This window comes from Ambystoma mexicanum, assembly GCF_040938575.1.
Source record: "Ambystoma mexicanum isolate Mex_15411 chromosome 12 unlocalized genomic scaffold, UKY_AmexF1_1 Mex_chr12_unloc.1, whole genome shotgun sequence".
Taxonomy (NCBI): Eukaryota; Metazoa; Chordata; class Amphibia; order Caudata; family Ambystomatidae; genus Ambystoma; species Ambystoma mexicanum.
Window position 1 is genome coordinate 3920534 of NW_027182322.1, and position 115176 is coordinate 4035709.

Sequence of the window (115176 nt, forward strand, 5' to 3'; positions counted from 1 at the left end):
CACAACCAACCTTTAATTCAAACATGAGTCATGACATCACAGATGGAGTACAGCTTATGATAGAGGTGGAACGTCACATTGTAGCAGCCCAAGTAGCTCGCTGTGATCGTATAGTGGTTAGTACTCTGCGTTGTCACGGCAGTTGGGCAGATATTTTAGAATTTCCATTAATGCATTGGCAATCTCTGTGGAGGACTGAAACAATTCGATATGTCCTGTTACTGTTATGAACCTTTTGTTTCTTTAATGCTCTTTGCACACTTTTTCATCGGGTGACTGTAATGTATTTCAACCAAATCTAATTAAGAGCGCATTATGTGGTGACATTTGCAGTGCATGAAACATTATAACACTGCCATTTACGTCAATAACCACTAGCTTGATTAAGACATATGTATTGCAGCGACAGTATTTCCCAGTTACAAATGGGAATAAAAACAACATCCGCGAGGGATTGAACCAACGACATTTAACTGATGTTGCCAATGGAGCGCGTTACAGAGAGCGCGAGGTCCCGCCTTTACAGTCACACGCTGATGATAATACAGATGTTTAAATAAACAGGCATTTCTGTGGACTTGTGGTCTTTCTACATTGGGACTCATAGTCTAGTCCTAGGCTATTGTAGGCACTGGCGTATCTTTTAGTGGAATGAGAGGCATTCTGTAGTCGCGTGAAAGGACCTTTCAAGTCAATCTGATCTGTATTGTCCTGTGAAAAAAAGCGTTCTTAGACACAGTGAGGAGTTTTTGGGGATAATGGGAAAATCATTTCCAACTAAATGACAGGAATTTCTTAGTCCAATCATGAGGTGTGCTAGGCTTTTTTATACTGTGGCGGAAAGAGAGAGAGTATAACAGTCATTATAAATAAAGGGCCAAGGAAGTGACAGTTTATGGAAGGAACAATTTGCACATAATTTTAGAATGTGGTCAGGAGGAGGACAATGTGCTTACACATATGAAACATTAGAAGGTAGACATTATGGAAGCACATATATTTCTTTATTTTTATTGTATTTGTGGAGAGGGGGTTAATATAGCACGTCCAATGTGGAAAAGTGCTTTCCATAGCACCTTGCAGGTGGGCGACATCTAGAGCTGTGCAGTAGCCACCCATGCCCCAGACGTCAAAGAGAACAAGAAGTTACACATGTTGGAAGTGAGGGTGAGACATTGAGGAGATATGATCCCCGTATGAAGCCGAGAGAAGGAGGAGGCGTGAACGTGCATCCATGTATGCAGGCGAGAAGGGAAGGAGCATTGGTCATGCATCCCTGCATGAGGGTGAGACAGGGAGGAGATATGATCCCCGTATGAAGCCGAGAGAAGGAGGAGGCGTGAACGTGCATCCATGTATGCGGGCGAGACAGGAAGGAGCGTTGGTCATGCATCCCTGCATGAGGGTGAGACAGGGAGGAGATATGATCCCCGTATGAAGCCGAGAGAAGGAGGAGGCGTGAACGTGCATCCATGTATGCAGGCGAGAAGGGAAGGAGCATTGGTCATGCATCCCTGCATGAGGGTGAGACAGGGAGGAGATATGATCCCCGTATGAAGCCGAGAGAAGGAGGAGGCGTGAACGTGCATCCATGTATGCGGGCGAGACAGGAAGGAGCATTGGTCATGCATCCCTGCATGAGGGTGAGACAGGGAGGAGATATGATCCCCGTATGAAGCCGAGAGAAGGAGGAGGCGTGAATGTGCATCCATGTATGCGGGCGAGACGGGAAGGAGCATTGGTCATGCATCCCTTCCTGAGGGTGAGACAGGGAGGAGATAAAATCCCTGTATGAAGCCGAGAGAACGAGGAGACATGAACGTGCATCCATGTATGCGGGCGAGAAGGGAAGGAGCATTGGTCATGCATCCCTGCATGAGGGTGAGACAGGGAGGAGATAAAATCCCTGTATGAAGCCAAGAGAACGAGGCGGCATGAACATGCATCCTTGTATGCAGGTGTGACATGGAGTCATCATGAACATGCATCCCTTTATAAGGACATAACATGGAGGACGCATGAACATGAATGCCTGAATTTTATGGTGGTGGCCTTCGGGTGATTTGGCACGTGCAATTGGTGAAGAGCACTTCTCCAGCGCAAAAAAAAATGTACTATTAGCACCCCGGAGGGAGCCTCTGCACTTCTTATAGGGAGAAAACTCTGCAATGGAAGGGGACAGGGTCAATAACAGCTGTAAACTCTCACAAGACCATCACTGCTCTCACACTTTCCTGCTCTCAGGCTGACGGGCCATTATCGGCCCTGGCTGCCGCACCATTGCCAGGTTTGTGTAACTATATTATTTCTAATTGGCTCCACTTTGATGACTTTCATTTGGATTCTGACTTGATTATTGAGATCTTAAATAAGTGACTGGGGATCAGGTGTCCACTTATTCTCATGGATAACATCACAACCAACCTTTAATTCAAACATGAGTCATGACATCACAGATGGAGTACAGCTTATGATAGAGGTGGAACGTCACATTGTAGCAGCCCAAGTAGCTCGCTGTGATCGTATAGTGGTTAGTACTCTGCGTTGTGGCCGCAGCAACCTCGGTTGGAATCCGAGTCACGGCATTGCGGTGAGGCAATGTCACGGCAGTTGGGCAGATATTTTAGAATTTCCATTAATACATTGGCAATCTCTGTGGAGGACAGAAACAATTCGATATGTCTTGTTACTGTTATGAACCTTTTGTTTCTTTAATGCTCTTTGCACACTTTTTCATCGGGTGACTGTAATGTATTTCAACCAAATCTAACTAAGAGCGCATTATGTGGTGACATTTGCAGTACATGAAACATTATAACACTGCCATTTACGTCAATAACCACTAGCTTGATTAAGACATATGTATTGCAGCGACAGTATTTCCCAGTTACAAATGGGAATAAAAACAACATCCGCGAGGGATTGAACCAACGACATTTAACTGATGTTGCCAATGGAGCGCGTTACAGAGAGCGCGAGGTCCCGCCTTTACAGTCACACGCTGATGATAATACAGATGTTTAAATAAACAGGCATATCTGTGGACTTGTGGTCTTTCTACATTGGGACTCATAGTCTAGTCCTAGGCTATTGTAGGCACTGGCGTATCTTTTAGTGGAATGAGAGGCATTCTGTAGTCGCGTGAAAGGACCTTTCAAGTCAATCTGATCTGTATTGTCCTGTGAAAAAAAGCGTTCTTAGACACAGTGAGGAGTTTTTGGGGATAATGGGAAAATCATTTCCAACTAAATGACAGGAATTTCTTAGTCCAATCATGAGGTGTGCTAGGCTTTTTTATACTGTGGCGGAAAGAGAGAGAGAGTATAACAGTCATTATAAATAAAGGGCCAAGGAAGTGACAGTTTATGGAAGGAACAATTTGCACATAGTTTTAGAATGTGGTCAGGAGGAGGACAATGTGCTTGCACATATGAAACGTTAGAAGGTAGACATTATGGAAGCACATATATTTCTTTATTTTTATTGTATTTGTGGAGAGGGGGTTAATATAGCACGTCCAATGTGGAAAGTGCTTTCCATAGCACCTTGCAGGTGGGCGACATCTAGAGCTGTGCAGTAGCCACCCATACCCCAGACGTCAAAGAGAACAAGAAGTTACACATGTTGGAAGTGAGGATGAGACATTGAGGAGATATGATCCCCGTATGAAGCCGAGAGAAGGAGGAGGCGTGAACGTGCATCCATGTATGCAGGCGAGAAGGGAAGGAGCATTGGTCATGCATCCCTGCATGAGGGTGAGACAGGGAGGAGATATGATCCCCGTATGAAGCCGAGAGAAGGAGGAGGCGTGAACGTGCATCCATGTATGCGGGCGAGACAGGAAGGAGCATTGGTCATGCATCCCTGCATGAGGGTGAGACAGGGAGGAGATATGATCCCCGTATGAAGCCGAAAGAAGGAGGAGGCGTGAACGTGCATCCATGTATGCAGGCGAGAAGGGAAGGAGCATTGGTCATGCATCCCTGCATGAGGGTGAGACAGGGAGGAGATATGATCCCCGTATGAAGCCGAGAGAAGGAGGAGGCGTGAACGTGCATCCATGTATGCGGGCGAGACAGGAAGGAGCATTGGTCATGCATCCCTGCATGAGGGTGAGACAGGGAGGAGATATGATCCCCGTATGAAGCCGAGAGAAGGAGGAGGCGTGAACGTGCATCCATGTATGCGGGCGAGACGGGAAGGAGCATTGGTCATGCATCCCTTCCTGAGGGTGAGACAGGGAGGAGATAAAATCCCCGTATGAAGCCGAGAGAACGAGGAGACATGAACGTGCATCCATGTATGCGGGCGAGAAGGGAAGGAGCATTGGTCATGCATCCCTGCATGAGGGTGAGACAGGGAGGAGATAAAATCCCTGTATGAAGCCAAGAGAACGAGGCGGCATGAACATGCATCCTTGTATGCAGGTGTGACATGGAGTCATCATGAACATGCATCCCTTTATAAGGACATAACATGGAGGACGCATGAACATGAATGCCTGAATTTTATGGTGGTGGCCTTCGGGTGATTTGGCACGTGCAATTGGTGAAGAGCACTTCTCCTGCGCAAAAAAATAAATGTACTATTAGCACCCCGGAGGGAGCCTCTGCACTTCTTATAGGGAGAAAACTCTGCAATGGAAGGGGACAGGGTCAATAACAGCTGTAAACTCTCACAAGACCATCACTGCTCTCACACTTTCCTGCTCTCAGGCTGGCGGGCCATTATCGGCCCTGGCTGCCGCACCATTGCCAGGTTTGTGTAACTATATTATTTCTAATTGGCTCCACTTTGATGACTTTCATTTGGATTCTGACTTGATTATTGAGATCTTAAATAAGTGACTGGGGATCAGGTGTCCACTTATTCTCATGGATAACATCACAACCAACCTTTAATTTAAACATGAGTCATGACATCACAGATGGAGTACAGCTTATGATAGAGGTGGAACGTCACATTGTAGCAGCCCAAGTAGCTCGCCGTGATCGTATAGTGGTTAGTACTCTGCGTTGTGGCCGCAGCAACCTCGGTTCGCACGGCATTGCGGTGAGGCAATGTCACGGCAGTTGGGCAGATATTTTAGAATTTCCATTAATACATTGGCAATCTCTGTGGAGGACTGAAACAATTCGATTTGTCCTGTTACTGTTATGAACCTTTTGTTTCTTTAATGCTCTTTGCACACTTTTTCATCGGGTGACTGTAATGTATTTCAACCAAATCTAATTAAGAGCGCATTATGTGGTGACATTTGCAGTACATGAAACATTATAACACTGCCATTTACGTCAATAACCACTAGCTTGATTAAGACATATGTATTGCAGCGACAGTATTTCCCAGTTACAAATGGGAATAAAAACAACATCCGCGAGGGATTGAACCAACGACATTTAACTGATGTTGCCAATGGAGCGCGTTACAGAGAGCGCGAGGTCCCGCCTTTACAGTCACACGCTGATGATAATACAGATGTTTAAATAAACAGGCATATCTGTGGACTTGTGGTCTTTCTACATTGGGACTCATAGTCTAGTCCTAGGCTATTGTAGGCAAAGGCGTATCTTTTAGTGGAATGAGAGGCATTCTGTAGTCGCGTGAAAGGACCTTTCAAGTCAATCTGATCTGTATTGTCCTGTGAAAAAAAGCGTTCTTAGACACAGTGAGGAGTTTTTGGGGATAATGGGAAAATCATTTCCAACTAAATGACAGGAATTTCTTAGTCCAATCATGAGGTGTGCTAGGCTTTTTTATACTGTGGCGGAAAGAGAGAGAGTATAACAGTCATTATAAATAAAGGGCCAAGGTAGTGACAGTTTATGGAAGGAACAATTTGCACATAGTTTTAGAATGTGGTCAGGAGGAGGACAATGTGCTTACACATATGAAACATTAGAAGGTAGACATTATGGAAGCACATATATTTCTTTATTTTTATTGTATTTGGGAAGAGGGGGTTAATATAGCACGTCCAATGTGGAAAAGTGCTTTCCATAGCACCTTGCAGGTGGGCGACATCTAGAGCTGTGCAGTAGCCACCCATGCCCCAGACGTCAAAGAGAACAAGAAGTTACACATGTTGGAAGTGAGGGTGAGACATTGAGGAGATATGATCCCCGTATGAAGCCGAGAGAAGGAGGAGGCGTGAACGTGCATCCATGTATGCAGGCGAGAAGGGAAGGAGCATTGGTCATGCATCCCTGCATGAGGGTGAGACAGGGAGGAGATATAATCCCCGTATGAAGCCGAGAGAAGGAGGAGGTGTGAACGTGCATCCATGTATGCGGGCGAGACAGGAAGGAGCGTTGGTCATGCATCCCTGCATGAGGGTGAGACAGGGAGGAGATATGATCCCCGTATGAAGCCGAGAGAAGGAGGAGGCGTGAACGTGCATCCATGTATGCAGGCGAGAAGGGAAGGAGCATTGGTCATGCATCCCTGCATGAGGGTGAGACAGGGAGGAGATATGATCCCCGTATGAAGCCGAGAGAAGGAGGAGGCGTGAACGTGCATCCATGTATGCGGGCGAGACAGGAAGGAGCATTGGTCATGCATCCCTGCATGAGGGTGAGACAGGGAGGAGATATGATCCCCGTATGAAGCCGAGAGAAGGAGGAGGCGTGAACGTGCATCCATGCATGCAGGCGAGAAGGGAAGCAGCATTGGTCATGCATCCCTGCATGAGGGTGAGACAGGGAGGAGATATGATCCCCGTATGAAGCCGAGAGAAGGAGGAGGCGTGAACGTGCATCCATGTATGCGGGCGAGACAGGAAGGAGCATTGGTTATGCATCCCTGCATGAGGGTGAGACAGGGAGGAGATATGATCCCCGTATGAAGCCGAGAGAAGGAGGAGGCGTGAACATGCATCCATGTATGCGGGCGAGACGGGAAGGAGCATTGGTCATGCATCCCTTCCTGAGGGTGAGACAGGGAGGAGATAAAATCCCTGTATGAAGCCGAGAGAACGAGGAGACATGAGCGTGCATCCATGTATGCGGGCGAGAAGGGAAGGAGCATTGGTCATGCATCCCTGCATGAGGGTGAGACAGGGAGGAGATAAAATCCCTGTATGAAGCCCAGAGAACGAGGTGGCATGAACATGCATCCTTGTATGCAGGTGTGACATGGAGTCATCATGAACATGCATCCCTTTATAAGGACATAACATGGAGGACGCATGAACATGAATGCCTGAATTTTATGGTGGTGGCCTTCGGGTGATTTGGCACGTGCAATTGGTGAAGAGCACTTCTCCTGCGCAAAAAAATAAATGTACTATTAGCACCCCGGAGGGAGCCTCTGCACTTCTTATAGGGAGAAAACTCTGCAATGGAAGGGGACAGGGTCAATAACAGCTGTAAACTCTCACAAGACCATCACTGCTCTCACACTTTCCTGCTCTCAGGCTGGTGGTCCATTATCAGCCCTGGCTGCCGCACCATTGCCAGGTTTGTGTAACTATATTATTTCTAATTGGCTCCACTTTGATGACTTTCATTTGGATTCTGACTTGATTATTGAGATCTTAAATAAGTGACTGGGGATCAGGTGTCCACTTATTCTCATGGATAACATCACAACCAACCTTTAATTCAAACATGAGTCATGACATCACAGATGGAGTACAGCTTATGATAGAGGTGGAACGTCACATTGTAGCAGCCCAAGTAGCTCGCCGTGATCGTATAGTGGTTAGTACTCTGCGTTGTGGCTGCAGCAACCTCGGTTCGAATCCGAGTCACGACATTGCGGTGAGGCAATGTCACGGCAGTTGGGCAGAAATTTTAGAATTTCCATTAATACATTGGCAATCTCTGTGGAGGACTGAAACAATTCGATATGTCCTGTTACTGTTATGAACCTTTTGTTTCTTTAATGCTCTTTGCACACTTTTTCATCGGGTGACTGTAATGTATTTCAACCAAATCTAATTAAGAGCGCATTATGTGGTGACATTTGCAGTACATGAAACATTATAACACTGCCATTTACGTCAATAACCACTAGCTTGATTAAGACATATGTATTGCAGCGACAGTATTTCCCAGTTACAAATGGGAATAAAAACAACATCCGCGAGGGATTGAACCAACGACATTTAACTGATGTTGCCAATGGAGCGCGTTACAGAGAGCGCGAGGTCCCGCTTTTACAGTCACACGCTGATGATAATACAGATGTTTAAATAAACAGGCATATCTGTGGACTTGTGGTCTTTCTACATTGGGACTCATAGTCTAGTCCTAGGCTATTGTAGGCACTGGCGTATCTTTTAGTGGAATGAGAGGCATTCTGTAGTCGCGTGAAAGGACCTTTCAAGTCAATCTGATCTGTATTGTCCTGTGAAAAAAAGCGTTCTTAGACACAGTGAGGAGTTTTTGGGGATAATGGGAAAATCATTTCCAACTAAATGACAGGAATTTCTTAGTCCAATCATGAGGTGTGCTAGGCTTTTTTATACTGTGGCGGAAAGAGAGAGAGTATAACAGTCATTATAAATAAAGGGGCAAGGAAGTGACAGTTTATGGAAGGAACAATTTGCACATAGTTTTAGAATGTGGTCAGGAGGAGGACAATGTGCTTACACATATGAAACATTAGAAGGTAGACATTATGGAAGCACATATATTTCTTTATTTTTATTGTATTTGGGGAGAGGGGGTTAATATAGCACGTCCAATGTGGAAAAGTGCTTTCCATAGCACCTTGCAGGTGGGCGACATCTAGAGCTGTGCAGTAGCCACCCATGCCCCAGACGTCAAAGAGAACAAGAAGTTACACATGTTGGAAGTGAGGGTGAGACATTGAGGAGATATGATCCCCGTATGAAGCCAAGAGAAGGAGGAGGCGTGAACGTGCATCCATGTATGCAGGCGAGAAGGGAAGGAGCGTTGGTCATGCATCCCTGCATGAGGGTGAGACAGGGAGGAGATATGATTCCCGTATGAAGCCGAGAGAAGGAGGAGGCGTGAACGTGCATCCATGTATGCGGGCGAGACAGGAAGGAGCGTTGGTCATGCATCCCTGCATGAGGGTGAGACAGGGAGGAGATATGATCCCCGTATGAAGCCGAGAGAAGGAGGAGGCGTGAACGTGCATCCATGTATGCAGGCGAGAAGGGAAGGAGCATTGGTCATGCATCCCTGCATGAGGGTGAGACAGGGAGGAGATATGATCCCCGTATGAAGCCGAGAGAAGGAGGAGGCGTGAACGTGCATCCATGTATGCGGGCGAGACGGGAAGGAGCATTGGTCATGCATCCCTTCCTGAGGGTGAGACAGGGAGGAGATAAAATCCCTGTATGAAGCCAAGAGAACGAGCTGGCATGAACATGCATCCTTGTATGCAGGTGTGACATGGAGTCATCATGAACATGCATCCCTTTATAAGGACATAACATGGAGGACGCATGAACATGAATGCCTGAATTTTATGGTGGTGGCCTTCGGGTGATTTGGCACGTGCAATTGGTGAAGAGCACTTCTCCTGCACAAAAAAATAAATGTACTATTAGCACCCCGGAGGGAGCCTCTGCACTTCTTATAGGGAGAAAACTCTGCAATGGAAGGGGACAGGGTCAATAACAGCTGTAAACTCTCACAAGACCATCACTGCTCTCACACTTTCCTGCTCTCAGGCTGGCGGGCCATTATCGGCCCTGGCTGCCGCACCATTGCCAGGTTTGTGTAACTATATTATTTCTAATTGGCTCCACTTTGATGACTTTCATTTGGATTCTGACTTGATTATTGAGGTCTTAAATAAGTGACTGGGGATCAGGTGTCCACTTATTCTCATGGATAACCTCACAACCAACCTTTAATTCAAACATGAGTCATGACATCACAGATGGAGTACAGCTTATGATAGAGGTGGAACGTCACATTGTAGCAGCCCAAGTAGCTCGCTGTGATCGTATAGTGGTTAGTACTCTGCTTTGTGGCCACAGAAACCTCGGTTCGAATCCGAGTCACGGCATTGCGGTGAGGCAATGTCACGGCAGTTGGGCAGATATTTTAGAATTTCCATTAATACATTGGCAATCTCTGTGGAGGACTGAAACAATTCGATATGTCCTGTTACTGTTATGAACCTTTTGTTTCTTTAATGCTCTTTGCACACTTTTTCATCGGGTGACTGTAATGTATTTCAACCAAATCTAATTAAGAGCGCATTATGTGGTGACATTTGCAGTACATGAAACATTATAACACTGCCATTTACGTCAATAACCACTAGCTTGATTAAGACATATGTATTGCAGCGACAGTATTTCCCAGTTACAAATGGGAATAAAAACAACATCCGCGAGGGATTGAACCAACGACATTTAACTGATGTTGCCAATGGAGCGCGTTACAGAGAGCGCGAGGTCCCGCCTTTACAGTCACACACTGATGATAATACAGATGTTTAAATAAACAGGCATATCTGTGGACTTGTGGTCTTTCTACATTGGGACTCATAGTCTAGTCCTAGGCTATTGTAGGCACTGGCGTATCTTTTAGTGGAATGAGAGGCATTCTGTAGTCGCGTGAAAGGACCTTTCAAGTCAATCTGATCTGTATTGTCCTGTGAAAAAAAGCGTTCTTAGACACAGTGAGGAGTTTTTGGGGATAATGGGAAAATCATTTCCAACTAAATGACAGGAATTTCTTAGTCCAATCATGAGGTGTGCTAGGCTTTTTTATACTGTGGCGGAAAGAGCGAGAGTATAACAGTCATTATAAATAAAGGGCCAAGGAAGTGACAGTTTATGGAAGGAACAATTTGCACATAGTTTTAGAATGTGGTCAGGAGGAGGACAATGTGCTTACACATATGAAACATTAGAAGGTAGACATTATGGAAGCACATATATTTCTTTATTTTTATTGTATTTGGGGAGAGGGGGTTAATATAGCACGTCCAATGTGGAAAAGTGCTTTCCATAGCACCTTGCAGGTGGGCGACATCTAGAGCTGTGCAGTAACCACCCATGCCCCAGACGTCAAAGAGAACAAGAAGTTACACATGTTGGAAGTGAGGGTGAGACATTGAGGAGATATGATCCCCGTATGAAGCCGAGAGAAGGAGGAGGCGTGAACGTGCATCCATGTATGCGGGCGAGACAGGAAGGAGCGTTGGTCATGCATCCCTGCATGAGGGTGAGACAGGGAGGAGATATGATCCCCGTATGAAGCCGAGAGAAGGAGGAGGCGTGAACGTGCATCCATGTATGCGGGCGAGACAGGAAGGAGCGTTGGTCATGCATCCCTGCATGAGGGTGAGACAGGGAGGAGATATGATCCCCGTATGAAGCCGAGAGAAGGAGGAGGCGTGAACGTGCATCCATGTATGCGGGCGAGACAGGAAGGAGCATTGGTCATGCATCCCTGCATGAGGGTGAGACAGGGAGGAGATATGATCCCCGTATGAAGCCGAGAGAAGGAGGAGGCGTGAACGTGTATCCATGTATGCGGGCGAGACGGGAAGGAGCATTGGTCATGCATCCCTTCCTGAGGGTGAGACAGGGAGGAGATAAAATCCCAGTATGAAGCCGAGAGAACGAGGAGACATGAACGTGCATCCATGTATGCGGGCGAGAAGGGAAGGAGCATTGGTCATGCATCCCTGCATGAGGGTGAGACAGGGAGGAGATAAAATCCCTGTATGAAGCCAAGAGAACGAGGTGGCATGAACATGCATCCTTGTATGCAGGTGTGACATGGAGTCATCATGAACATGCATCCCTTTATAAGGACATAACATGGAGGACGCATGAACATGAATGCCTGAATTTTATGGTGGTGGCCTTCGGGTGATTTGGCACGTGCAATTGGTGAAGAGCACTTCTCCTGCGCAAAAAAATAAATGTACTATTAGCACCCCGGAGGGAGCCTCTGCACTTCTTATAGGGAGAAAACTCTGCAATGGAAGGGGACAGGGTCAATAACAGCTGTAAACTCTCACAAGACCATCACTGCTCTCACACTTTCCTGCTCTCAGGCTGGCGGGCCATTATCAGCCCTGGCTGCCGCACCATTGCCAGGTTTGTGTAACTATATTATTTCTAATTGGCTCCACTTTGATGACTTTCATTTGGATTCTGACTTGATTATTGAGATCTTAAATAAGTGACTGGGGATCAGGTGTCCACTTATTCTCATGGATAACATCACAACCAACCTTTAATTCAAACATGAGTCATGACATCACAGATGGAGTACAGCTTATGATAGAGGTGGAACGTCACATTGTAGCAGCCCAAGTAGCTCGCTGTGATCATATAGTGGTTAGTACTCTGCGTTGTGGCCGCAGCAACCTCAGTTCAAATCCGAGTCACGGCATTGCGGTGAGGCAATGTCACGGCAGTTGGGCAGATATTTTAGAATTTCCATTAATACATTGGCAATCTCTGTGGAGGACTGAAACAATTTGATATGTCCTGTTACTGTTATGAACCTTTTGTTTCTTTAATGCTCTTTGCACACTTTTTCATCGGGTGACTGTAATGTATTTCAACCAAATCTAATTAAGAGCGCATTATGTGGTGACATTTGCAGTACATGAAACATTATAACACTGCCATTTACGTCAATAACCACTAGCTTGATTAAGACATATGTATTGCAGTGTAACGCTCACCTGATTCTCGCAGAGGCGCCGGTCTTGACTGGGCGACTACCGTATCTTCAAAGGTGATGTGTAGCACCCGGTTGGCTCTTTGGGCTGGACCTCTGTGCACTGTATGCCTGACGTGTAGAGTAAGATGTCTGCAGATAGAAAATATGGGGTTAATGAACTGGGGTTATTGGGGTGTCCCTATCTCTTTCCTCTTCTCCTCTCCTGTAGACCCCCAAAGGTTAACGCTCTCACCTTAGGTAAGTGAATGCCGAGCTCTCCATCTGCCTCGGGGCAGGGTGCTGTAACCAGTTTCTTCACTGGATAGGTAGCGCAGGCCTCTTGACTTCAGAGGACTGCTGTCCGTCGTTTACTGCACGAACGGTAAGTTTCGAGTCATTCAAATGTCTTTAAAGTCTTTAGTAATGATGTCTCTTGTTTTGCAGGGTTCCGGCGATGGCGGATGACGGGCTGAAGTGAGTTGAAGATGGAGCCTGTGTGATGAATAGAAGCGCCTGGAAGCACGTAAGTAAGCGCTTGTTGCCTGCTTCACTATGCGCTCTAACTGTCTTTTTATTTTGCAGGTACGAGTTCGGAGCGGCTGCAGGGTGCCGGAATACCCACTGGATTAGATGTGGAAAGGAGTAATGGCACGTGAGTATTAAAGTTCCCCAATGTCTTTAAACGCACCTTGTTTTGTCTTTCAGATGCGGGATGCAGCGCCGAAGGCCTCCGGAGCGTGCAAAGAGTTGGTAAACCTTTGTCTTTCAGATGCCGGAATGCTAACCTGTTCTTTCTTGTCTTTATAGGTGTTGCTGAAGACTGGATTCAGGATGGTAAGCCTTTGCCTTTCAGATGCCGGAATGCTAATCTGTTCTTTCTTGTCTTTATAGGTGTTGCTGAAGACTGGATTCAGGATGGTAAGCCTTTTTCCTTAGGCCCAGGACCGGATGCAGAAGAATCGATGAGCGTTCTGCTGCAGAGGTCGCAGAATAACGCAAAGCAAGATTCATCCACCGGGTGTGGTTTAAATAGCCTCCTGTAGTGCTTAGGTGTCTCCTTCCACAGCCACGCCTAAGTAAGAAAAGAGTTCCTGGTAAGAAAAGAGTTCCTGCCTTCCAGAAGAGTTCCAGTGTTCTGAATCTAGGGAGTGGCTCCAGCCCCACCCAACAGGAAAAGTAGTTCCAAACAGAAGAGGATCAGAGGCTCAACTGGCAGGCAAGTAAGCAGCATGGTCTGCTGAAGGTAAGTCCACCCAAGCATTATGAGCCCGGCGCTTCCAGCGCTGGGACTGGGCATATTTATGAGCCTGGTGCCACTGGCGCCAGGACTGGGTCCAAAAGGTCCCAATTGGGACTGGTTGGCACTCGGAACCTGGGTTATGGATCTGCTTCCAAGGGAGTTGGGAAAACCCTGACCTTTTGGAAGCAGAGATCATGACAGTACCCCCCCTCAAGGCCCCTCCCAAACCGGGCTTCTCCGGGGGTTTTGGCTTGTCAGGAAATGTTCGGTGAAATCTTTTGATTAGGCGAGGAGCGTGGACATATTCAGCAGGTTCCCAGGATCTCTCTTGGGGGCCGTAGCCTTTCCAGTCAATTAGGTAGAATAGTTTAGATTTGGAGATATTGGAGTCCAGAATGCTTTTGACTTCAAACTCGAGTTCTCCATCCACTAGGATAGGTTTTGGAGATTTGGTTAGTCGGGTTTGAGGTTGCACGGGTTTTAATAGAGAGACGTGGACGACCGGATGTATCTTCATGTGCGGGGGCAAGTCCAACTTGACCGCTACTGGGTTTACTATGGTAGTGATGGAATAGGGACCAAGGTATCTTGGGTTGAATGTGCATGGCCCTTTTAGAGATAGATATTTGGTGGATAACCAGACTTGATCCCCTACTTGATAGTGAGGGGCTTCCTTCCGATGTTGATCTGCTCCTTTCTTGTATTGTTCTTTAGCCCTTTGAAGGTGAGAAACAGCTTCCTTAAAGGCTTGGGTGATTGTAGAATGCAGGTAGTCTACTGCTGGTGTTTCAAGATCTTGGAGGGGATCCAACTCCGAGGTTCGAGGGTGACTGCCGTACAAAAGAAAAAACGGGGTTTTCCCAGTTCCCGAATGGACAGAGTTATTGTAGGCATACTCGGCTATCCAAAGGATATCATTCCAAGTTTTTTCAGTTTGTTGCAGCATGCAGCGTAAATACTGTTCCAGAGTTTGATTGGTCCTCTCGGTTTGTCCGTCGGTCTGAGGGTGGTGACTGGTCGATAGTCTCACATCAATTTGAGCCGACCGACAGCAACTTCGCCAAAAATGAGAAATAAATTGACTACCTCGATCCGAAATTAGAACCGAAGGAAAACCGTGCAGTCGGACGATGTTTTCGAGAAATTCTCGGGCCAGAGTTGCTGCTGTTGGCAAGCCTTTGAGCGGAATGAAATGCGCCATCTTGGAGAATAAGTCCACGATTACTAGAATCGTATTGTATCCGGAGCATGGAGGTAGATCGGTGATGAAGTCCATAGAAAGCGTATGCCAAGGGCGAGGTGGGATGTCAATAGGGCGTAAGAGGCCTGCTGGTCTTTCCTTTTGACTCTTGTTTTGGGCGCATACTCCACAGGACATTATAAAGTCTCTGATATCTTTTTTCCAAGATGGCCACCAGAAGTAGCGCTTGATCTTTTCTGAGGTCTTGGCTATACCGGGATGACCTTCCATTAAAGAGTCGTGATAACAAGAGATTACTTTTTTCTGTAAATCTGTGCTGGGTAGGTATAATCGTTCTTGGAAATACAATAAGTTGTCCTTTACTGCAAAGTCCTTTCCCTGCAGATGCCAATTCTGTATGTCTGCTGGAGTTACAAGTTGCCTGGCTTTATCCTTAACTTCCTCTATGGATCCTGTGGCGATTACACCCAGAATTCTTTGTTCGGGAATGATTGGTACAAGTTTAGGGTTGACCAGGTGTTCTTCCACTCCCATCCGAGAAAGGGCATCGGCTTTACCGTTCTTTGTACCAGGTCGATAGGTAATTATGAAGTCAAACTCGGCAAAGAATAATGCCCAACGGAGTTGTCTAGAGGATTGGGCTTTTGCGGTCTTCAAATATTGCAGGTTTCGGTGATCCGTAATCACAGTAACGGTGTGTCGGGCCCCCAGCAGATAATGCCGCCAAGCCTTAAAGGCAGACTTGATAGCCAGAAGTTCCTTGTCAGTAATCGTGTAATTGATTTCAGGAGGCGAGAATTTGCGGGACCAAAATGCCACGGGATGCAACTGATTGGTTACCGGGTCCTTTTGTGATAGAACTGCCCCCATGGCAAGGCTTGAAGCATCAGTTTCCACGATGTAGGGGAGTTCGGGGCGAGGGTGTTTTAAGATTGGTGCAGAGATAAATTTAGTCTTCAAATCCTGAAAAGCTTGTTCCGCCTCGGTAGACCATTCAAAACGTTTGTTTTTCTTTAACAAGGCAGTGATGGGCTGGACTATTCGAGAGAATTCGGGGATAAACCTGCGGTAAAAGTTAGCGAAGCCTAACATGCTTTGCATACCTTTTACGGAGGATGGTGATGGCCATTTGAGAACTGCATCGACCTTCTTTGAATCCATACGCACTCCGCCAGGTGATAATATGAATCCCAAGAATTCAACTTCAGTCACGTTGAAAACACATTTTTCCAACTTAGCGAAAAGTTTGTGTTGACGCAATCTTTCGAGGACCATTTTCACATGTTTCCGATGTTCAGATTCCGATGAAGAATAAACGAGGATGTCGTCAATGTAAACAACAACACATACATCTATGAGCTCTCTGAGGACATCGTTCATAAAATATTGAAAGGCGGCCGGGGCATTGCAAAGTCCGAAGGGCATGACCTGATATTCAAATAGCCCATACTTGGTGCGGAAGGCCGTCTTCCATTCATCGCCCTCTTTTACTCGTACCAAGTGGTAAGCTCCTCTAAGATCCAGCTTTGTATATATGCATGCTTTTCTGACTTGGTCCAGGAGTTCAGGGATCAAAGGTAACGGATATCTATTCTTAACGGTGATCTGGTTCAGGGAGCGATAATCGATACAAGTTCTAAGGTCTCCTTCCTTTTTTGGAACGAAGAACAAAGCTGAAGAAGCAGGGGACTTGGAAGGACGAATAAACCCATTTGCCAGGTATTGATCCAGGTATTGTCGAAGGTGAAGGTTCTCAGGCTCGGTGAGGGCATAAATTCTACTACAAGGAGGAGTAGATCCAGGTATCAGGTCTATCTGGCAGTCATAAGACCTATGAGGAGGTAGAGAGTTAGCCTGATCCTTCCGGAAAACATCTTGGTATTCTAGGTATTCGGGAGGTAACTGGGGAGTCTCTGAAGAAATTGCGGCCAGTGCAACACCAGGTGGAGGGTGACAAGTAGAGACACATTCTGGAAACTGGACCGTTCTTGCTCGCCAATCGATCAGAGGATTGTGTTTCTCTAACCAAGGTATTCCTAGAATAATCTGAAACTGAGGGGCCTTGATCACATCGAACACGATCTTCTCATGGTGTCCATCTTGACTTACTAGCGTCACCTCTTGAGTGGTAAGCGTTACTGGCCCGGAGGCTATCTCCGTACCATCCACCGTAGTAATGACGTCCTTTACAGCCTTGGGACAAAGAGTTAGATTCATCCTTAAAACCATTTCATGATCCACATAATTGCCGATGGCACCGCTGTCGACGTAAGCTTCAATTGCATGTAATCGATCCGGATTATCAGGGCTAATGAGGACCATAGGTATCACGAAATGCGAGGTCACGGAACTGGTTTTCACGCTCGGCAAGAGGATCTCTATTCTTGTCGGGCGAGGTCGTTTCCCTGCTCAGAGTTTGTAACTTTGGTAACTGCAGCTCCTACTGCCTTCCTGGCAGGTTTCACCGGACAGTCTCGAAGAAAGTGCCCTGAGTTTCCGCAATATAGGCATAATTGCAACTGTTTCCTCCTTTCCCGCTCCCTTTGTGTTAGAGGACCTTTCAGACCCCCTATTTGCATGGGTTCCCCGGAGTCTACTCCTTTGGAAGGAGTTGGCGGTTTGGAAAATACTCGAGCATCAAACTTGGAACGATCGGCCTTCCTGTTCTGCAGCCTGTGATCTATTTGAACGACCAAGTCTATATAATCCGAACAGTCTTGTGGGGGATTCACTACTTGGGCTAAAATGTCTTTGAGCTCTCCACGTAGACCTCTATAAAACAGCGTAATCCTTTTGTCCTCAGGCCATTGAGTTTCCACTATTAGTCTATTGAAAGATGCAATATAAGCCAAAAGGTCTTGATTACCCTGTCGCAACGAAAGAAGCTCATTGTCCAAGGCCTGCCCCTGTGAATGTCTTGCGAACAGTTTTTCCATACTAAGCTGAAAGGCTTGAAAATCATGGAGAACCGGATCATCTTGATTAACTAGAGGGATCGACCAGTCTGCCGCATTGCCACTAAGGTATGAAAGTACAAAAGCTACTTTTGCTTGATCAGTTGGAAAGGCTGCTGGCCGGCATAAGAAGTGCAACCGGCACTGATTGATAAATACTGCAAACCTCTTTGGGTCACCAGAAAATCGTTCGGGCGGAGCCAGAGGTACATTCCCAGGTAGGTTGATCTGCACTGGATTCATAGAGGATGTTGAAGGAAGATTTGCCCCTGATGCGGGTAACGGGGTCTGTCCGGCTTGTGACTGTAGCACTTGTCTAGCAAGATTGTCTGTTCTCTCCTTGGAAATAATTAGTTCCCTTCTTAGAGCATTCGTTTCCTGACGAGCTGCATGCACTTCTGCCCTTAGTTCCCCAAGTAACCGGGCTAGGGTGTCAGTATCCGAGGTTTCCATAGCGCCGGGGCGAGAGTTTTGCGGTAGGCTTTGCGTTCTGTAACGCTCACCTGATTCTCGCAGAGGCGCCGGTCTTGACTGGGCGACTACCGTATCTTCAAAGGTGATGTGTAGCACCCGGTTGGCTCTTTGGGCTGGACCTCTGTGCACTGTATGCCTGACGTGTAGAGTAAGATGTCTGCAGATAGAAAATATGGGGTTAATGAACTGGGGTTATTGGGGTGTCCCTATCTCTTTCCTCTTCTCCTCTCCTGTAGACCCCCAAAGGTTAACGCTCTCACCTTAGGTAAGTGAATGCCGAGCTCTCCATCTGCCTCGGGGCAGGGTGCTGTAACCAGTTTCTTCACTGGATAGGTAGCGCAGGCCTCTTGACTTCAGAGGACTGCTGTCCGTCGTTTACTGCACGAACGGTAAGTTTCAAGTCATTCAAATGTCTTTAAAGTCTTTAGTAATGATGTCTCTTGTTTTGCAGGGTTCCGGCGATGGCGGATGACGGGCTGAAGTGAGTTGAAGATGGAGCCTGTGTGATGAATAGAAGCGCCTGGAAGCACGTAAGTAAGCGCTTGTTGCCTGCTTCACTATGCGCTCTAACTGTCTTTTTATTTTGCAGGTACGAGTTCGGAGCGGCTGCAGGGTGCCGGAATACCCACTGGATTAGATGTGGAAAGGAGTAATGGCACGTGAGTATTAAAGTTCCCCAATGTCTTTAAACGCACCTTGTTTTGTCTTTCAGATGCGGGATGCAGCGCCGAAGGCCTCCGGAGCGTGCAAAGAGTTGGTAAACTTTTGTCTTTCAGATGCCGGAATGCTAACCTGTTCTTTCTTGTCTTTATAGGTGTTGCTGAAGACTGGATTCAGGATGGTAAGCCTTTGCCTTTCAGATGCCGGAATGCTAACCTGTTCTTTCTTGTCTTTATAGGTGTTGCTGAAGACTGGATTCAGGATGGTAAGCCTTTTTCCTTAGGCCCAGGACCGGATGCAGAAGAAACGATGAGCGTTCTGCTGCAGAGGTTGCAGAATAACGCAAAGCAAGATTCATCCACCGGGTGTGGTTTAAATAGCCTCCTGTAGTGCTTAGGTGTCTCCTTCCACAGCCACGCCTAAGTAAGAAAAGAGTTCCTGGTAAGAAAAGAGTTCCTGCCTTCCAGAAGAGTTCCAGTGTTCTGAATCTAGGGAGTGGCTCCAGCCCCACCCAACAGGAAAAGTAGTTCCAAACAGAAGAGGATCAGAGGCTCAACTGGCAGGCAAGTAAGCAGCATGGTCTGCTGAAGGTAAGTCCACCCAAGCATTATGAGCCCGGCGCTTCCAGCGCTGGGACTGGGCATATTTATGAGCCTGGTGCCACTGGCGCCAGGACTGGGTCCAAAAGGTCCCAATTGGGACTGGTTGGCACTCGGAACCTGGGTTATGGATCTGCTTCCAAGGGAGTTGGGAAAACCCTGACCTTTTGGAAGCAGAGATCATGACATGCAGCGACAGTATTTCCCAGTTACAAATGGGAATAAAAACAACATCCGCGAGGGATTGAACCAACGACATTTAACTGATGTTGCCAATGGAGCGCGTTACAGAGAGCGCGAGGTCCCGCCTTTACAGTCACACGCTGATGATAATACAGATGTTTAAATAAACAGGCATATCTGTGGACTTGTGGTCTTTCTACATTGGGACTCATAGTCTAGTCCTAGGCTATTGTAGGCACTGGCGTATCTTTTAGTGGAATGAGAGGCATTCTGTAGTCACGTGAAAGGACCTTTCAAGTCAATCTGATCTGTATTGTCCTGTGAAAAAAAGCGTTCTTAGACACAGTGAGGAGTTTTTGGGGATAATGGGAAAATCATTTCCAACTAAATGACAGGAATTTCTTAGTCCAATCATGAGGTGTACTAGGCTTTTTTATACTGTGGCGGAAAGAGAGAGAGTATAACAGTCATTATAAATCAAGGGCCAAGGAAGGGACAGTTTATGGAAGGAACAATTTGCACATAGTTTTAGAATGTGGTCAGGAGGAGGACAATGTGCTTACACATATGAAACATTAGAAGGTAGACATTATGGAAGCACATATATTTCTTTTTTTTTATTGTATTTGGGGAGAGGGGGTTAATATAGCACGTCCAATGTGGAAAAGTGCTTTCCATAGCACCTTGCAGTTGGGCGACATCTAGAGCTGTGCAGTAGCCACCCATGCCCCAGACGTCAAAGAGAACAAGAAGTTACACATGTTGGAAGTGAGGGTGAGACATTGAGGAGATATGATCCCCGTATGAAGCCGTGAGAAGGAGGAGGCGTGAACGTGCATCCATGTATGCAGGCGAGAAGGGAAGGAGCATTGGTCATGCATCCCTGCATGAGGGTGAGACAGGGAGGAGATATGATCTCCGTATGAAGCCGAGAGAAGGAGGAGGCGTGAACGTGCATCCATGTATGCGGGCGAGACAGGAAGGAGCGTTGGTCATGCATCCCTGCATGAGGGTGAGACAGGGAGGAGATATGATCCCCGTATGAAGCCGAGAGAAGGAGGAGGCGTGAACGTGCATCCATGTATGCAGGCGAGAAGGGAAGGAGCATTGGTCATGCATCCCTGCATGAGGGTGAGACAGGGAGGAGATATGATCCCCGTATGAAGCCAAGAGAAGGAGGAGGCGTGAACGTGCATCCATGAATGCGGGCGAGACAGGAAGGAGCATTGGTCATGCATCCCTGCATGAGGGTGAGACAGGGAGGAGATATGATCCCCGTATGAAGCCGGGAGAAGGAGGAGGCGTGAACGTGCATCCATGTATGCGGGCGAGACGGGAAGGAGCATTGGTCATGCATCCCTTCCTGAGGGTGAGACAGGGAGGAGATAAAATCCCTGTATGAAGCCGAGAGAACGAGGAGACATGAACGTGCATCCATGTATGCGGGCGAGAAGGGAAGGAGCATTGGTCATGCATCCCTGCATGAGGGTGACACAGGGAGGAGATAAAATCCCTGTATGAAGCCAAGAGAACGAGGCGGCATGAACATGCATCCTTGTATGCAGGTGTGACATGGAGTCATCATGAACATGCATCCCTTTATAAGGACATAACATGGAGGACGCATGAACATGAATGCCTGAATTTTATGGTGGTGGCCTTCGGGTGATTTGGCACGTGCAATTGGTGAAGAGCACTTCTCCTGCGCAAAAAAATAAATGTACTATTAGCACCCCGGAGGGAGCCTCTGCACTTCTTATAGGGAGAAAACTCTGCAATGGAAGGGGACAGGGTCAATAACAGCTGTAAACTCTCACAAGACCATCACTGCTCTCACACTTTCCTGCTCTCAGGCTGGTGGGCCATTATCGGCCCTGGCTGCCGAACCATTGCCAGGTTTGTGTAACTATATTATTTCTAATTGGCTCCACTTTGATGACTTTCATTTGGATTCTGACTTGATTATTGAGATCTTAAATAAGTGACTGGGGATCAGGTGTCCACTTATTCTCATGGATAACATCACAACCAACCTTTAATTCAAACATGAGTCATGACATCACAGATGGAGTACAGCTTATGATAGAGGTGGAACGTCACATTGTAGCAGCCCAAATAGCTCGCCGTGATCGTATAGTGGTTAGTACTCTGCGTTGTGGCCGCAGCAACCTCAGTTCGAATCCGAGTCACGGCATTGCGGCAGTTGGGCAGATATTTTAGAATTTCCATTAATACATTGGCAATCTCTGTGGAGGACTGAAACAATTCGATATGTCCTGTTACTGTTATGAACCTTTTGTTTCTTTAATGCTCTTTGCACACTTTTTCATCGGGTGACTGTAATGTATTTCAACCAAATCTAATTAAGAGCGCATTATGTGGTGACATTTGCAGTACATGAAACATTATAACACTGCCATTTACGTCAATAACCACTAGCTTGATTAAGACATATGTATTGCAGCGACAGTATTTCCCAGTTACAAATGGGAATAAAAACAACATCCGCGAGGGATTGAACCGACGACATTTAACTGATGTTGCCAATGGAGCGCGTTACAGAGAGCGCGAGGTCCCGCCTTTACAGTCACACGCTGATGATAATACAGATGTTTAAATAAACAGGCATATCTGTGGACTTGTGGTCTTTCTACATTGGGACTCATAGTCTAGTCCTAGGCTATTGTAGGCACTGGCGTATCTTTTAGTGGAATGAGAGGCATTCTGTAGTCGCTTGAAAGGACCTTTCAAGTCAATCTGATCTGTATTGTCCTGTGAAAAAAAGCGTTCTTAGACACAGTGAGGAGTTTTTGGGGATAATGGGAAAATCATTTCCAACTAAATGACAGGAATTTCTTAGTCCAATCATGAGGTGTGCTAGGCTTTTTTATACTGTGGCGGAAAGAGAGAGAGTATAACAGTCATTATAAATAAAGGGCCAAGGAAGTGACAGTTTATGGAAGGAACAATTTGCACATAGTTTTAGAATGTGGTCAGGAGGAGGACAATGTGCTTACACATATGAAACATTAGAAGGTAGACATTATGGAAGCACATATATTTCTTTATTTTTATTGTATTTGGGGAGAGGGGGTTAATATAGCACGTACAATGTGGAAAAGTGCTTTCCATAGCACCTTGCAGGTGGGCGACATCTAGAGCTGTGCAGTAGCCACCCATGCCCCAGACGTCTAAGAGAACAAGAAGTTACACATGTTGGAAGTGAGGGTGAGACATTGAGAAGATATGATCCCCGTATGAAGCCGAGAGAAGGAGGAGGCGTGAACGTGCATCCATGTATGCAGGCGAGAAGGGAAGGAGCATTGGTCATGCATCCCTGCATGAGGGTGAGACAGGGAGGAGATATGATCCCCGTATGAAGCCGAGAGAAGGAGGAGGCGTGAACGTGCATCCATGTATGTGGGCGAGAAAGGAAGGAGCGTTGGTCATGCATCCCTGCATGAGGGTGAGACAGGGAGGAGATATGATCCCCGTATGAAGCCGAGAGAAGGAGGAGGCGTGAACGTGCATCCATGTATGCAGGCGAGAAGGGAAGGAGCATTGGTCATCTATCCCTGCATGAGGGTGAGACAGGGAGGAGAAATGATCCCCGTATGAAGCCGAGAGAAGGAGGAGGCGTGAACGTGCATCCATGTATGCGGGCGACACAGGAAGGAGCATTGGTCATGCATCCCTGCATGAGGGTGAGACAGGGAGGAGATATGATCCCCGTATGAAGCCGAGAGAAGGAGGAGGCGTGAATGTGCATCCATGTATGCGGGCGAGACGGGAAGGAGCATTGGTCATGCATCCCTTCCTGAGGGTGAGACAGGGAGGAGATAAAATCCCCGTATGAAGCCGAGAGAACGAGGAGACATGAACGGGCATCCATGTATGCGGGCGAGAAGGGAAGGAGCATTGGTCATGCATCCCTGCATGAGGGTGAGACAGGGAGGAGATAAAATGCCTGTATGAAGCCAAAAGAACGAGGCGGCATGAACATGCATCCTTGTATGCAGGTGTGACATGGAGTCATCATGAACATGCATCCCTTTATAAGGACATAACATGGAGGACGCATGAACATGAATGCCTGAATTTTATGGTGGTGGCCTTCGGGTGATTTGGCACGTGCAATTGGTGAAGAGCACTTCTCCTGCGCAAAAAAATTAATTTACTATTAGCACCCCGGAGGGAGCCTCTGCACTTCTTATAGGGAGAAAACTCTGCAATGGAAGGGGACAGGGTCAATAACAGCTGTAAACTCTCACAAGACCATCACTGCTCTCACACTTTCCTGCTCTCAGGCTGGCGGGCCATTATCGGCCCTGGCTGCCGCACCATTGCCAGGTTTGTGTAACTATATTATTTCTAATTGGCTCCACTTTGATGTCTTTCATTTGGATTATGACTTGATTAGTGAGATCTTAAATAAGTGACTGGGGATCAGGTGTCCACTTATTCTCATGGATAACATCACAACCAACCTTTAATTCAAACATGAGTCATGACATCACAGATGGAGTACAGCTTATGATAGAGGTGGAACGTCACATTGTAGCAGCTCAAGTAGCTCGCCTTGATCATATAGTGGTTAGTACTCTGCGTTGTGGCCGCAGCAACCTCGGTTTGAATCCGAGTCACGGCATTGCGGTGAGGCAATGTCACGGCAGTTTGGCAGATATTTTAGAATTTCCATTAATACATTGGCAATCTCTGTGGAGGACTGAAACAATTCGATATGTCCTGTTACTGTTATGAACCTTTTGTTTCTTTAATGCTCTTTGCACACTTTTTCATCGGGTGACTGTAATGTATTTCAACCAAATCTAATTAAGAGCGCATTATGTGGTGACATTTGCAGTACATGAAACATTATAACACTGCCATTTACGTCAATAACCACTAGCTTGATTAAGACATATGTATTGCAGCGACAGTATTTCCCAGTTACAAATGGGAATAAAAACAACATCCGCGAGGGATTGAACCAACGACATTTAACTGATGTTGCCAATGGAGCGCGTTACAGAGAGCGCGAGGTCCCGCCTTTACAGTCACACGCTGATGATAATACAGATGTTTAAATAAACAGGCATATCTGTGGACTTGTGGTCTTTCTACATTGGGACTCATAGTCTAGTCCTAGGCTATTGTAGGCACTGGCGTATCTTTTAGTGGAATGAGAGGCATTCTGTAGTCGCGTGAAAGGACCTTTCAAGTCAATCTGATCTGTATTGTCCTGTGAAAAAAAGCGTTCTTAGACACAGTGAGGAGTTTTTGGGGATAATGGGAAAATCATTTCCAACTAAATGACAGGAATTTCTTAGTCCAATCATGAGGTGTGCTAGGCTTTTTTATACTGTGGCGGAAAGAGAGAGAGTATAACAGTCATTATAAATAAAGGGCCAAGGAAGTGACAGTTTATGGAAGGAACAATTTGCACATAGTTTTAGAATGTGGTCAGGAGGAGGACAATGTGCTTACACATATGAAACATTAGAAGGTAGACATTATGGAAGCACATATATTTCTTTATTTTTATTGTATTTGGGGAGAGGGGGTTAATATAGCACGTCCAATGTGGAAAAGTGCTTTCCATAGCACCTTGCAGGTGGGCGACATCTAGAGCTGTGCAGTAGCCACCCATGCCCCAGACGTCAAAGAGAACAAGAAGTTACACATGTTGGAAGTGAGGGTGAGACATTGAGGAGATATGATCCCCGTATGAAGCCGAGAGAAGGAGGAGGCGTGAACGTGCATCCATGTATGCAGGCGAGAAGGAAAGGAGCATTGCATCCCTGCATGAGGGTGAGACAGGGAGGAGATATGATCCCTGTATGAAGCCGAGAGAAGGAGGAGGCGTGAACGTGCATCCATGTATGCGGGCGAGACAGGAAGGAGCGTTGGTCATGCATCCCTGCATGAGGGTGAGACAGGGAGGAGATATGATCCCCGTATGAAGCCGAGAGAAGGAGGAGGCGTGAACGTGAATCCATGTATGCGGGCGAGACAGGAAGGAGCGTTGGTCATGCATCCCTGCATGAGGGTGAGACAGGGAGGAGATATGATCCCCGTATGAAGCCGAGAGAAGGAGGAGGCGTGAACGTGCATCCATGTATGCAGGCGAGAAGGGAAGGAGCATTGGTCATGCATCCCTGCATGAGGGTGAGACAGGGAGGAGATATGATCCCCGTATGAAGCCGAGAGAAGGAGGAGGCGTGAACGTGCATCCATGTATGCTGGCGAGACAGGAAGGAGCATTGGTCATGCATCCCTGCATGAGGGTGAGACAGGGAGTAGATATGATCCCCGTATGAAGCCGAGAGAAGGAGGAGGCGTGAACGTGCATCCATGTATGCGGGCGAGACGGGAAGGAGCATTGGTCATGCATCCCTTCCTGAGGGTGAGACAGGGAGGAGATAAAATCCCAGTATGAAGCCGAGAGAACGAGGAGACATGAACGTGCATCCATGTATGCGGGCGAGAAGGGAAGGAGCATTGGTCATGCATCCCTGCATGAGGGTGAGACAGGGAGGAGATAAAATCCCTGTATGAAGCCAAGAGAACGAGGTGGCATGAACATGCATCCTTGTATGCAGGTGTGACATGGAGTCATCATGAACATGCATCCCTTTATAAGGACATAACATGGAGGACGCATGAACATGAATGCCTGAATTTTATGGTGGTGGCCTTCGGGTGATTTGGCACGTGCAATTGGTGAAGAGCACTTCTCCTGCGCAAAAAAATAAATGTACTATTAGCACCCCGGAGGGAGCCTCTGCACTTCTTATAGGGATAAAACTCTGCAATGGAAGGGGATAGGGTCAATAACAGCTGTAAACTCTCACAAGACCATCACTGCTCTCACACTTTCCTGCTCTCAGGCTGGCGGGCCATTATCGGCCCTGGCTGCCGCACCATTGCCAGGTTTGTGTAACTATATTATTTCTAATTGGCTCCACTTTGATGACTTTCATTTGGATTCTGACTTGATTATTGAGATCTTAAATAAGTGACTGGGGATCAGGTGTCCACTTATTCTCATGGATAACATCACAACCAACCTTTAATTCAAACATGAGTCATGACATCACAGATGGAGTACAGCTTATGATAGAGTTGGAACGTCACATTGTAGCAGCCCAAGTAGCTCGCCGTGATCGTATAGTGGTTAGTACTCTGCGTTGTGGCCGCAGCAACCTCGGTTCGAATCCGAGTCACTGCATTGCGGCAGTTGGGCAGATATTTTAGAATTTCCATTAATACATTGGCAATCTCTGTGGAGGACTGAAACAATTCGATATGTCCTGTTACTGTTATGAACCTTTTGTTTCTTTAATGCTCTTTGCACACTTTTTCATCGGGTGACTGTAATGTATTTCAACCAAATCTAATTAAGAGCGCATTATGTGGTGACATTTGCAGTACATGAAACATTATAACACTGCCATTTACGTCAATAACCACTAGCTTGATTAAGACATATGTATTGCAGTGACAGTATTTCCCAGTTACAAATGGGAATAAAAACAACATCCGCGAGGGATTGAACCAACGACATTTAACTGATGTTGCCAATGGAGCGCGTTACAGAGAGCGCGAGGTCCCGCCTTTACAGTCACACTCTGATGATAATACAGATGTTTAAATAAACAGGCATATCTGTGGACTTGTGGTCTTTCTACATTGGGACTCATAGTCTAGTTCTAGGCTATTGTAGGCACTGGCGTATCTTTTAGTGGAATGAGAGGCATTCTGTAGTCGCGTGAAAGGACCTTTCAAGTCAATCTGATCTGTATTGTCCTGTGAAAAAAAGCGTTCTTAGACACAGTGAGGAGTTTTTGGGGATAATGGGAAAATCATTTCCAACTAAATGACAGGAATTTCTTAGTCCAATCATGAGGTGTGCTAGGCTTTTTTATACTGTGGCGGAAAGAGAGAGAGTATAACAGTCATTATAAATAAAGGGCCAAGGAAGTGACAGTTTATGGAAGGAACAATTTGCACATAGTTTTAGAATGTGGTCAGGAGGAGGACAATGTGCTTACACATATGAAACATTAGAAGGTAGACATTATGGAAGCACATATATTTCTTTATTTTTATTGTATTTGGGGAGAGGGGGTTAATATAGCACGTCCAATGTGGAAAAGTGCTTTCCATAGCACCTTGCAGGTGGGCGACATCTAGAGCTGTGCAGTAGCCACCCATGCCCCAGACGTCAAAGAGAACAAGAAGTTACACATGTTGGAAGTGAGGGTGAGACATTGAGAAGATATGATCCCCGTATGAAGCCGAGAGAAGGAGGAGGCGTGAATGTGCATCCATGTATGCAGGCGAGAAGGGAAGGAGCATTGGTCATGCATCCCTGCATGAGGGTGAGACAGGGAGGAGATATGATCCCCGTATGAAGCCGAGAGAAGGAGGAGGCGTGAACATGCATCCATGTATGCGGGCGAGAAAGGAAGGAGCGTTGGTCATGCATCCCTGCATGAGGGTGAGACAGGGAGGAGATATGATCCCCGTATGAAGCCGAGAGAAGGAGGAGGCGTGAACGTGCATCCATGTATGCAGGCGAGAAGGGAAGGAGCATTGGTCATGCATCCCTGCATGAGGGTGAGACAGGGAGGAGATATGATCCCCGTATGAAGCCGAGAGAAGGAGGAGGCGTGAATGTGCATCCATTTATGCGGGCGAGACGGGAAGGAGCATTGGTCATGCATCCCTTCCTGAGGGTGAGACAGGGAGGAGATAAAATCCCCGTATGAAGCCGAGAGAACGAGGAGACATGAACGGGCATCCATGTATGCGGGCGAGAAGGGAAGGAGCATTGGTCATGCATCCCTGCATGAGGGTGAGACAGGGAGGAGATAAAATCCCTGTATGAAGCCAAAAGAACGAGGCGGCATGAACATGCATCCTTGTATGCAGGTGTGACATGGAGTCATCATGAACATGCATCCCTTTATAAGGACATAACATGGAGGACGCATGAACATGAATGCCTGAATTTTATGGTGGTGGCCTTCGGGTGATTTGGCACGTGCAATTGGTGAAGAGCACTTCTCCTGCGCAAAAAAATAAATGTACTATTAGCACCCCGGAGGGAGCCTCTGCACTTCTTATAGGGAGAAAACTCTGCAATGGAAGGGGACAGGGTCAATAACAGCTGTAAACTCTCACAAGACCATCACTGCTCTCACACTTTCCTGCTCTCAGGCTGGCGGGCCATTATCGGCCCTGGCTGCCGCACCATTGCCAGGTTTGTGTAACTGTAATATTTCTAATTGGCTCCACTTTGATGACTTTCATTTGGATTCCGACTTGATTATTGAGATCTTAAATAAGTGACTGGGGATCAGGTGTCCACTTATTCTCATGGATAACATCACAACCAACCTTTAATTCAAACATGAGTCATGACATCACAGATGGAGTACAGCTTATGATAGAGGTGGAACGTCACATTGTAGCAGCCCAAGTAGCTCGCCGTGATCGTATAGTGGTTAGTACTCTGCGTGGTGGCCGCAGCAACCTCGGTTGGTATCCGAGTCACAGCATTGCGGTGAGGCAATGTCACGGCAGTTGGGCAGATATTTTAGAATTTCCATTAATACATTGGCAATCTCTGTGGAGGACTGAAACAATTCGATATGTCCTGTTACTGTTATGAACCTTTTGTTTCTTTAATGCTCTTTGCACACTTTTTCATCGGGTGACTGTAATGTATTTCAACCAAATCTAATTAAGAGCGCATTATGTGGTGACATTTGCAGTACATGAAACATTATAACACTGCCATTTACGTCAATAACCACTAGCTTGATTAAGACATATGTATTGCAGCGACAGTATTTCCCAGTTACAAATGGGAATAAAAACAACATCCGCGAGGGATTGAACCAACGACATTTAACTGATGTTGCCAATGGAGCGCGTTACAGAGAGCGCAAGGTCCCGCCTTTACAGTCACACGCTGATGATAATACTGATGTTTAAATAAACAGGCATATCTGTGGACTTGTGGTCTTTCTACATTGGGACTCATAGTCTAGTCCTAGGCTATTGTAGGCACTGGCGTATCTTTTAGTGGAATGAGAGGGATTCTGTAGTCGCGTGAAAGGACCTTTCAAGTCAATCTGATCTGTATTGTCCTGTGAAAAAAAGCGTTCTTAGACACAGTGAGGAGTTTTTGGGGATAATGGGAAAATCATTTCCAACTAAATGACAGGAATTTCTTAGTCCAATCATGAGGTGTGCTAGGCTTTTTTATACTTTGGCGGAAAGAGAGAGAGTATAACAGTCATTATAAATAAAGGGCCAAGGAAGTGACAGTTTATGGAAGGAACAATTTGCACATAGTTTTAGAATGTGGTCAGGAGGAGGACAATGTGCTTACACATATGAAACATTAGAAGGTAGACATTATGGAAGCACATATATTTCTTTATTTTTATTGTATTTGGGGAGAGGGGGTTAATATAGCACGTCCAATGTGGAAAAGTGCTTTCCATAGCACCTTGCAGGTGGGCGACATCTAGAGCTGTGCAGTAGCCACCCATGCCCCAGACGTCAAAGAGAACAAGAAGTTACACATGTTGGAAGTGAGGGTGAGACATTGAGGAGATATGATCCCCGTATGAAGCCGAGAGAAGGAGGAGGCGTGAACGTGCATCCATGTATGCAGGCGAGAAGGGAAGGAGCATTGGTCATGCATCCCTGCATGAGGGTGAGACAGGGAGGAGATATGATCCCCGTATGAAGCCGAGAGAAGGAGGAGGCGTGAACGTGCATCCATGTATGCGGGCGAGACAGGAAGGAGCATTGGTCATGCATCCCTGCATGAGGGTGAGACAGGGAGGAGATATGATCCCCGTATGAAGCCGAGAGAAGGAGGAGGCGTGAACGTGCATCCATGTATGCAGGCGAGAAGGGAAGGAGCATTGGTCATGCATCCCTGCATGAGGGTGAGACAGGGAGGAGATATGATCCCCGTATGAAGCCGAGAGAAGGAGGAGGCGTGAACGTGCATCCATGTATGCGGGCGAGACAGGAAGGAGCCTTGGTCATGCATCCCTGCATGAGGGTGAGACAGGGAGGAGATATGATCCCCGTATGAAGCCGAGAGAAGGAGGAGGCGTGAACGTGCATCCATGTATGCGGGCGAGACGGGAAGGAGCATTGGTCATGCATCCCTTCCTGAGGGTGAGACAGGGAGGAGATAAAATCCCCGTATGAAGCCGAGAGAACGAGGAGACATGAACGTGCATCCATGTATGCGGGCGAGAAGGGAAGGAGCATTGGTCATGCATCCCTGCATGAGGGTGAGACAGGGGAGGAGATAAAATCCCTGTATGAAGCCAAGAGAACGAGGCGGCATGAACATGCATCCTTGTATGCAGGTGCGACATGGAGTCATCATGAACATGCATCCCTTTATAAGGACATAACATGGAGAACGCATGAACATGAATGCCTGAATTTTATGGTGGTGGCCTTCGGGTGATTTGGCACGTGCAATTGGTGAAGAGCACTTCTCCTGCGCAAAAAAATAAATGTACTATTAGCACCCCGGAGGGAGCCTCTGCACTTCTTATAGGGAGAAAACTCTGCAATGGAAGGGGACAGGGTCAATAACAGCTGTAAACTCTCACAAGACCATCACTGCTCTCACACTTTCCTGCTCTCAGGCTGGCGGGCCATTATCGGCCCTGGCTGCCGCACGATTGCCAGGTTTGTGTAACTATATTATTTCTAATTGGCTCCACTTTGATGACTTTCATTTGGATTCTGACTTGATTATTGAGATCTTAAATAAGTGACTGGGGATCAGGTGTCCACTTATTCTCATGGATAACATCACAACCAACCTTTAATTCAAACATGAGTCATGACATCACAGATGGAGTACAGCTTATGATAGAGGTGGAACGTCACATTGTAGCAGCCCAAGTAGTTTGCCGTGATCGTATAGTGGTTAGTACTCTGCGTTGTGGCCGCAGCAACCTCGGTTCGAATCCGAGTCACGGCATTGCGGTGAGGCAATGTCACCGCAGTTGGGCAGATATTTTACAATTTCCATTAATACATTGGCAATCTCTGTGGAGGACTGAAACAATTCGATATGTCCTGTTACTGTTATGAACCTTTTGTTTCTTTAATGCTCTTTGCACACTTTTTCATCGGGTGACTGTAATGTATTTCAACCAAATCTAATTAAGAGCGCATTATTTGGTGACATTTGCAGTACATGAAACATTATAACACTGCCATTTACGTCAATAACCACTAGCTTGATTAAGACATATGTATTGCTGCGACAGTATTTCCCAGTTACAAATGGGAATAAAAACAACATCCGCGAGGGATTGAACCAACGACATTTAACTGATGTTGCCAATGGAGCGCGTTACAGAGAGCGCAAGGTCCCGCCTTTACAGTCACATGCTGATGATAATACAGATGTTTAAATAAACAGGCATATCTGTGGACTTGTGGTCTTTCTACATTGGGACTCATAGTCTAGTCCTAGGCTATTGTAGGCACTGGCGTATCTTTTAGTGGAATGAGAGGCATTCTGTAGTCGCGTGAAAGGACCTTTCAAGTCAATCTGATCTGTATTGTCCTGTGAAAAAAAGCGTTCTTAGACACAGTGAGGAGTTTTTGGGGATAATGGGAAAATAATTTCCAACTAAATGACAGGAATTTCTTAGTCCAATCATGAGGTGTGCTAGGCTTTTTTGTACTGTGGCGGAAAGAGAGAGAGTATAACAGTCATTATAAATAAAGGGCCAAGGAAGTGACAGTTTATGGAAGGAACAATTTGCACATAGTTTTAGAATGTGGTCAGGAGGAGGACAATGTGCTTACACATATGAAACATTAGAAGGTAGACATTATGGAAGCACATATATTTCTTTATTTTTATTGTATTTGGGGAGAGGGGGTTAATATAGCACGTCCAATGTGGAAAAGTGCTTTTCATAGCACCTTGCAGGTGGGCGACATCTAGAGCTGTGCAGTAGCCACCCATGCTCCAGACGTCAAAGAGAACAAGAAGTTACACATGTTGGAAGTGAGGGTGAGACATTGAGGAGATATGATCCCCGTATGAAGCCGAGAGAAGGAGGAGGCGTGAACGTGCATCCATGTATGCAGGCGAGAAGGGAAGGAGCATTGGTCATGCATCCCTGCATGACGGTGAGACAGGGAGGAGATATGATCCCCGTATGAAGCCGAGAGAAGGAGGAGGCATGAACGTGCATCCATGTATGCAGGCGAGAAGGGAAGGAGCATTGGTCATGCATCCCTGCATGAGGGTGAGACAGGGAGGAGATATGATCCCCGTATGAAGCCGAGAGAAGGAGGAGGCGTGAACGTGCATCCATGTATGCGGGCGAGACAGGAAGGAGCCTTGGTCATGCATCCCTGCATGAGGGTGAGACAGGGAGGAGATATGATCCCCGTATGAAGCCGAGAGAAGGAGGAGGCGTGAACGTGCATCCATGTATGCGGGCGAGACGGGAAGGAGCATTGGTCATGCATCCCTTCCTGAGGGTGAGACAGGGAGGAGATAAAATCCCCGTATGAAGCCGAGAGAACGAGGAGACATGAACGTGCATCCATGTATGCGGGCGAGAAGGGAAGGAGCATTGGTCATGCATCCCTGCATGAGGGTGAGACAGGGGAGGAGATAAAATCCCTGTATGAAGCCAAGAGAACGAGGCGGCATGAACATGCATCCTTGTATGCAGGTGCGACATGGAGTCATCATGAACATGCATCCCTTTATAAGGACATAACATGGAGGACGCATGAACATGAATGCCTGAATTTTATGGTGGTGGCCTTCGGGTGATTTGGCACGTGCAATTGGTGAAGAGCACTTCTCCTGCGCAAAAAAATAAATGTACTATTAGCACCCCGGAGGGAGCCTCTGCACTTCTTATAGGGAGAAAACTCTGCAATGGAAGGGGACAGGGTCAATAACAGCTGTAAACTCTCACAAGACCATCACTGCTCTCACACTTTCCTGCTCTCAGGCTGGCGGGCCATTATCGGCCCTGGCTGCCGCACGATTGCCAGGTTTGTGTAACTATATTATTTCTAATTGGCTCCACTTTGATGACTTTCATTTGGATTCTGACTTGATTATTGAGATCTTAAATAAGTGACTGGGGATCAGGTGTCCACTTATTCTCATGGATAACATCACAACCAACCTTTAATTCAAACATGAGTCATGACATCACAGATGGAGTACAGCTTATGATAGAGGTGGAACGTCACATTGTAGCAGCCCAAGTAGTTCGCCGTGATCGTATAGTGGTTAGTACTCTGCGTTGTGGCCGCAGCAACCTCGGTTCGAATCCGAGTCACGGCATTGCGGTGAGGCAATGTCACCGCAGTTGGGCAGATATTTTACAATTTCCATTAATACATTGGCAATCTCTGTGGAGGACTGAAACAATTCGATATGTCCTGTTACTGTTATGAACCTTTTGTTTCTTTAATGCTCTTTGCACACTTTTTCATCGGGTGACTGTAATGTATTTCAACCAAATCTAATTAAGAGCGCATTATGTGGTGACATTTGCAGTACATGAAACATTATAACACTGCCATTTACGTCAATAACCACTAGCTTGATTAAGACATATGTATTGCTGCGACAGTATTTCCCAGTTACAAATGGGAATAAAAACAACATCCGCGAGGGATTGAACCAACGACATTTAACTGATGTTGCCAATGGAGCGCGTTACAGAGAGCGCAAGGTCCCGCCTTTACAGTCACATGCTGATGATAATACAGATGTTTAAATAAACAGGCATATCTGTGGACTTGTGGTCTTTCTACATTGGGACTCATAGTCTAGTCCTAGGCTATTGTAGGCACTGGCGTATCTTTTAGTGGAATGAGAGGCATTCTGTAGTCGCGTGAAAGGACCTTTCAAGTCAATCTGATCTGTATTGTCTTGTGAAAAAAAGCGTTCTTAGACACAGTGAGGAGTTTTTGGGGATAATGGGAAAATAATTTCCAACTAAATGACAGGAATTTCTTAGTCCAATCATGAGGTGTGCTAGGCTTTTTTGTACTGTGGCGGAAAGAGAGAGAGTATAACAGTCATTATAAATAAAGGGCCAAGGAAGTGACAGTTTATGGAAGGAACAATTTGCACATAGTTTTAGAATGTGGTCAGGAGGAGGACAATGTGCTTACACATATGAAACATTAGAAGGTAGACATTATGGAAGCACATATATTTCTTTATTTTTATTGTATTTGGGGAGAGGGGGTTAATATAGCACGTCCAATGTGGAAAAGTGCTTTTCATAGCACCTTGCAGGTGGGCGACATCTAGAGCTGTGCAGTAGCCACCCATGCTCCAGACGTCAAAGAGAACAAGAAGTTACACATGTTGGAAGTGAGGGTGAGACATTGAGGAGATATGATCCCCGTATGAAGCCGAGAGAAGGAGGAGGCGTGAACGTGCATCCATGTATGCAGGCGAGAAGGGAAGGAGCATTGGTCATGCATCCCTGCATGACGGTGAGACAGGGAGGAGATATGATCCCCGTATGAAGCCGAGAGAAGGAGGAGGCGTGAACGTGCATCCATGTATGCAGGCGAGAAGGGAAGGAGCATTGGTCATGCATCCCTGCATGAGGGTGAGACAGGGAGGAGATATGATCCCCGTATGAAGCCGAGAGAAGGAGGAGGCGTGAACGTGCATCCATGTATGCGGGCGAGACAGGAAGGAGCCTTGGTCATGCATCCCTGCATGAGGGTGAGACAGGGAGGAGATATGATCCCCGTATGAAGCCGAGAGAAGGAGGAGGCGTGAACGTGCATCCATGTATGCGGGCGAGACGGGAAGGAGCATTGGTCATGCATCCCTTCCTGAGGGTGAGACAGGGAGGAGATAAAATCCCCGTATGAAGCCGAGAGAACGAGGAGACATGAACGTGCATCCATGTATGCGGGCGAGAAGGGAAGGAGCATTGGTCATGCATCCCTGCATGAGGGTGAGACAGGGGAGGAGATAAAATCCCTGTATAAAGCCAAGAGAACGAGGCGGCATGAACATGCATCCTTGTATGCAGGTGCGACATGGAGTCATCATGAACATGCATCCCTTTATAAGGACATAACATGGAGGACGCATGAACATGAATGCCTGAATTTTATGGTGGTGGCCTTCGGGTGATTTGGCACGTGCAATTGGTGAAGAGCACTTCTCCTGCGCAAAAAAATAAATGTACTATTAGCACCCCGGAGGGAGCCTCTGCACTTCTTATAGGGAGAAAACTCTGCAATGGAAGGGGACAGGGTCAATAACAGCTGTAAACTCTCACAAGACCATCACTGCTCTCACACTTTCCTGCTCTCAGGCTGGCGGGCCATTATCGGCCCTGGCTGCCGCACGATTGCCAGGTTTGTGTAACTATATTATTTCTAATTGGCTCCACTTTGATGACTTTCATTTGGATTCTGACTTGATTATTGAGATCTTAAATAAGTGACTGGGGATCAGGTGTCCACTTATTCTCATGGATAACATCACAACCAACCTTTAATTCAAACATGAGTCATGACATCACAGATGGAGTACAGCTTATGATAGAGGTGGAACGTCACATTGTAGCAGCCCAAGTAGTTTGCCGTGATCGTATAGTGGTTAGTACTCTGCGTTGTGGCCGCAGCAACCTCGGTTCGAATCCGAGTCACGGCATTGCGGTGAGGCAATGTCACCGCAGTTGGGCAGATATTTTACAATTTCCATTAATACATTGGCAATCTCTGTGGAGGACTGAAACAATTCGATATGTCCTGTTACTGTTATGAACCTTTTGTTTCTTTAATGCTCTTTGCACACTTTTTCATCGGGTGACTGTAATGTATTTCAACCAAATCTAATTAAGAGCGCATTATTTGGTGACATTTGCAGTACATGAAACATTATAACACTGCCATTTACGTCAATAACCACTAGCTTGATTAAGACATATGTATTGCTGCGACAGTATTTCCCAGTTACAAATGGGAATAAAAACAACATCCGCGAGGGATTGAACCAACGACATTTAACTGATGTTGCCAATGGAGCGCGTTACAGAGAGCGCAAGGTCCCGCCTTTACAGTCACATGCTGATGATAATACAGATGTTTAAATAAACAGGCATATCTGTGGACTTGTGGTCTTTCTACATTGGGACTCATAGTCTAGTCCTAGGCTATTGTAGGCACTGGCGTATCTTTTAGTGGAATGAGAGGCATTCTGTAGTCGCGTGAAAGGACCTTTCAAGTCAATCTGATCTGTATTGTCCTGTGAAAAAAAGCGTTCTTAGACACAGTGAGGAGTTTTTGGGGATAATGGGAAAATAATTTCCAACTAAATGACAGGAATTTCTTAGTCCAATCATGAGGTGTGCTAGGCTTTTTTGTACTGTGGCGGAAAGAGAGAGAGTATAACAGTCATTATAAATAAAGGGCCAAGGAAGTGACAGTTTATGGAAGGAACAATTTGCACATAGTTTTAGAATGTGGTCAGGAGGAGGACAATGTGCTTACACATATGAAACATTAGAAGGTAGACATTATGGAAGCACATATATTTCTTTATTTTTATTGTATTTGGGGAGAGGGGGTTAATATAGCACGTCCAATGTGGAAAAGTGCTTTTCATAGCACCTTGCAGGTGGGCGACATCTAGAGCTGTGCAGTAGCCACCCATGCTCCAGACGTCAAAGAGAACAAGAAGTTACACATGTTGGAAGTGAGGGTGAGACATTGAGGAGATATGATCCCCGTATGAAGCCGAGAGAAGGAGGAGGCGTGAACGTGCATCCATGTATGCAGGCGAGAAGGGAAGGAGCATTGGTCATGCATCCCTGCATGACGGTGAGACAGGGAGGAGATATGATCCCCGTATGAAGCCGAGAGAAGGAGGAGGCGTGAACGTGCATCCATGTATGCGGGCGAGACAGGAAGGAGCATTGGTCATGCATCCCTGCATGAGGGTGAGACAGGGAGGAGATATGATCCCCGTATGAAGCCGAGAGAAGGAGGAGGCGTGAACGTGCATCCATGTATGCAGGCGAGAAGGGAAGGAGCATTGGTCATGCATCCCTGCATGAGGGTGAGACAGGGAGGAGATATGATCCCCGTATGAAGCCGAGAGAAGGAGGAGGGGAGGAGGCGTGAACGTGCATCCATGTATGCGGGCGAGACGGGAAGGAGCATTGATCATGCATCCCTTCCTGAGGGTGAGACAGGGAGGAGATAAAATCCCTGTATGAAGCCGAGAGAACGAGGAGACATGAACGTGCATCCATGTATGCGGGCGAGAAGGGAAGGAGCATTGGTCATACATCCCTGCATGAGGGTGAGACAGGGAGGAGATAAAATCCCTGTATGAAGCCAAGAGAACGAGGCGGCATGAACATGCATCCTTGTATGCAGGTGTGACATGGAGTCATCATGAACATGCATCCCTTTATAAGGACATAACATGGAGGACGCATGAACATAAATGCCTGAATTTTATGGTGGTGGCCTTCGGGTGATTTGGCACGTGCAATTGGTGAAGAGCACTTCTCCTGCGCAAAAAAATAAATGTACTATTAGCACCCCAGAGGGAGCCTCTGCACTTCTTATAGGGAGAAAACTCTGCAATGGAAGGGGACAGGGTCAATAACAGCTGTAAACTCTCACAAGACCATCACTGCTCTCACACTTTCCTGCTCTCAGGCTGGCGGGCCATTATCGGCCCTGGCTGCCGCACCATTGCCAGGTTTGTGTAACTATATTATTTCTAATTGGCTCCACTTTGATGACTTTCATTTGGATTCTGACTTGATTATTGAGATCTTAAATAAGTGACTGGGGATCAGGTGTCCACTTATTCTCATGGATAACATCACAACCAACCTTTAATTCAAACATGAGTCATGACATCACAGATGGAGTACAGCTTATGATAGAGGTGGAACGACACATTGTAGCAGCCCAAGTAGCTCGCCGTGATCGTATAGTGGTTAGTACTCTGCGTTGTGGCCGCAGCAACCTCGGTTCGAATCCGAGTCACGGCATTGCGGTGAGGCAATGTCACGGCAGTTGGGCAGACATTTTAGAATTTCCATTAATACATTGGCAATCTCTGTGGAGGACTGAAACAATTCGATATGTCCTGTTACTGTTATGAACCTTTTGTTTCTTTAATGCTCTTTGCACACTTTTTCATCGGGTGACTGTAATGTATTTCAACCAAATCTAATTAAGAGCGCATTATGTGGTGACATTTGCAGTACATGAAACATTATAACACTGCCATTTACGTCAATAACCACTAGCTTGATTAAGACATATGTATTGCAGCGACAGTATTTCCCAGTTACAAATGGGAATAAAAACAACATCCGCGAGGGATTGAACCAACGACATTTAACTGATGTTGCCAATGGAGCGCGTTACAGAGAGCGCGAGGTCCCGCCTTTACAGTCACACGCTGATGATAATACAGATGTTTAAATAAACAGGCATATCTGTGGACTTGTGGTCTTTCTACATTGGGACTCGTAGTCTAGTCCTAGGCTATTGTAGGCACTGGCGTATCTTTTAGTGGAATGAGAGGCATTCTGTAGTCGCGTGAAAGGACCTTTCAAGTCAATCTGATCTGTATTGTCCTGTGAAAAAAAGCGTTCTTAGACACAGTGAGGAGTTTTTGGGGATAATGGGAAAATCATTTCCAACTAAATGACAGGAATTTCTTAGTCCAATCATGAGGTGTGCTAGGCTTTTTTATACTGTGGCGGAAAGAGAGAGAGTATAACAGTCATTATAAATAAAGGGCCAAGGAAGTGACAGTTTATGGAAGGAACAATTTGCACATAGTTTTAGAATGTGGTCAGGAGGAGGACAATGTGCTTACACATATGAAACATTAGAAGGTAGACATTATGGAAGCACATATATTTCTTTATTTTTATTGTATTTGGGGAGAGGGGGTTAATATAGCACGTCCAATGTGGAAAAGTGCTTTCCATAGCACCTTGCAGGTGGGCGACATCTAGAGCTGTGCAGTAGCCACCCATGCCCCAGACGTCAAAGAGAACAAGAAGTTACACATGTTGGAAGTGAGGGTGAGACATTGAGGAGATATGATGCCCGTATGAAGCCGAGAAAAGGAGGAGGCGTGAACGTGCATCCATGTATGCAGGCGAGAAGGGAAGGAGCATTGGTCATGCATCCCTGCATGAGGGTGAGACAGGGAGGAGATATGATCCCCGCATGAAGCCGAGAGAAGGAGGAGGCGTGAACGTGCATCCATGTATGCAGGCGAGAAGGGAAGGAGCATTGGTCATGCATCCCTGCATGAGGGTGAGACAGGGAGGAGATAAAATCCCTGTATGAAGCCGAGAGAACGAGGAGACATGAACGTGCATCCATGTATGCGGGCGAGAAGGGAAGGAGCATTGGTCATGCATCCCTGCATGAGGGTGAGACAGGGAGGAGATAAAATCCCTGTATGAAGCCAAGAGAATGAGGCGGCATGAACATGCATCCTTGTATGCAGGTGTGACATGGAGTCATCATGAACATGCATCCCTTTATAAGGACATAACATGGAGGACGCATGAACATGAATGCCTGAATTTTATGGTGGTGGCCTTCGGGTGATTTGGCACGTGCAATTGGTGAAGAGCACTTCTCCTGCGCAAAAAAATAAATTTACTATTAGCACCCCGGAGGGAGCCTCTGCACTTCTTATAGGGAGAAAACTCTGCAATGGAAGGGGACAGGGTCAATAACAGCTGTAAACTCTCACAAGACCATCACTGCTCTCACACTTTCCTGCTCTCAGGCTGGCGGGCCATTATCGGCCCTGGCTGCCGCACGATTGCCAGGTTTGTGTAACTATATTATTTCTAATTGGCTCCACTTTGATGACTTTCATTTGGATTCTGACTTGATTATTGAGATCTTAAATAAGTGACTGGGGATCAGGTGTCCACTTATTCTCCTGGATAACATCACAACCAACCTTTAATTCAAACATGAGTCATGACATCACAGATGGAGTACAGCTTATGATAGAGGTGGAACGTCACATTGTAGCAGCCCAAGTAGCTCGCTGTGATAGTATTGTGGTTAGTACTCTGCGTTGTGGCCGCAGCAACCTCGGTTCGAATCCGAGTCACGACATTGCGGTGAGGCAATGTCACGGCAGTTGGGCAGAAATTTTAGAATTTCCATTAATACATTGGCAATCTCTGTGGAGGACTGAAACAATTCGATATGTCCTGTTACTGTTATGAACCTTTTGTTTCTTTAATGCTCTTTGCACACTTTTTCATCGGGTGACTGTAATGTATTTCAACCAAATCTAATTAAGAGCGCATTATGTGGTGACATTTGCAGTACATGAAACATTATAACACTGCCATTTACGTCAATAACCACTAGCTTGATTAAGACATATGTATTGCAGCGACAGTATTTCCCAGTTACAAATGGGAATAAAAACAACATCCGCGAGGGATTGAACCAACGACATTTAACTGATGTTGCCAATGGAGCGCGTTACAGAGAGCGCGAGGTCCCGCCTTTACAGTCACACGCTGATGATAATACAGATGTTTAAATAAACAGGCATATCTGTGGACTTGTGGTCTTTCTACATTGGGACTCATAGTCTAGTCCTAGGCTATTGTAGGCACTGGCGTATCTTTTAGTGGAATGAGAGGCATTCTGTAGTCGCGTGAAAGGACCTTTCAAGTCAATCTGATCTGTATTGTCCTGTGAAAAAAAGCGTTCTTAGACACAGTGAGGAGTTTTTGGGGATAATGGGAAAATCATTTCCAACTAAATGACAGGAATTTCTTAGTCCAATCATGAGGTGTGCTAGGCTTTTTTATACTGTGGCGGAAAGAGAGAGAGTATAACAGTCATTATAAATAAAGGGCCAAGGAAGTGACAGTTTATGGAAGGAACAATTTGCACATAGTTTTAGAATGTGGTCAGGAGGAGGACAATGTGCTTACACATATGAAACATTAGAAGGTAGACATTATGGAAGCACATATATTTCTTTATTTTTATTGTATTTGGGGAGAGGGGGTTAATATAGCACGTCCAATGTGGAAAAGTGCTTTCCATAGCACCTTGCAGGTGGGCGACATCTAGAGCTGTGCAGTAGCCACCCATGCCCCAGACGTCAAAGAGAACAAGAAGTTACACATGTTGGAAGTGAGGGTGAGACATTGAGGAGATATGATCCCCGTATGAAGCCGAGAAAAGGAGGAGGCGTGAACGTGCATCCATGTATGCAGGCGAGAAGGGAAGGAGCATTGGTCATGCATCCCTGCATGAGGGTGAGACAGGGAGGAGATATGATCCCCGTATGAAGCCGAGAGAAGGAGGAGGCGTGAACGTGCATCCATGTATGCAGGCGAGAAGGGAAGGAGCATTGGTCATGCATCCCTGCATGAGGGTGAGACAGGGAGGAGATATGATCCCCGTATGAAGCCGAGAGAAGGAGGAGGCGTGAACGTGCATCCATGTATGCGGGCGAGACGGGAAGGAGCATTGATCATGCATCCCTTCCTGAGGGTGAGACAGGGAGGAGATAAAATCCCTGTATGAAGCCGAGAGAACGAGGAGACATGAACGTGCATCCATGTATGCGGGCGAGAAGGGAAGGAGCATTGGTCATGCATCCCTGCATGAGGGTGAGACAGGGAGGAGATAAAATCCCTGTATGAAGCCAAGAGAATGAGGCGGCATGAACATGCATCCTTGTATGCAGGTGTGACATGGAGTCATCATGAACATGCATCCCTTTATAAGGACATAACATGGAGGACGCCTGAACATGAATGCCTGAATTTTATGGTGGTGGCCTTCGGGTGATTTGGCACGTGCAATTGGTGAAGAGCACTTCTCCTGCGCAAAAAAATAAATTTACTATTAGCACCCCGGAGGGAGCCTCTGCACTTCTTATAGGGAGAAAACTCTGCAATGGAAGGGGACAGGGTCAATAACAGCTGTAAACTCTCACAAGACCATCACTGCTCTCACACTTTCCTGCTCTCAGGCTGGCGGGCCATTATCGGCCCGGGCTGCCGCACGATTGCCAGGTTTGTGTAACTATATTATTTCTAATTGGCTCCACTTTGATGACTTTCATTTGGATTCTGACTTGATTATTGAGATCTTAAATAAGTGACTGGGGATCAGGTGTCCACTTATTCTCCTGGATAACATCACAACCAACCTTTAATTCAAACATGAGTCATGACATCACAGATGGAGTACAGCTTATGATAGAGGTGGAACGACACATTGTAGCAGCCCAAGTAGCTCGCCGTGATCGTATAGTGGTTAGTACTCTGCGTTGTGGCCGCAGCAACCTCGGTTCGAATCCTAGTCACGGCATTGCGGTGAGGCAATGTCACGGCAGTTGGGCAGATATTTTAGAATTTCCATTAATACATTGGCAATCTCTGTGGAGGACTGAAACAATTCGATATGTCCTGTTACTGTTATGAACCTTTTGTTTCTTTAATGCTCTTTGCACACTTTTTCATCGGGTGACTGTAATGTATTTCAACCAAATCTAATTAAGAGCGCATTATGTGGTGACATTTGCAGTACATGAAACATTATAACACTGCCATTTACGTCAATAACCACTAGCTTGATTAAGACATATGTATTGCAGCGACAGTATTTCCCAGTTACAAATGGGAATAAAAACAACATCCGCGAGGGATTGAACCAACGACATTTAACTGATGTTGCCAATGGAGCGCGTTACAGAGAGCGCGAGGTCCCGCCTTTACAGTCACACGCTGATGATAATACAGATGTTTAAATAAACAGGCATATCTGTGGACTTGTGGTCTTTCTACATTGGGACTCATAGTCTAGTCCTAGGCTATTGTAGGCACTGGCGTATCTTTTAGTGGAATGAGAGGCATTCTGTAGTCGCGTGAAAGGACCTTTCAAGTCAATCTGATCTGTATTGTCCTGTGAAAAAAAGCGTTCTTAGACACAGTGAGGAGTTTTTGGGGATAATGGGAAAATCATTTCCAACTAAATGACAGGAATTTCTTAGTCCAATCATGAGGTGTGCTAGGCTTTTTTATACTGTGGCGGAAAGAGAGAGAGTACAACAGTCATTATAAATAAAGGGCCAAGGAAGTGACAGTTTATGGAAGGAACAATTTGCACATAGTTTTAGAATGTGGTCAGGAGGAGGACAATGTGCTTACACATATGAAACATTAGAAGGTAGACATTATGGAAGCACATATATTTCTTTATTTTTATTGTATTTGGGGAGAGGGGGTTAATATAGCACGTCCAATGTGGAAAAGTGCTTTCCATAGCACCTTGCAGGTGGGCGACATCTAGAGCTGTGCAGTAGCCACCCATGCCCCAGACGTCAAAGAGAACAAGAAGTTACACATGTTGGAAGTGAGGGTGAGACATTGAGGAGATATGATCCCCGTATGAAGCCGAGAAAAGGAGGAGGCGTGAACGTGCATCCATGTATGCAGGCGAGAAGGGAAGGAGCATTGGTCATGCATCCCTGCATGAGGGTGAGACAGGGAGGAGATATGATCCCCGTATGAAGCCGAGAGAAGGAGGAGGCGTGAACGTGCATCCATGTATGCAGGCGAGAAGGGAAGGAGCCTTGGTCATGCATCCCTGCATGAGGGTGAGACAGGGAGGAGATATGATCCCCGTATGAAGCCGAGAGAAGGAGGAGGCGTGAACGTGCATCCATGTATGCGGGCGAGACGGGAAGGAGCATTGATCATGCATCCCTTCCTGAGGGTGAGACAGAGAGGAGATAAAATCCCTGTATGAAGCCGAGAGAACGAGGAGACATGAACGTGCATCCATGTATGCGGGAGAGAAGGGAAGGAGCATTGGTCATGCATCCCTGCATGAGGGTGAGACAGGGAGGAGATAAAATCCCTGTATGAAGCCAAGAGAATGAGGCGGCATGAACATGCATCCTTGTATGCAGGTGTGACATGGAGTCATCATGAACATGCATCCCTTTATAAGGACATAACATGGAGGACGCATGAACATGAATGCCTGAATTTTATGGTGGTGGCCTTCGGGTGATTTGGCACGTGCAATTGGTGAAGAGCACTTCTCCTGCGCAAAAAAATAAATTTACTATTAGCACCCCGGAGGGAGCCTCTGCACTTCTTATAGGGAGAAAACTCTGCAATGGAAGGGGACAGGGTCAATAACAGCTGTAAACTCTCACAAGACCATCACTGCTCTCACACTTTCCTGCTCTCAGGCTGGCGGGCCATTATCGGCCCTGGCTGCCGCACCATTGCCAGGTTTGTGTAACTATATTATTTCTAATTGGCTCCACTTTGATGACTTTCATTTGGATTCTGACTTGATTATTGAGATCTTAAATAAGTGACTGGGGATCAGGTGTCCACTTATTCTCATGGATAACATCACAACCAACCTTTAATTCAAACATGAGTCATGACATCACAGATGGAGTACAGCTTATGATAGAGGTGGAACGACACATTGTAGCAGCCCAAGTAGCTCGCCGTGATCGTATAGTGGTTAGTACTCTGCGTTGTGGCCGCAGCAACCTCGGTTCGAATCCGAGTCACGGCATTGCGGTGAGGCAATGTCACGGCAGTTGGGCAGACATTTTAGAATTTCCATTAATACATTGGCAATCTCTGTGGAGGACTGAAACAATTCGATATGTCCTGTTACTGTTATGAACCTTTTGTTTCTTTAATGCTCTTTGCACACTTTTTCATCGGGTGACTGTAATGTATTTCAACCAAATCTAATTAAGAGCGCATTATGTGGTGACATTTGCAGTACATGAAACATTATAACACTGCCATTTACGTCAATAACCACTAGCTTGATTAAGACATATGTATTGCAGCGACAGTATTTCCCAGTTACAAATGGGAATAAAAACAACATCCGCGAGGGATTGAACCAACGACATTTAACTGATGTTGCCAATGGAGCGCGTTACAGAGAGCGCGAGGTCCCGCCTTTACAGTCACACGCTGATGATAATACAGATGTTTAAATAAACAGGCATATCTGTGGACTTGTGGTCTTTCTACATTGGGACTCGTAGTCTAGTCCTAGGCTATTGTAGGCACTGGCGTATCTTTTAGTGGAATGAGAGGCATTCTGTAGTCGCGTGAAAGGACCTTTCAAGTCAATCTGATCTGTATTGTCCTGTGAAAAAAAGCGTTCTTAGACACAGTGAGGAGTTTTTGGGGATAATGGGAAAATCATTTCCAACTAAATGACAGGAATTTCTTAGTCCAATCATGAGGTGTGCTAGGCTTTTTTATACTGTGGCGGAAAGAGAGAGAGTATAACAGTCATTATAAATAAAGGGCCAAGGAAGTGACAGTTTATGGAAGGAACAATTTGCACATAGTTTTAGAATGTGGTCAGGAGGAGGACAATGTGCTTACACATATGAAACATTAGAAGGTAGACATTATGGAAGCACATATATTTCTTTATTTTTATTGTATTTGGGGAGAGGGGGTTAATATAGCACGTCCAATGTGGAAAAGTGCTTTCCATAGCACCTTGCAGGTGGGCGACATCTAGAGCTGTGCAGTAGCCACCCATGCCCCAGACGTCAAAGAGAACAAGAAGTTACACATGTTGGAAGTGAGGGTGAGACATTGAGGAGATATGATCCCCGTATGAAGCCGAGAAAAGGAGGAGGCGTGAACGTGCATCCATGTATGCAGGCGAGAAGGGAAGGAGCATTGGTCATGCATCCCTGCATGAGGGTGAGACAGGGAGGAGATATGATCCCCGTATGAAGCCGAGAGAAGGAGGAGGCGTGAACGTGCATCCATGTATGCAGGCGAGAAGGGAAGGAGCATTGGTCATGCATCCCTGCATGAGGGTGAGACAGGGAGGAGATATGATCCCCGTATGAAGCCGAGAGAAGGAGGAGGCGTGAACGTGCATCCATGTATGCGGGCGAGACGGGAAGGAGCATTGATCATGCATCCCTTCCTGAGGGTGAGACAGGGAGGAGATAAAATCCCTGTATGAAGCCGAGAGAACGAGGAGACATGAACGTGCATCCATGTATGCGGGCGAGAAGGGAAGGAGCATTGGTCATGCATCCCTGCATGAGGGTGAGACAGGGAGGAGATAAAATCCCTGTATGAAGCCAAGAGAATGAGGCGGCATGAACATGCATCCTTGTATGCAGGTGTGACATGGAGTCATCATGAACATGCATCCCTTTATAAGGACATAACATGGAGGACGCCTGAACATGAATGCCTGAATTTTATGGTGGTGGCCTTCGGGTGATTTGGCACGTGCAATTGGTGAAGAGCACTTCTCCTGCGCAAAAAAATAAATTTACTATTAGCACCCCGGAGGGAGCCTCTGCACTTCTTATAGGGAGAAAACTCTGCAATGGAAGGGGACAGGGTCAATAACAGCTGTAAACTCTCACAAGACCATCACTGCTCTCACACTTTCCTGCTCTCAGGCTGGCGGGCCATTATCGGCCCGGGCTGCCGCACGATTGCCAGGTTTGTGTAACTATATTATTTCTAATTGGCTCCACTTTGATGACTTTCATTTGGATTCTGACTTGATTATTGAGATCTTAAATAAGTGACTGGGGATCAGGTGTCCACTTATTCTCCTGGATAACATCACAACCAACCTTTAATTCAAACATGAGTCATGACATCACAGATGGAGTACAGCTTATGATAGAGGTGGAACGACACATTGTAGCAGCCCAAGTAGCTCGCCGTGATCGTATAGTGGTTAGTACTCTGCGTTGTGGCCGCAGCAACCTCGGTTCGAATCCGAGTCACGGCATTGCGGTGAGGCAATGTCACGGCAGTTGGGCAGATATTTTAGAATTTCCATTAATACATTGGCAATCTCTGTGGAGGACTGAAACAATTCGATATGTCCTGTTACTGTTATGAACCTTTTGTTTCTTTAATGCTCTTTGCACACTTTTTCATCGGGTGACTGTAATGTATTTCAACCAAATCTAATTAAGAGCGCATTATGTGGTGACATTTGCAGTACATGAAACATTTTAACACTGCCATTTACGTCAATAACCACTAGCTTGATTAAGACATATGTATTGCAGCGACAGTATTTCCCAGTTACAAATGGGAATAAAAACAACATCCGCGAGGGATTGAACCAACGACATTTAACTGATGTTGCCAATGGAGCGCGTTACAGAGAGCGCGAGGTCCCGCCTTTACAGTCACACGCTGATGATAATACAGATGTTTAAATAAACAGGCATATCTGTGGACTTGTGGTCTTTCTACATTGGGACTCATAGTCTAGTCCTAGGCTATTGTAGGCACTGGCGTATCTTTTAGTGGAATGAGAGGCATTCTGTAGTCGCGTGAAAGGACCTTTCAAGTCAATCTGATCTGTATTGTCCTGTGAAAAAAAGCGTTCTTAGACACAGTGAGGAGTTTTTGGGGATAATGGGAAAATCATTTCCAACTAAATGACAGGAATTTCTTAGTCCAATCATGAGGTGTGCTAGGCTTTTTTATACTGTGGCGGAAAGAGAGAGAGTACAACAGTCATTATAAATAAAGGGCCAAGGAAGTGACAGTTTATGGAAGGAACAATTTGCACATAGTTTTAGAATGTGGTCAGGAGGAGGACAATGTGCTTACACATATGAAACATTAGAAGGTAGACATTATGGAAGCACATATATTTCTTTATTTTTATTGTATTTGGGGAGAGGGGGTTAATATAGCACGTCCAATGTGGAAAAGTGCTTTCCATAGCACCTTGCAGGTGGGCGACATCTAGAGCTGTGCAGTAGCCACCCATGCCCCAGACGTCAAAGAGAACAAGAAGTTACACATGTTGGAAGTGAGGGTGAGACATTGAGGAGATATGATCCCCGTATGAAGCCGAGAAAAGGAGGAGGCGTGAACGTGCATCCATGTATGCAGGCGAGAAGGGAAGGAGCATTGGTCATGCATCCCTGCATGAGGGTGAGACAGGGAGGAGATATGATCCCCGTATGAAGCCGAGAGAAGGAGGAGGCGTGAACGTGCATCCATGTATGCAGGCGAGAAGGGAAGGAGCCTTGGTCATGCATCCCTGCATGAGGGTGAGACAGGGAGGAGATATGATCCCCGTATGAAGCCGAGAGAAGGAGGAGGCGTGAACGTGCATCCATGTATGCGGGCGAGACGGGAAGGAGCATTGATCATGCATCCCTTCCTGAGGGTGAGACAGAGAGGAGATAAAATCCCTGTATGAAGCCGAGAGAACGAGGAGACATGAACGTGCATCCATGTATGCGGGAGAGAAGGGAAGGAGCATTGGTCATGCATCCCTGCATGAGGGTGAGACAGGGAGGAGATAAAATCCCTGTATGAAGCCAAGAGAATGAGGCGGCATGAACATGCATCCTTGTATGCAGGTGTGACATGGAGTCATCATGAACATGCATCCCTTTATAAGGACATAACATGGAGGACGCATGAACATGAATGCCTGAATTTTATGGTGGTGGCCTTCGGGTGATTTGGCACGTGCAATTGGTGAAGAGCACTTCTCCTGCGCAAAAAAATAAATTTACTATTAGCACCCCGGAGGGAGCCTCTGCACTTCTTATAGGGAGAAAACTCTGCAATGGAAGGGGACAGGGTCAATAACAGCTGTAAACTCTCACAAGACCATCACTGCTCTCACACTTTCCTGCTCTCAGGCTGGCGGGCCATTATCGGCCCTGGCTGCCGCACCTTTGCCAGGTTTGTGTAACTATATTATTTCTAATTGGCTCCACTTTGATGACTTTCATTTGGATTCTGACTTGATTATTGAGATCTTAAATAAGTGACTGGGGATCAGGTGTCCACTTATTCTCATGGATAACATCACAACCAACCTTTAATTCAAACATGAGTCATGACATCACAGATGGAGTACAGCTTATGATAGAGGTGGAACGACACATTGTAGCAGCCCAAGTAGCTCGCCGTGATCGTATAGTGGTTAGTACTCTGCGTTGTGGCCGCAGCAACCTCGGTTCGAATCCGAGTCACGGCATTGCGGTGAGGCAATGTCACGGCAGTTGGGCAGACATTTTAGAATTTCCATTAATACATTGGCAATCTCTGTGGAGGACTGAAACAATTCGATATGTCCTGTTACTGTTATGAACCTTTTGTTTCTTTAATGCTCTTTGCACACTTTTTCATCGGGTGACTGTAATGTATTTCAACCAAATCTAATTAAGAGCGCATTATGTGGTGACATTTGCAGTACATGAAACATTATAACACTGCCATTTACGTCAATAACCACTAGCTTGATTAAGACATATGTATTGCAGCGACAGTATTTCCCAGTTACAAATGGGAATAAAAACAACATCCGCGAGGGATTGAACCAACGACATTTAACTGATGTTGCCAATGGAGCGCGTTACAGAGAGCGCGAGGTCCCGCCTTTACAGTCACACGCTGATGATAATACAGATGTTTAAATAAACAGGCATATCTGTGGACTTGTGGTCTTTCTACATTGGGACTCGTAGTCTAGTCCTAGGCTATTGTAGGCACTGGCGTATCTTTTAGTGGAATGAGAGGCATTCTGTAGTCGCGTGAAAGGACCTTTCAAGTCAATCTGATCTGTATTGTCCTGTGAAAAAAAGCGTTCTTAGACACAGTGAGGAGTTTTTGGGGATAATGGGAAAATCATTTCCAACTAAATGACAGGAATTTCTTAGTCCAATCATGAGGTGTGCTAGGCTTTTTTATACTGTGGCGGAAAGAGAGAGAGTATAACAGTCATTATAAATAAAGGGCCAAGGAAGTGACAGTTTATGGAAGGAACAATTTGCACATAGTTTTAGAATGTGGTCAGGAGGAGGACAATGTGCTTACACATATGAAACATTAGAAGGTAGACATTATGGAAGCACATATATTTCTTTATTTTTATTGTATTTGGGGAGAGGGGGTTAATATAGCACGTCCAATGTGGAAAAGTGCTTTCCATAGCACCTTGCAGGTGGGCGACATCTAGAGCTGTGCAGTAGCCACCCATGCCCCAGACGTCAAAGAGAACAAGAAGTTACACATGTTGGAAGTGAGGGTGAGACATTGAGGAGATATGATCCCCGTATGAAGCCGAGAAAAGGAGGAGGCGTGAACGTGCATCCATGTATGCAGGCGAGAAGGGAAGGAGCATTGGTCATGCATCCCTGCATGAGGGTGAGACAGGGAGGAGATATGATCCCCGCATGAAGCCGAGAGAAGGAGGAGGCGTGAACGTGCATCCATGTATGCAGGCGAGAAGGGAAGGAGCATTGGTCATGCATCCCTGCATGAGGGTGAGACAGGGAGGAGATAAAATCCCTGTATGAAGCCGAGAGAACGAGGAGACATGAACGTGCATCCATGTATGCGGGCGAGAAGGGAAGGAGCATTGGTCATGCATCCCTGCATGAGGGTGAGACAGGGAGGAGATAAAATCCCTGTATGAAGCCAAGAGAATGAGGCGGCATGAACATGCATCCTTGTATGCAGGTGTGACATGGAGTCATCATGAACATGCATCCCTTTATAAGGACATAACATGGAGGACGCATGAACATGAATGCCTGAATTTTATGGTGGTGGCCTTCGGGTGATTTGGCACGTGCAATTGGTGAAGAGCACTTCTCCTGCGCAAAAAAATAAATTTACTATTAGCACCCCGGAGGGAGCCTCTGCACTTCTTATAGGGAGAAAACTCTGCAATGGAAGGGGACAGGGTCAATAACAGCTGTAAACTCTCACAAGACCATCACTGCTCTCACACTTTCCTGCTCTCAGGCTGGCGGGCCATTATCGGCCCTGGCTGCCGCACGATTGCCAGGTTTGTGTAACTATATTATTTCTAATTGGCTCCACTTTGATGACTTTCATTTGGATTCTGACTTGATTATTGAGATCTTAAATAAGTGACTGGGGATCAGGTGTCCACTTATTCTCCTGGATAACATCACAACCAACCTTTAATTCAAACATGAGTCATGACATCACAGATGGAGTACAGCTTATGATAGAGGTGGAACGACACATTGTAGCAGCCCAAGTAGCTCGCCGTGATCTTATAGTGGTTAGTACTCTGCGTTGTGGCCGCAGCAACCTCGAATCCGAGTCACGGCATTGCGGTGAGGCAATGTCACGGCAGTTGGGCAGATATTTTAGAATTTCCATTAATACATTGGCAATCTCTGTGGAGGACTGAAACAATTCGATATGTCCTGTTACTGTTATGAACCTTTTGTTTCTTTAATGCTCTTTGCACACTTTTTCATCGGGTGACTGTAATGTATTTCAACCAAATCTAATTAAGAGCGCATTATGTGGTGACATTTGCAGTACATGAAACATTATAACACTGCCATTTACGTCAATAACCACTAGCTTGATTAAGACATATGTATTGCAGCGACAGTATTTCCCAGTTACAAATGGGAATAAAAACAACATCCGCGAGGGATTGAACCAACGACATTTAACTGATGTTGCCAATGGAGCGCGTTACAGAGAGCGCGAGGTCCCGCCTTTACAGTCACACGCTGATGATAATACAGATGTTTAAATAAACAGGCATATCTGTGGACTTGTGGTCTTTCTACATTGGGACTCATAGTCTAGTCCTAGGCTATTGTAGGCACTGGCGTATCTTTTAGTGGAATGAGAGGCATTCTGTAGTCGCGTGAAAGGACCTTTCAAGTCAATCTGATCTGTATTGTCCTGTGAAAAAAAGCGTTCTTAGACACAGTGAGGAGTTTTTGGGGATAATGGGAAAATCATTTCCAACTAAATGACAGGAATTTCTTAGTCCAATCATGAGGTGTGCTAGGCTTTTTTATACTGTGGCGGAAAGAGAGAGAGTACAACAGTCATTATAAATAAAGGGCCAAGGAAGTGACAGTTTATGGAAGGAACAATTTGCACATAGTTTTAGAATGTGGTCAGGAGGAGGACAATGTGCTTACACATATGAAACATTAGAAGGTAGACATTATGGAAGCACATATATTTCTTTATTTTTATTGTATTTGGGGAGAGGGGGTTAATATAGCACGTCCAATGTGGAAAAGTGCTTTCCATAGCACCTTGCAGGTGGGCGACATCTAGAGCTGTGCAGTAGCCACCCATGCCCCAGACGTCAAAGAGAACAAGAAGTTACACATGTTGGAAGTGAGGGTGAGACATTGAGGAGATATGATCCCCGTATGAAGCCGAGAAAAGGAGGAGGCGTGAACGTGCATCCATGTATGCAGGCGAGAAGGGAAGGAGCATTGGTCATGCATCCCTGCATGAGGGTGAGACAGGGAGGAGATATGATCCCCGTATGAAGCCGAGAGAAGGAGGAGGCGTGAACGTGCATCCATGTATGCAGGCGAGAAGGGAAGGAGCATTGGTCATGCATCCCTGCATGAGGGTGAGACAGGGAGGAGATATGATCCCCGTATGAAGCCGAGAGAAGGAGGAGGCGTGAACGTGCATCCATGTATGCGGGCGAGACGGGAAGGAGCATTGATCATGCATCCCTTCCTGAGGGTGAGACAGGGAGGAGATAAAATCCCTGTATGAAGCCGAGAGAACGAGGAGACATGAACGTGCATCCATGTATGCGGGAGAGAAGGGAAGGAGCATTGGTCATGCATCCCTGCATGAGGGTGAGACAGGGAGGAGATAAAATCCCTGTATGAAGCCAAGAGAATGAGGCGGCATGAACATGCATCCTTGTATGCAGGTGTGACATGGAGTCATCATGAACATGCATCCCTTTATAAGGACATAACATGGAGGACGAATGAACATGAATGCCTGAATTTTATGGTGGTGGCCTTCGGGTGATTTGGCACGTGCAATTGGTGAAGAGCACTTCTCCTGCGCAAAAAAATAAATTTACTATTAGCACCCCGGAGGGAGCCTCTGCACTTCTTATAGGGAGAAAACTCTGCAATGGAAGGGGACAGGGTCAATAACAGCTGTAAACTCTCACAAGACCATCACTGCTCTCACACTTTCCTGCTCTCAGGCTGGCGGGCCATTATCGGCCCTGGCTGCCGCATCATTGCCAGGTTTGTGTAACTATATTATTTCTAATTGGCTCCACTTTGATGACTTTCATTTGGATTCTGACTTGATTATTGAGATCTTAAATAAGTGACTGGGGATCAGGTGTCCACTTATTCTCATGGATAACATCACAACCAACCTTTAATTCAAACATGAGTCATGACATCACAGATGGAGTACAGCTTATGATAGAGGTGGAACGACACATTGTAGCAGCCCAAGTATCTCGCCGTGATCGTATAGTGGTTAGTACTCTGCGTTGTGGCCGCAGCAACCTCGGTTCGAATCCGAGTCACGGCATTGCGGTGAGGCAATGTCACGGCAGTTGGGCAGATATTTTAGAATTTCCATTAATACATTGGCAATCTCTGTGGAGGACTGAAACAATTCGATATGTCCTGTTACTTTTATGAACCTTTTGTTTCTTTAATGCTCTTTGCACACTTTTTCATCGGGTGACTGTAATGTATTTCAACCAAATCTAATTAAGAGCGCATTATGTGGTGACATTTGCAGTACATGAAACATTATAACACTGCCATTTACGTCAATAACCACTAGCTTGATTAAGACATATGTATTGCAGCGACAGTATTTCCCAGTTACAAATGGGAATAAAAACAACATCCGCGAGGGATTGAACCAACGACATTTAACTGATGTTGCCAATGGAGCGCGTTACAGAGAGCGCGAGGTCCCGCCTTTACAGTCACACGCTGATGATAATACAGATGTTTAAATAAACAGGCATATCTGTGGACTTGTGGTCTTTCTACATTGGGACTCATAGTCTAGTCCTAGGCTATTGTAGGCACTGGCGTATCTTTAAGTGGAATGAGAGGCATTCTGTAGTCGCGTGAAAGGACCTTTCAAGTCAATCTGATCTGTATTGTCCTGTGAAAAAAAGCGTTCTTAGACACAGTGAGGAGTTTTTGGGGATAATGGGAAAATCATTTCCAACTAAATGACAGGAATTTCTTAGTCCAATCATGAGGTGTGCTAGGCTTTTTTATACTGTGGCGGAAAGAGAGAGAGTATAACAGTCATTATAAATAAAGGGCCAAGGAAGTGACAGTTTATGGAAGGAACAATTTGCACATAGTTTTAGAATGTGGTCAGGAGGAGGACAATGTGCTTACACATATGAAACATTAGAAGGTAGACATTATGGAAGCACATATATTTCTTTATTTTTATTGTATTTGGGGAGAGGGGGTTAATATAGCACGTCCAATGTGGAAAAGTGCTTTCCATAGCACCTTGCAGGTGGGCGACATCTAGAGCTGTGCAGTAGCCACCCATGCCCCAGACGTCAAAGAGAACAAGAAGTTACACATGTTGGAAGTGAGGGTGAGACATTGAGGAGATATGATCCCCGTATGAAGCCGAGAGAAGGAGGAGGCATGAACGTGCATCCATGTATGCAGGCAAGAAGGGAAGGAGCATTGGTCATGCATCCCTGCATGAGGGTGAGACAGGGAGGAGATATGATCCCCGTATGAAGCCGAGAGAAGGAGGAGGCGTGAACGTGCATCCATGTATGCGGGCGAGACAGGAAGGAGCATTGGTCATGCATCCCTGCATGAGGGTGAGACAGGGAGGAGATATGATCCCCGTATGAAGCCGAGAGAAGGAGGAGGCGTGAACGTGCATCCATGTATGCAGGCGAGAAGGGAAGGAGCATTGGTCATGCATCCCTGCATGAGGGTGAGACAGGGAGGAGATATGATCCCCGTATGAAGCCGAGAGAAGAAGGAGGCGTGAACGTGCATCCATGTATGCGGGCGAGAAGGGAAGGAGCATTGGTCATGCATCCCTGCATGAGGGTGAGACAGGGAGGAGATAAAATCCCTGTATGAAGCCAAGAGAACGAGGCGGCATGAACATGCATCCTTGTATGCAGGTGTGACATGGAGTCATCATGAACATGCATCCCTTTATAAGGACATAACATGGAGGACGCATGAACATGAATGCCTGAATTTTATGGTGGTGGCCTTCGGGTGATTTGGCACGTGCAATTGGTGAAGAGCACTTCTCCTGCGCAAAAAAATAAATGTACTATTTGCACCCCGGAGGGAGCCTCTGCACTTCTTATAGGGAGAAAACTCTGCAATGGAAGGGGACAGGGTCAATAACAGCTGTAAACTCTCACAAGACCATCACTGCTCTCACACTTTCCTGCTCTCAGGCTGGCGGGCCATTATCGGCCCTGGCTGCCGCACGATTGCCAGGTTTGTGTAACTGTATTATTTCTAATTGGCTCCACTTTGATGACTTTCATTTGGATTCTGACTTGATTATTGAGATCTTAAATAAGTGACTGGGGATCAGGTGTCCACTTATTCTCATTTATAACATCACAACCAACCTTTAATTCAAACATGAGTCATGACATCACAGATGGAGTACAGCTTATGATAGAGGTGGAACGTCACATTGTAGCAGCCCAGTTAGCTCACCGTGATAGTACTCTGCGTTGTGGCGGCAGCAACCTCGGTTCGAATCCGAGTCACGGCATTGCGGTGAGGCAATGTCACCGCAGTTGGGCAGATATTTTAGAATTTCCATTAATACATTGGCAATCTCTGTGGAGGACTGAAACAATTTGATATGTCCTGTTACTGTTATGAACCTTTTGTTTCTTTAATGCTCTTTGCACACTTTTTCATCGGGTGACTGTAATGTATTTCAACCAAATCTAATTAAGAGCGCATTATGTGGTGACATTTGCAGTACATGAAACATTATAACACTGCCAATTACGTCAATAACCACTAGCTTGATTAAGACATATGTATTGCAGCGACAGTATTTCCCAGTTACAAATGGGAATAAAAACAACATCCGCGAGGGATTGAACCAACGACATTTAACTGATGTTGCCAATGGAGCGCGTTACAGAGAGCGCGAGGTCCCGCCTTTACAGTCACACGCTGATGATAATACAGATGTTTAAATAAACAGGCATGTCTGTGGACTTGTGGTCTTTCTACATTGGGACTCATAGTCTAGTCCTAGGCTATTGTAGGCACTGGCGTATCTTTTAGTGGAATGAGAGGCATTCTGTAGTCGCCTGAAAGGACCTTTCAAGTCAATCTGATCTGTATTGTCCTGTGAAAAAAAGCGTTCTTAGACACAGTGAGGCGTTTTTGGGGATAATGGGAAAATCATTTCCAACTAAATGACAGGAATTTCTTAGTCCAATCATGAGGTGTGCTAGGCTTTTTTATACTGTGGCGGAAAGAGAGAGAGTATAACAGTCATTATAAATAAAGGGCCAAGGAAGTGACAGTTTATGGAAGGAACAATTTGCACATAGTTTTAGAATGTGGTCAGGAGGAGGACAATGTGCTTACACATATGAAACATTAGAAGGTAGACATTATGGAAGCACATATATTTCTTTATTTTTATTGTATTTGGGGAGAGGGGGTTAATATAGCACGTCCAATGTGGAAAAGTGCTTTCCATAGCACCTTGCAAGTGGGCGACATCTAGAGTTGTACAGTAGCCACCCATGCCCCAGACGTCAAAGAGAACAAGAAGTTACACATGTTGGAAGTGAGGGTGAGACATTGAGGAGATATGATCCCCGTATGAAGCCGAGAGAAGGAGGAGGCGTGAACGTGCATCCATGTATGCAGGCGAGAAGGGAAGGAGCATTGGTCATGCATCCCTGCATGAGGGTGAGACAGGGAGGAGATATGATCCCCGTATGAAGCCGAGAGAAGGAGGACGCGTGAACATGCATCCATGTATGCGGGCGAGACAGGAAGGAGCATTGGTCATGCATCCCTGCATGAGGGTGAGACAGGGAGGAGATATGATCCCCGTATGAAGCCGAGAGAAGGAGGAGGCGTGAACGTGCATCCATGTATGCAGGCGAGAAGGGAAGGAGCATTGGTCATGCATCCCTGCATGAGGGTGAGACAGGGAGGAGATATGATCCCCGTATGAAGCCGAGAGAAGGAGGAGGCGTGAACGTGCATCCATGTATGCGGGCGAGACAGGAAGGAGCATTGGTCATGCATCCCTGCATGAGGGTGAGACAGGGAGGAGATATGATCCCCGTATGAAGCCGAGAGAAGGAGGAGGCATGAACGTGCATCCATGTATGCGGGCGAGACGGGAAGGAGCATTGGTCATGCATCCCTTCCTGAGGGTGAGACAGGGAGGAGATAAAATCCCCGTATGAAGCCGAGAGAACGAGGAGACATGAACGTGCATCCATGTATGCGGGCGAGAAGGGAAGGAGCATTGGTCATGCATCCCTGCATGAGGGTGAGACAGGGAGGAGATAAAATCCCTGTATGAAGCCAAGAGAACGAGGCGGCATGAACATGCATCCTTGTATGCAGGTGTGACATGGAGTCATCATGAACATGCATCCCTTTATAAGGACAAAACATGGAGGACGCATGAACATGAATGCCTGAATTTTATGGTGGTGGCCTTCGGGTGATTTGGCACGTGCAATTGGTGAAGAGCACTTCTCCTGCGCAAAAAAATAAAAGTACTATTAGCACCCCGGAGGGAGCCTCTGCACTTCTTATAGGGAGAAAACTCTGCAATGAAAGGGGACAGGGTCAATAACAGCTGTAAACTCTCACAAGACCATCACTGCTCTCACACTTTCCTGCTCTCAGGCTGGCGGGCCATTATCGGCCCTGGCTGCCGCACCATTGCCAGGTTTGTGTAACTATATTATTTCTAATTGGCTCCACTTTGATGACTTTCATTTGGATTCTGACTTGATTATTGAGATCTTAAATAAGTGACTGGGGATCAGGTGTCCACTTATTCTCATGGATAACATCACAACCAACCTTTAATTCAAACATGAGCCATGACATCACAGATGGAGTACAGCTTATGATAGAGGTGGAACGACACATTGTAGCAGCCCAAGTAGCTTGCCGTGATTGTATAGTGGTTAGTACTCTGCGTTGTGGCCGCAGCAACCTCGGTTCGGATCCGAGTCACGGCATTGCGGTGAGGCAATGTCACGGCAGTTGGGCAGATATTTTAGAATTTCCATTAATACATTGGCAATCTCTGTGGAGGACTGAAACAATTCGATATGTCCTGTTACTGTTATGAACCTTTTGTTTCTTTAATGCTCTTTGCACACTTTTTCATCGGGTGACTGTAATGTATTTCAACCAAATCTAATTAAGAGCGCATTATGTGGTGACATTTGCAGTACATGAAACATTATAACACTGCCATTTACGTCAATAACCACTAGCTTGATTAAGACATATGTATTGCAGCGACAGTATTTCCCAGTTACAAATGGGAATAAAAACAACATCCGCGAGGGATTGAACCTACGACATTTAACTGATGTTGCCAATGGAGCGCGTTACAGAGAGCGCGAGGTCCCGCCTTTACAGTCACACGCTGATGATAATACAGATGTTTAAATAAACAGGCATATCTGTGGACTTGTGGTCTTTCTACATTGGGAGTCATACTCTAGTCCTAGGCTATTGTAGGCACTGGCGTATCTTTTAGTGGAATGAGAGGCATTCTGTAGTCGCGTGAAAGGACCTTTCAAGTCAATCTGATCTGTATTGTCCTGTGAAAAAAAGCGTTCTTAGACACAGTGAGGAGTTTTTGGGGATAATGGGAAAATCATTTCCAACTAAATGACAGGAATTTCTTAGTCCAATCATGAGGTGTGCTAGGCTTTTTTATACTGTGGCGGAAAGAGAGAGAGTATAACAGTCATTATAAGTAAAGGGCCAAGGAAGTGACAGTTTATGGAAGGAACAATTTGCACATAGTTTTAGAATGTGGTCAGGAGGAGGACAATGTGCTTACACATATGAAACATTAGAAGGTAGACATTATGGAAGCACATATATTTCTTTATTTTTATTGTATTTGGGGAGAGGGGGTTAATATAGCACATCCAATGTGGAAAAGTGATTTCCATAGCACCTTGCAGGTGGGCGACATCTAGAGCTGTGCAGTAGCCACCCATTCCCCAGACGTCAAAGAGAACAAGAAGTTACACATGTTGGAAGTGAGGGTGAGACATTGAGGAGATATGATCCCCGTATGAAGCCGAGAGAAGGAGGAGGCGTGAACGTGCATCCATGTATGCAGGCGAGAAGGGAAGGAGCATTGGTCATGCATCCCTGCATGAGGGTGAGACAGGGAGGAGATATGATCCCCGTATGAAGCCGAGAGAAGGAGGACGCGTGAACGTGCATCCATGTATGCGGGCGAGACAGGAAGGAGCATTGGTCATGCATCCCTGCATGAGGGTGAGACAGGGAGGAGATATGATCCCCGTATGAAGCCGAGAGAAGGAGGAGGCGTGAACGTGCATCCATGTATGCAGGCGAGAAGGGAAGGAGCATTGGTCATACATCCCTGCATGAGGGTGAGACAGGGAGGAGATATGATCCCCGTATGAAGCCGAGAGAAGGAGGAGGCGTGAACGTGCATCCATGTATGCGGGCGAGACAGGAAGGAGCATTGGTCATGCATCCCTGCATGAGGGTGAGACAGGGAGGAGATATGATCCCCGTATGAAGCTGAGAGAAGGAGGAGGCGTGAACGTGCATCCATGTATGCGGGCGAGACGGGAAGGAGCATTGGTCATGCATCCCTTCCTGAGGGTGAGACAGGGAGGAGATAAAATCCCTGTATGAAGCCGAGAGAACGAGGAGACATGAACGTGCATCCATGTATGCGGGCGAGAAGGGAAGGAGCATTGGTCATGCATCCCTGCATGAGGGTGAGACAGGGAGGAGATAAAATCCCTGTATGAAGCCAAGAGAACGAGGCGGCTTGAACATGCATCCTTGTATGCAGGTGTGACATGGAGTCATCATGAACATGCATCCCTTTATAAGGACATAACATGGAGGACGCATGAACATGAATGCCTGAATTTTATGGTGGTGGCCTTCGGGTGATTTGGCACGTGCAATTGGTGAAGAGCACTTCTCCTGCGCAAAAAAATAAATGTACTATTAGCACCCCGGAGGGAGCCTCTGCACTTCTTATAGGGAGAAAACTCTGAAATGGAAGGGGACAGGGTCAATAACAGCTGTAAACTCTCACAAGACCATCACTGCTCTCACACTTTCCTGCTCTCAGGCTGGCGGGCCATTATCGGCCCTGGCTGCCGCACCATTGCCAGGTTTGTGTAACTATATTATTTCTAATTGGCTCCACTTTGATGACTTTCATTTGGATTCTGACTTGATTATTGAGATCTTAAATAAGTGACTGGGGATCAGGTGTCCACTTATTCTCATGGATAACATCACAACCAACCTTTAATTCAAACATGAGTCATGACATCACAGATGGAGTACAGCTTATGATAGAGGTGGAACGTCACATTGTAGCAGCCCAAGTAGCTCGCCGTGATCGTATAGTGGTTAGTACTCTGCGTTGTGGCCGCAGCAACCTTGGTTCGAATCCGAGTCACGGCATTGCGGTGAGGCAATGTCACGGCAGTTGGGCAGATATTTTAGAATTTCCATTAATACATTGGCAATCTCTGTGGAGGACTGAAACAATTCGATATGTCCTGTTACTGTTATGAACCTTTTGTTTCTTTAATGCTCTTTGCACACTTTTTCATCGGGTGACTGTAATGTATTTCAACCAAATCTAATTAAGAGCGCATTATGTGGTGCCATTTGCAGTACATGAAACATTATAACACTGCCATTTACGTCAATAACCACTAGCTTGATTAAGACATATGTATTGCAGCGACAGTATTTCCCAGTTACAAATGGGAATAAAAACAACATCCACGAGGGATTGAACCAATGACATTTAACTGATGTTGCCAATGGAGCGCGTTACAGAGAGCGCAAAGTCCCGCCTTTACAGTCACACGCTGATGATAATACAGATGTTTAAATAAACAGACATATCTGTGGACTTGTGGTCTTTCTACATTGGGACTCATAGTCTAGTCCTAGGCTATTGTAGGCACTGGTGTATCTTTTAGTGGAATGAGAGGCATTCTGTAGTCGCGTGAAAGGACCTTTCAAGTCAATCTGATCTGTATTGTCCTGTGAAAAAAAGCGTTCTTAGACACAGTGAGGAGTTTTTGGGGATAATGGGAAAATCATTTCCAACTAAATGACAGGAATTTCTTAGTCCAATCATGAGGTGTGCTAGGCTTTTTTATACTGTGGCGGAAAGAGAGAGAGTATAACACTCATTATAAATAAAGGGCCAAGGAAGTGACAGTTTATGGAAGGAACAATTTGCACATAGTTTTAGAATGTGGTCAGGAGGAGGACAATGTGCTTACACATATGAAACATTAGAAGGTAGACATTATGGAAGCACATATATTTCTTTATTTTTATTGTATTTGGGAAGAGGGGGTTAATATAGCACGTCCAATGTGGAAAAGTGCTTTCCATAGCACCTTGCAGGGGGGCGACATCTAGAGCTGTGCAGTAGCCACCCATGCCCCAGACGTCAAAGAGAACAAGAAGTTACACATGTTAGAAGTGAGGGTGAGACATTGAGGAGATATGATCCCCGAATGAAGCCGAGAGAAGGAGGAGGCGTGAACGTGCATCCATGTATGCAGGCGAGAAGGGAAGGAGCATTGGTCATGCATCCCTGCATGAGGGTGAGACAGGGAGGAGATATGATCCCCGTATGAAGCCGAGAGAAGGAGGAGGCGTGAACGTGCATCCATGTATGCGGGCGAGACAGGAAGGAGCATTGGTCATGCATCCCTGCATGAGGGTGAGACAGGGAGGAGATATGATCCCCGTATGAAGCCGAGAGAAGGAGGAGGCGTGAACGTGCATCCATGTATGCAGGCGAGAAGGGAAGGAGCATTGGTCATGCATCCCTGCATGAGGGTGAGACAGGGAGGAGATATGATCCCCGTATGAAGCCGAGAGAAGGAGGAGGCGTGAACGTGCATCCATGTATGCGGGCGAGACAGGAAGGAGCATTGGTCATGCATCCCTGCATGGGGGTGAGACAGGGAGGAGATATGATCCCCGTATGAAGCCGAGAAAAGGAGGAGGCGTGAACGTGCATCCATGTATGCGGGCGAGACGGGAAGGAGCATTGGTCATGCATCCCTTCCTGAGGGTGAAACAGGGAGGAGATAAAATCCCCGTATGAAGCCGAGAGAACGAGGAGACATGAACGTGCATCCATGTATGCGGGCGAGAAGGGAAGGAGCATTGGTCATGCATCCCTGCATGAGGGTGAGACAGGGAGGAGATAAAATCCCTGTATGAAGCCAAGAGAATGAGGCGGCATGAACATGCATCCTTGTATGCAGGTGTGACATGGAGTCATCATGAACATGCATCCCTTTATAAGGACATAACATGGAGGACGCATGAACATGAATGCCTGAATTTTATGGTGGTGGCCTACGGGTGATTTGGCACGTGCAATTGGTGAAGAGCACTTCTCCTGCGCAAAAAAATAAATGTACTATTAGCACCCCGGAGGGAGCCTCTGCACTTCTTATAGGGAGAAAACTCTGCAATGAAAGGGGACAGGGTCAATAACAGCTGTAAACTCTCACAAGACCATCACTGCTCTCACACTTTCCTGCTCTCAGGCTGGCGGGCCATTATCGGCCCTGGCTGCCGCACCATTGCCAGGTTTGTGTAACTATATTATTTCTAATTGGCTCCACTTTGATGACTTTCATTTGGATTCTGACTTGATTATTGAGATCTTAAATAAGTGACTGGGGATCAGGTGTCCACTTATTCTCATGGATAACATCACAACCAACCTTTAATTCAAACATGAGTCATGACATCACAGATGGAGTACAGCTTATGACAGAGGTGGGACATCACATTGTGGCAGCCCAAGTAGCTCGCCGTGATCGTATAGTGGTTAGTACTCTGTGTTGTGGCCGCAGCAACCTCCGTTCGAATCCGAGTCACGGCATTGCGGTGAGGCAATGTCACGGCAGTTGGGCAGATATTTTAGAATTTCCATTAATACATTGGGAATCTCTGTGGAGGACTGAAACAATTCGATATGTCCTGTTACTGTTATGAACCTTTTGTTTCTTTAATGCTCTTTGCACACTTTTTCATCGGGTGACTGTAATGTATTTCAACCAAATCTAATTAAGAGCGCATTATGTGGTGACATTTGCAGTACATGAAACATTATAACACTGCCATTTACGTCAATAACCACTAGCTTGATTAAGACATATGTATTGCAGCAACAGTATTTCCCAGTTACAAATGGGAATAAAAACAACATCCGCGAGGGATTGAACCAACGACATTTAACTGATGTTGCCAATGGAGCGCGTTACAGAGAGCGCGAGGTCCCGCCTTTACAGTCACACGCTGATGATAATACAGATGTTTAAATAAACAGGCATATCTGTGGACTTGTGGTCTTTCTACATTGGGACTCATAGTCTAGTCCTAGGCTATTGTAGGCACTGGCGTATCTTTTAGTGGAATGAGAGGCATTCTGTAGTCGCGTGAAAGGACCTTTCAAGTCAATCTGATCTGTATTGTCCTGTGAAAAAAAGCGTTCTTAGACACAGTGAGGAGTTTTTGGGGATAATGGGAAAATCATTTCCAACTAAATGACAGGAATTTCTTAGTCCAATCATGAGGTGTGCTAGGCTTTTTTATACTGTGGCGGAAAGAGAGAGAGTATAACAGTCATTATAAATAAAGGGCCAAGGAAGTGACAGTTTATGGAAGGAACAATTTGCACATAGTTTTAGAATGTGGTCAGGAGGAGGACAATGTGCTTACACATATGAAACATTAGAAGGTAGACATTATGGAAGCACATATATTTCTTTATTTTTATTGTATTTGGGGAGAGGGGGTTAATATAGCACGTCCAATGTGGAAAAGTGCTTTCCATAGCACCTTGCAGGTGGGCGACATCTAGAGCTGTGCAGTAGCCACCCATGCCCCAGACGTCAAAGAGAACAAGAAGTTACACATGTTGGAAGTGAGGGTGAGACATTGAGGAGATATGATCCCCGTATGAAGCCGAGAGAAGGAGGAGGCGTGAACGTGCATCCATGTATGCAGGCGAGAAGGGAAGGAGCATTGGTCATGCATCCCTGCATGAGGGTGAGACAGGGAGGAGATATGATCCCCGTATGAAGCCGAGAGAAGGAGGAGGCGTGAACGTGCATCCATGTATGCAGGCGAGACAGGAAGGAGCATTGGTCATGCATCCCTGCATGAGGGTGAGACAGGGAGGAGATATGATCCCCGTATGAAGCCGAGAGAAGGAGGAGGCGTGAACGTGCATCCATGTATGCAGGCGAGAAGGGAAGGAGCATTGGTCATGCATCCCTACATGAGGGTGAGACAGGGAGGAGATATGATCCCCGTATGAAGCCGAGAGAAGGAGGAGGCGTGAACGTGCATCCATGTATGCGGGCGAGACAGGAAGGAGCATTGGTCATGCATCCCTGCATGAGGGTGAGACAGGGAGGAGATATGATCCCCGTATGAAGCCGAGAGAAGGAGGAGGCATGAACGTGCATCCATGTATGCGGGCGAGACGGGAAGGAGCATTGGTCATGCATCCCTTCCTGAGGGTGAGACAGGGAGGAGATAAAATCCCCGTATGAAGCCAAGAGAATGAGGAGACATGAACGTGCATCCATGTATGCGGGCGAGAAGGGAAGGAGCATTGGTCATGCATCCCTGCATGAGGGTGAGACAGGGAGGAGATAAAATCCCTGTATGAAGCCAAGAAAACGAGGCGGCATGAACATGCATCCTTGTATGCAGGTGTGACATGGAGTCATCATGAACATGCATCCCTTTATAAGGACATAACATGGAGGACGCATGAACATGAATGCCTGAATTTTATGGTGGTGGCCTTCGGGTGATTTGGCACGTGCAATTGGTGAAGAGCACTTCTCCTGCGCAAAAAAATAAATGTACTATTAGCACCCCGGAGGGAGCCTCTGCACTTCTTATAGGGAGAAAACTCTGCAATGGAAGGGGACAGGGTCAATAACAGCTGTAAACTCTCACAAGACCATCACTGCTCTCACACTTTCCTGCTCTCAGGCTGGCGGGCCATTATCGGCCCTGGCTGCCGCACGATTGCCAGGTTTGTGTAACTATATTATTTCTAATTGGCTCCACTTTGATGACTTTCATTTGGATTCTGACTTGATTATTGAGATCTTAAATAAGTGACTGGGGATCAGGTGTCCACTTATTCTCATGGATAACATCACAACCAACCTTTAATTCAAACATGAGTCATGACATCACAGATGGAGTACAGCTTATGATAGAGGTGGAACGTCACATTGTAGCAGCCCAAGTAGTTCGCCGTGATCGTATAGTGGTTAGTACTCTGCGTTGTGGCCGCAGCAACCTCGGTTCGAATCCGAGTCACGGCATTGCGGTGAGGCAATGTCACCGCAGTTGGGCAGATATTTTACAATTTCCATTAATACATTGGCAATCTCTGTGGAGGACTGAAACAATTCGATATGTCCTGTTACTGTTATGAACCTTTTGTTTCTTTAATGCTCTTTGCACACTTTTTCATCGGGTGACTGTAATGTATTTCAACCAAATCTAATTAAGAGCGCATTATGTGGTGACATTTGCAGTACATGAAACATTATAACACTGCCATTTACGTCAATAACCACTAGCTTGATTAAGACATATGTATTGCTGCAACAGTATTTCCCAGTTACAAATGGGAATAAAAACAACATCCGCGAGGGATTGAACCAACGACATTTAACTGATGTTGCCAATGGAGCGCGTTACAGAGAGCGCAAGGTCCCGCCTTTACAGTCACATGCTGATGATAATACAGATGTTTAAATAAACAGGCATATCTGTGGACTTGTGGTCTTTCTACATTGGGACTCATAGTCTAGTCCTAGGCTATTGTAGGCACTGGCGTATCTTTTAGTGGAATGAGAGGCATTCTGTAGTCGCGTGAAAGGACCTTTCAAGTCAATCTGATCTGTATTGTCCTGTGAAAAAAAGCGTTCTTAGACACAGTGAGGAGTTTTTGGGGATAATGGGAAAATAATTTCCAACTAAATGACAGGAATTTCTTAGTCCAATCATGAGGTGTGCTAGGCTTTTTTGTACTGTGGCGGAAAGAGAGAGAGTATAACAGTCATTATAAATAAAGGGCCAAGGAAGTGACAGTTTATGGAAGGAACAATTTGCACATAGTTTTAGAATGTGGTCAGGAGGAGGACAATGTGCTTACACATATGAAACATTAGAAGGTAGACATTATGGAAGCACATATATTTCTTTATTTTTATTGTATTTGGGGAGAGGGGGTTAATATAGCACGTCCAATGTGGAAAAGTGCTTTTCATAGCACCTTGCAGGTGGGCGACATCTAGAGCTGTGCAGTAGCCACCCATGCTCCAGACGTCAAAGAGAACAAGAAGTTACACATGTTGGAAGTGAGGGTGAGACATTGAGGAGATATGATCCCCGTATGAAGCCGAGAGAAGGAGGAGGCGTGAACGTGCATCCATGTATGCAGGCGAGAAGGGAAGGAGCATTGGTCATGCATCCCTGCATGACGGTGAGACAGGGAGGAGATATGATCCCCGTATGAAGCCGAGAGAAGGAGGAGGCGTGAACGTGCATCCATGTATGCAGGCGAGAAGGGAAGGAGCATTGGTCATGCATCCCTGCATGAGGGTGAGACAGGGAGGAGATATGATCCCCGTATGAAGCCGAGAGAAGGAGGAGGCGTGAACGTGCATCCATGTATGCGGGCGAGACAGGAAGGAGCCTTGGTCATGCATCCCTGCATGAGGGTGAGACAGGGAGGAGATATGATCCCCGTATGAAGCCGAGAGAAGGAGGAGGCGTGAACGGGCATCCATGTATGCGGGCGAGACGGGAAGGAGCATTGGTCATGCATCCCTTCCTGAGGGTGAGACAGGGAGGAGATAAAATCCCCGTATGAAGCCGAGAGAACGAGGAGACATGAACGTGCATCCATGTATGCGGGCGAGAAGGGAAGGAGCATTGGTCATGCATCCCTGCATGAGGGTGAGACAGGGGAGGAGATAAAATCCCTGTATGAAGCCAAGAGAACGAGGCGGCATGAACATGCATCCTTGTATGCAGGTGCGACATGGAGTCATCATGAACATGCATCCCTTTATAAGGACATAACATGGAGGACGCATGAACATGAATGCCTGAATTTTATGGTGGTGGCCTTCGGGTGATTTGGCACGTGCAATTGGTGAAGAGCACTTCTCCTGCGCAAAAAAATAAATGTACTATTAGCACCCCGGAGGGAGCCTCTGCACTTCTTATAGGGAGAAAACTCTGCAATGGAAGGGGACAGGGTCAATAACAGCTGTAAACTCTCACAAGACCATCACTGCTCTCACACTTTCCTGCTCTCAGGCTGGCGGGCCATTATCGGCCCTGGCTGCCGCACGATTGCCAGGTTTGTGTAACTATATTATTTCTAATTGGCTCCACTTTGATGACTTTCATTTGGATTCTGACTTGATTATTGAGATCTTAAATAAGTGACTGGGGATCAGGTGTCCACTTATTCTCATGGATAACATCACAACCAACCTTTAATTCAAACATGAGTCATGACATCACAGATGGAGTACAGCTTATGATAGAGGTGGAACGTCACATTGTAGCAGCCCAAGTAGTTCGCCGTGATCGTATAGTGGTTAGTACTCTGCGTTGTGGCCGCAGCAACCTCGGTTCGAATCCGAGTCACGGCATTGCGGTGTGGCAATGTCACTGCAGTTGGCCGGATATTTTAGAATTTCCATTAATACATTGGCAATCTCTGTGGAGGACTGAAACAATTCGATATGTCCTGTTACTGTTATGAACCTTTTGTTTCTTTAATGCTCTTTGCACACTTTTTCATCGGGTGACTGTAATGTATTTCAACCAAATCTAATTAAGAGCGCATTATGTGGTGACATTTGCAGTACATGAAACATTATAACACTGCCATTTACGTCAATAACCACTAGCTTGATTAAGACATATGTATTGCTGCGACAGTATTTCCCAGTTACAAATGGGAATAAAAACAACATCCGCGAGGGATTGAACCAACGACATTTAACTGATGTTGCCAATGGAGCGCGTTACAGAGAGCGCAAGGTCCCGCCTTTACAGTCACATGCTGATGATAATACAGATGTTTAAATAAACAGGCATATCTGTGGACTTGTGGTCTTTCTACATTGGGACTCATAGTCTAGTCCTAGGCTATTGTAGGCACTGGCGTATCTTTTAGTGGAATGAGAGGCATTCTGTAGTCGCGTGAAAGGACCTTTCAAGTCAATCTGATCTGTATTGTCCTGTGAAAAAAAGCGTTCTTAGACACAGTGAGGAGTTTTTGGGGATAATGGGAAAATAATTTCCAACTAAATGACAGGAATTTCTTAGTCCAATCATGAGGTGTGCTAGGCTTTTTTGTACTGTGGCGGAAAGAGAGAGAGTATAACAGTCATTATAAATAAAGGGCCAAGGAAGTGACAGTTTATGGAAGGAACAATTTGCACATAGTTTTAGAATGTGGTCAGGAGGAGGACAATGTGCTTACACATATGAAACATTAGAAGGTAGACATTATGGAAGCACATATATTTCTTTATTTTTATTGTATTTGGGGAGAGGGGGTTAATATAGCACGTCCAATGTGGAAAAGTGCTTTTCATAGCACCTTGCAGGTGGGCGACATCTAGAGCTGTGCAGTAGCCACCCATGCTCCAGACGTCAAAGAGAACAAGAAGTTACACATGTTGGAAGTGAGGGTGAGACATTGAGGAGATATGATCCCCGTATGAAGCCGAGAGAAGGAGGAGGCGTGAACGTGCATCCATGTATGCAGGCGAGAAGGGAAGGAGCATTGGTCATGCATCCCTGCATGACGGTGAGACAGGGAGGAGATATGATCCCCGTATGAAGCCGAGAGAAGGAGGAGGCGTGAACGTGCATCCATGTATGCAGGCGAGAAGGGAAGGAGCATTGGTCATGCATCCCTGCATGAGGGTGAGACAGGGAGGAGATATGATCCCCGTATGAAGCCGAGAGAAGGAGGAGGCGTGAACGTGCATCCATGTATGCGGGCGAGACAGGAAGGAGCCTTGGTCATGCATCCCTGCATGAGGGTGAGACAGGGAGGAGATATGATCCCCGTATGAAGCCGAGAGAAGGAGGAGGCGTGAACGTGCATCCATGTATGCGGGCGAGACGGGAAGGAGCATTGGTCATGCATCCCTTCCTGAGGGTGAGACAGGGAGGAGATAAAATCCCCGTATGAAGCCGAGAGAACGAGGAGACATGAACGTGCATCCATGTATGCGGGCGAGAAGGGAAGGAGCATTGGTCATGCATCCCTGCATGAGGGTGAGACAGGGGAGGAGATAAAATCCCTGTATGAAGCCAAGAGAACGAGGCGGCATGAACATGCATCCTTGTATGCAGGTGCGACATGGAGTCATCATGAACATGCATCCCTTTATAAGGACATAACATGGAGGACGCATGAACATGAATGCCTGAATTTTATGGTGGTGGCCTTCGGGTGATTTGGCACGTGCAATTGGTGAAGAGCACTTCTCCTGCGCAAAAAAATAAATGTACTATTAGCACCCCGGAGGGAGCCTCTGCACTTCTTATAGGGAGAAAACTCTGCAATGGAAGGGGACAGGGTCAATAACAGCTGTAAACTCTCACAAGACCATCACTGCTCTCACACTTTCCTGCTCTCAGGCTGGCGGGCCATTATCGGCCCTGGCTGCCGCACGATTGCCAGGTTTGTGTAACTATATTATTTCTAATTGGCTCCACTTTGATGACTTTCATTTGGATTCTGACTTGATTATTGAGATCTTAAATAAGTGACTGGGGATCAGGTGTCCACTTATTCTCATGGATAACATCACAACCAACCTTTAATTCAAACATGAGTCATGACATCACAGATGGAGTACAGCTTATGATAGAGGTGGAACGTCACATTGTAGCAGCCCAAGTAGTTCGCCGTGATCGTATAGTGGTTAGTACTCTGCGTTGTGGCCGCAGCAACCTCGGTTCGAATCTGAGTCACGGCATTGCGGTGAGGCAATGTCACGGCAGTTGGGCAGATATTTTACAATTTCCATTAATACATTGGCAATCTCTGTGGAGGACTGAAACAATTCGATATGTCCTGTTACTGTTATGAACCTTTTGTTTCTTTAATGCTCTTTGCACACTTTTTCATCGGGTGACTGTAATGTATTTCAACCAAATCTAATTAAGAGCGCATTATGTGGTGACATTTGCAGTACATGAAACATTATAACACTGCCATTTACGTCAATAACCACTAGCTTGATTAAGACATATGTATTGCTGCGACAGTATTTCCCAGTTACAAATGGGAATAAAAACAACATCCGCGAGGGATTGAACCAACGACATTTAACTGATGTTGCCAATGGAGCGCGTTACAGAGAGCGCAAGGTCCCGCCTTTACAGTCACATGCTGATGATAATACAGATGTTTAAATAAACAGGCATATCTGTGGACTTGTGGTCTTTCTACATTGGGACTCATAGTCTAGTCCAAGGCTATTGTAGGCACTGGCGTATCTTTTAGTGGAATGAGAGGCATTCTGTAGTCGCGTGAAAGGACCTTTCAAGTCAATCTGATCTGTATTGTCCTGTGAAAAAAAGCGTTCTTAGACACAGTGAGGAGTTTTTGGGGATAATGGGAAAATAATTTCCAACTAAATGACAGGAATTTCTTAGTCCAATCATGAGGTGTGCTAGGCTTTTTTGTACTGTGGCAGAAAGAGAGAGAGTATAACAGTCATTATAAATAAAGGGCCAAGGAAGTGACAGTTTATGGAAGGAACAATTTGCACATAGTTTTAGAATGTGGTCAGGAGGAGGACAATGTGCTTACACATATGAAACATTAGAAGGTAGACATTATGGAAGCACATATATTTCTTTATTTTTATTGTATTTGGGGAGAGGGGGTTAATATAGCACGTCCAATGTGGAAAAGTGCTTTTCATAGCACCTTGCAGGTGGGCGACATCTAGAGCTGTGCAGTAGCCACCCATGCTCCAGACGTCAAAGAGAACAAGAAGTTACACATGTTGGAAGTGAGGGTGAGACATTGAGGAGATATGATCCCCGTATGAAGCCGAGAGAAGGAGGAGGCGTGAACGTGCATCCATGTATGCAGGCGAGAAGGGAAGGAGCATTGGTCATGCATCCCTGCATGACGGTGAGACAGGGAGGAGATATGATCCCCGTATGAAGCCGAGAGAAGGAGGAGGCGTGAACGTGCATCCATGTATGCGGGCGAGACAGGAAGGAGCATTGGTCATGCATCCCTGCATGAGGGTGAGACAGGGAGGAGATATGATCCCCGTATGAAGCCGAGAGAAGGAGGAGGCGTGAACGTGCATCCATGTATGCAGGCGAGAAGGGAAGGAGCATTGGTCATGCATCCCTGCATGAGGGTGAGACAGGGAGGAGATATGATCCCCGTATGAAGCCGAGAGAAGGAGGAGGCGTGAACGTGCATCCATGTATGCGGGCGAGACGGGAAGGAGCATTGATCATGCATCCCTTCCTGAGGGTGAGACAGGGAGGAGATAAAATCCCTGTATGAAGCCGAGAGAACGAGGAGACATGAACGTGCATCCATTTATGCGGGCGAGAAGGGAAGGAGCATTGGTCATACATCCCTGCATGAGGGTGAGACAGGGAGGAGATAAAATCCCTGTATGAAGCCAAGAGAACGAGGCAGCATGAACATGCATCCTTGTATGCAGGTGTGACATGGAGTCATCATGAACATGCATCCCTTTATAAGGACATAACATGGAGGACGCATGAACATAAATGCCTGAATTTTATGGTGGTGGCCTTCGGGCGATTTGGCACGTGCAATTGGTGAAGAGCACTTCTCCTGCGCAAAAAAATAAATGTACTATTAGCACCCCAGAGGGAGCCTCTGCACTTCTTATAGGGAGAAAACTCTGCAATGGAAGGGGACAGGGTCAATAACAGCTGTAAACTCTCACAAGACCATCACTGCTCTCACACTTTCCTGCTCTCAGGCTGGCGGGCCATTATCGGCCCTGGCTGCCGCACCATTGCCAGGTTTGTGTAACTATATTATTTCTAATTGGCTCCACTTTGATGACTTTCATTTGGATTCTGACTTGATTATTGAGATCTTAAATAAGTGACTGGGGATCAGGTGTCCACTTATTCTCATGGATAACATCACAACCAACCTTTAATTCAAACATGAGTCATGACATCACAGATGGAGTACAGCTTATGATAGAGGTGGAACGACACATTGTAGCAGCCCAAGTAGCTCGCCGTGATCGTATAGTGGTTAGTACTCTGCGTTGTGGCCACAGCAACCTTGGTTCGAATCCGAGTCACGGGACTGCGGTGAGGCAATGTCACGGCAGTTGGGCAGATATTTTAGAATTTCCATTAATACATTGGCAATCTCTGTGGAGGACTGAAACAATTCGATATGTCCTGTTACTGTTATGAACCTTTTGTTTCTTTAATGCTCTTTGCACACTTTTTCATCGGGTGACTGTAATGTATTTCAACCAAATCTAATTAAGAGCGCATTATGTGGTGACATTTGCAGTACATGAAACATTATAACACTGCCATTTACGTCAATAACCACTAGCTTGATTAAGACATATGTATTGCAGCGACAGTATTTCCAAGTTACAAATGGGAATAAAAACAACATCCGCGAGGGATTGAACCAACGACATTTAACTGATGTTACCAATGGAGCGCGTTACAGAGAGCGCGAGGTCCCGCCTTTACAGTCACACGCTGATGATAATACAGATGTTTAAATAAACAGGCATATCTGTGGACTTGTGGTCTTTCTACATTGGGACTCGTAGTCTAGTCCTAGGCTATTGTAGGCACTGGCGTATCTTTTAGTGGAATGAGAGGCATTCTGTAGTCGCGTGAAAGGACCTTTCAAGTCAATCTGATCTGTATTGTCCTGTGAAAAAAAGCGTTCTTAGACACAGTGAGGAGTTTTTGGGGATAATGGGAAAATCATTTCCAACTAAATGACAGGAATTTCTTAGTCCAATCATGAGGTGTGCTAGGCTTTTTTATACTGTGGCGGAAAGAGAGAGAGTATAACAGTCATTATAAATAAAGGGCCAAGGAAGTGACAGTTTATGGAAGGAACAATTTGCACATAGTTTTAGAATGTGGTCAGGAGGAGGACAATGTGCTTACACATATGAAACATTAGAAGGTAGACATTATGGAAGCACATATATTTCTTTATTTTTATTGTATTTGGGGAGAGGGGGTTAATATAGCACGTCCAATGTGGAAAAGTGCTTTCCATAGCACCTTGCAGGTGGGCGACATCTAGAGCTGTGCAGTAGCCACCCATGCCCCAGACGTCAAAGAGAACAAGAAGTTACACATGTTGGAAGTGAGGGTGAGACATTGAGGAGATATGATCCCCGTATGAAGCCGAGAAAAGGAGGAGGCGTGAACGTGCATCCATGTATGCAGGCGAGAAGGGAAGGAGCATTGGTCATGCATCCCTGCATGAGGGTGAGACAGGGAGGAGATATGATCCCCGCATGAAGCCGAGAGAAGGAGGAGGCGTGAACGTGCATCCATGTATGCAGGCGAGAAGGGAAGGAGCATTGGTCATGCATCCCTGCATGAGGGTGAGACAGGGAGGAGATAAAATCCCTGTATGAAGCCGAGAGAACGAGGAGACATGAACGTGCATCCATGTATGCGGGCGAGAAGGGAAGGAGCATTGGTCATGCATCCCTGCATGAGGGTGAGACAGGGAGGAGATAAAATCCCTGTATGAAGCCAAGAGAATGAGGCGGCATGAACATGCATCCTTGTATGCAGGTGTGACATGGAGTCATCATGAACATGCATCCCTTTATAAGGACATAACATGGAGGACGCATGAACATGAATGCCTGAATTTTATGGTGGTGGCCTTCGGGTGATTTGGCACGTGCAATTGGTGAAGAGCACTTCTCCTGCGCAAAAAAATAAATTTACTATTAGCACCCCGGAGGGAGCCTCTGCACTTCTTATAGGGAGAAAACTCTGAAATGGAAGGGGACAGGGTCAATAACAGCTGTAAACTCTCACAAGACCATCACTGCTCTCACACTTTCCTGCTCTCAGGCTGGCGGGCCATTATCGGCCCTGGCTGCCGCACGATTGCCAGGTTTGTGTAACTATATTATTTCTAATTGGCTCCACTTTGATGACTTTCATTTGGATTCTGACTTGATTATTGAGATCTTAAATAAGTGACTGGGGATCAGGTGTCCACTTATTCTCCTGGATAACATCACAACCAACCTTTAATTCAAACATGAGTCATGACATCACAGATGGAGTACAGCTTATGATAGAGGTGGAACGACACATTGTAGCAGCCCAAGTAGCTTGCCGTGATCGTATAGTGGTTAGTACTCTGCATTGTGGCCGCAGCAACCTCGGTTCGAATCCGAGTCACGGCATTGCGGTGAGGCAATGTCACGGCAGTTGGGCAGATATTTTAGAATTTCCATTAATACATTGGCAATCTCTGTGGAGGACTGAAACAATTCGATATGTCCTGTTACTGTTATGAACCTTTTGTTTCTACAATGCTCTTTGCACACTTTTTCATCGGGTGACTGTAATGTATTTCAACCAAATCTAATTAAGAGCGCATTATGTGGTGACATTTGCAGTACATGAAACATTATAACACTGCCATTTACGTCAATAACCACTAGCTTGATTAAGACATATGTATTGCAGCGACAGTATTTCCCAGTTACAAATGGGAATAAAAACAACATCCGCGAGGGATTGAACCAACGACATTTAACTGATGTTGCCAATGGAGCGCGTTACAGAGAGCGCGAGGTCCCGCCTTTACAGTCACACGCTGATGATAATACAGATGTTTAAATAAACAGGCATATCTGTGGACTTGTGGTCTTTCTACATTGGGACTCATAGTCTAGTCCTAGGCTATTGTAGGCACTGGCGTATCTTTTAGTGGAATGAGAGGCATTCTGTAGTCGCGTGAAAGGACCTTTCAAGTCAATCTGATCTGTATTGTCCTGTGAAAAAAAGCGTTCTTAGACACAGTGAGGAGTTTTTGGGGATAATGGGAAAATCATTTCCAACTAAATGACAGGAATTTCTTAGTCCAATCATGAGGTGTGCTAGGCTTTTTTATACTGTGGCGGAAAGAGAGAGAGTATAACAGTCATTATAAATAAAGGGCCAAGGAAGTGACAGTTTATGGAAGGAACAATTTGCACATAGTTTTAGAATGTGGTCAGGAGGAGGACAATGTGCTTACACATATGAAACATTAGAAGGTAGACATTATGGAAGCACATATATTTCTTTATTTTTATTGTATTTGGGGAGAGGGGGTTAATATAGCACGTCCAATGTGGAAAAGTGCTTTCCATAGCACCTTGCAGGTGGGCGACATCTAGAGCTGTGCAGTAGCCACCCATGCCCCAGACGTCAAAGAGAACAAGAAGTTACACATGTTGGAAGTGAGGGTGAGACATTGAGGAGATATGATCCCCGTATGAAGCCGAGAAAAGGAGGAGGCGTGAACGTGCATCCATGTATGCAGGCGAGAAGGGAAGGAGCATTGGTCATGCATCCCTGCATGAGGGTGAGACAGGGAGGAGATATGATCCCCGTATGAAGCCGAGAGAAGGAGGAGGCGTGAACGTGCATCCATGTATGCAGGCGAGAAGGGAAGGAGCATTGGTCATGCATCCCTGCATGAGGGTGAGACAGGGAGGAGATATGATCCCCGTATGAAGCCGAGAGAAGGAGGAGGCGTGAACGTGCATCCATGTATGCGGGCGAGACGGGAAGGAGCATTGATCATGCATCCCTTCCTGAGGGTGAGACAGGGAGGAGATAAAATCCCTGTATGAAGCCGAGAGAACGAGGAGACATGAACGTGCATCCATGTATGCGGGCGAGAAGGGAAGGAGCATTGGTCATGCATCCCTGCATGAGGGTGAGACAGGGAGGAGATAAAATCCCTGTATGAAGCCAAGAGAATGAGGCGGCATGAACATGCATCCTTGTATGCAGGTGTGACATGGAGTCATCATGAACATGCATCCCTTTATAAGGACATAACATGGAGGACGCATGAACATGAATGCCTGAATTTTATGGTGGTGGCCTTCGGGTGATTTGGCACGTGCAATTGGTGAAGAGCACTTCTCCTGCGCAAAAAAATAAATTTACTATTAGCACCCCGGAGGGAGCCTCTGCACTTCTTATAGGGAGAAAACTCTGCAATGGAAGGGGACAGGGTCAATAACAGCTGTAAACTCTCACAAGACCATCACTGCTCTCACACTTTCCTGCTCTCAGGCTGGCGGGCCATTATCGGCCCTGGCTGCCGCACGATTGCCAGGTTTGTGCAACTATATTATTTCTAATTGGCTCCACTTTGATGACTTTCATTTGGATTCTGACTTGATTATTGAGATCTTAAATAAGTGACTGGGGATCAGGTGTCCACTTATTCTCCTGGATAACATCACAACCAACCTTTAATTCAAACATGAGTCATGACATCACAGATGGAGTACAGCTTATGATAGAGGTGGAACGACACATTGTAGCAGCCCAAGTAGCTCGCCGTGATCGTATAGTGGTTAGTACTCTGCGTTGTGGCCGCAGCAACCTCGGTTCGAATCCGAGTCACGGCATTGCGGTGAGGCAATGTCACGGCAGTTGGGCAGATATTTTAGAATTTCCATTAATACATTGGCAATCTCTGTGGAGGACTGAAACAATTCGATATGTCCTGTTACTGTTATGAACCTTTTGTTTCTTTAATGCTCTTTGCACACTTTTTCATCGGGTGACTGTAATGTATTTCAACCAAATCTAATTAAGAGCGCATTATGTGGTGACATTTGCAGTACATGAAACATTATAACACTGCCATTTACGTCAATAACCACTAGCTTGATTAAAACATATGTATTGCAGCGACAGTATTTCCCAGTTACAAATGGGAATAAAAACAACATCCGCGAGGGATTGAACCAACGACATTTAACTGATGTTGCCAATGGAGCGCGTTACAGAGAGCGCGAGGTCCCGCCTTTACAGTCACACGCTGATGATAATACAGATGTTTAAATAAACAGGCATATCTGTGGACTTGTGGTCTTTCTACATTGGGACTCATAGTCTAGTCCTAGGCTATTGTAGGCACTGGCGTATCTTTTAGTGGAATGAGAGGCATTCTGTAGTCGCGTGAAAGGACCTTTCAAGTCAATCTGATCTGTATTGTCCTGTGAAAAAAAGCGTTCTTAGACACAGTGAGGAGTTTTTGGGGATAATGGGAAAATCATTTCCAACTAAATGACAGGAATTTCTTAGTCCAATCATGAGGTGTGCTAGGCTTTTTTATACTGTGGCGGAAAGAGAGAGAGTACAACAGTCATTATAAATAAAGGGCCAAGGAAGTGACAGTTTATGGAAGGAACAATTTGCACATAGTTTTAGAATGTGGTCAGGAGGAGGACAATGTGCTTACACATATGAAACATTAGAAGGTAGACATTATGGAAGCACATATATTTCTTTATTTTTATTGTATTTGGGGAGAGGGGGTTAATATAGCACGTCCAATGTGGAAAAGTGCTTTCCATAGCACCTTGCAGGTGGGCGACATCTAGAGCTGTGCAGTAGCCACCCATGCCCCAGACGTCAAAGAGAACAAGAAGTTACACATGTTGGAAGTGAGGGTGAGACATTGAGGAGATATGATCCCCGTATGAAGCCGAGAAAAGGAGGAGGCGTGAACGTGCATCCATGTATGCAGGCGAGAAGGGAAGGAGCATTGGTCATGCATCCCTGCATGAGGGTGAGACAGGGAGGAGATATGATCCCCGTATGAAGCCGAGAGAAGGAGGAGGCGTGAACGTGCATCCATGTATGCAGGCGAGAAGGGAAGGAGCATTGGTCATGCATCCCTGCATGAGGGTGAGACAGGGAGGAGATATGATCCCCGTATGAAGCCGAGAGAAGGAGGAGGCGTGAACGTGCATCCATGTATGCGGGCGAGACGGGAAGGAGCATTGATCATGCATCCCTTCCTGAGGGTGAGACAGGGAGGAGATAAAATCCCTGTATGAAGCCGAGAGAACGAGGAGACATGAACGTGCATCCATGTATGCGGGAGAGAAGGGAAGGAGCATTGGTCATGCATCCCTGCATGAGGGTGAGACAGGGAGGAGATAAAATCCCTGTATGAAGCCAAGAGAATGAGGCGGCATGAACATGCATCCTTGTATGCAGGTGTGACATGGAGTCATCATGAACATGCATCCCTTTATAAGGACATAACATGGAGGACGCATGAACATGAATGCCTGAATTTTATGGTGGTGGCCTTCGGGTGATTTGGCACGTGCAATTGGTGAAGAGCACTTCTCCTGCGCAAAAAAATAAATTTACTATTAGCACCCCGGAGGGAGCCTCTGCACTTCTTATAGGGAGAAAACTCTGCAATGGAAGGGGACAGGGTCAATAACAGCTGTAAACTCTCACAAGACCATCACTGCTCTCACACTTTCCTGCTCTCAGGCTGGCGGGCCATTATCGGCCCTGGCTGCCGCACCATTGCCAGGTTTGTGTAACTATATTATTTCTAATTGGCTCCACTTTGATGACTTTCATTTGGATTCTGACTTGATTATTGAGATCTTAAATAAGTGACTGGGGATCAGGTGTCCACTTATTCTCATGGATAACATCACAACCAACCTTTAATTCAAACATGAGTCATGACATCACAGATGGAGTACAGCTTATGATAGAGGTGGAACGACACATTGTAGCAGCCCAAGTATCTCGCCGTGATCGTATAGTGGTTAGTACTCTGCGTTGTGGCCGCAGCAACCTCGGTTCGAATCCGAGTCACGGCATTGCGGTGAGGCAATGTCACGGCAGTTGGGCAGATATTTTAGAATTTCCATTAATACATTGGCAATCTCTGTGGAGGACTGAAACAATTCGATATGTCCTGTTACTTTTATGAACCTTTTGTTTCTTTAATGCTCTTTGCACACTTTTTCATCGGGTGACTGTAATGTATTTCAACCAAATCTAATTAAGAGCGCATTATGTGGTGACATTTGCAGTACATGAAACATTATAACACTGCCATTTACGTCAATAACCACTAGCTTGATTAAGACATATGTATTGCAGCGACAGTATTTCCCAGTTACAAATGGGAATAAAAACAACATCCGCGAGGGATTGAACCAACGACATTTAACTGATGTTGCCAATGGAGCGCGTTACAGAGAGCGCGAGGTCCCGCCTTTACAGTCACACGCTGATGATAATACAGATGTTTAAATAAACAGGCATATCTGTGGACTTGTGGTCTTTCTACATTGGGACTCATAGTCTAGTCCTAGGCTATTGTAGGCACTGGCGTATCTTTTAGTGGAATGAGAGGCATTCTGTAGTCGCGTGAAAGGACCTTTCAAGTCAATCTGATCTGTATTGTCCTGTGAAAAAAAGCGTTCTTAGACACAGTGAGGAGTTTTTGGGGATAATGGGAAAATCATTTCCAACTAAATGACAGGAATTTCTTAGTCCAATCATGAGGTGTGCTAGGCTTTTTTATACTGTGGCGGAAAGAGAGAGAGTATAACAGTCATTATAAATAAAGGGCCAAGGAAGTGACAGTTTATGGAAGGAACAATTTGCACATAGTTTTAGAATGTGGTCAGGAGGAGGACAATGTGCTTACACATATGAAACATTAGAAGGTAGACATTATGGAAGCACATATATTTCTTTATTTTTATTGTATTTGGGGAGAGGGGGTTAATATAGCACGTCCAATGTGGAAAAGTGCTTTCCATAGCACCTTGCAGGTGGGCGACATCTAGAGCTGTGCAGTAGCCACCCATGCCCCAGACGTCAAAGAGAACAAGAAGTTACACATGTTGGAAGTGAGGGTGAGACATTGAGGAGATATGATCCCCGTATGAAGCCGAGAGAAGGAGGAGGCATGAACGTGCATCCATGTATGCAGGCAAGAAGGGAAGGAGCATTGGTCATGCATCCCTGCATGAGGGTGAGACAGGGAGGAGATATGATCCCCGTATGAAGCCGAGAGAAGGAGGAGGCGTGAACGTGCATCCATGTATGCGGGCGAGACAGGAAGGAGCATTGGTCATGCATCCCTGCATGAGGGTGAGACAGGGAGGAGATATGATCCCCGTATGAAGCCGAGAGAAGGAGGAGGCGTGAACGTGCATCCATGTATGCAGGCGAGAAGGGAAGGAGCATTGGTCATGCATCCCTGCATGAGGGTGAGACAGGGAGGAGATATGATCCCCGTATGAAGCCGAGAGAAGAAGGAGGCGTGAACGTGCATCCATGTATGCGGGCGAGAAGGGAAGGAGCATTGGTCATGCATCCCTGCATGAGGGTGAGACAGGGAGGAGATAAAATCCCTGTATGAAGCCAAGAGAACGAGGCGGCATGAACATGCATCCTTGTATGCAGGTGTGACATGGAGTCATCATGAACATGCATCCCTTTATAAGGACATAACATGGAGGACGCATGAACATGAATGCCTGAATTTTATGGTGGTGGCCTTCGGGTGATTTGGCACGTGCAATTGGTGAAGAGCACTTCTCCTGCGCAAAAAAATAAATGTACTATTAGCACCCCGGAGGGAGCCTCTGCACTTCTTATAGGGAGAAAACTCTGCAATGGAAGGGGACAGGGTCAATAACAGCTGTAAACTCTCACAAGACCATCACTGCTCTCACACTTTCCTGCTCTCAGGCTGGCGGGCCATTATCGGCCCTGGCTGCCGCACGATTGCCAGGTTTGTGTAACTGTATTATTTCTAATTGGCTCCACTTTGATGACTTTCATTTGGATTCTGACTTGATTATTGAGATCTTAAATAAGTGACTGGGGATCAGGTGTCCACTTATTCTCATGGATAACATCACAACCAACCTTTAATTCAAACATGAGTCATGACATCACAGATGGAGTACAGCTTATGATAGAGGTGGAACGTCACATTGTAGCAGCCCAAGTAGCTCGCCGTGATCGTATAGTGGTTAGTACTCTGCGTTGTGGCCGCAGCAACCTTGGTTCGAATCCGAGTCACGGCATTGCGGTGAGGCAATGTCACGGCAGTTGGGCAGATATTTTAGAATTTCCATTAATACATTGGCAATCTCTGTGGAGGACTGAAACAATTCGATATGTCCTGTTACTGTTATGAACCTTTTGTTTCTTTAATGCTCTTTGCACACTTTTTCATTGGGTGACTGTAATGTATTTCAACCAAATCTAATTAAGAGCGCATTATGTGGTGACATTTGCAGCACATGAAACATTATAACACTGCCATTTACGTCAATAACCACTAGCTTGATTAAGACATATGTATTGCAGCGACAGTATTTCCCAGTTACAAATGGGAATAAAAACAACATCCGCGAGGGATTGAACCAACGACATTTAACTGATGTTGCCAATGGAGCGCGTTACAGAGAGCGCGAGGTCCCGCCTTTACAGTCACACGCTGATGATAATACAGATGTTTAAATAAACAGGCATATCTGTGGACTTGTGGTCTTTCTACATTGGGAGTCATAGTCTAGTCCTAGGCTATTGTAGGCACTGGCGTATCTTTTAGTGGAATGAGAGGCATTCTGTAGTCGCGTGAAAGGACCTTTCAAGTCAATCTGATCTGTATTGTCCTGTGAAAAAAAGCGTTCTTAGACACAGTGAGGAGTTTTTGGGGATAATGGGAAAATCATTTCCAACTAAATGACAGGAATTTCTTAGTCCAATCATGAGGTGTGCTAGGCTTTTTTATACTGTGGCGGAAAGAGAGAGAGTATAACAGTCATTATAAGTAAAGGGCCAAGGAAGTGACAGTTTATGGAAGGAACAATTTGCACATAGTTTTAGAATGTGGTCAGGAGGAGGACAATGTGCTTACACATATGAAACATTAGAAGGTAGACATTATGGAAGCACATATATTTCTTTATTTTTATTGTATTTGGGGAGGGGGGGTTAATATAGCACGTCCAATGTGGAAAAGTGATTTCCATAGCACCTTGCAGGTGGGCGACATCTAGAGCTGTGCAGTAGCCACCCATGCCCCAGACGTCAAAGAGAACAAGAAGTTACACATGTTGGAAGTGAGGGTGAGACATTGAGGAGATATGATCCCCGTATGAAGCCGAGAGAAGGAGGAGGCGTGAACGTGCATCCATGTATGCAGGCGAGAAGGGAAGGAGCATTGGTCATGCATCCCTGCATGAGGGTGAGACAGGGAGGAGATATGATCCCCGTATGAAGCCGAGAGAAGGAGGACGCGTGAACGTGCATCCATGTATGCGGGCGAGACAGGAAGGAGCATTGGTCATGCATCCCTGCATGAGGGTGAGACAGGGAGGAGATATGATCCCCGTATGAAGCCGAGAGAAGGAGGAGGCGTGAACATGCATCCATGTATGCAGGCGAGAAGGGAAGGAGCATTGGTCATACATCCCTGCATGAGGGTGAGACAGGGAGGAGATATGATCCCCGTATGAAGCCGAGAGAAGGAGGAGGCGTGAACGTGCATCCATGTATGCGGGCGAGACAGGAAGGAGCATTGGTCATGCATCCCTGCATGAGGGTGAGACAGGGAGGAGATATGATCCCCGTATGAAGCTGAGAGAAGGAGGAGGCGTGAACGTGCATCCATGTATGCGGGCGAGACGGGAAGGAGCATTGGTCATGCATCCCTTCCTGAGGGTGAGACAGGGAGGAGATAAAATCCCTGTATGAAGCCGAGAGAACGAGGAGACATGAACGTGCATCCATGTATGCGGGCGAGAAGGGAAGGAGCATTGGTCATGCATCCCTGCATGAGGGTGAGACAGGGAGGAGATAAAATCCCTGTATGAAGCCAAGAGAACGAGGCGGCTTGAACATGCATCCTTGTATGCAGGTGTGACATGGAGTCATCATGAACATGCATCCCTTTATAAGGACATAACATGGAGGACGCATGAACATGAATGCCTGAATTTTATGGTGGTGGCCTTCGGGTGATTTGGCACGTGCAATTGGTGAAGAGCACTTCTCCTGCGCAAAAAAATAAATGTACTATTAGCACCCCGGAGGGAGCCTCTGCACTTCTTATAGGGAGAAAACTCTGAAATGGAAGGGGACAGGGTCAATAACAGCTGTAAACTCTCACAAGACCATCACTGCTCTCACACTTTCCTGCTCTCAGGCTGGCGGGCCATTATCGGCCCTGGCTGCCGCACCATTGCCAGGTTTGTGTAACTATATTATTTCTAATTGGCTCCACTTTGATGACTTTCATTTGGATTCTGACTTGATTATTGAGATCTTAAATAAGTGACTGGGGATCAGGTGTCCACTTATTCTCATGGATAACATCACAACCAACCTTTAATTCAAACATGAGTCATGACATCACAGATGGAGTACAGCTTATGATAGAGGTGGAACGTCACATTGTAGCAGCCCAAGTAGCTCGCCGTGATCGTATAGTGGTTAGTACTCTGCGTTGTGGCCGCAGCAACCTCGGTTGGAATCCGAGTCACGGCATTGCGGTGAGGCAATGTCACCGCAGTTGGGCAGATATTTTAGAATTTCCATTAATACATTGGCAATCTCTGTGGAGGACTGAAACAATTCGATATGTCCTGTTACTGTTATGAACCTTTTGTTTCTTTAATGCTCTTTGCACACTTTTTCATCGGGTGACTGTAATGTATTTCAACCAAATCTAATTAAGAGCGCATTATGTGGTGCCATTTGCAGTACATGAAACATTATAACACTGCCATTTACGTCAATAACCACTAGCTTGATTAAGACATATGTATTGCAGCGACAGTATTTCCCAGTTACAAATGGGAATAAAAACAACATCCGCGAGGGATTGAACCAACGACATTTAACTGATGTTGCCAATGGAGCGCGTTACAGAGAGCGCGAGGTCCCGCCTTTACAGTCACACGCTGATGATAATACAGATGTTTAAATAAACAGGCATATCTGTGGACTTGTGGTCTTTCTACATTGGGACTCATAGTCTAGTCCTAGGCTATTGTAGGCACTGGTGTATCTTTTAGTGGAATGAGAGGCATTCTATAGTCGCGTGAAAGGACCTTTCATGTCAATCTGATCTGTATTGTCCTGTGAAAAAAAGCGTTCTTAGACACAGTGAGGAGTTTTTGGGGATAATGGGAAAATCATTTCCAACTAAATGACAGGAATTTCTTAGTCCAATCATGAGGTGTGCTAGGCTTTTTTATACTGTGGCGGAAAGAGAGAGAGTATAACACTCATTATAAATAAAGGGCCAAGGAAGTGACAGTTTATGGAAGGAACAATTTGCACATAGTTTTAGAATGTGGTCAGGAGGAGGACAATGTGCTTACACATATGAAACATTAGAAGGTAGACATTATGGAAGCACATATATTTCTTTATTTTTATTGTATTTGGGAAGAGGGGGTTAATATAGCACGTCCAATGTGGAAAAGTGCTTTCCATAGCACCTTGCAGGGGGGCGACATCTAGAGCTGTGCAGTAGCCACCCATGCCCCAGACGTCAAAGAGAACAAGAAGTTACACATGTTGGAAGTGAGGGTGAGACATTGAGGAGATATGATCCCCGAATGAAGCCGAGAGAAGGAGGAGGCGTGAACGTGCATCCATGTATGCAGGCGAGAAGGGAAGGAGCATTGGTCATGCATCCCTGCATGAGGGTGAGACAGGGAGGAGATATGATCCCCGTATGAAGGCGAGAGAAGGAGGAGGCGTGAACGTGCATCCATGTATGCGGGCGAGACAGGAAGGAGCATTGGTCATGCATCCCTGCATGAGGGTGAGACAGGGAGGAGATATGATCCCCGTATGAAGCCGAGAGAAGGAGGAGGCGTGAACGTGCATCCATGTATGCAGGCGAGAAGGGAAGGAGCATTGGTCATGCATCCCTGCATGAGGGTGAGACAGGGAGGAGATATGATCCCCGTATGAAGCCGAGAGAAGGAGGAGGCGTGAACGTGCATCCATGTATGCGGGCGAGATAGGAAGGAGCATTGGTCATGCATCCCTGCATGGGGGTGAGACAGGGAGGAGATATGATCCCCGTATGAAGCCGAGAAAAGGAGGAGGCGTGAACGTGCATCCATGTATGCGGGCGAGACGGGAAGGAGCATTGGTCATGCATCCCTTCCTGAGGGTGAAACAGGGAGGAGATAAAATCCCCGTATGAAGCCGAGAGAACGAGGAGACATGAACGTGCATCCATGTATGCGGGCGAGAAGGGAAGGAGCATTGGTCATGCATCCCTGCATGAGGGTGAGACAGGGAGGAGATAAAATCCCTGTATGAAGCCAAGAGAATGAGGCGGCATGAACATGCATCCTTGTATGCAGGTGTGACATGGAGTCATCATGAACATGCATCCCTTTATAAGGACATAACATGGAGGACGCATGAACATGAATGCCTGAATTTTATGGTGGTGGCCTACGGGTGATTTGGCACGTGCAATTGGTGAAGAGCACTTCTCCTGCGCAAAAAAATAAATGTACTATTAGCACCCCGGAGGGAGCCTCTGCACTTCTTATAGGGAGAAAACTCTGCAATGAAAGGGGACAGGGTCAATAACAGCTGTAAACTCTCACAAGACCATCACTGCTCTCACACTTTCCTGCTCTCAGGCTGGCGGGCCATTATCGGCCCTGGCTGCCGCACCATTGCCAGGTTTGTGTAACTATATTATTTCTAATTGGCTCCACTTTGATGACTTTCATTTGGATTCTGACTTGATTATTGAGATCTTAAATAAGTGACTGGGGATCAGGTGTCCACTTATTCTCATGGATAACATCACAACCAACCTTTAATTCAAACATGAGTCATGACATCACAGATGGAGTACAGCTTATGACAGAGGTGGGACATCACATTGTGGCAGCCCAAGTAGCTCGCCGTGATCGTATAGTGGTTAGTACTCTGTGTTGTGGCCGCAGCAACCTCCGTTCGAATCCGAGTCACGGCATTGCGGTGAGGCAATGTGACGGCAGTTGGGCAGATATTTTAGAATTTCCATTAATACATTGGGAATCTCTGTGGAGGACTGAAACAATTCGATATGTCCTGTTACTGTTATGAACCTTTTGTTTCTTTAATGCTCTTTGCACACTTTTTCATCGGGTGACTGTAATGTATTTCAACCAAATCTAATTAAGAGCGCATTATGTGGTGACATTTGCAGTACATGAAACATTATAACACTGCCATTTACGTCAATAACCACTAGCTTGATTAAGACATATGTATTGCAGCAACAGTATTTCCCAGTTACAAATGGGAATAAAAACAACATCCGCGAGGGATTGAACCAACGACATTTAACTGATGTTGCCAATGGAGCGCGTTACAGAGAGCGCGAGGTCCCGCCTTTACAGTCACACGCTGATGATAATACAGATGTTTAAATAAACAGGCATATCTGTGGACTTGTGGTCTTTCTACATTGGGACTCATAGTCTAGTCCTAGGCTATTGTAGGCACTGGCGTATCTTTTAGTGGAATGAGAGGCATTCTGTAGTCGCGTGAAAGGACCTTTCAAGTCAATCTGATCTGTATTGTCCTGTGAAAAAAAGCGTTCTTAGACACAGTGAGGAGTTTTTGGGGATAATGGGAAAATCATTTCCAACTAAATGACAGGAATTTCTTAGTCCAATCATGAGGTGTGCTAGGCTTTTTTATACTGTGGCGGAAAGAGAGAGAGTATAACAGTCATTATAAATAAAGGGCCAAGGAAGTGACAGTTTATGGAAGGAACAATTTGCACATAGTTTTAGAATGTGGTCAGGAGGAGGACAATGTGCTTACACATATGAAACATTAGAAGGTAGACATTATGGAAGCACATATATTTCTTTATTTTTATTGTATTTGGGGAGAGGGGGTTAATATAGCACGTCCAATGTGGAAAAGTGCTTTCCATAGCACCTTGCAGGTGGGCGACATCTAGAGCTGTGCAGTAGCCACCCATGCCCCAGACGTCAAAGAGAACAAGAAGTTACACATGTTGGAAGTGAGGGTGAGACATTGAGGAGATATGATCCCCGTATGAAGCCGAGAGAAGGAGGAGGCGTGAACGTGCATCCATGTATGCAGGCGAGAAGGGAAGGAGCATTGGTCATGCATCCCTGCATGAGGGTGAGACAGGGAGGAGATATGATCCCCGTATGAAGCCGAGAGAAGGAGGAGGCGTGAACGTGCATCCATGTATGCGGGCGAGACAGGAAGGAGCATTGGTCATGCATCCCTGCATGAGGGTGAGACAGGGAGGAGATATGATCCCCGTATGAAGCCGAGAGAAGGAGGAGGCGTGAACGTGCATCCATGTATGCAGGCGAGAAGGGAAGGAGCATTGGTCATGCATCCCTGCATGAGGGTGAGACAGGGAGGAGATATGATCCCCGTATGAAGCCGAGAGAAGGAGGAGGCGTGAACGTGCATCCATGCATGCGGGCGAGACAGGAAGGAGCATTGGTCATGCATCCCTGCATGAGGGTGAGACAGGGAGGAGATATGATCCCCGTATGAAGCCGAGAGAAGGAGGAGGCATGAACGTGCATCCATGTATGCGGGCGAGACGGGAAGGAGCATTGGTCATGCATCCCTTCCTGAGGGTGAGACAGGGAGGAGATAAAATCCCCGTATGAAGCCAAGAGAATGAGGAGACATGAACGTGCATCCATGTATGCGGGCGAGAAGGGAAGGAGCATTGGTCATGCATCCCTGCATGAGGGTGAGACAGGGAGGAGATAAAATCCCTGTATGAAGCCAAGAAAACGAGGCGGCATGAACATGCATCCTTGTATGCAGGTGTGACATGGAGTCATCATGAACATGCATCCCTTTATAAGGACATAACATGGAGGACGCATGAACATGAATGCCTGAATTTTATGGTGGTGGCCTTCGGGTGATTTGGCACGTGCAATTGGTGAAGAGCACTTCTCCTGCGCAAAAAAATAAATGTACTATTAGCACCCCGGAGGGAGCCTCTGCACTTCTTATAGGGAGAAAACTCTGCAATGAAAGGGGACAGGGTCAATAACAGCTGTAAACTCTCACAAGACCATCACTGCTCTCACACTTTCCTGCTCTCAGGCTGGCGGGCCATTATCGGCCCTGGCTGCCGCACCATTGCCAGGTTTGTGTAACTATATTATTTCTAATTGGCTCCACTTTGATGACTTTCATTTGGATTCTGACTTGATTATTGAGATCTTAAATAAGTGACTGGGGATCAGGTGTCCACTTATTCTCATGGATAACATCACAACCAACCTTTAATTCAAACATGAGTCATGACATCACAGATGGAGTACAGTTTATGACAGAGGTGGGACATCACAGTGTGGCAGCCCAAGTAGCTCGCCGTGATCGTATAGTGGTTAGTACTCTGCGTTGTGGCCGCAGCAACCTCGGTTCGAATCCGAGACACAGCATTGCGGTGAGGCAATGTCACGGCAGTTGGGCAGATATTTTAGAATTTCCATTAATACATTGGCAATCTCTGTGGAGGACTGAAACAATTCGATATGTCCTGTTACTGTTATGAACCTTTTGTTTCTTTAATGCTCTTTGCACACTTTTTCATCGGGTGACTGTAATGTATTTCAACCAAATCTAATTAAGAGCGCATTATGTGGTGACATTTGCAGTACATGAAACATTATAACACTGCCATTTACGTCAATAACCACTAGCTTGATTAAGACATATGTATTGCAGCAACAGTATTTCCCAGTTACAAATGGGAATAAAAACAACATCCGCGAGGGATTGAACCAACGACATTTAACTGATGTTGCCAATGGAGCGCGTTACAGAGAGCGCGAGGTCCCGCCTTTACAGTCACACGCTGATGATAATACAGATGTTTAAATAAACAGGCATATCTGTGGACTTGTGGTCTTTCTACATTGGGACTCATAGTCTAGTCCTAGGCTATTGTAGGCACTGGCGTATCTTTTAGTGGAATGAGAGGCATTCTGTAGTCGCGTGAAAGGACCTTTCAAGTCAATCTGATCTGTATTATCCTGTGAAAAAAAGCGTTCTTAGACACAGTGAGGAGTTTTTGGGGATAATGGGAAAATCATTTCCAACTAAATGACAGGAATTTCTTAGTCCAATCATGAGGTGTGCTAGGCTTTTTTATACTGTGGCGGAAAGAGAGAGAGTATAACAGTCATTATAAATAAAGGGCCAAGGAAGTGACAGTTTATGGAAGGAACAATTTGCACATAGTTTTAGAATGTGGTCAGGAGGAGGACAATGTGCTTACACATATGAAACATTAGAAGGTAGACATTATGGAAGCACATATATTTCTTTATTTTTATTGTATTTGGGGAGAGGGGGTTAATATAGCACGTCCAATGTGGAAAAGTGCTTTCCATAGCACCTTGCAGGTGGGCGACATCTAGAGCTGTGCAGTAGCCACCCATGCCCCAGACGTCAAAGAGAACAAGAAGTTACACATGTTGGAAGTGAGGGTGAGACATTGAGGAGATATGATCCCCGTATGAAGCCGAGAGAAGGAGGAGGCGTGAACGTGCATCCATGTATGCAGGCGAGAAGGGAAGGAGCATTGGTCATGCATCCCTGCATGAGGGTGAGACAGGGAGGAGATATGATCCCCGTATGAAGCCGAGAGAAGGAGGAGGCGTGAACGTGCATCCATGTATGCGGGCGAGACAGGAAGGAGCATTGGTCATGCATCCCTGCATGAGGGTGAGACAGGGAGGAGATATGATCCCCGTATGAAGCCGAGAGAAGGAGGAGGCGTGAACGTGCATCCATGTATGCAGGCGAGAAGGGAAGGAGCATTGGTCATGCATCCCTGCATGAGGGTGAGACAGGGAGGAGATATGATCCCCGTATGAAGCCGAGAGAAGGAGGAGGCGTGAACGTGCATCCATGTATGCGGGCGAGACAGGAAGGAGCATTGGTCATGCATCCCTGCATGAGCATGAGACAGGGAGGAGATATGATCCCCGTATGAAGCCGAGAGAAGGAGGAGGCGTGAACGTGCATCCATGTATGCGGGCGAGACGGGAAGGAGCATTGGTCATGCATCCCTTCCTGAGGGTGAGACAGGGAGGAGATAAAATCCCCGTATGAAGCCAAGAGAATGAGGAGACATGAACGTGCATCCATGTATGCGGGCGAGAAGGGAAGGAGCATTGGTCATGCATCCCTGCATGAGGGTGAGACAGGGAGGAGATAAAATCCCTGTATGAAGCCAAGAAAACGAGGCGGCATGAACATGCATCCTTGTATGCAGGTGTGACATGGAGTCATCATGAACATGCATCCCTTTATAAGGACATAACATGGAGGACGCATGAACATGAATGCCTGAATTTTATGGTGGTGGCCTTCGGGTGATTTGGCACGTGCAATTGGTGAAGAGCACTTCTCCTGCGCAAAAAAATAAATCTACTATTAGCACCCTGGAGGGAGCCTCTGCACTTCTTATAGGGAGAAAACTCTGCAATGGAAGGGGACAGGGTCAATAACAGCTGTAAACTCTCACAAGACCATCACTGCTCTCACACTTTCCTGCTCTCAGGCTGGCGGGCCATTATCGGCCCTGGCTGCCACACCATTGCCAGGTTTGTGTAACTATATTATTTCTAATTGGCTCCACTTTGATGACTTTCATTTGGATTCTGACTTGATTATTGAGATCTTAAATAAGTGACTGGGGATCAGGTGTCCACTTATTCTCATGGATAACATCACAACCAACCTTTAATTCAAACATGAGTCATGACATCACAGATGGAGTACAGCTTATGACAGAGGTGGAACGTCACATTGTAGCAGCCCAAGTAGCTCGCCGTGATGTATAGTGGTTAGTACTCTGCGTTGTGGCCGCAGCAACCTCGGTTCGAATCTGAGTCACGGCATTGCGGTGAGGCAATGTCACGGCAGTTGGGCAGATATTTTAGAATTTCCATTAATACATTGGCAATCTCTGAGGAGGACTGAAACAATTCGATATGTCCTGTTACTGTTATGAACCTTTTGTTTCTTTAATGCTGTTTGCACACTTTTTCATCGGGTGACTGTAATGTATTTCAACCAAATCTAATTAAGAGCGCATTATGTGGTGACATTTGCAGTACGTGAAACATTATAACACTGCCATTTACATCAATAACCACAACTTGATTAAGACATATGTATTGCAGCGACAGTATTTCCCAGTTACAAATGGGAATAAAAACAACATCCGCGAGGGATTGAACCAACGACATTTAACTGATGTTGCCAATGGAGCGCGTTACAGAGAGCGCGAGGTCCCGCCTTTACAGTCACACGCTGATGATAATACAGATGTTTAAATTAACAGGCATATCTGTGGACTTGTGGTCTTTCTACATTGGGACTCATAGTCTAGTCCTAGGCTATTGTAGGCACTGGCGTATCTTTTAGTGGAATGAGAGGCATTCTGTAGTCGCGTGAAAGGACCTTTCAAGTCAATCTGATCTGTATTGTCCTGTGAAAAAAAGCGTTCTTAGACACAGTGAGGAGTTTTTGGGGATAATGGGAAAATCATTTCCAACTAAATGACAGGAATTTCTTAGTCCAATCATGAGGTGTGCTAGGCTTTTTTATACTGTGGCGGAAAGAGAGACAGTATAACAGTCATTATAAATAAAGGGCCAAGGAAGTGACAGTTTATGGAAGGAACAATTTGCACATAGTTTTAGAATGTGGTCAGGAGGAGGACAATGTGCTTACACATATGAAACATTAGAAGGTAGACATTATGGAAGCACAAATATTTCTTTATTTTTATTGTATTTGGGGAGAGGGGGTTAATATAGCACGTCCAATGTGGAAAAGTGCTTTCCATAGCACCTTGCAGGTGGGCGACATCTAGAGCTGTGCAGTAGCCACCCATGCCCCAGACGTGAAAGAGAACAAGAAGTTACACATGTTGGAAGTGAGGGTGAGACATTGAGGAGATATGATCCCCGTATGAAGCCGAGAGAAGGAGGAGGCGTGAACGTGCATCCATGTATGCAGGCGAGAAGGGAAGGAGCATTGGTCATGCATCCCTGCATGAGGGTGAGACAGGGAGGAGATATGATCCCCGTATGAAGCCGAGAGAAGGAGGACGCGTGAACATGCATCCATGTATGCGGGCGAGACAGGAAGGAGCATTGGTCATGCATCCCTGCATGAGGGTGAGACAGGGAGGAGATATGATCCCCGTATGAAGCCGAGAGAAGGAGGAGGCGTGAACGTGCATCCATGTATGCAGGCGAGAAGGGAAGGAGCATTGGTCATGCATCCCTGCATGAGGGTGAGACAGGGAGGAGATATGATCCCCGTATGAAGCCGAGAGAAGGAGGAGGCGTGAACGTGCATCCATGTATGCGGGCGAGACAGGAAGGAGCATTGGTCATGCATCCCTGCATGAGGGTGAGACAGGGAGGAGATATGATCCCCGTATGAAGCCGAGAGAAGGAGGAGGCATGAACGTGCATCCAGTTATGCGGGCGAGACGGGAAGGAGCATTGGTCATGCATCCCTTCCTGAGGGTGAGACAGGGAGGAGATAAAATCCCCGTATGAAGCCGAGAGAACGAGGAGACATGAATGTGCATCCATGTATGCGGGCGAGAAGGGAAGGAGCATTGGTCATGCATCCCTGCATGAGGGTGAGACAGGGAGGAGATAAAATCCCTGTATGAAGCCAAGAGAACGAGGCGGCATGAACATGCATCCTTGTATGCAGGTGTGACATGGAGTCATCATGAACATGCATCCCTTTATAAGGACATAACATGGAGGACGCATGAACATGAATGCCTGAATTTTATGGTGGTGGCCTTCGGGTGATTTGGCACGTGCAATTGGTGAAGAGCACTTCTCCTGCGCAAAAAAATAAAAGTACTATTAGCACCCCGGAGGGAGCCTCTGCACTTCTTATAGGGAGATAACTCTGCAATGAAAGGGGACAGGGTCAATAACAGCTGTAAACTCTCACAAGACCATCACTGCTCTCACACTTTCCTGCTCTCAGGCTGGCGGGCCATTATCGGCCCTGGCTGCCGCACCATTGCCAGGTTTGTGTAACTATATTATTTCTAATTGGCTCCACTTTGATGACTTTCATTTGGATTCTGACTTGATTATTGAGATCTTAAATAAGTGACTGGGGATCAGGTGTCCACTTATTCTCATGGATAACATCACAACCAACCTTTAATTCAAACATGAGTCATGACATCACAGATGGAGTACAGCTTATGATAGAGGTGCAAGTCACATTGTAGCAGCCCAAGTAGCTTGTGGCCGCAGCAACCTCGGTTCGAATCCGAGTCACGGCATTGCGGTGAGGCAATGTCACGGCAGTTGGGCAGATATTTTAGAATTTCCATTAATACATTGGCAATCTCTGTGGAGGACTGAAACAATTCGATATGTCCTGTTACTGTTATGAACCTTTTGTTTCTTTAATGCTCTTTGCACACTTTTTCATCGGGTGACTGTAATGTATTTCAACCAAATCTAATTAAGAGCGCATTATGTGGTGACATTTGCAGTACATGAAACATTATAACACTGCCATTTACGTCAATAACCACTAGCTTGATTAAGACATATGTATTGCAGCGACAGTATTTCCCAGTTACAAATGGGAATAAAAACAACATCCGCGAGGGATTGAACCAACGACATTTAACTGATGTTGCCAATGGAGCGCGTTACAGAGAGCGCGAGGTCCCGCCTTTACAGTCACACGCTGATGATAATACAGATGTTTAAATAAACAGGCATATCTGTGGACTTGTGGTCTTTCTACATTGGGAGTCATAGTCTAGTCCTAGGCTATTGTAGGCACTGGCGTATCTTTTAGTGGAATGAGAGGCATTCTGTAGTCGCGTGAAAGGACCTTTCAAGTCAATCTGATCTGTATTGTCCTGTGAAAAAAAGCGTTCTTAGACACAGTGAGGAGTTTTTGGGGATAATGGGAAAATCATTTCCAACTAAATGACAGGAATTTCTTAGTCCAATCATGAGGTGTGCTAGGCTTTTTTATACTGTGGCGGAAAGAGAGAGAGTATAACAGTCATTATAAGTAAAGGGCCAAGGAAGTGACAGTTTATGGAAGGAACAATTTGCACATAGTTTTAGAATGTGGTCAGGAGGAGGACAATGTGCTTACACATATGAAACATTAGAAGGTAGACATTATGGAAGCACATATATTTCTTTATTTTTATTGTATTTGGGGAGAGGGGGTTAATATAGCACGTCCAATGTGGAAAAGTGATTTCCATAGCACCTTGCAGGTGGGCGACATCTAGAGCTGTGCAGTAGCCACCCATGCCCCAGACGTCAAAGAGAACAAGAAGTTACACATGTTGGAAGTGAGGGTGAGACATTGAGGAGATATGATCCCCGTATGAAGCCGAGAGAATGAGGAGGCGTGAACGTGCATCCATGTATGCAGGCGAGAAGGGAAGGAGCATTGGTCATGCATCCCTGCATGAGGGTGAGACAGGGAGGAGATATGATCCCCGTATGAAGCCGAGAGAAGGAGGACGCGTGAACGTGCATCCATGTATGCGGGCGAGACAGGAAGGAGCATTGGTCATGCATCCCTGCATGAGGGTGAGACAGGGAGGAGATATGATCCCCGTATGAAGCCGAGAGAAGGAGGAGGCGTGAACGTGCATCCATGTATGCAGGCGAGAAGGGAAGGAGCATTGGTCATACATCCCTGCATGAGGGTGAGACAGGGAGGAGATATGATCCCCGTATGAAGCCGAGAGAAGGAGGAGGCGTGAACGTGCATCCATGTATGCGGGCGAGACAGGAAGGAGCATTGGTCATGCATCCCTGCATGAGGGTGAGACAGGGAGGAGATATGATCCCCGTATGAAGCTGAGAGAAGGAGGAGGCGTGAACGTGCATCCATGTATGCGGGCGAGACGGGAAGGAGCATTGGTCATGCATCCCTTCCTGAGGGTGAGACAGGGAGGAGATAAAATCCCTGTATGAAGCCGAGAGAACGAGGAGACATGAACGTGCATCCATGTATGCGGGCGAGAAGGGAAGGAGCATTGGTCATGCATCCCTGCATGAGGGTGAGACAGGGAGGAGATAAAATCCCTGTATGAAGCCAAGAGAATGAGGCGGCTTGAACATGCATCCTTGTATGCAGGTGTGACATGGAGTCATCATGAACATGCATCCCTTTATAAGGACATAACATGGAGGACGCATGAACATGAATGCCTGAATTTTATGGTGGTGGCCTTCGGGTGATTTGGCACGTGCAATTGGTGAAGAGCACTTCTCCTGCGCAAAAAAATAAATGTACTATTAGCACCCCGGAGGGAGCCTCTGCACTTCTTATAGGGAGAAAACTCTGAAATGGAAGGGGACAGGGTCAATAACAGCTGTAAACTCTCACAAGACCATCACTGCTCTCACACTTTCCTGCTCTCAGGCTGGCGGGCCATTATCGGCCCTGGCTGCCGCACCATTGCCAGGTTTGTGTAACTATATTATTTCTAATTGGCTCCACTTTGATGACTTTCATTTGGATTCTGACTTGATTATTGAGATCTTAAATAAGTGACTGGGGATCAGGTGTCCACTTATTCTCATGGATAACATCACAACCAACCTTTAATTCAAACATGAGTCATGACATCACAGATGGAGTACAGCTTATGATAGAGGTGGAACGTCACATTGTAGCAGCCCAAGTAGCTCGCCGTGATCGTATAGTGGTTAGTACTCTGCGTTGTGGCCGCAGCAACCTCGGTTCGAATCCGAGTCACGACATTGCGGTGAGGCAATGTGACGGCAGTTGGGCAGATATTTTAGAATTTCCATTAATACATTGGCAATCTCTGTGGAGGACTGAAACAATTCGATATGTCCTGTTACTGTTATGAACCTTTTGTTTCTTTAATGCTCTTTGCACACTTTTTCATCGGGTGACTGTAATGTATTTCAACCAAATCTAATTAAGAGCGCATTATGTGGTGCCATTTGCAGTACATGAAACATTATAACACTGCCATTTACGTCAATAACCACTAGCTTGATTAAGACATATGTATTGCAGCGACAGTATTTCCCAGTTACAAATGGGAATAAAAACAACATCCGCGAGGGATTGAACCAACGACATTTAACTGATGTTGCCAATGGAGCGCGTTACAGAGAGCGCGAGGTCCCGCCTTTACAGTCACACGCTGATGATAATACAGATGTTTAAATAAACAGGCATATCTGTGGACTTGTGGTCTTTCTACATTGGGACTCATAGTCTAGTCCTAGGCTATTGTAGGCACTGGTGTATCTTTTAGTGGAATGAGAGGCATTCTGTAGTCGCGTGAAAGGACCTTTCAAGTCAATCTGATCTGTATTGTCCTGTGAAAAAAAGCGTTCTTAGACACAGTGAGGAGTTTTTGGGGATAATGGGAAAATCATTTCCAACTAAATGACAGGAATTTCTTAGTCCAATCATGAGGTGTGCTAGGCTTTTTTATACTGTGGCGGAAAGAGAGAGAGTATAACACTCATTATAAATAAAGGGCCAAGGAAGTGACAGTTTATGGAAGGAGCAATTTGCACATAGTTTTAGAATGTGGTCAGGAGGAGGACAATGTGCTTACACATATGAAACATTAGAAGGTAGACATTATGGAAGCACAAATATTTCTTTATTTTTATTGTATTTGGGAAGAGGGGGTTAATATAGCACGTCCAATGTGGAAAAGTGCTTTCCATAGCACCTTGCAGGGGGGCGACATCTAGAGCTGTGCAGTAGCCACCCATGCCCCAGACGTCAAAGAGAACAAGAAGTTACACATGTTGGAAGTGAGGGTGAGACATTGAGGAGATATGATCCCCGAATGAAGTCGAGAGAAGGAGGAGGCGTGAACGTGCATCCATGTATGCAGGCGAGAAGGGAAGGAGCATTGGTCATGCATCCCTGCATGAGGGTGAGACAGGGAGGAGATATGATCCCCGTATGAAGCCGAGAGAAGGAGGAGGCGTGAACGTGCATCCATGTATGCGGGCGAGACAGGAAGGAGCATTGGTCATGCATCCCTGCATGAGGGTGAGACAGGGAGGAGATATGATCCCCGTATGAAGCCGAGAGAAGGAGGAGGAGTGAACGTGCATCCATGTATGCAGGCGAGAAGGGAAGGAGCATTGGTCATGCATCCCTGCATGAGGGTGAGACAGGGAGGAGATATGATCCCCGTATGAAGCCGAGAGAAGGAGGAGGCGTGAACGTGCATCCATGTATGCGGGCGAGACAGGAAGGAGCATTGGTCATGCATCCCTGCATGGGGGTGAGACAGGGAGGAGATATGATCCCCGTATGAAGCCGAGAAAAGGAGGAGGCGTGAACGTGCATCCATGTATGCGGGCGAGACGGGAAGGAGCATTGGTCATGCATCCCTTCCTGAGGGTGAAACAGGGAGGAGATAAAATCCCCGTATGAAGCCGAGAGAACGAGGAGACATGAACGTGCATCCATGTATGCGGGCGAGAAGGGAAGGAGCATTGGTCATGCATCCCTGCATGAGGGTGAGACAGGGAGGAGATAAAATCCCTGTATGAAGCCAAGAGAATGAGGCGGCATGAACATGCATCCTTGTATGCAGGTGTGACATGGAGTCATCATGAACATGCATCCCTTTATAAGGACATAACATGGAGGACGCATGAACATGAATGCCTGAATTTTATGGTGGTGGCCTTCGGGTGATTTGGCACGTGCAATTGGTGAAGAGCACTTCTCCTGCGCAAAAAAATAAATGTACTATTAGCACCCCGGAGGGAGCCTCTGCACTTCTTATAGGGAGAAAACTCTGCAATGAAAGGGGACAGGGTCAATAACAGCTGTAAACTCTCACAAGACCATCACTGCTCTCACACTTTCCTGCTCTCAGGCTGGCGGGCCATTATCGGCCCTGGCTGCCGCACCATTGCCAGGTTTGTGTAACTATATTATTTCTAATTGGCTCCACTTTGATGACTTTCATTTGGATTCTGACTTGATTATTGAGATCTTAAATAAGTGACTGGGGATCAGGTGTCCACTTATTCTCATGGATAACATCACAACCAACCTTTAATTCAAACATGAGTCATGACATCACAGATGGAGTACAGCTTATGACAGAGGTGGGACATCACATTGTGGCAGCCCAAGTAGCTCGCCGTGATCGTATAGTGGTTAGTACTCTGTGTTGTGGCCGCAGCAACCTCCGTTCGAATCCGAGTCACGGCATTGCGGTGAGGCAATGTGACGGCAGTTGGGCAGATATTTTAGAATTTCCATTAATACATTGGGAATCTCTGTGGAGGACTGAAACAATTCGATATGTCCTGTTACTGTTATGAACCTTTTGTTTCTTTAATGCTCTTTGCACACTTTTTCATCGGGTGACTGTAATGTATTTCAACCAAATCTAATTAAGAGCGCATTATGTGGTGACATTTGCAGTACATGAAACATTATAACACTGCCATTTACGTCAATAACCACTAGCTTGATTAAGACATATGTATTGCAGCAACAGTATTTCCCAGTTACAAATGGGAATAAAAACAACATCCGCGAGGGATTGAACCAACGACATTTAACTGATGTTGCCAATGGAGCGCGTTACAGAGAGCGCAAGGTCCCGCCTTTACAGTCACACGCTGATGATAATACAGATGTTTAAATAAACAGGCATATCTGTGGACTTGTGGTCTTTCTACATTGGGACTCATAGTCTAGTCCTAGGCAATTGTAGGCACTGGCGTATCTTTTAGTGGAATGAGAGGCATTCTGTAGTCGCGTGAAAGGACCTTTCAAGTCAATCTGATCTGTATTGTCCTGTGAAAAAAAGCGTTCTTAGACACAGTGAGGAGTTTTTGGGGATAATGGGAAAATCATTTCCAACTAAATGACAGGAATTTCTTAGTCCAATCATGAGGTGTGCTAGGCTTTTTTATACTGTGGCGGAAAGAGAGAGAGTATAACAGTCATTATAAATAAAGGGCCAAGGAAGTGACAGTTTATGGAAGGAACAATTTGCACATAGTTTTAGAATGTGGTCAGGAGGAGGACAATGTGCTTACACATATGAAACATTAGAAGGTAGACATTATGGAAGCACATATATTTCTTTATTTTTATTGTATTTGGGGAGAGGGGGTTAATATAGCACGTCCAATGTGGAAAAGTGCTTTCCATAGCACCTTGCAGGTGGGCGACATCTAGAGCTGTGCAGTAGCCACCCATGCCCCAGACGTCAAAGAGAACAAGAAGTTACACATGTTGGAAGTGAGGGTGAGACATTGAGGAGATATGATCCCCGTATGAAGCCGAGAGAAGGAGGAGGCGTGAACGTGCATCCATGTATGCAGGCGAGAAGGGAAGGAGCATTGGTCATGCATCCCTGCATGAGGGTGAGACAGGGAGGAGATATGATCCCCGTATGAAGCCGAGAGAAGGAGGAGGCGTGAACGTGCATCCATGTATGCGGGCGAGACAGGAAGGAGCATTGGTCATGCATCCCTGCATGAGGGTGAGACAGGGAGGAGATATGATCCCCGTATGAAGCCGAGAGAAGGAGGAGGCGTGAACGTGCATCCATGTATGCGGGCGAGACAGGAAGGAGCATTGGTCATGCATCCCTGCATGAGGGTGAGACAGGGAGGAGATATGATCCCCGTATGAAGCCGAGAGAAGGAGGAGGCGTGAACGTGCATCCATGTATGCGGGCGAGACGGGAAGGAGCATTGGTCATGCATCCCTTCCTGAGGGTGAGACAGGGAGGAGATAAAATCCCCGTATGAAGCCAAGAGAATGAGGAGACATGAACGTGCATCCATGTATGCGGGCGAGAAGGGAAGGAGCATTGGTCATGCATCCCTGCATGAGGGTGAGACAGGGAGGAGATAAAATCCCTGTATGAAGCCAAGAAAACGAGGCGGCATGAACATGCATCCTTGTATGCAGGTGTGACATGGAGTCATCATGAACATGCATCCCTTTATAAGGACATAACATGGAGGACGCATGAACATGAATGCCTGAATTTTATGGTGGTGGCCTTCGGGTGATTTGGCATGTGCAATTGGTGAAGAGCACTTCTCCTGCGCAAAAAAATAAATCTACTATTAGCACCCTGGAGGGAGCCTCTGCACTTCTTATAGGGAGAAAACTCTGCAATGGAAGGGGACAGGGTCAATAACAGCTGTAAACTCTCACAAGACCATCACTGCTCTCACACTTTCCTGCTCTCAGGCTGGCGGGCCATTATCGGCCCTGGCTGCCACACCATTGCCAGGTTTGTGTAACTATATTATTTCTAATTGGCTCCACTTTGATGACTTTCATTTAGATTCTGACTTGATTATTGAGATCTTAAATAAGTGACTGGGGATCAGGTGTCCACTTATTCTCATGGATAACATCACAACCAACCTTTAATTCAAACATGAGTCATGACATCACAGATGGAGTACAGCTTATGACAGAGGTGGAACGTCACATTGTAGCAGCCCAAGTAGCTCGCCGTGATCGTATAGTGGTTAGTACTCTGCGTATTGGCCGCAGCAACCTCGGTTCGAATCCGAGTCACGGCATTGCGGTGAGGCAATGTCACGGCAGTTGGGCAGATATTTTAGAATTTCCATTAATACATTGGCAATCTCTGAGGAGGACTGAAACAATTCGATATGTCCTGTTACTGTTATGTAACCTTTTGTTTCTTTAATGCTGTTTGCACACTTTTTCATCGGGTGACTGTAATGTATTTCAACCAAATCTAATTAAGAGCGCATTATGTGGTGACATTTGCAGTACATGAAACATTATAACACTGCCATTTACATCAATAACCACAACTTGATTAAGACATATGTATTGCAGCGACAGTATTTCCCAGTTACAAATGGGAATAAAAACAACATCCGCGAGGGATTGAACCAACGACATTTAACTGATGTTGCCAATGGAGCGCGTTACAGAGAGCGCAAGGTCCCGCCTTTACAGTCACACGCTGATGATAATACAGATGTTTAAATTAACAGGCATATCTGTGGACTTGTGGTCTTTCTACATTGGGACTCATAGTCTAGTCCTAGGCTATTGTAGGCACTGGCGTATCTTTTAGTGGAATGAGAGGCATTCTGTAGTCGCGTGAAAGGACCTTTCAAGTCAATCTGATCTGTATTGTCCTGTGAAAAAAAGCGTTCTTAGACACAGTGAGGAGTTTTTGGGGATAATGGGAAAATCATTTCCAACTAAATGACAGGAATTTCTTAGTCCAATCATGAGGTGTGCTAGGCTTTTTTATACTGTGGCGGAAAGAGAGACAGTATAACAGTCATTATAAATAAAGGGCCAAGGAAGTGACAGTTTATGGAAGGAACAATTTGCACATAGTTTTAGAATGTGGTCAGGAGGAGGACAATGTGCTTACACATATGAAACATTAGAAGGTAGACATTATGGAAGCACAAATATTTCTTTATTTTTATTGTATTTGGGGAGAGGGGGTTAATATAGCACGTCCAATGTGGAAAAGTGCTTTCCATAGCACCTTGCAGGTGGGCGACATCTAGAGCTGTGCAGTAGCCACCCATGCCCCAGACGTGAAAGAGAACAAGAAGTTACACATGTTGGAAGTGAGGGTGAGACATTGAGGAGATATGATCCCCGTATGAAGCCGAGAGAAGGAGGAGGCGTGAACGTGCATCCATGTATGCAGGCGAGAAGGGAAGGAGCATTGGTCATGCATCCCTGCATGAGGGTGAGACAGGGGGGAGATATGATCCCCGTATGAAGCCGAGAGAAGGAGGAGGCGTGAACGTGCATCCATGTATGCGGGCGAGACAGGAAGGAGCATTGGTCATGCATCCCTGCATGAGGGTGAGACAGGGAGGAGATATGATCCCCGTATGAAGCCGAGAGAAGGAGGAGGCGTGAACGTGCATCCATCTATGCAGGCGAGAAGGGAAGGAGCATTGGTCATGCATCCCTGCATGAGGGTGAGACAGGGAGGAGATATGATCCCTGTATGAAGCCGAGAGAAGGAGGAGGCGTGAACATGCATCCATGTATGCGGGCGAGACAGGAAGGAGCATTGGTCATGCATCCCTGCATGAGGGTGAGACAGGGAGGAGATATGATCCCCGTATGAAGCCGAGAGAAGGAGGAGGCGTGAACGTGCATCCATGTATGCAGGCGAGACGGGAAGGGGCATTGGTCATGAATCCCTTCCTGAGGGTGAGACAGGGAGGAGATAAAATCCCCGTATGAAGCCGAGAGAACGAGGAGGCATGAACGTGCATCCATGTATGCGGGCGAGAAGGGAAGGAGCATTGGTCATGCATCCCTGCATGAGGGTGAGACAGGGAGGAGATAAAATCCCTGTATGAAGCCAAGAGAACGAGGCGGCATGAACATGCATCCTTGTATGCAGGTGTGACATGGAGTCATCATGAACATGCATCCCTTTATAAGGACATAACATGGAGGACGCATGAACATGAATGCCTGAATTTTATGGTGGTGGCCTTCGGGTGATTTGGCACGTGCAATTGGTGAAGAGCACTTCTCCTGCGCAAAAAAATAAATGTACTATTAGCACCCCGGAGGGAGCCTCTGCACTTCTTATAGGGAGAAAACTCTGCAATGGAAGGGGACAGGGTCAATAACAGCTGTAAACTCTCACAAGACCATCACTGCTCTCACACTTTCCTGCTCTCAGGCTGGCGGGCCATTATCGGCCCTGGCTGCCGCACCATTGCCAGGTTTGTGTAACTATATTATTTCTAATTGGCTCCACTTTGATGACTTTCATTTGGATTCTGACTTGATTATTGAGATCTTAAATAAGTGACTGGGGATCAGGTGTCCACTTATTCTCATGGATAACATCACATCCAACCTTTAATTCAAGCATGAGTCATGACATCACAGATGGAGTACAGCTTATGATAGAGGTGGAACGTCACATTGTAGCAGCCCAAGTAGCTCGCCGTGATCGTATAGTGGTTAGCACTCTGCGTTGTGGCCGCAGCAACCTCGGTTCGAATCCGAGTCACGGCATTGCGGTGAGGCAATGTCACGGCAGTTGGGCAGATATTTTAGAATTTCCATTAATACATTGGCAATCTCTGTGGAGGACTGAAACAATTCGATATGTCCTGTTACTGTTATGAACCTTTTGTTTCTTTAATGCTCTTTGCACACTTTTTCATCGGGTGACTGTAATGTATTTCAACCAAATCTAATTAAGAGCGCATTATGTGGTGACATTTGCAGTACATGAAACATTATAACACTGCCATTTACGTCAATAACCACTAGCTTGATTAAGACATATGTATTGCAGCGACAGTATTTCCCAGTTACAAATTCGAATAAAAACAACATCCGCGAGGGATTGAACCAACGACATTTAACTGATGTTGCCAATGGAGCGCGTTACAGAGAGCGCGAGGTCCCGCCTTTGCAGTCACACGCTGATGATAATACAGATGTTTAAATAAACAGGCATATCTGTGGACTTGTGGTCTTTCTACATTGGGACTCATAGTCTAGTCCTAGGCTATTGTAGGCACTGGCGTATCTTTTAGTGGAATGAGAGGCATTCTGTATTCGCGTGAAAGGACCTTTCAAGTCAATCTGATCTGTATTGTCCTGTGAAAAAAAGCGTTCTTAGACACAGTGAGGAGTTTTTGGGGATAATGGGAAAATCATTTCCAACTAAATGACAGGAATTTCTTAGTCCAATCATGAGGTGTGCTAGGCTTTTTTATACTGTGGCGGAAAGAGAGAGAGTATAACAGTCATTATAAATAAAGGGCCAAGGAAGTGACAGTTTATGGAAGGAACAATTTGCACATAGTTTTAGAATGTGGTCAGGAGGAGGACAATGTGCTTACACATATGAAACATTAGAAGGTAGACATTATGGAAGCACATATATTTCTTTATTTTTATTGTATTTGGGGAGAGGGGGTTAATATAGCACGTCCAATGTGCAAAAGTGCTTTCCATAGCACCTTGCAGGTGGGCGACATCTAGAGCTGTGCAGTAGCCACCTATGCCCCAGACGTGAAAGAGAACAAGAAGTTACACATGTTGGAAGTGAGGGTGAGACATTGAGGAGATATGATCCCCGTATGAAGCCGAGAGAATGAGGAGGCGTGAACGTGCATCCATGTATGCAGGCGAGAAGGGAAGGAGCATTGGTCATGCATCCCTGCATGAGGGTGAGACAGGGAGGAGATATCATCCCCTTATGAAGCCGAGAGAAGGAGGAGGCGTGAACGTGCATCCATGTATGCGGGCGAGACAGGAAGGAGCATTGGTCATGCATCCCTGCATGAGGGTGAGACAGGGAGGAGATATGATCCCCGTATGAAGCCGTGAGAAGGAGGAGGCGTGAACGTGCATCCATGTATGCAGGCGAGAAGGGAAGGAGCATTGGTCATGCATCCCTGCATGAGGGTGAGACAGGGAGGAGATATGATCCCCGTATGAAGCCGAGAGAAGGAGGAGGCGTGAACGTGCATCCATGTATGCGGGCGAGACAGGAAGGAGCATTGGTCATGCATCCCTGCATGAGGGTGAGACAGGGAGGAGATATGATCCCCGTATGAAGCCGAGAGAAGGAGGAGGCGTGAACGTGCATCCATGTATGCGGGCGAGACGGGAAGGAGCATTGGTCATGCATCCCTTCCTGAGGGTGAGACAGGGAGGAGATAAAATCCCTGTATGAAGCCGAGAGAACGAGGAGACATGAACGTGCATCCATGTATGCGGGCGAGAAGGGAAGGAGCATTGGTCATGCATCCCTGCATGAGGGTGAGACAGGGAGGAGATAAAATCCCTGTATGAAGCCAAGAGAACGAGGCGGCATGAACATGCATCCTTGTATGCAGGTGTGACATGGAGTCATCATGAACATGCATCCCTTTATAAGGACATAACATGGAGGACGCATGAACATGAATGCCTGAATTTTTTGGTGGTGGCCTTCGGGTGATTTGGCACGTGCAATTGGTGAAGAGCACTTCTCCTGTGCAAAAAAATAAATGTACTATTAGCACCCCGGAGGGAGCCTCTGCACTTCTTATAGGGAGAAAACTCTGCAATGGAAGGGGACAGGGTCACTAACAGCTGTAAACTCTCACAAGACCATCACTGCTCTCACACTTTCCTGCTCTCAGGCTGGCGGGCCATTATCGGCCCTGGCTGCCGCACCATTGCCAGGTTTGTGTAACTATATTATTTCTAATTGGCTCCACTTTGATGACTTTCATTTGGATTCTGACTTGATTATTGAGATCTTAAATAAGTGACTGGGGATCAGGTGTCCACTTATTCTCATGGATAACATCACAACCAACCTTTAATTCAAACATGAGCCATGACATCACAGATGGAGTACAGCTTATGATAGAGGTGGAACGTCACATTGTAGCAGCCCAAGTAGCTCGCCGTGATCGTATAGTGGTTAGTACTCTGCGTTGTGGCCGCAGCAACCTCGGTTCGATCATTGCGGTGAGGCAATGTCACAGCAGTTGGGCAGATATTTTAGAATTTCCATTAATACATTGGCAATCTCTGTGGAGGACTGAAACAATTCGATATGTCCTGTTACTGTTATGAACCTTTTGTTTCTTTAATGCTCTTTGCACACTTTTTCATCGGGTGACTGTAATGTATTTCAACCAAATCTAATTAAGAGCGCATTATGTGGTGACATTTGCAGTACATGAAACATTATAACACTGCCATTTACGTCAATAACCACTAGCTTGATTAAGACATATCTATTGCAGCGACAGTATTTCCCAGTTACAAATGGGAATAAAAACAACATCCGCGAGGGATTGAACCAACGACATTTAACTGATGTTGCTAATGGAGGGCGTTACAGAGAGCGCGAGGTCCCGCCTTTACAGTCACACGCTGATGATAATACAGATGTTTAAATAAACAGGCATATCTGTGGACTTGTGGTCTTTCTACATTGGGACTCATAGTCTAGTCCTAGGCTATTGTAGGCACTGGCGTATCTTTTAGTGGAATGAGAGGCATTCTGTAGTCGCGTGAAAGGACCTTTCAAGTCAATCTGATCTGTATTGTCCTGTGAAAAAAAGCGTTCTTAGACACAGTGAGGAGTTTTTGGGGATAATGGGAAAATCATTTCCAACTAAATGACAGGAATTTCTTAGTCCAATCATGAGGTGTGCTAGGCTTTTTTATACTGTGGCGGAAAGAGAGAGAGTATAACAGTCATTATAAATAAAGGGCCAAGGAAGTGACAGTTTATGGAAGAAACAATTTGCACATAGTTTTAGAATGTGGTCAGGAGGAGGACAATGTGCTTACACATATGAAACATTAGAAGGTAGACATTATGGAAGCACATATATTTCTTTATTTTTATTGTATTTGGGGAGAGGGGGTTAATATAGCACGTCCAATGTGGAAAAGTGCTTTCCATAGCACCTTGCAGGTGGGCGACATCTAGAGCTGTGCAGTAGCCACCCATGCCCCAGACGTCAAAGAGAACAAGAAGTTACACATGTTGGAAGTGAGGGTGAGACATTGAGGAGATATGATCCCCGTATGAAGCCGAGAGAAGGAGGAGGCGTGAACGTGCATCCATGTATGCAGGCGAGAAGGGAAGGAGCATTGGTCATGCATCCCTGCATGAGGGTGAGACAGGGAGGAGATATGATCCCCGTATGAAGCCGAGAGAAGGAGGAGGCGTGAACGTGCATCCATGTATGCGGGCGAGACAGGAAGGAGCATTGGTCATGCATCCCTGCATGAGGGTGAGACAGGGAGGAGATATGATCCCTGTATGAAGCCGAGAGAAGGAGGAGGCGTGAACGTGCATCCATGTATGCAGGCGAGAAGGGAAGCAGCATTGGTCATGCATCCCTGCATAAGGGTGAGACAGGGAGGAGATATGATCCCCGTATGAAGCCGAGAGAAGGAGGAGGCGTGAACGTGCATCCATGTATGCGGGCGAGACAGGAAGGAGCATTGGTCATGCATCCCTGCATGAGGGTGGGACAGGGAGGAGATATGATCCCCGTATGAAGCCGAGAGAAGGAGGAGGCATGAACGTGCATCCATGTATGCGAGCGAGAAGGGAAGGAGCATTGGTCATGCATCCCTGCATGAGGGTGAGACAGGGAGGAGATATGATCCCTGTATGAAGCCGAGAGAAGGAGGAGGCGTGAACGTGCATCCATGTATGCGGGCGAGACAGGAAGGAGCATTGGTCATGCATCCCTGCATGAGGGTGAGACAGGGAGGAGATATGATCCCCGTATGAAGCCGAGAGAAGGAGGAGGCGTGAACGTGCATCCATGTATGCAGGCGAGACGGGAAGGAGCATTGGTCATGCATCCCTTCCTGAGGGTGTGACAGGGAGGAGATAAAATCCCCGTATGAAGCCGAGAGAACGAGGAGACATGAACGTGCATCCATGTATGCGGGCGAGAAGGGAAGGAGCATTGGTCATGCATCCCTGCATGAGGGTGAGACAGGGAGGAGATAAATTCCCTGTATGAAGCCAAGAGAACGAGGCGGCATGAACATGCATCCTTGTATGCAGGTGTGACATGGAGTCATCATGAACATGCATCCCTTTATAAGGACATAACATGGAGGACGCATGCACATGAATGCCTGAATTTTATGGTGGTGGCCTTCGGGTGATTTGGCACGTGCAATTGGTGAAGAGCACTTCTCCTGCGCAAAAAAATAAATGTACTATTAGCACCCCGGAGGGAGCCTCTGTACTTCCTATAGGGAGAAAACTCTGCAATGGAAGGGGACAGGGTCAATAACAGCTGTAAACTCTCACAAGACCATCACTGCTCTCACACTTTCCTGCTCTCAGGCTGGCGGGCCATTATCGGCCCTGGCTGCCACACCATTGCCAGGTTTGTGTAACTATATTATTTCTAATTGGCTCCACTTTGATGACTTTCATTTGGATTCTGACTTGATTATTGAGATCTTAAATAAGTGACTGGGGATCAGGTGTCCACTTATTCTCATGGATAACATCACAACCAACCTTTAATTCAAACATGAGTCATGACATCACAGATGGAGTACAGCTTATGACAGAGGTGGAACGTCACATCGTAGTAGCCCACTCGCGTGATCGTATAGTGGTTAGTACTCTGCGTTGTGGCCGCAGCAACCTCGGTTCGAATCCGAGTCACGGCATTGCGGTGAGGCAATGTCACGGCAGTTGGGCAGATATTTTAGAATTTCCATTAATACATTGGCAATCTCTTTGGAGGACTGAAACAATTTGATATGTCCTGTTACTGTTATGAACCTTTTGTTTCTTTAATGCTCTTTGCACACTTTTTCATCGGGTGACTGTAATGTATTTCAACCAAATCTAATTAAGAGCGCATTATGTGGTGACATTTGCATTACATGAAACATTATAACACTGCCATTTACGTCAATAACCACTAGCTTGATTAAGACAAATGTATTGCAGCGACAGTATTTCCCAGTTACAAATGGGAATAAAAACAACATCCGCGAGGGATTGAACCAACGACATTTAACTGATGTTGCCAATGGAGCGCGTTACAGAGAGCGCGAGGTCCCGCCTTTACAGTCACACGCTGATGATAATACAGATGTTTAAATAAACAGGCATATCTGTGGACTTGTGGTCTTTCTACATTGGGACTCATAGTCTAGTCCTAGGCTATTGTAGGCACTGGCGTATCTTTTAGTGGAATGAGAGGCATTCTGTAGTCGCGTGAAAGGACCTTTCAAGTCAATCTGATCTGTATTGTCCTGTGAAAAAAAGCGTTCTTAGACACAGTGAGGAGTTTTTGGGGATAATGGGAAAATCATTTCCAACTAAATGACAGGAATTTCTTAGTCCAATCATGAGGTGTGCTAGGATTTTTTATACTGTGGCGGAAAGAGAGAGAGTATAACAGTCATTATAAATAAAGGGCCAAGGAAGTGACAGTTTATGGAAGGAACAATTTGCACATAGTTTTAGAATGTGGTCAGGAGGAGGACAATGTGCATACACATATGAAACATTAGAAGGTAGACATTATGGAAGCACATATATTTCTTTATTTTTATTGTATTTGGGGAGAGGGGGTTAATATAGCACGTCCAATGTGGAAAAGTGCTTTCCATAGCACCTTGCAGGTGGGCGACATCTAGAGCTGTGCAGTAGCCACCCATGCCCCAGACGTCAAAGAGAACAAGAAGTTACACATGTTGGAAGTGAGGGTGAGACATTGAGGAGATATGATCCCCGTATGAAGCCGAGAGAAGGAGGAGGTGTGAACGTGCATCCATGTATGCAGGCGAGAAGGGAAGGAGCATTGGTCATGCATCCCTGCATGAGGGTGAGACAGGGAGGAGATATGATCCCCGTATGAAGCCGAGAGAAGGAGGAGGCGTGAACGTGCATCCATGTATGCGGGCGAGACAGGAAGGAGCATTGGTCATGCATCCCTGCATGAGGGTGAGACAGGGAGGAGATATGATCCCCGTATGAAGCCGAGAGAAGGAGGAGGCGTGAACGTGCATCCATGTATGCGGGCGAGACAGGAAGGAGCATTGGTCATGCATCCCTGCATGAGGGTGAGACAGGGAGGAGATATGATCCCCGTATGAAGCCGAGAGAAGGAGGAGGCGTGAACGTGCATCCATGTATGCAGGCGAGAAGGGAAGGAGCATTGGTCATGCATCCCTGCATGAGGGTGAGACAGGGAGGAGATATGATCCCTGTATGAAGCCGAGAGAAGGAGGAGGCGTGAACATGCATCCATGTATGCGGGCGAGACAGGAAGGAGCATTGGTCATGCATCCCTGCATGAGGGTGAGACAGGGAGGAGATATGATCCCCGTATGAAGCCGAGAGAAGGAGGAGGCGTGAACGTGCATCCATGTATGCAGGCGAGACGGGAAGGAGCATTGGTCATGCATCCCTTCCTGAGGGTGAGACAGGGAGGAGATAAAATCCCCGTATGAAGCCGAGAGAACGAGGAGACATGAACGTGCATCCATGTATGCGGGCGAGAAGGGAAGGAGCATTGGTCATGCATCCCTGCATGAGGGTGAGACAGGGAGGAGATAAAATCCCTGTATGAAGCCAAGAGAACGAGGCGGCATGAACATGCATCCTTGTATGCAGGTGTGACATGGAGTCATCATGAACATGCATCCCTTTATAAGGACATAACATGGAGGACGCATGAACATGAATACCTGAATTTTATGGTGGTGGCCTTCGGGTGATTTGGCACGTGCAATTGGTGAAGAGCACTTCTCCTGCGCAAAAAAATAAATGTACTATTAGCACCCCGGAGGGAGCCTCTGCACTTCTTATAGGGAGAAAACTCTGCAATGGAAGGGGACAGGGTCAATAACAGCTGTAAACTCTCACAAGACCATCACTGCTCTCACACTTTCCTGCTCTCAGGCTGGCGGGCCATTATCGGCCCTGGCTGACGCACCATTGCCAGGTTTGGGTAACTATATTATTTCTAATTGGCTCCACTTTGATGACTTTCATTTTGATTCTGACTTGATTATTGAGATCTTTAATAAGTGACTGGGGATCAGGTGTCCACTTATTCTCATGGATAACATCACAACCAACCTTTAATTCAAACATGAGTCATGACATCACAGATGGAGTACAGCTTATGATAGAGGTGGAACGTCACATTGTAGCAGCCCAAGTAGCTCGCCGTGATCGTATAGTGGTTAGTACTCTGCGTTGTGGCCGCAGCAACCTCGGTTCGAATCCGAGTCACGGCATTGCAGTGAGGCAATGTCACGGCAGTTGGGCAGATATTTTAGAATTTCCATTAATACATTGGCAATCTCTGTGGAGGACTGAAACAATTCGATATGTCCTGTTACTGTTATGAACCTTTTGTTTCTTTAATGCTCTTTGCACACTTTTTCATCGGGTGACTGTAATGTATTTCAACCAAATCTAATTAAGAGCGCATTATGTGGTGACATTTGCAGTACATAAAACATTATAACACTGCCATTTACGTCAATAACCACTAGCTTGATTAAGACATATGTATTGCAGCGACAGTATTTCCCAGTTACAAATGGGAATAAAAACAACATCCGCGAGGGATTGAACCAACGACATTTAACTGATGTTGCCAATGGAGCGCGTTACAGAGAGCGCGAGGTCCCGCCTTTACAGTCACACGCTGATGATAATACAGATGTTTAAATAAACAGGCATATCTGTGGACTTGTGGTCTTTCTACATTGGGACTCATAGTCTAGTCCTAGGCTATTGTAGGCACTGGTGTATCTTTTAGTGGAATGAGAGGCATTCTGTAGTCGCGTGAAAGGACCTTTCAAGTCAATCTGATCTGTATTGTCCTGTGAAAAAAAGCGTTCTTAGACACAGTGAGGAGTTTTTGGGGATAATGGGAAAATCATTTCCAACTAAATGACAGGAATTTCTTAGTCCAATCATGAGGTGTGCTAGGCTTTTTTATACTGTGGCGGAAAGAGAGAGAGTATAACACTCATTATAAATAAAGGGCCAAGGAAGTGACAGTTTATGGAAGGAGCAATTTGCACATAGTTTTAGAATGTGGTCAGGAGGAGGACAATGTGCTTACACATATGAAACATTAGAAGGTAGACATTATGGAAGCACAAATATTTCTTTATTTTTATTGTATTTGGGAAGAGGGGGTTAATATAGCACGTCCAATGTGGAAAAGTGCTTTCCATAGCACCTTGCAGGGGGGCGACATCTAGAGCTGTGCAGTAGCCACCCATGCCCCAGACGTCAAAGAGAACAAGAAGTTACACATGTTGGAAGTGAGGGTGAGACATTGAGGAGATATGATCCCCGAATGAAGTCGAGAGAAGGAGGAGGCGTGAACGTGCATCCATGTATGCAGGCGAGAAGGGAAGGAGCATTGGTCATGCATCCCTGCATGAGGGTGAGACAGGGAGGAGATATGATCCCCGTATGAAGCCGAGAGAAGGAGGAGGCGTGAACGTGCATCCATGTATGCGGGCGAGACAGGAAGGAGCATTGGTCATGCATCCCTGCATGAGGGTGAGACAGGGAGGAGATATGATCCCCGTATGAAGCCGAGAGAAGGAGGAGGCGTGAACGTGCATCCATGTATGCAGGCGAGAAGGGAAGGAGCATTGGTCATGCATCCCTGCATGAGGGTGAGACAGGGAGGAGATATGATCCCCGTATGAAGCCGAGAGAAGGAGGAGGCGTGAACGTGCATCCATGTATGCGGGCGAGACAGGAAGGAGCATTGGTCATGCATCCCTGCATGGGGGTGAGACAGGGAGGAGATATGATCCCCGTATGAAGCCGAGAAAAGGAGGAGGCGTGAACGTGCATCCATGTATGCGGGCGAGACGGGAAGGAGCATTGGTCATGCATCCCTTCCTGAGGGTGAAACAGGGAGGAGATAAAATCCCCGTATGAAGCCGAGAGAACGAGGAGACATGAACGTGCATCCATGTATGCGGGCGAGAAGGGAAGGAGCATTGGTCATGCATCCCTGCATGAGGGTGAGACAGGGAGGAGATAAAATCCCTGTATGAAGCCAAGAGAATGAGGCGGCATGAACATGCATCCTTGTATGCAGGTGTGACATGGAGTCATCATGAACATGCATCCCTTTATAAGGACATAACATGGAGGACGCATGAACATGAATGCCTGAATTTTATGGTGGTGGCCTTCGGGTGATTTGGCACGTGCAATTGGTGAAGAGCACTTCTCCTGCGCAAAAAAATAAATGTACTATTAGCACCCCGGAGGGAGCCTCTGCACTTCTTATAGGGAGAAAACTCTGCAATGAAAGGGGACAGGGTCAATAACAGCTGTAAACTCTCACAAGACCATCACTGCTCTCACACTTTCCTGCTCTCAGGCTGGCGGGCCATTATCGGCCCTGGCTGCCGCACCATTGCCAGGTTTGTGTAACTATATTATTTCTAATTGGCTCCACTTTGATGACTTTCATTTGGATTCTGACTTGATTATTGAGATCTTAAATAAGTGACTGGGGATCAGGTGTCCACTTATTCTCATGGATAACATCACAACCAACCTTTAATTCAAACATGAGTCATGACATCACAGATGGAGTACAGCTTATGACAGAGGTGGGACATCACATTGTGGCAGCCCAAGTAGCTCGCCGTGATCGTATAGTGGTTAGTACTCTGTGTTGTGGCCGCAGCAACCTCCGTTCGAATCCGAGTCACGGCATTGCGGTGAGGCAATGTGACGGCAGTTGGGCAGATATTTTAGAATTTCCATTAATACATTGGGAATCTCTGTGGAGGACTGAAACAATTCGATATGTCCTGTTACTGTTATGAACCTTTTGTTTCTTTAATGCTCTTTGCACACTTTTCCATCGGGTGACTGTAATGTATTTCAACCAAATCTAATTAAGAGCGCATTATGTGGTGACATTTGCAGTACATGAAACATTATAACACTGCCATTTACGTCAATAACCACTAGCTTGATTAAGACATATGTATTGCAGCAACAGTATTTCCCAGTTACAAATGGGAATAAAAACAACATCCGCGAGGGATTGAACCAACGACATTTAACTGATGTTGCCAATGGAGCGCGTTACAGAGAGCGCAAGGTCCCGCCTTTACAGTCACACGCTGATGATAATACAGATGTTTAAATAAACAGGCATATCTGTGGACTTGTGGTCTTTCTACATTGGGACTCATAGTCTAGTCCTAGGCAATTGTAGG

At 46.2% G+C, this 115176-nt stretch overlaps 17 non-coding genes across 17 annotated transcripts; all 17 read left to right on the forward strand.

The window, feature by feature from the left end:
* Positions 1-31890: 31890 nt before the first annotated feature.
* TRNAH-GUG (transfer RNA histidin (anticodon GUG)) lies at positions 31891-31962 on the forward strand. Its single transcript has one exon. It is a non-coding gene; the product is annotated as a tRNA-His (tRNA).
* Positions 31963-34242: 2280 nt separating this feature from the next.
* Positions 34243-34314, forward strand: TRNAH-GUG (transfer RNA histidin (anticodon GUG)). The gene has a single exon. It is a non-coding gene; the product is annotated as a tRNA-His (tRNA).
* A 2280-nt stretch (positions 34315-36594) lies between these two features.
* On the forward strand, positions 36595-36666 carry TRNAH-GUG (transfer RNA histidin (anticodon GUG)). Its single transcript has one exon. It is a non-coding gene; the product is annotated as a tRNA-His (tRNA).
* Positions 36667-38953: 2287 nt separating this feature from the next.
* On the forward strand, positions 38954-39025 carry TRNAH-GUG (transfer RNA histidin (anticodon GUG)). The gene has a single exon. It is a non-coding gene; the product is annotated as a tRNA-His (tRNA).
* Positions 39026-45530: 6505 nt separating this feature from the next.
* Positions 45531-45602, forward strand: TRNAH-GUG (transfer RNA histidin (anticodon GUG)). The gene has a single exon. It is a non-coding gene; the product is annotated as a tRNA-His (tRNA).
* Positions 45603-47762: 2160 nt separating this feature from the next.
* TRNAH-GUG (transfer RNA histidin (anticodon GUG)) lies at positions 47763-47834 on the forward strand. Its single transcript has one exon. It is a non-coding gene; the product is annotated as a tRNA-His (tRNA).
* Positions 47835-49994: 2160 nt separating this feature from the next.
* On the forward strand, positions 49995-50066 carry TRNAH-GUG (transfer RNA histidin (anticodon GUG)). Its single transcript has one exon. It is a non-coding gene; the product is annotated as a tRNA-His (tRNA).
* A 4268-nt stretch (positions 50067-54334) lies between these two features.
* On the forward strand, positions 54335-54406 carry TRNAH-GUG (transfer RNA histidin (anticodon GUG)). The gene has a single exon. It is a non-coding gene; the product is annotated as a tRNA-His (tRNA).
* Positions 54407-61494: 7088 nt separating this feature from the next.
* On the forward strand, positions 61495-61566 carry TRNAH-GUG (transfer RNA histidin (anticodon GUG)). Its single transcript has one exon. It is a non-coding gene; the product is annotated as a tRNA-His (tRNA).
* A 4868-nt stretch (positions 61567-66434) lies between these two features.
* On the forward strand, positions 66435-66506 carry TRNAH-GUG (transfer RNA histidin (anticodon GUG)). The gene has a single exon. It is a non-coding gene; the product is annotated as a tRNA-His (tRNA).
* A 2280-nt stretch (positions 66507-68786) lies between these two features.
* Positions 68787-68858, forward strand: TRNAH-GUG (transfer RNA histidin (anticodon GUG)). Its single transcript has one exon. It is a non-coding gene; the product is annotated as a tRNA-His (tRNA).
* Positions 68859-77834: 8976 nt separating this feature from the next.
* On the forward strand, positions 77835-77906 carry TRNAH-GUG (transfer RNA histidin (anticodon GUG)). Its single transcript has one exon. It is a non-coding gene; the product is annotated as a tRNA-His (tRNA).
* A 2160-nt stretch (positions 77907-80066) lies between these two features.
* On the forward strand, positions 80067-80138 carry TRNAH-GUG (transfer RNA histidin (anticodon GUG)). The gene has a single exon. It is a non-coding gene; the product is annotated as a tRNA-His (tRNA).
* Positions 80139-82298: 2160 nt separating this feature from the next.
* On the forward strand, positions 82299-82370 carry TRNAH-GUG (transfer RNA histidin (anticodon GUG)). Its single transcript has one exon. It is a non-coding gene; the product is annotated as a tRNA-His (tRNA).
* Positions 82371-97082: 14712 nt separating this feature from the next.
* Positions 97083-97154, forward strand: TRNAH-GUG (transfer RNA histidin (anticodon GUG)). Its single transcript has one exon. It is a non-coding gene; the product is annotated as a tRNA-His (tRNA).
* A 7219-nt stretch (positions 97155-104373) lies between these two features.
* Positions 104374-104445, forward strand: TRNAH-GUG (transfer RNA histidin (anticodon GUG)). The gene has a single exon. It is a non-coding gene; the product is annotated as a tRNA-His (tRNA).
* Positions 104446-112122: 7677 nt separating this feature from the next.
* Positions 112123-112194, forward strand: TRNAH-GUG (transfer RNA histidin (anticodon GUG)). Its single transcript has one exon. It is a non-coding gene; the product is annotated as a tRNA-His (tRNA).
* The last annotated feature ends 2982 nt before the right edge of the window (positions 112195-115176 follow it).